Source organism: Rousettus aegyptiacus, unplaced genomic scaffold (genome assembly GCF_014176215.1).
Source record: "Rousettus aegyptiacus isolate mRouAeg1 unplaced genomic scaffold, mRouAeg1.p scaffold_m13_p_2, whole genome shotgun sequence".
In the NCBI taxonomy this organism is placed as follows: Eukaryota; Metazoa; Chordata; class Mammalia; order Chiroptera; family Pteropodidae; genus Rousettus; species Rousettus aegyptiacus.
Window position 1 is genome coordinate 21,601,695 of NW_023416295.1, and position 126,402 is coordinate 21,728,096.

The following is a 126,402-nucleotide window of genomic DNA, read 5'->3' on the forward strand; positions in this document are numbered from 1 at the left end:
GGGAGGCAGTGGACCTTGTGGTTAAAGGTTTCCGCTGCCAGGCGTTCTGCATCTGTGACTGTGTGCCCAGGAGAGCTCTCTGTAAACTTCTCTGATTGCTTTTCTCATAACCACAATAATACGGGGTATGTGTGTGTGTGCGCGAGCGCGTGCGTGTGTGTTAGTGATAGTGATGCGATATAGAGATAGAGAGAGATGGAGAGGGAGAGAATGAGAGAGAGAGAGAGAGAGAGAGAGAGACAGACAGACAGACAGACAGACAGACACAGAGACAGAGAGAGACAGAGAGAGAGAGAGACACAGAGACACAGAGAGAGAGACAGAGACAGAGACAGAGAGACAGAGAGAATCCTCCACCAGAAATCCAGAAATCTCTGGGTCAAAATTATTTGTATCATTTTGTGAGTTTTGGATCCAGGCATTATAGAAAGACAATTAAGATTCCTTAATAATACTTTTGTGTAAACACATTTATTATGGGCAAAGCCTGTTCCTTTATTTTTCTTAGAAACATAACCATCAAGATGCCAGAGACCTTGCTTTACAGATATTGAGTTGAAGAATATTCGATCTCCCAGGATCCAATACAGTTAGGAAGAAATAATTTCCATGGGTGAGGCACAATAATTCCCTGATCTCTTCTTGACAATGAAGATCTGAGATTTGTCACCACCAGTTTTCATTTGCTTGCCAAAGTGAAAATTGGGTTTCTTTTAAAACATATGGATTATTAACGGCTGGCTAGCTCTAAAACACCAGAAAGAGATGTTTTTATTTCTCTTTCTACATGTCTGAAAATGTTCACGCCTATCTCTACTTTAATAGTGTTGTTTATATTAGGTATTGTATATATTGTAAATAATCTCATTGTTTTTGGAAGTAGCAAGATCTAAATTATACAACATACACTCATAGGCATATGCCTGCAAAATTACCAAATAAAATTCACTTTCCACTTACCTATCAAAAATGTAAGGTTTTGTGGGCTTTGTGTGTATACGTGCTCTTTTCAAAATAGAGCTCTCTATACTCTCTATTACCTAAAATCTTTGCTTTGATTAAATTAGAATTATTACCTGTTACATTATCCTACTCAAGCAAGAAAAACATGGTACTAATAATAATAATGACAGATTACATTTATTTGGTGCTTTATTACATTCAGTTTCTGTTCCAAGGACTTTACATAAAATTAATGTTCACATTAACTTGTGAGATAGGTATTATTCTTATATTTATAGATGAGGAAATAGACACTAAGTCATTTGCTTAAGGTCTAGATATTCTATCATTATGGCACTACTTATATCTGTTCTCTTATTTGTACAATAGTATTATTACAATTTTTTTTCATATTTCCTAGGCCTCACAAAACCAGAGACACTTTTCCAGCCTGTTTTTCCTTTTATTTCTTTGTCCCACCTCTCAAAACTCAAAAATAATTTATTGTTCATTATACCAGTGGTTTTGAGCCAGGGGCAATTTTGTTCCCCAGAGGATATCTGACAATGTCTGGAGACATTTTTGGTGGCATCACATTCTGGGTGTGTCACACTACAGGTTAGCAAGTAGAGGCCAGGGTGCTGCTAAACCTACAATTCACAGGACAGCTTCTCAAGACAGAGAAATCTCTGTCCGATAATGTCAAGTGACAAAGTTGAGAAGCCCTGCATTACAAAAGGGTACCCCAAATTGTGAGATGTTTATTAACTACTCATTCAATAAAACCAGGCAACCCTATATGCTGGCACTTAAATCAATTTTAGTAAAACTTGTAATCTAGGTGGTCCATTCATACGAATGGTTTTAAATCCATAGGCTCCAGACTGAACGTGTTCAAAGCTTCGAAGATTTTAAACTATGGTAAATGAAAAATGTTAGGTAAAGTTAAAAAATAATTACACAAATTGCTGTGATAGCATCAGGATATTTGTGACCTTTGCCATAAAATATACAATTTTTTTTATGTTTTGGGGTATATTTGAAATAATTGGTTAACATTATTTACAAACAGATAACTTAAAAACCTTTGTGAAAAGCTACCTGCCAAATAAATCTCTGCAAATGACATCCTATCAAGCCTTAAAATCAGTGAAAGACAGGCGACAGTTTTGATCATCCCCATCAACAAATAAACAACAGGACCTTAATGATAAAGAGACTCAATCCAAACAAATAATAGTCCCAAGGAAATCATGGTTATTTCACGCAAAGTTTTGGGTTTTTTTTCTGTGGTCTATTTATTTGTTAGTTTTTGTCTTTTATAGGTCACTATGTCACATATGGACCACCTGTGTGTCAATTGGCTAATGTGCTTGTTAAAATGCACATTCGTGGGCTTTACCTCAGACCTGCCGAATCCCAATCTCCAGTGCTGGGATTCAGGAATCTGCATTTTAACAAACTCCTGAGTGATGCTCTTAAGATAAAGTTTGGGCACCATTGTCTAGACTGATTGGTACATGCAGCTAATGCAGACTTCACCGGCAGTTGTAAGGTCTGTTAGCTCAATACTTCTCCATGAAGAGTCATTTTTCTCTGCAATGAAGGAGCAGGAATGGTGAGTCAGCATTCAGCCTACTTTCTAAGGTGGAGATATCGGGACAAGCAGGCTGTTAACTTCTCCAAATTGCAGATGAATGGCCTCATTTTGCAGAGGATAGCTTTTGTATTTGTTGTTTTTCCATTTCTGAGGATAGGTATTTTTCCTTGTTTTAATGTTGTACTGCTTTCTTTGTATTAGTTGGGAAGGACTGAGGAATCTGACACTCTACTCTGCTTCTTTCCCAGACTCCAGTATTCCTTCTTGAGCTTCTGTTGAGCAGACAGACCACTCACTGTCTATAGATGTGAATTTGTAGGGCTTTATTCTGGGAGCAAAGATCTCCACTTTCATCTGCTCTGTATTTGGGGGAAAGACAACTGAAATGCTAACATCAATGAATTAATTTAAGGTTAATTAGTTAATCATCAATGTAATTTAATTACCTGGATGATTTATCTAAGTCTTTTCAAACTTTCTGATCCCAAGCTTGGGTATGATTGTTGCTGAATGTGTCTATGAGTGTGTATGTATCTGTGAGTGTGTATCTGTGTGTATATCTGTGTGTCTATATCTGTGCGTGTTTTCAATTATATCTGCTTTTAACATTCCAGGAATTTCTGAAAAATTTTAGTCTACCATTCTCTCTTGGATATTTCCCAGTATGATACAGTTTGAGTCTTAAAAATATATATACATTTTCTCTCATTTCAATGGGGCTTTAAACAGGAGGTAGAAACAAATGTATGTTCTAAGTCCATCATCTTTTCCTGGAAACCCAAGCTAACATGCATATCTTAAAAATTCTTAGTCGTGCTTTGTATTATAATACAGGCTTCAAGAAAAAATTTTGAAAATGCATAAAATAACAAAGAGGAGAATAAAAATAGCCCAAAATTTTTCATCTAATCTTTTCTCCACTCACAATTATTTTAAGGTGGAATTGGCCTTGTACTGTACATAAAATATTTTGAATAATGAGGAACAAACAGATTTGATAAGAATGTTAGGCTGGATTGGCTTTATTATTTAATATTCTATATTTTCTATATGTTCATTATGTGATAAAACATTATGAAGGCAAAAAAAATCACTGTAATAACTTTCTTGAATATATGTTTTTATGTAAATCATTGAATATTGTCTTAAAATAAGTTTCTTAAATTGAAATTTTTTTAAAAAATATATATTGGTTTGTAACCTCGGGAGTTCCCTAGGTGAAATCTAAAACTGGCCCAAATACATTTTTTTTTAACTTTTATGTATTTAAATCAATCGTTTATAATTTCTGCCTTAGGTTTTAAGCCAACAAAGGAAATGCATTCTAAAAATTAGACTATCTTTCATCAGATTTTTTCTTAGTTTTTTTACTCTTTCAGAATTTTACATTTAACACTTTAAAGTATTGATTTTGTAATGGTGATTTAACAGTTTTATCAAGTTCCTAACCAGTTACAGATCATTTATTAAAGAATCTATCTTTTTAATGGGGAAGATATTTTGAAGGAAAGTGGAGGATAAAAGTCTGCTGATGGCTCTGAAATCATAACATCAGCTCCACATAAGTTTGCTGTGCTAGAAGAGGTTTAGAAATTAAAGCAGAGTTTACAGATGGTTTAATAGAACATCTGTCCATTTTATCCAGGGTGAAATCTCATTCATTAAACCCAGATGTCAAAGGCTCCTACCAAAGAGTTGGCAATATTTCTTTTTAGTGTCTGACCGTTAGATTTGGAAAGCTGTATGCAGTTAGGTTTTCTGGCTGGAAGTAGGATGATAGCAGGAAAAAGTGTGGCTATTTAAACACAGGTATCGGCCAGGTACCTCACAAGGGAAAACGTGCTCCACAAATACAGGGTGTTTGTCTAGACTTCAAACTGATGTGCCATGGCTCATACGTAAGTGGCTTCCTGTCTGTTTAATCTGGGAAGGTTGTTATTAATAATAACGACCGGCTTCACAGTGTTTGTGTGAGAATTAAATGAGATAATGAAAGCATCAAAGAAACATTTTGTCAGCTGTACAGAATTACACAAATGACATTAAGTTGGGTATTTACAAAATGTTTTCATATATACTATCACATTCAATGTCTAATTGTTAATATGCAAAGCCTATTATAACATATTAATTAATTGGTAGCTTAAAGGAAAATAATGAAATGGAAGTAACGGCAAATCTTAAAAGTTTTCTACTGAGGACTAAAGAAATAATTAATAAATTCGGGGCCCACTCCAGTCAAAATAAAGCCTAGAGAAAATTAAGAAATTGGATAATTATGTGTTTGGCACCATTCCACTTCCTGTCTGTTAAGGCTCTTGCCCTGGCTTGTTAGATACCCAATTGTTTCTCAAATAACTAGATAAGAACTTTTCCCCCCATAGGTAACTAACAGTCCCAATTCAACCACGTCCTCCAAGACTTCTGACCTTTGTTCCCTCTTGACATTCTCTATCTGTAAGGATTGTAAAACATGTGCCCAGACCTCTTTGGCAATCTTCCCATGTGAAGGGGAGGGGAGTCTCTGTGTCCTCCCCTTGATTCTGACCTCTGTACTTGATATATAAAATTGAGGGAACTGAACACCTAGTCCCAAGAAACTGGCAGCTTCCACTTCCAGGAACTCACTTTCACTCTTGAAATTTAGCTACCAATCTCTGTGGAAGTTCAATAGGGAAGCTCACAGAGAGACAACTGAGGACCTCAGTCCTTAACTCTACCAAATATTCTGGGCAACAACCAGCACCAAATCAGCAGCCATATGAGTGAGTCATGTCAGAAATGGATCCTCTGGCCCAAGCTTAGCTGCCTCAGTTAGCGCTACATGGAACAGAAGTGAGTTTTTCCCAAATTATAGGCTTTTGAGCTAATAAATTATTATAGTCACTTTAAGTCATTAGTTTTGGGGTAGTTTGTTATGCAGCAATAATAACAACACCATCCCACCATCAAACTATTATTTCTGTGGTCTCAAAATACCATCTACTAAAGTTTATATGGACAGGCAAAAGACAATATTGGCAACACAATATTGAAGGAGAAGAAAAATGCTGGAGGACTGATGCTGCCTGACTTTGGAACATACTACAATAATCAAGATAGCGTGGTACTGGTGGAGAAATAGACAAACAGATCAATGGAACAAAATAGAGCCCAGATGTAGACCCGCATAAATGTAGTCACTGATTTTTGACAAAGAACCAAAGGTACTACAATGAAGCAAAAGATAGTCTTTTCAACAACTGGTGGTGGGAAAATTGGACATCCACAGGCAAAATGTGAATCTAGACACAGACCTTACACCTTTCACAAGTAACTCAAAATGGATCACAGACCTAAGTGTAAAATGTGAAACTATAAAACTCCTAGATAATAACATAGGAAAAAATCTAGATGACCTTGGGTATGATAATGCTTTTTTACATGTGACTTCAAAATACAATCCATGAAATAAGTAATTAATAAGCTGGACTTTATTAAAATTTTAAAGATTCTGTTCTACAATAATGTCAAGAGGATTCAAAGACAAGCCAGAGATCAGGAGAAAATATTTCAAAAGTCACATATGATAAAGGAGTGTTATTCAAAATATACAAAGGACTCTTAATACTCAACAGTAAGAAACAAACAATAAAAATATGAGCCAAAGACTTAAAAGATACCTCATCAAAGAAGATAGATAGAGTGCAAAAAAGCATATGAAAAGATGCTCTACATTATAGGTCATCAGAGAAATGCAAATTAAAACAACAGCGAGATACCACTACATACCTATTAGAATGGCCAAAATCCAGAATGCTGACAATACTGAGGCTACGCATGTGTGGGGGCAGGGGATCTATGAAAAAAACTCTGTACCTGCCTCTCAAGTTTGTTATAAACTTGAAACTGCTCTAAAAAAAATACAACAAAATCTTTTTTAAAAAATTATCATCCGTATGTTGGCATAAGATGAGAACAATTTGGTTTCACCTGTGACCAGTGTTCAATCTTTCCAAATGCTGACTACACAGGTAACCTCTTTTGCCCTTATAATTCCATTTTTTTTTCTTTCCAAAATCACATAGCTTTCTCAGAGTTGCCTTATTCTTCTGTCAAGAATTTCTGAAAGTTGTGATTCTTCTCTATGAATGCCATAGAATCATAGAACATTAGCGTTTGAAAATCTTTTAAGTTTTCCCAATAGTTAAATCACGTCTCCAAATCTGTAGCCATATTTCTTCTATAAAAAGAATTCTAGAGAGGAAAACTTCACTATCTCAGTAGGTAGTGAGAATTAAATGGAGAACATCTGGTTGGACTAGCCAATACCATAAGTTAAAAGGCTATAAAAGGTTGACAATAACAATAACTTATATTTTATAGTATCTTATATTTTAAAAATGTCGTTCGTAAATTTGTATCCTGAAAAATATTTGTGTCAGCAAAATATCTTGGTCTCCCCAAACGACTCTAAGAGATAGATAAACTTAGGCACCCACTTTATAATAATAGTGCCCATTTAAATGAGGAAATTACAACTCAGAGAGAGAAGCTAAGTGACTTGCAGAAGGACACACACAGCAGCAGGTGGAGATTTTAACTTGAGTCTTCTGATTCCACATCTATCACTTTTCTTACTTTTCTATCCTACCCTTATATATTTCAGCATTTGTATGGAAATTCACAGATCTACTAGGCATCTTCTCATTCATTTTCTTATTGTCCCCATAAAGATAAGTTCCTAGTAGAATCACAATTTTGAAAGAGATTCTTGTTAAACCAAAGGATTAGTCACATTTCAGGTAGTGTGACATATCCATGGTTTATTTATTTTGGGTCTTTCAGCAGAGGGAGCCATATGTTCCCAAGAATGTACCAAATTACACTCAGAAGAGAATTTTAACCTAGATAAGGAAAGGAATGGTAATTTAATTTGGGGATAGATTACCTATCTCTTTTTTAAAAGTGCAAGAAGCCTTAAAGAAGATAATTTGTTTATGACTTTTAAGACTTAGGGAGCTGTGACAGTTTGTTAGCAAGTTATACTAGGTACTTTTTAGACATCGAAGCTCACTATAAAAAGTAAATATGAATTAAAAAGAAAACAAAGAAATAGAACATATTATTTTGTCCTAAAGAAATTATATGACAAAGCAAAATATCAATATAGACAAAATAATATTACAAAAATAGCTACAGGCTGCAAAGTAAGGAAGTAATCAGTTTGGTGTCGAGGTTACTTACAGATGTTTTTCAGGAGGTAGGAAGATTCATGAAGTTTTTTAGATGGTATTATAAAGGGAGAGGGCATTTATGTGTTTTGTGTGGCATGAACTCACCAAGAAGCTGAGTGTATTATATAAATACTATATAATATAGCTATACTGCATAATATCTATAAGGAAAAGGTAGGTAAGGAGAAGTAACAGGAGCTGGGAGTCCCTCATGACATGGCTAAGAAATGGAATTTGGAACGGCATTGTGGCCAGTCATGCTCACTGCAAAGTTGAGACATGAAAATGGTTTTACAGGGGGGAAAATCGTTTCATTTGCTCTGCATAGAACACATGCAGTGAGAAGGAACCAGGGAGCTATATGAGGACAACTTGTAACAACTACAACATAACAGGACTGTGCTGGATAACAGAGCGTTAGCTAGAACAATCCTGTCCTGTCTCCAGTGTGTTCCCAAGAAGGAGCCGTGGAAACAGCGGAAGTCCACTTAGGCTGTGTGTTCAGGTGAGAGAGGATTTCTAGAGGAAACGTGGGAGCTGAATGCGAAGAATGGCTATGCGTGAGTCAACGGCAGATATGAAGAGGACATTCAGGGCAGAGAGGAAAGCATGTACAAAGGGCAGGAGATGTGGGAGGGCACGATGTGCTCTGGAATATCAGGCGTGAGGAGGAGGGGGAAGTGTAGCCGCAAACCCCAAGGATGAAAATGATAAGCAGAGAAATACACAGGAAGGGAGAGAGCCGAGAGAGAATGTGAAAAAAAGAATAGGAATAGGACTTGGTCACTGACTGGCATTGGGAAATAAAAGGGATGATGGGGTTTTGAAAACCCCTTTCTGCAAATCTTGGGACCAAAAGAATGGGGATAACGTTGGCTGCAATGGGGAGGCAGGAAAGGGTACTGGGTTTGGAAGGAAAGATGTTGTATTTCAAGTAACATTAGAACATACAAGTGGCAGGTAGAGGAGAACTTGGGGACTAAAGAGAATGGGAAATTGGAGAGATTTAGAAATAGTCCCAATACAAGTGGAAGCTGAGATCATCAGAGGATAAATTACTTGAAAAAATTCAATGTATGTGAAAATATAAATGATTTCCTCACAGAACTAGTTCACACATCAAATATATCCAAGCATGACACAATCCTAGGCACATCTCCTTTGGACATTTGGAATATATTTAATAAATGAGCATAACATTAGTAAACTAGATCTACTGACTTTTACGTATCACAGCCAGTTGGTTTTTATTTCAGAACTATAAAGTCAACATGTCAAATGTTTATTAAGATCTACTATGAAATTTGCTCTTATTTTCTCCATAAAACTTATTCACTTGTACCAGAAAGTTCAAGAAATACAAGTATATCTGGTTAAATATTTCTCTAGACATGAAATATTTTTGGATGAAAGAATATTTTGATTAGTTAAATATAACACACATACATTATATTGCCAATAGAATAAAGTAGGCTTTAAAAATTAAAGAAACTATTCTTAGCAATTATATATTGAACTCTCTGTGGCCTAATTTGAAAAACATTTAAGTAAAATTAAAGTTACTGTCTGATTTATCATGTCTAAAATAATTTTCCCTAAATTAAAATAAATCAATGGGATCTATAGGAAAAGTTATGGATAACATAATAAACCTAATACCAAAGCGATCACTAATACAATTTATTCTGAACCATTCCTTAGTGGCCTGGGTAATGTTGCTATTTGTACTAGGTTACAAGGTTAAAGTAGATATCTTGAAAAAAAAAAAAAAAAGGAAAAAGAGGTTTTGATGAGAAATTCAAATAGCTCTAATAGAATTCTTATATTCCTACAAATATAAGAATATCTCATTCCAGCATACATAGACATATCCTTTCACTTTTGGTGGCCCCAAAGATAAGTACTGATGATTAATTTAACAACTGGGCAGAATTTTTTGATGGATACTTCTCAGGATATAATAATATTATATTATAAGAGAAAAGTCTACTAAAGTCAATTCTACCACTTACTGATTGAGAAATTTAGATTACTATTTAGAATTCATATTTTGTTTTGTTTGTAAGGAACAGGTACTCTACTAGCCTATGAACATATAACCACTATAATCTAATATTTATTTTAGTAAGCTATAAATGACAGCATTATCTGCAAAACAAAAATAGATCAAACAACTAAAGGAATTAGCTTGACATTTAGTTAAAGAGTTTAATTTTCCATCTAGGAAAAAAAAGGTAAGCATCAGGCCTGCAAACATTTCTCTCCCTATGAGAGAGGAAAGAAAAACCTCAAATTTCATTGTATACATGCTGTATTGGGGGCCCCAAGCCCACCATCTTCTCTCTGCATGATTTGCTAGAAGGACTCATAGGGCTCAGAAGCTGTTAGGCTCATGATTAGGGTTCATTACAGTGAAAGGATACAGATTAAATTTAACATAGAGAAAAGGTACATGGGATAAAGCTTAGGAGAATCCAAGCACAAGTTCACAAATATCTCCTCCCAGTGGAGTTGCACAGATGTGCCCAATTCTCCCAGCAAGGATGCATGACAATTCATGCAAAGTACTACCAACCAGGAAAGCTCACCCAGGATATGGTGTCCAGGGTTTTCATTGACCTCACATACTCCAGCGTCCCTCCACCTAAAACAAATACAGACATTCGCCACAGATCACATTGTTAATATAAAGTATCTGGTTAAACTGGAGCCATCAAGACCTCCGGCATATAAAAACACTTATCCAGCAGAATACTACATGGACCCAGAGCTCATATCTCAGGAGTCAGCCAAAGGCCAGTCCTCAAGACTGGCTTTTCTTAGGCATGTGCAGGGTTTGAGTAGGATTAACCTACTGTTAATCCTGTCTTATACACATACTAATGATTAGATTTCTCAGTAAACATGCTAAAGGTATTTACTAGAAGTAGAAAGATAATGGAGTGTCCCTATCTGCAAAGTGTTATTAGGAGGATAAAGCTTGACTATGTAGGTTGTTTATTGTAAATAAACTTAGAATTTACATGTTTATGGGCGTATGGTTTGCTGCAAAATGAGGGATAATCATGCAAACAGTTAATCAATGGGGTATGAAGAAGCGATGTTCCAGAACCCAAATTACTCCCATTGTTTGAACATTCCTTAGGAAGAAATTTGTCTATTAAATCTAAAATCAAAGCTCATTCTACTGCATGAAAATAGGGCTGTTCTGGGAAGCTATGCTGAGTGGTCTCAGACTTCTCCAAGAAAAGACTGTGTTATTTGTGCCTCATATTTGCCTGACCTTTTGTATCATTAGTCAAGTTTGATGCTGGTTAAGAGCTAGATTCAAAAGCATGTAATTTGATAATTCAAGCCTTTGTTGTGTTATCACAAGGAACATAGTTCGACCAGACAACTCTTCTCTGCCTTAACACTCAAATTGTTCTAGTCATGTATCAAATGACACAAAATAAAAATAGCAATAAATTAATGAGCAATATAACAACATTGGGGAAGAGAGAAGACCCCTAAATATTTTAAGTCTATCTAGATTCCCAAACCACATCTATATACCCCAAATATATAAAACGACTCTCTAAACAATAACACAAGTGTGATTGTCTTTCTTCATTCTTTTTTTAAGTTCTGATCTAAGAACACCCATTTAACTCATTCAGTATAATATCATGGTAATTGGAAATGGGTGGAGTACTGATCATGGCTGCCACAAACAATAAACATTTTCTACCAGCAATTACTGTGAACCCACAGTGACTTTGTTGGTCCATTTCTTACATGAGACATAGCCATTCTGGCTCGAATCTTTGAAGAGAATACCAAGGAGTGTTAAGTGTGACTCAATATACTGATAATTAAGAAACATCACTATTTCATTAAGAATAATGAAGATGTACCTGCTCCGAGACAGAATACTTTATTCTGAGAGAAAAAGAAAGTAATGTTTTTTACTAAATGTCTAGGGTTGTAAGCTCAATTTTTTCCGTTTCTGTGGCTTAAAAATTATTAAGAATCAAAGACCCTCAAAATTAATTTTCTATTGCTTGATTTTATTTTTAGGCTGGATGCATAAATTGCTTCCTAGTAACAAATCAAATAACATATGTATTATTATTATTATTATTTGGATAATAAATATTTACCTTCAATAAATATCTTCTGATATGTGGTATTTGGAGACCAAAAAACTATATATATGTCTGAGTACCCTCTCAAAGACAGAACTAAAGAAAATTTGCTCATCTTCCCAACAAATACTTATTGAATGCTTACTATGTGCCAGATGCTTTTCTGGGTTATGGTAATATAGCAGTAAAAAAAATTTTTTCTTCAAGGATCTTAAAATTTTGCTCATCGATGGTTTACAATAAAACATTACTGTCTGGCACACTATATTAGAGGTAATGGAAGAGTCAGCTTAACCCTGATTCAGAACTTCCCCTCATGGGTCACATACAGCCTAGGCTTGGAGAGGAGGTGCAATTTCAGAGTCTATGTAGTGACAATAACCCACAAACTAACATGAGATAAATTCTATTTATAGGCTAGAAATTGAAAGATGCATTTTATTATTGATCCTTCAGTGTTTCTGTTATCTTTTGGCATTTATGAGAGTTAATAAGCGGCCCAGGTTTCTGCAAACATAACTGGCAGTCATTCACAATTAAGTTAATTAAATAAAACAATTGTCAAGAGCTAAAAATAATGAGAAAGAAGAATTTAAGTGAAACAGTGCATAATTCTATAGAGCTGCACCAAGGAGTGTAGACAATCTATTTGGAGATTTTTCCCAAACAAATTATGTGTGTGTGTGTGTGTGTGTGTGTGCGCCCGTGTGTGTGCACACACACACACACATACTAGCTATTTATGTTCTATGAAGTATGGCATATTCTCAATGTTCAGACTGATAGAAAATAAATTATTAGAAATTAAGTCTTTTCCAATGCCTTGAATGTGTAATATTCTTTAATGCTTAAATTCAAATAGAATGAAAGCATCTTCCCATTATGAACACCTTATTATTAATCCGAATCTCTTGATTCTAAGAAGGGGGAAAGATGTTGATGCTAAGATTACTTGATTCAGTTCAACATAGTCATAAGGGGTTTAAATAATCTTTCGTTTCTTTCTTATGTGTTTCTATGCTCCAATGAGTCTGGTCTGCAGGATATTTGCTGCTTACGTCCAGGAGTACTTACAGGGTATCAGACCCTAGGTTAGTATTTTCTACCCTGGTGTGAGTGCCAGCTAAAAGTCGTTTGGAACTCCTGGGGGGTGGAATTACAATCAAGTCAGAAGAAGCATAAGTTCAGAAATATGGGCAGTAACTTGGTACGTCTCATGTTCTAATAGTTTTGACATGGTCTTTGACAGTTTTTTCCTAAAGTCATGTTCATTTCACCTCTTCTACTTCGCTTTATGATTCTCAATATGTCTATTCCAGAGCAATTACTATCAATTGGTATTTCAAACCATACAACATATAAAGATACATATTATACAAAGATAGAGGATTTTAGGAGTTATAATATCTATGTACCGACACAGAGTCAGGAGATAAATATGTAGGAAGAATAGAGAGATAAATCCATGACCTACCAGGTTATCCTACATCTTGGTGAAATTGAACTCACAAGTGGACACAACAGAAGAAAGAGATCTCATGATGTGTTGAAGGATGACATGGAACATCACCCAAGGCGGGTCCTAAGAGAAAAATTCTCTAAAAAAAAAAAATAATAATAATAATAAAAAGTGTGTGTGCGCTTAAAGAAACTAGCACTCAGCAGCAGTACTGAATCAACAATCTTTTTTTATATTAAATTGTTATTAGGGATATTATTTCTTATGGGAGAGGTAATGGAACAGTAAGATGTTTGGAGTTTACCCATCCTGATTACCAAATTCAGATTTTAAAAAGCTGTCACTATATCTCTCCCCAAATTTGCAAAGCCTCTAGTCAACAATTCCCTAATTGAACATCATGAGCCTCCATGCTTTCTTGGATTCCCCCATATTCCCATGCCCTACTCTTACTGGTATTTCTGACACGGATACTCAAATGTCCTCAAATGCTCTGGCAGAGCCTGTTTTTGCTGTGAGATTTCCACCCCTCTTTCCACCCGTAGAAATTCTAAAGGGCCTGGTCAAGCCCCACCTTTTGTCAAGAAACCTGCTCTAACCAGTCCGGCCTACAGAGCTCCCTCCTTGTTAAACTGCTCTTGCACTTGTTTTCTTTGCCACACATGCTATTACTTGATCATATGTTGTATTGTTTGGGTACTTAGCTATTCTTCACATGGGTATCTTCTCTTCCTACGTAAGTGTGAGGTGGAAACATGTATTCCCCACTCCTGTCTTCTACACAGAGGGTCCTAACTAGAGGAAAAAAGGTCCTCAGCATAGAGGAGATCTGCCTTGACCAGAGCATGCAAGTCCCCACTGACACTCACTGTGGGATTGGGGTGAAGCCCCAAGTCTCAGCAGAGAAATGATAGTTAACTCTTTTCATTGCGGGTCATCGACACCATCCCTCACACTCATACATGATGGTGAAGTTTGGCTATCAGCAATCAGTATGTTCTCTATTCATTACTTCAATGGAATGTTGTATTTCTAGATTGTTTTCCTGGGATCATTACAAGCCAGAAGAAATTTAGGTAAAGAAGCTAAAAATAACCATGGTTTTCTATGCTGTACAATATGGTCAGAATAAATCAAACTTTAGAGGGTTGTCAGAGTTGTCACTGAATGTTGTATGAGTTTCACAAGAATCTTATTTAACACGTAAGCATTTCTACCTTTTGAACCAATTCTATCAGAAAATTTAAAGAATTTCTTACATCTTCTAAAATGCCTTGGGGTCCCTGACAATATTATTTTTTCTCTGTCTTAGTATACCACTCCCTTAAATATCTGTCTTGTAGCTACATGTGAGCAGTTAAGCAGAAATAGCAGAATGTTGGGTAGGTCATCAAGAGCATGTGACCGCCAGTTGACACTTGATCTGGACCCAGGTAACTGGAGGCTCTTATCCCTTCCCTGTCCTCGGACTGCATGTTCTGCTCAACATTCCCAAAGCTGTAGCCATTTTGAAGATACAACCTTGAGAGAATAATGTGCTGTAGAGACCATCCAGATGGTCTTCGTGACTGAATCCAGGTAAGATCTCTATGTATAAACATTTAAGATTCTGGTGGGTGGCTGTGGAGATCTGCCCATCTTAAAGCCACTCAGAACAAGCCTCATATATAAGTTCTCTTGCTTATTAAACCTTCCACCTACCAATCTGGAGTGGTCTGCCTCTTTCTCCAGTCTTCCTCTTGCCTTCCACATATGGCGGCCAATTTCATATTTCATCCAGGGAACCCTTCTTCACACTGTGAAACAACAGACACACCCTGTTTTACATGCATGGCCTTTAACAAATTTCTGCCCACGATCTAAAAATCAATCAGCATATGCTGTACAAATAATAAGAGGAAAATTGTCCTTCCTTTAGATCCAAATTATACTTTAAAAAAATAAAAATATTTAGCGCTTTACAATCTCTAACTATCTCCCTTTGGAGAGTTTTCTTACTAATAAATTTCAAGATGACAAAACAATTCTGCTGTCAAAAGGCTCAGTACAGAAACTGAGGAGATGGGCCAGCCCTAGATTTGTCCATTAGGGTGAAACAGAAAGAGTGAGCTGGCTAGTGTATAGGTGCAGTTCTTAGGCAGAATAGACTAATAATAATGATTAGTCGGAGCCTGAGGTCTCCCAAGGGCACAGGAATGGGAAGGCAGAGCTTGGAGTGGAATCAATGCTGAGGCCCAGGTTTCTGATCCAGGGCACACAAATAGCCTGAAGCAAACCTCGGAGTATGTGGGCTAATAAACCTCCAGTAGAAATGGCAGCCGGGGTGACCCGTATTGCCATCCAGGGTTCCTTAAGTACAGAGTAATATCTAAACATCCTCGAACTAGCTTAAGTTTTTCCTGCACCTATCTGATAATTTAGTAACTAGAACAGAAAAGGGCCTAAAGGCCGAAGAATCCATCTGTTTGTGAGTGGTAGATGCAAACTGACTCAAGAATGAAGTGGAATAGACAAGGTGAAGCAAAACTTTCCATCCCATGTTTCCTGTGTACCTGCTCCATCACTACTCTCCATGATGCATTACCTAGGCCACTCCCGCATTGCTTAGGAAGCTATTTGATTTTCTAAGGTTATAGATATATAGCATCATAATAGCTAGTCTGTCTCTTCTTTTAAAAATCAAGTATGATAAAACCCTTCTGGAAACCAGCTTAACAATTTCTTACTATTTTAAACACATACTTACCATGGGACATAATAATTCCGGTCCTCTGTATTTACTTAACAAGGTAGTTATTACACCCATTTTATAAATGAGTAAACTGAGGCTCTGTGAAGGGTAAGTGACTTGCCCAAGGTCACAGAGACAATGTGTGGTGGGAGCTGAAATTGAAACTTGGAGGTGTTGTCCCACCTTCCCTACCAAACCTGGCATTTCAGTCCATCACGACTCCTCTTTTAAAAAAAAAAAAAAAGGTTTCGACCCAAGTTCAGCTTAGAAAGTAGTCAGAAAAATAAAAGGAAACATCTTTTTTAATTCCTTATTATTAAGTAAACCATATTTTCTGAATATTTTCATCAGCAATTTTAACACTACAGATTTCTTGTTGTATTAAAATATTTGAATATTTAATATGCTCAATTTTCTATGGTGCTGACTTCATAAAAATGAGGGCTGCACCATTATTACTAACAGTACTTTGCTAGAGCTTTATGAAGACAAAATTCTCATTTCAAGACTTGATGGGGAAAGAATGAAATATAGTTATTTGGTTAGATGTCATAAGTTAAACAAGACTTTTTTTCCCCAGAAAACAATTTAACATTCATTTACAATTTGTTTGCTAGCATAATATTACAGATCCATAGAGCGTATCTTAAGTAATTTCTCTATTCCCTAAAAATAAAAATAAACCTATCTAGAAAATAGAGAAATTATAAAGATAGATAGATTCTACGGATCTATAATATGCTAGCAAGAAAAATTGGAAATGAATGTAAAATTGTTTTCTGGGAAAAAGACAAATTATATATACTTTGATTAATATAAATAGGCCGGGGTTTTACTTCTAATTAAAGATGGAAACCACACATGGCCTGTGAGGGCTGACAATTTGCCAGAACAAAAATCTTGACTTCACCAAAGGAACTTTTTATATCCTTTGTAGAAACTACTGGTTAAATCCAAAGACAATAGCTGAGGACAGGCATATAACGTACTGCTAGCATTGCTCCTGTTTAAGAGGAAGTGGCTATTCTTAAATTTTATTGAAACAGAAATAACTTTTCACTGGAAAAGAGGGTCTTTTTCTATATAAGTCACTATTTTCAGTAAGTGATGTGCCAATTACATAGGTCAAAAAGAGGGGTGGAGGAGGAAAACTACCAAAATTTACACAATCCTAGATCAGGCTTTGTTTAGAACTTTATAATTTTAACTTAGCATTAATGCATGCCTTTGAATTCAGGACTTAAATTAGTAGGAGCCTAAATTCAACAACAGCCCTTAAATAAGTTGGCTTCCTCTGTTTCTCGCCTTCCTATATGCTTCCAAGTCCTTATGAAATTTTTGAATTTTCATGAAGACACCAGCATATTTTCAAAGTTTTTACTTATTTTTTTTATTCATTATAACATTTGCATGAAAAATCTGGGTTGATCATTTTAAAATTTTCACTAAATGCTTTTAAATCCACAGAGCAGTGGGAACTAAGTAACACACACATTGTCAGATGCCCTGCAGTCAGCTCTGCCTAGAAATCCTTGAATGGCATGGCCACTGAGTTGGTTTTATAACTTAATTTAATTAAAAGAAAATACCTGAATTATGTTAGAGCTCAAGCCAGTCTTAGACACTAAGGGAAAATACCAGCTCTGTCTATGAGACTAAACATATCTGAATAATTGAGTTTTTCCCCCATTTTAATCTGAATTCCTAGTTCAATGTGCATAGAAAGCACATTAAATTTTTTTTTTTTTTAAAGAAATAGTTCTCAAGTCCCCAAGGGAGGTGGGAGGTATTAGGTGCTGAAGGCAAACATCTGTCAAATATATCTTAGGTACTGAAAGAGGCACTCTCTAGTAAAAGGAGTGGGAGCCCAGAATGGAAGGGGGACTGGTACACTGCAGAGAAGACGACCCACGTATGCAAACGGGACCAAGGTGTGTGTTAAATATTATGAGCTCAAGAAATAAAATGCTACAGTATTGAGTGCAAGCCAGATTTTAATAGATCAGTGGAACCTCGACTTTATTAGATGATTCAGATGAGGGTTTTCTTTCTTCTTACTTAATTGCCTGTGTGGGCTAGGGAGCAAGCCCAAGAATAATAGCTAAAACCCTGTGGGTACTCTTACGAATCAATGTATAGACTGTAAAAGAGCTTCTGCCAATCAATTCTAGTGGTAACATGGAATTTCAACCTCAAAGATAAGTTTTATAATAATATTTAATCTTCAGTCAAATAAAGCCTCTCTAATGAAAAGTCATATATTTGCCAGTCCTGATTTTATTTATATGTGCAAAATACATTAGGATAGAACATCAGGCATTTTGATTTAAATAAGAACTATTTTAAAATAACATGGATGATAAAATTTCCTCTCAAGCTTACCTGGTTGGTTTTCTTTGTAATACTTTTTAAAGCTGATTTACATCGAAAGGCATAGTATTTCAAGCAATATCGAAAATGCAAGCATTACTGACTGGAAAACATAGAAACCACATAAGGCTAAATGTTAATAATACAGGGAAGTAAGCATGCTGTTACTATGTGATATGGCGAGGAAAGCATTAATAATTCCTCTTAGAATTATTAGTGCCTAAACATTGTGTTAGACTCTCACAGGCTGTAAGGAGTAGGCCATGCCGAGGTCACCTGGTGGGCATTTATTATCTATATGTGGAGAAGAAAGGAAACCCTAGGATCTATTAGAGCTTCATGGAGAGCTGGAAAGTCATCCTTATCTTGATTGGCAACTCAGAGAAGTGCTGAAGACGTGGACATCTAGTCATACCCTCAGAAGTCAGCTCTTCTTTACTCTCTGCACTACTGAGACCACTATACTTTGACTCAGCCCTCTGTTTCCCCTCAGCTTACACACAGTCCCTACTTCTACTGCTTTCTCTGGAAATCAAAATGACCAAGAAAGAGAATTTGATTGAATCCATCAGGTACCATCCAACACGGAGTTTTTCTATTGGACAGAGTCCTCAAACCAGATCACCTTACAGGCTGGTGGGCTCTGTACATCTAGCCTCTACAGAAGTTTGCTTTAGGCATAAATGGTTGGACCAATCAGCAAGGGTCATGATCACAAAATCATATGACAAAAAACATGGCAGCTTCTATAGAAGAAACTCTTTGTGGCTACTTAAAAGCAACACTCTGTCCCTAGAGTGCCATGGCTTTGTCTCCAGTTCAACTATCTGAAAGACTGTTATGGAGGACACAGAAATGAGTAAGGAAAGGTCTTTCCCTTCACAGAGCAGTTTTAAACTATTAATAATGTTTTTAGGTGGGATTTCACTTAGGTGAAAACACCTAAGTGAAAGCTTAGAGAACCTCCCTCCCTAAGCCATTCAGCATGTACCATGACATGAGGTGGTCAAGTTAAACTTCCTTCTCCTTGACATTCACAGAGGGAATGCATCACTTTACAAAGAAGACTACATCAAGTTTACATCTCAAAGAGGAAAAAAAGTTTTTATAAGTAACGTTCTCTAAAATTATTAAAGACAAACCTCTTTTCTAGATTCACTTTAACATAGCATTCTTTAAATCAGCATATTTGTCATCTTACTTATTAACATTACTTAATAAACATTATTAATCAGAGAACAATGGTTACCTCCATCAAAAAAATAGATGATCATCAGTCTTCATATCTCGTGGTCGTTTTATACCCATTTCCACTACTGGACTGCAAGCTCCTTGAGGCTGGAGGGGTATCTTCTATCTCTGATTGGAACTTCAACATGCCAATATATTGATCGAAACAGTAAATAAAAGAGAAGAAGCTAAAGGCATAGAGAAAATGAGGGTTATGTTTTAGAGAATGATTCAGCAGAAGACAGGAAAATAAGGGATCGAGAATAAAAAAGGAGAGGGATAGTCAACCTTGGAACGAAGAGGGAACTCTTTCTTCTTCAGGATGGGGTTGAAAGTAATACCAATAAATTGAGAAATAAATTCATCCAGTTTGCACCACAGATTAAAAATATTATATTAACATGAATAGGTAATACTGTACAACTGAATAATCTGAGGTATGAAATTTCATATGAACTCTAAAACTAACATTTGCTTGGACTTAGGATTTATCCTATTCTAAAAATATTTTGTTGTTCCTCTGAAAACAATATTCCTCACTTAAACATAAGGTACATATCATTCTGGAACGATAGCAGGAGCTGTTGATATTTACTTTACAATTTTTAAAATCGGCAAGGTTTTATATAATTATAAAAATTAAAATTCGTAAATCTCGTTTATATGATCATCTAAGCATAAAAGTTTCTAGATCATCAGTTTATATATTGCAACATATTTCTTGGTCAAAAATAGCTTCTATTATACACAATTTAGGTTTTCTCTGGCTAATTAAAGTTGATTGGGAGCAAAATAAAAAGTGTTTTAGCATCATTCATCTACCGATAATTTTCCGTGAATTTGCGTACACAAAAACAGCAATTTGGAAACTGTTGCACAATCAAACAAGAACTGAGAACCAAAGTGATATGAAGCAAAATAGCCATGAGTTGATTTATTTCAGAGAAACTCTCTGTTCACTAGGTGGTTTATTACCATCAGGACAGAGCAGAAGAGTGTCGCTGATTGTGAATAGCACACAGCATGTTGATGAGAAGCCGCAGATAAAAATCCCACTCCTGAGAGCGCCAGACAGAATGTGCCAGACAGCACCTTCCGGCGTGGCTCAGGGCAGTGACTGTCCACCTTCCATTATAACCGAAGAGCTTGGATTTCTCAGAGCCATCTCATCTGGTTTTTTCAGTGTCACCTATAATCACATTCACTTCTAACAGACAGAAGCCAAATGCAGTCCTCTGAAATTAGTAATTCTTGTAATTTTCACCTATGGGCAGTTACCGATGAACACAGAAGAGATACAACAGGGCCCCTACATGATAGTGGAGTAGCCAGTAAAGACATGTTACTAGTGGAACCAAGTCTAGAACAGCGGGTTGTTGTTCTGTTCACGGCTTGAGCGGGACTATTCTACGGAGCAGCTCTGGAATGATACATTGCCATGGGCGCTTTAAGTCATAGCAGTGGTGGGGTTGATGACCAGTTGGGGGGAGAGTGAGGAGGGGGAGGACTGGAGCTGTCAAATGGGTTTCTTGTAGATAAACCGACAAGTTAGCAGCAGAAATGCCAGTCGAATTCTGTGTGAAAAAAATCTATGAGTACCTGCCAAGCCCTGCTGCCAATAAGCTAAAGGGCAATTAATTACACCTAGACATTCTTGAACAACCTTGATGTTACGCAGCACTCTCAAGATAAGCTGAAAGGCACTGATGGTAGCAACACCAGAAGTCTGACTCATGGTTCAGTGCTCCCCAGAGTGTGCTCTGTCCAGGTGATGGTGTGTATCTGTGTGCAGGTCACAACTCACCGGTGGTACCTCAAGGCATAGTTTTGCATATTGATCTACTTAAAATTTTCTATCTCTGGTTATGCTACTGTGAATTTGTTGCAGATAACAGGACTTCAATTAGGACAAGAGATTTTGATTGTTTAAACCATTTTTAAGTCTTGAATAGAGAACTACCTTTTTACTTTGACCGACAACCATTATGAAAATATGCTCCACATCATTAGTCATCAGAGAAATTCAAATCAAAACAGTGAGATATCATCTCACACTCATTAGGATGGTTGCCAAATAAATAAGTGTTGGAGGGGAAGTGGAGAAACTGGAACCCCTGTGCACCGTTGTTGGGGTTGGAAAATAGCGCAACTGCTATGGAAAACCGTATGGCATTTTCTCAAAATGTTAAAAAATCTAACCACCATGTGATCCATTATTTCTTCTTCTCTGTCTTTATCCAAAACAAACTCCCATGTTTATAATGGCCAAGACATGGAACAATCCAAATGTCCACTGATGACAAATTTAAAAAATGTGGTACACACTACAATGAAGTATCACTCAACCTTAAAAAAGGAAGAAGTTACAACATGGATGAACCTTGAGGGCATTATGCTAAGTGACAAGAGCAGGTCACAAAAAGACAACTACTTTATGAATCCAATTATAGTGAAGAATCTAAAATAGTCAAATTCATGGAAAATAAAAGTAGAATGGTGTTTACAGAAGGCTGGGGTAAAGGATGAAAAGAGAAGTCGTTTAATGGGTAGTTTCAGTTTTGCAAAATGAGAAAGTTCTCAACAAGTATTGTGCAATGTGCCTATAATTAACACTACTTATAGTTAACTCCACACTTAAAAATGGTTCAGATGACACATTTTTTTTTACCACAAAATTTTAAATGAGGTTAAAAAAAGTTTCGTTATGCATTACCCCAAGAATCTTGTAATTAACGTCTGACGCGTGACTTTAAGTGCAGGAGGACAGAAAACGTGGTGCCTGCACCTTTTTGGCCACTGCAGGAAGCAGAGGGGCGGTGCCAGGGGCCAGGCTCTCAGTCCTGCAGGGCGAGTCCAGGCCCCTTCACAGGGGCTGCTGCGCCCACAGCTGCTGCGATCCACTTCGATCCACTTCGGTAAACTCTGAATGCAGGAGAAACTAATAGTTGAGAGAGAGCCCTGCGCGAAGTCGGCATTCCCCGCGGGGCAAGTGCACAAAGGGCTGGGCCGCTTTTTACTGATGGAAGGGAACCTATGGGTTTAAGACCCCCTTTCTGGGATGGAAGGAAAAGGTCTATTTATTAGTGAAAGATTTGGAAAACAAAGTTGGAGAGGATGAACAGAGGACAACAGTGCTAGGCCGGCACCCAGGCCTCCACACCAAACTCCACCGCCCCTCGTTATTTTCCTCAAATAGATTCGAAACTAAGTGAAGTTGATTCTCAGTTTATTGTCTTTTTTATCTACAGTTGAAGTCTTCAAAAGGTCAAGGCGGTTTTATCTCTTAAATAACATGTCAATCATATAAAACAGCTGAAACCAAAGTAGAGAAATACATACAATATAATACATTATTATCAATTATTAAATTTTTACACTAAAAGAGGCTATTATGATTTACAATACCATTTCTCTAGTTAAAATTAAACCTGTCAAAAGACATAATGTACATTTTTTTTACAAAACCAGCACAGAAGCATTAATAAAAATGCTCATGATTATAATTTTAATTTTTCTATAATACACCGCACCAGTTACAAAAACAACAAAAAAAGGCATCACACTAGATGCCTTGAATACTGCATACATCAGTATGTTAACACTTGAGGAATAATGAATGAATGGCCTGATCCGTCTTGCCACCAGGCTCATTCACAAGTCCCCACGCTACTACCTAACCAAACTTTCTACAGGTGGGTTGTTACTCCCCCTGGCAGTGTGATTCAAGTGTGCTATTAACGGGTAAAATGCCAAGAAGAAACTGATGCCACAAAACCCGCACAACCCTACTATTTACACTATCCAGTGAAAGCCAAAGCTGGAAAACCACTCACGGCTGCACCAAAGAAAAAGTTATAAGCCAGACAACTTTATAGAAAATTTTGAAAATCTATAAATTTAAAATAGTCAATAGAATACAAATGGGCTTGCAACAGCTTATTCCCCTTATTTGTCTTGGGCTTGGGTAAGAAAAAACTCATTTTTATTTTTAAATAAAGTTTTGATGGCATCAAAAAGCTTCACATTTATAAATAAGATTTTTATACAATGCAACATGTTCATAGAGTTTTCTTGTGCAACTATCAATTATTCTCGGGATTTACATTTTATTCTAAAGAAGAAAGTGTTAAGATTTCTTCCTTATTCTTAACTTGTTAGCATTAGCATTCTCCAGGCCGTGAAGGGGAAGTCAAGAGAGGTAAAGTCATTCAACGCTTAACACTGAGCAGCACAATATTTCAAACACCTTATATTTATGAGTGGCCTACACGAGAGCAGCAAGGCGCCTGGGACACAGTCCTACCATTCACAACAAATTAAATTTTATATTTCCCCTTCATTATGACGGTTTTAAAAGTATAGATTATCTTTACGAGGCAGCAAGTATTGTTTTAGATTGTATTATATTGGAATTATTTTAGCCACAAAATTTTCTAAGAGGCAGGAGTACTTTAAAAACATGGTTCTTCGAGTCATGGACAAGGAAAACAAAATAAGACACAATTATCATCAGGAGCTATTCTAATAGGGAATCCAAGCCATGTGCAGTATGAAGACTAAAAGAAAGAAAGAATCTGATTGCAGCCAGGTGGAGACACCTTCTACTGGAAGTGTCCTTGATTGGGGGTACAGGAAGTGGACAGGATAAATCACCAGACGTATTCTCACAGAAAAAATGAACAGAGACAAGACAGTGCTTCATGCAAAATGAGATGCAAATCCATTGCTCCTGGACACATAAGAAGTTAACCAAGTTTCACATATTTTTCACTCCTGCACAACTCCTTTCCTAGTCTTTGACATCAAAACTAAAATCACGTATTTGGGTTTTGTTTTTTTTTTTTTAATGGTTACCAACAGATCAGTTGTAAGTCCTTGATCACCTTGTTTCTAGTCCAAAACAAACGTTTCTAATAAGCACCATACACCAAACTAATGCTTTCATTCTCTAAAGCAAATTTGCTAAAACGTTCCTATTTCATGTGTTATAGTCTCTGTAATGGAACGTAGCCAGATTTCTCTTATTATGTGAAAGTTACAAGAGAAATGTGCTATTTTAGGAAGCCTGAAAACAATAGAACTCTTACAATTTTATAAATCCCCAAATCCCTGTCCTTGTTATGGAAAGAAGCCAAGAGGAAATATCGAGGGTTATATGTTATTATTACGTTTAGTACTTCCGATCACTTTTTTTTATAAACCACTCTATTACACAAGAAGTCCTTACTATTTTATCTTTTAACATTTCTCAATAGTCACAACTGGCCTAGAAAGTGGTACAGAAAATTAGAAAACAGGGATATCCACACTGGAAGATTCTTGATTTTATAGATATCACTTAAATTGCTGGTTATATTGGAAAATACACTTAACCTCGAAAAAATAAGCAAGTGCTTCCCTCTTACGAAATTTCTTGGATCGGGCTGAATTTATTTTTTAAAGTAAAAAAAAAAAAATCCTTCATTAATCATTCTCCTTTGGGGGATTTAGTCACTGTAGAGAGATTTACTACTGTTCCCCTGAAAATGGGGAGGAAAACCTAGAATAAAAGTATATGTAGGTAAGAGCAGTTTAACATACTAATTGCACAAAAGTTGTAAACAAGCTTTAAAAAGTCCAGAAAGAAAGGGTTAAAGTTAATGGCTATGGCCTCCTGTCATGCACAGAGAAGCAAAGACAGAACAGAACCAGAAAAACAAACATACTGGAAAACAGGGCAAGACACAGAACATGACAGGATCCCCAATTTAAGTTAAATTCCTCAGTAAAACAAAAACGAGATTCTGTCAGTATGTTTCACTGGCCATTAATAGAATAATTCAGAATTTTTTAAAGGTTTCAGAAATTCTGATAATAGGCAACATTAAATTGTTACATAAGAAATGAAAAAAAATCGCCAGCTCTACAAATGCTTTCTAAGTAAAGAATGTGTCAAATGTGATGACAAGAGTCACTATCTACGAAACACTGTTTTCTTAACAGGATTGTTAGCAAAAATGAGAACCTGTTTTTCACCCTATCTCATCTCTAACCATACATTTGACCTTAGCCCTTTGAAATGTGTCTATGTATTTTAGCTTAAGTAAAAAAATGTTCAAGCAACTTTCCAGCCTAGGCATAGACAATTTGTAGGTATCAAAACAAAAACAAAACAAAACGAAACAAAAATCAAAGTGCAAATTCATAGAGTTTTAACTCTTCAATTACAGATGGCCTGCAGAGCTGCAGAACTGAAAAACCTTGGCAGACAGTGGTGAATGTGATGAAGAAATAAAACGTGCAGTTTATTGTTGGTCCTTTGTTCCAGCTCCCTTTTCTTTATGGTCCATTTCAAAACAACTGCTTCTTTTCAGCAGTTGAGACCTAAGCCTGTCCAGTGGTCTGGTACCATCAGAAAGTATTTGTCCATTGCTTCACAAAATCTAGTCCTGTACAACTCTGGAGAGACCACAGTTGGCATTTTACCTACGATTATGAAAAAGAAAATAAAGCTGTTAGTTACATAAGAGATCAGGCAACTGACTTCAACAACTACGTTCTTTCATTTAAACTGCCATAAAGACACACGCAGCCCAGCAGCCTCAGAAAGGAGGTAGGGTGCTGTTCACCAAGCCACATGACCCCGATCAGGCATTCCGGAGAAAAGTTTCTATTTTAAAAGATTAGCTCTTGCCTAGAGTAGAGAGAGATATGAAAGCACAAAGGGGCTAGCAGTGTTCAGAGAACTTAAGACGATTTCAAGTGTTAATTACAGACAACCTCTCATTCAGAACCTCCAGCCTTTCTTTTTTAACTTTTCATTTTGAGAACCTCTGGCATTTTAACACAAATTTAAACCCAGTATTTCCCCACCTACGCAACTCCCTTTATTACTTGATCATTTTGGAAATGATAATATCAGATAACCACACATATTTTTAGAGTTTAAAACTATCCATTTTAAAATGTCAGATGATAAGGAAAATCTAAGAACAGTTTAGAAGGTAAAGAAAATGAAAATTCTACTCACCTTGTCCTCCTAAAATTCCTGTTGATTTCACAACCATCTCAAGCTTTTTGTCCCATGTAAATGTTCGAATGTAATCTGTTGCAGGGAACAATATTAGCAGTAAAGTTATGTTAGCAAATATAATCAGGTGACAAAGTAACCACCATTCCTTCTACAATAGTTAACATTTACTGAGTGCTGACAACATGCCAGGTGCTATCCTAAGGGTTTTTCTCCATATTAATTCATTTAATCCTTACAACCTCTTACACAGGGCTTCGTTTACAAGTGACTTCCTAATATAAATATATTCTTGGTGAAGATAATGAAAATGGAAATGAGGAAATAGAATAGCAGGTACTAGAATTTAAAAACTATTATTTTTGAGTTTTCCAATAAAAGTTGGTGAAAATATTCAAGAGGCTATCTCTAGAACAGGTTCAGTATGATCTTCAAATTTTACTCTGGTTTTGTTCATTAACTATAAGAAAGAAATGCTTATTGACTTACCTATAATTCCAACTACCAGCTCATTGCTGGTATCGTCTCGCCCAACCAGCAGAGAATAATCTATAATGAGGTGGCTAGCAAGGAAGTGGGAGTCGCTACGGATTGAGGCTCTCAGCACAGCTTTGGAATGAGAACGGATATACAGAGGGTTGTCTCGAACCATCTTTAAGAGATTTTCATCCAGCAGGACTACATCACAACTTTCTTTCCCAGTATCAGTTTTTACATTTCTATTCCTAAGTGAACCCTTCAAATCAAAAACCTAGCAGAAAGAAAATTCTCTGTCATTTATATTAGCCGCTACAAATAGGATGAATTAACGTAATTAGCAGAAAGGTTCCCTGTAGCCACTACCATTATATACACTTTTAAATTTAATTGAAAAACTTAATTATAATTTATATAACCTAACATAAGTCATTACATGCATGCATTATAATTGTATGATACTTTTAAAATACATAATGATATAATTGTATCAAATGAAATTAATGCCAAGTATTCAGTTACAGAAACATTTCAGGAATAACTGACCCATTTAATCAACTTCAAGAAATATTAACAAGTTACTCCAAAAATATATCACTGGATTATATAAAGCAGTTTAAAGAAACACATGCAGTCTTAGGAAACCTAAGAGTTTTGATTCCGAAACCCATGTAATTATTTATGGCAAAATAGAAGCAACAGTACAGCTCTAGGAATTTTGGGGTGGTAGTAAAAGCAACACACTCAGATCAGAGGACTTGGGTACTAGACCAGTGTGACCAGAAGTGGACTTGACAGACCACTGCTAGCTAGCTGTTTTTGGCTCACGGTGACATAAGGAGCTAGAACCAGAATATAAATCAATTTCATCCAGAGGCACACTGTTTAATTCAGCCAATGTTTTTCTCATAGCAAGACACTCTCAAAGAAGAAAGTGGTGCATTGAATTACATTCTAGTACAAGCTCCTTGTTCTAGACTGGAAAGGTCAAGGACCAGCACTTTGAAGAGTACTGTTCTAGAATGTAGACCAACCTAAGTTTTAGGAATATCTGTGTGATGTTGTAAAGTACTTAATTTCTCTGGGTTTTAATTTCTTCATGTTTAAAACTGAGATGATGGAAGTGGCTCTGCCTTCTAATTCTATAATTCTGTGTTTCTAAGATACTGGATATGTTAAATTTTAGGACCAGCCCACAATATTCTTTCCTATAGGGTTCAACTAGTCAAAAGTTAAATTTTCCCTAGGAATCAAAGTTTAATCTTCTGGCAAATAAGATGTTATTCTCTGAATCATGATATTCAGAAACATGAAGTACGAAGGGTTCCGGTAGCTAAATGCTTTGCATAGTCCAATATCCTTACCTGTGCCATCTTTCTCCCATAGAAAAGATTTTCCATGACAAGGAGATCTAACTTCTTCTCAGTGTTGTTCTGAGAGTTCTTATAACCAATTCTGTAAACTCCAAGAATTTTGGCTAAGGCAGTGGGCCGCTAATCAAGGAAAGAGGAATAAACTCTTATCAAAAAGATTATTTGTAATTTAATACCAATATCTGGATTATTCATGCAATAGCCAAATATGATTTTCTATTAACATGAACAGTCAGAGAACCTGGGAAAAAACGCAAGCCCATGAATCTCAGGAGCAAGTAAGGCAGGAATGCCAATAAATACATTAGATCTCAACATTCTCCCAAGTGATAATCTTTCACAACTGCTCCATTTGCAAATTTTATCATAACACAGAATTTCCCCAATAACATGCAATAAACCGTAAATGAAAAAAATAGTCCATGACTCCCTCATATGTTTACTGAAAGGGTCACTGCTCAATGACAACTAGGCAAACCTGGGCCAGTGACTCCTCTCTTTCTGCCTACCGGATCCATGCCCTCATTTCTCAACATGTTTCAAACATCTATCTCAGCAAAATTACAAATTGTTTAATATGCAGCTATTTTCATTCAGACTTAATGTTTTTTAATTGCCTTTTTTATATATACTAATTAAATGCAACTTGCTAGGGATCTCTTGGTTCCTCACTGGCAAAGGGAGGAAAAAGTCTGAAATCACTGCATTCCATCACACCTCAGTAGCATAACAGAAATCCAGTCATGTCCTGTTCATAACTTACCATGGAAAAAACTGCCATTAGGACTACCTCTTGGGCTGTGAAAAAGCCTAGCAAACTCTAACTATCGACCAAGGTTTGGGATTTCTACCTTTTGTTGAACAGCGTTTGTAATATAATTGAAGTAGTGTGGTGCAAAGTCGAGGAAAGACTGGACTTCCAGGCGAGGCATTTGCTTCAAAATGAATCTATCATCTGAAAGGCAGAAATTTCACGTGTTTATTCAATTACAGTATTTACTGAGGTAATCTATAATAAATCATTCCAAAAATCCAAAATGATCTGTTTGCTTCACATTTTTAAGGAACATTTTCTAATGTCACAGAGAAAAATCTGATCGGAACATAGTCCTCCGGTAATTCAATATTTAAAAGGGCTTCTATGGATTTACAGTCAAGAATCTCTACTTTTGACAGTAAGCACCACCCCTAAATTCACAGCTAGATGACCTATTTTTTAAAACTACGAAGTAAAATTTTATAAGCTCCTTTGTTAGTAGTCCAATAAGTAACCGTTATGAAAGTTCTTATCAAGTAACATCCTTCCTGCTGCATTATCTCAGAGGGCATGGGGAATGAAGCGTGAGGTACAAGTGGTACGGTCTTCTGTAAGCCTCACTGTTAGCAGCCTATTTTCAGGTTAAATATTTCTGTTTTTACCTTTCTCTCATCAGCTCTGAGATACCCTTTTGAGTTTTCTAGAAGTTCTCTGTTACTATTTACATCTGGAAAACTCAGGACTAAAGAACATTTAGTAAGAATTTGGTCAATGATTGTCCAATTTGGTCAATGATTGTCATATACATGCATATGCTTTTAAATATTTTATGATACAGCATAAAGCATAAATGTAAAAAGAAAAACAAAAATTTGTTTGCCAATTGACAGTATCCTACTACCTCAGTTCAAGTCATTTATAAATTATTTGAGGGAAAAAGATGGATACTACTTAATTAGCAAAAAATTAAAACAACAAACCTTCAGTTGCATAAAAGGCAGCTCCTGATTTGCCTCCACGGGCCTGCCAGGGTGACGAGTGGGAAAGGGAACGAATGAAATCTTCTTCACTGCTGCCCAAAATCACTTCCCGCATCTTATGAAACTCTCCCGCATAGTAGAGCCGACAGTAAAACTTCGCATTAGCGTCGGAAAATTCTATAAACAGAAGTGTTTAAGGGAAAAAAAGCTTTTATAAATTGGAAATACCTCTTTCCTCTTGCCCAATTCCCCACCCCCATCAAAGGCAATTATTTAGTTTTCTCCATGATAGCATTTTTCATGTTTAGTCTACTGTACCCCTGAATATTACAATTCTGTTAAAGTGATCTTTAGAGAGGGTTAGCGAGCATCTGATGACCACCCTTACAAATTTATAGAAAAATCAAACATATTAATATAAGACCCATTTCCAATTTTATACTAATTACTGTATTTTCATCATCGTATTTTTACATCTTAAATTTTATGGTATATATTATTCTGGATAAATTTTTGGTACCCACACAGATACACACAACTCTACATACTTTGTCAACACTCTGTGGCTCTAGAATACACAATAAGCAATTATTTAAACATTAGAAACTAAATAAAATTATAATTTATAAATTATAACTCAAATTTATAAATTAACTTTCTTTGAAATGAACAATATATATTTTATAAGCTAAATCTAGATTAAATAAAAGTTATGTCAGCACACACACTTAATGTTGTTCAAGAAGTAGGATATTTACCTAGTATAAAGTTAGAAGCCTCAAATAATAGTTTGCTCAATTATAGTCCCTGTCCCCGAACCAACAATATTTTATCTTATACTTACGAAGCTCCACGTGTGGATTTGTGAGTTGTTTCTTTTGTGTATCTCCTCCATCTGTTTCATCTAAAAGGTTTAATATCAGTAGTAAAGCCAAAGTTTTTAACAGCTATCACTCCATTTTGCCTGTTTTTCCCCTGATATAACATTAAAAACAAGTCAACTCGAATAGCTAGTCAAGTCACTCTTAAGCATTATGTATACAATTAAACTGTGTAAACTATTACAATAAAAATGTGTGTACCTTTTAAAAGATCAATTTTTAGATTAAAAAAGAGAATTTAGGTTAAAGAATAATTATTCTCATATTTAAGTGATTCCTATAATAGCAATATGCTACATCAGCTCTTCCATAAGAATTTCCATTGCTTCTTTATCAGAGTTTATGACCAGTTTTGCCCATAAGTAGAATAATGCTTCCCCTACACCACATACTAAGATATTTATATAATATAAAAAATACACTAGTGTCTACTTAAGAGCTTTTTTTTTTTTTTTTTATTTGACTGATCTGTCTGACAATCTACTGCCAGATCCACTCTAATTATTGCAGATCTGGAGCACTTTTTAATATCTAGAAGAACAAGTCATCCTCTAAGTTTCACATTTCAAAACTGTTTTTTCAAAGTACCGATGCCTTTCCAGAATCACAGGCCCAATGGCAGCCTATAGAATATTAAACAGATATCTTAATTATCAATGAAATTTTACCATGCAATTGGATTTTAAAATAAACTAATTCATGATCTAACCTAGGGGTTGCCAATATCATTCTGTAAAGGGCCAGATGTTAAGTTTCTTAATCTCAACTATTTGACTTGCCGACGTAACCTGAAAGCAGTCGGCCAGTCAGTAAATGGGTGGGCATGCCTGTGTCCCAATACACTCTCATTTACAAAAGCAAGATGGCAAAGTTTGGTCTAACCCACACTCAAACATAATCAGGTAGATATATTTTTTAAATACCAAAATGAAGGTGGACATCAACAGTCTCAACCTTACAGGGACCAGAAAAGAAGGGAAACATCTGGGGGTGTAGTGGAAGAAACACATTTGATATACATCGGGAGTTACATGGTGAGACAGATATTTTACATATGTGATGTCACTTAGTCCTCAGTAAACCTTGAAAGACATGTCTTTGCCAATTGACAGGTACGGAAACTAAGGATTTCTGATTCTACCACACAGTAAGTGATAGCAATGACATCTGAACCCAACTGGACTCTCCAAGTATCATGCTTTTTCCACTCTACCACGCTGAGACTTGAGAGGAGGGGGAAGGCCCTGGTTTTAGCAGTAATTATCTACTCAAGGCTATAAGGAACATAATTAAAATGAGTAAACCAAAGCCTAGAATAAGTACATCTGGTCTCCTTTAACACACCTGGAGGCTCAGTGCCTTGACTCTCTGTCCCCTCCTTGCCTGTCTGCCCAACCTGGTAGTAAGCACTGTCCGCTCCACGTAAGGTCTCCCTCTTCTGGGAAGAGAGGTCAGGGCTTTTCCCTGCTGCCCCGCGGAAGAAGGATAGCATTCCAGAAGCTTTCTTAGCTACAAATAAGAAGCAACATATTAAACTCAGGTCACTACATGTGGAAAAATTTAAAATTTTCAACTCATTCCATGTTAGCTGTAACCATTTTATAAGGGTAGGATTCTATATAAAACCTTTGAAAAATATCTTTCCAAGGCAGTCACGGTAACTTAAGCAACAAGAGTAAGTTTGGGCTGAATTTTTATAGTATTACAATACAATTAATTAAACTAATACAAAACAACATTACAAGCTATGAGAATTCAAAGTGAAAGGTAACGTATTTTTATTGTTCGTGTTTCTACATTTTAACACAGCAAAATATAAGATTTTGTTCTTAACATCTTCAGAAAGTAAATCATATAGAATGGCCAAAAATATTACTAAAGCTTGCTCTATACTTTTCTTAGTTTTGAGATTATATATGATCTAATGCTCTATGAGCTTAGTATATATAATTCTAATCTTGTACATTTACCATCAACAAAACCATATCAAATGTGAATCATAAAGTGCTCGTTTAGGGTGGCAGATATCATTATGGTCTCTACGCCCACCTTGATCCTTGCTAACGAAACTATTTTTTTGGAGGGGGACAGGGACAGCCGTGTGTACAGCCCCAGGGAAAACATCAGGATGTGTACAAGCCAAGCAGGACAGTGCTGCTCATCACTTTGTCAGTCTCCTTTGCAGGGGGGGGTGGCACTGAGACGGTCCTAACTGATGAGACTGAAAGGGGAAATTGCTGCTTTCTAATAAAAGGGAACAGCGGTAACTTATACCTCCCTTCTTGCTGCCTCAAATGTCGACATAAAGTAGAACATTTCCAACCATGAGTAAAACTTGAGAATCATAGAGAAACCCCTATATGTTGTCATGACGATGCTGAGCAGCTGAACCCCTGCCAGCAACTGCCCACTTGCAGACATTGTTATTTTAGAAGAATAAACTGTCATTTGCTTAAACCCCATTAGCCACGAGTTTCCTATTACTTGTAGTGAATACATTCCTAACTGACGAGACCAAAGTTGAAATCCCAGTTCTCCACTACCTGTCTAATTTGAGAAAATTGCTTAATCTAAGTCTAAACCATCTTTCTAAAATATTTAGGCTATGTCAAATAACCCTTATGTGGTTCCTGTGGGGATTAAAGGAAATGATGCATAAGGAGTTCTTTTCATGATCTCAGCAACACTGTAAAAACAGCAAAAAAAAGTTGCTGTTATATTTCCAAGGTTGTATACTTTAAACTGAAAGCCCGAGCTAAGAAGCCAGATCCTCCTTCTTTCTGCATAACTCTGAGTTTCTAGGAGTTCCAAATTCAATAAACTTAAGAATCAAAAAGAAGCAAAATATGTATAAAAGAGGATATTCAAAAAATTCTAAATCCATACTATATTTCAAAGACCAGAAGTAATAAATCCTTGTCGGGAAGTATTTCTTGTGTGTTTTCTTCTTCAAACTGCAATGACAAACAAAACTAATAATAACTACTTCTCCATTTGTAATCTTACCTAGTTGTGGTTCTGTTTCTGCTGTGCGGTTCATCTGTCCTCCACTGCTCTCAGGTAATCTAACAGGGCTGCTAATCTTTGGTCTGCTGTCTAAAGTACTAAAATGAAAAACAAAAGAAAAGTTGGTTTTATATTATTCAGACAGAAAACAGCAAGTACTCTGATTCCTTCATTAATCTATTTCCCACCTATCAAACCCACAATATCGTAAATCTGATTCATAATTTCTATAAATACAGATTAGAACATGGAAATCTTGAAATGTCTACTGGACTTAAAAAAAAAAAAAGCAAACTGTTTTAACTATAAATGTATATGGAGGAATATTATAAAAGCTTGTGCACAAGCTTTAGTGAAGTTGGAAAACCTATTTCAGTAAGAACCAAAATAATGAGCCTATGATAATTTCTGTTTCAATGTCTAGAATACTAAACATACTAAAAGAAATGGTTTTGGGGGGGGTTGGGTTTTTTGTTTTGTTTTAACTATTAGGACCTTTAATTATTATGGAAAATTCACAAATATTTTAAGTTATAAAGATAAACAGTAGCTTACTAATTGCACAAATTACTATTTTTTAGAGAGAATTTAAAATGTTGAAAGTTTAAATCTGTAATGTACATTGACTTCTATGGCAATTATCAGAAAACAGTATCCAAAGAAACAGTTGAAGGTCTTTTGCTATAGCTGAATTTTGCTCTATCAATTATTGGCTAAAATACAAGTGTGTATCCCAAAAACTTTCACACTGATAAAACTGAAGTATGAGCATTTAGAAAAATGACATAGCTAAGTTAAAGTGGATTCTGCTCAATCATGGATCACCTATTTGTTGGGAGTCCCTCTTCGGCACTGTTCCGCAGAGTTGCTTTGGACAATTCCTCCAAGGCATTTCGGTATTCTTTACAACTTAGGGTAGAAACAGATTGAAAAATGTTAAACATTACAGTCTCCTTTTAAAATAAATTATATACTTCCAAATTAGCTTTGTATTATAAAAACACAATCATTATAAGTATCCATTATTAAACAAGTACATTTAACAAAAGTTATCAAGTATCTGTCTCCAGAGAGAATACAATATACAACTCAACACACCAACCACTATCGATATCCTAAATGAAGATGGTGAAAGCCTACATACTAACATTTAGATGAAATACTTTAATTGTTTGAAAGCTGATTTACAAGTATGAAACTTCAGGGTTTAGTATAATAGAGAGGAAAGGAACTTGAGAACGCTTTACTGAAAATTTTTTTATGTTGCATCCACCAAAAAAAAAGTTCAACTCTTAAACTCGCAGCCTGGGAGCCCTAATTTAGATAAATCAGATGTTAGGAAACAAGAGAAGCATCTTTAGGTGTATTATTTTGCCAGGACATTAAAAAACGTTACCACAACCAGAATACTTGCTTTCTGATAGTACAAAATATATTGTTGATTTGGTTGACTCTTCTACCTTTCTTATTAGTGTAGTATGACTAAGAAATAAAGCGAGAAGCAAATACTAACTAGCTTGACAAAGGCCAAAAGGCAATGATAAAACATTTTTAATATGGAATCTTCTAAAGGAAAAAAAGTCATTATTCAAACAGTAAACTTTAAACTCCATAAATGCTGAGGCATATAAATCTATCTTGTTTACCCTCTATATATCTAATACCTCATATATCACACATTGTAGACATTCAAAATTTATTGAATAAGTGGACTCCTTGTAACCAATATATACAAAATCAAAATTTCAATGCCTTGCAACAGAAAAAAATTTTTTTAATTAAACATCATAGATTCTATTTAAACTAAGTTCTACCACTACCAACATGTCATTAAGATTTAAAAGCTTTGTTCTTTTTGACATATCTATTTCTAAAGAGGAATGCTTCTTTAGGATACATAACGGTGTATCCTAAACTTTACCTGCTATGTGTGAGAAGCAGAAAGGAAATGAAGAGTACAAAAAAAGATGTTCAGATAACATAGGGCAGATATGTTCGAAGCATTATGTCAATAAGTAAATCAAGGAAGGGATGCAGTGGATACATACTACACTACGGAGAATGGTTAAAGGATTAGTAAATAACTTGTCTAGTCAATTTAGTTATTAGGAGCTCGCTTAGGAATCACCCTATAATCATTTGGGTAAGGACTACAATTTGAGATACAAGAAAATAAGCTATCATACCTAGATTATATGTTTTTTGCCTATAATCATTTTTGCTCTATTTTATGTAACATCTCAACAATAAGGCAATTAAAAACTATACGTAAAATATAAAAATACAACCATAGGTGAAAAAGCCCCATGAATAATACCTGAGAGCAAAAGCAATGATGGAGCTGGGTTCCTTCTCACAGACTGCAATGGGCACCCGCTCATGTTCATACATCAAGTAGTGTTTATCTGGGTCACTGTTCAAAAATTTTAAGTACATAAATAAATAAGCACAAAATTAGCAAAAAAAAAAAAATCATATATACAACCATTAACACATTGCAAATAAATGCAATCTTAACAACATAGTATATAATTATAAGAATATAATTAAGCCAAAATGTATGCAGACTTGAACCTAACAGTCAAAGTTTTTAAAGGCAATTAAAAATTATCAGTTTTTGAAAATTATTAGTTTTCAAATCAGAGCATTCTGGAATAGTTACTCCAAACAAAGCTTTCCACACTAATAAGACTTTCAGCCAAATTCATCTCAAAAGTGACTTACAATGAACAGCAAAAGTGTAAAAGATTTTGTTCTACTGTAATTTTGAAAGTAAAGTCTTCTAGAAATTGTGGAAATGTACTACTAGCCCAATAAGAAATAACATAACACAACCGTTCTCCTAATATCACAAGGAAACTCAATGGTGTGACTCATTTTACCCCAAATCTTGGTCCGCCAATTTCCACCCTGAATCCCATAGGGAAGCATTCATTCATTTGAGTAACAGTTTATTTACTGAGCAAAACTATTACTAACCACCTAACGTGTGCAAGACATTAACAATACAATAGTGAAAAAAATAGTCATGGTAAAGTGTACAGTATAGTGAGATAAAAAAACAAAACAAATAATCCTCCAAATAAATACAATGCCTTCTGTGGTGAGTGTTGTGAGGGAATCATGAGAGCGTGTAACAAAGACACCTAATCTGGTTGGGGCAAGAAGCTGTACTTGAGTCTCTACTTGTCTCCTCCCCAAGACTGTGAGCTCCCGAGAGCAGTGATTTCTCCTTATTAATCTTTTTCCACATCCTGGGGTACCAGAGCTGGTGCTCAGTAAGTTTAAATATTGACTGAATAAATTAATACATATGTCAGATATGATCAAAGTCCTTATTAACAAACGTGGATACACCTGTACTAAAGTAATAAGAGCTGCACCTGCCAGCCAGACAGCAGAAGAAAAGCACTCCTATTGCCAGCCTATCTTTTTTCCCACTGTGAGCGAGCCCAGTACAAACAAGATCACATAAAAACTTGTATGAGTCATTGTAATTCATCACCACTGTTAGAAAAGTACCATGTCACAGTAAATTACTGGGTCAGCAATACCATCCTCATATACAATCAACAATTTGTTTTTAGGATTCTGAGATCAACAGGTACAGTAGTACATTTCAAATATATATAAATATAAAAACACTTGTTTTTAGAAACAGTAATCTTAAGCATTAAGCAACATCAGTTAATGTTTTTTTCATTCACTCATCTACTATATAACAATGATCACATGTTCTACAAATTACATTATACCAAAAGACATCTATTTTACTGTGATGACGTGTAATACAGAATTGAGAAATACTTATATATAGTTAAACATATTTAAATATGTAGAGAGTAAATCTATAGGGAGAGTTGTTTGTTTGTTTGTTTGTTTTTAATTTAGTAAAAAATAAAACCACCCAACAGCCACTGGCTTTTATAATACTTACAAAGGAAATGGAATAGGGTTATAGCTATTTCCTGGAAGCAAATTTGCAAAGATGGCTTTCATGGTTGATTTTTCCTTCACCTGGCTGTCTGTGGATCCCAACAAATGTCCATCAAACACATCTAAGAAGAAAAATATTCACTTATATGTTAGTCAATATTCAGGAAGAGTAAAAAACTATAAAGCTTTAACTTTATTTCTTTTCCTTTTTGGAACACAAATGTATGTACATTGTAATGATCAATTATGGTGTGAAATTTCTAATCTAGCGATAATGAATATTATAGGCTGAAACAAGAAGCAACAGTGAAGCATACCCAGCACTGACTCCAAGGGATTAATGTTTTTACACTTTAACAGTTCTGAAATTGAGATCATCCTACAATCAATGCAGCGGCCAGGCAGCAGCCATGATGGAATTACTGCCTGAGTATGTATGCATGCACTTAGTCACAGCTGTTCATGTTGTCACTTCAACTCAATTATGTGCACTGTGGCTATTACATATAAGTATAATTGCAATTAAGTTATATTTAAAGTCTGCACTATAATTAAGAAGTTACTACTTAAATAGAAAGCAAGAGAGAAGCAAGGCATAAATTTGCCATTAGTAAAACACATATTTGTTGTTGGAGAAATGGTTTCAATTTCTCCTGTTTTCTTATTGGTTATACTTTATGGGACTTAAGAAAGTAATATTCCTCAAAAAGTAGATGCAGCCAAATAACATTTTGTTACCGAGATACTTACATGAACAATAGTACAAATGAAGAAGTGATATGGTAAAAAAGCTATAAAAGAGCACTTTCAATAAGTATAAAATTTTTAAATTCTAGTGATTGGAAAACATTATGTCAAAGCATTCAGAGTGTTTTTCTCTTTTGGATGAAGTACAGTAAAACTGATAAACTGCACCTTCGGGAATGCTGGCTGTGTCTAGTTCAGTGGACCCTCCTGCCAACTGCTCAGACGTGACTTCAGGCGGAGCAGGCAGCTGGAGATGGGCAGAGCTGGTAGAGCTCTGACTGGACAAGGCTGTTAAGAAGCGGTCCTCTAAAGAAAAACAAATGAGTTGTTTAAAAACATTTAGTCCATTCCTACCTAACGGTAATGTTTTTAAAGTGCCACCGATATTTTTACTTCAATAAACCAAAGAATTTTAGCTTCCTAAAAATTACTGAGGCCATTTTAGTGCATATTTTAGTAATGGATATAAAAATCCAGGCAGGCTATATGACTTGACTACAATCAGACTGGATCTTAGTGACAGCATTATGACTGGTAACCAAGTCTGACTCCTATCCAACAACCTGTACTAGACCATACTGCCTACCTAAATATTAGTTCATTCAATTTAATAGGGAATTATATTATGACACTATTAGGAAAAAATCACATGCTTATTCTAAGGGGGAACATTCATTTAATTATAATAGAAAAATGCCAAGAACTATGAGTTAGTTGAGCTCTTATTCTACAAAGATGGTCTCAGTCAATTTCCCCACAAACTTTCTAGGATGTCACCAAATTATTCAAGAAATATTGTGAAAAATAGCCTAAGTCTAGAAAAGATTTTAGTGACATAACAATATAAAACTTTGTAAGATTTTTGCAGTGAAATCTGGGAGTTGACTTTGTAAAAAGCAAAAGAGAAATTCAACCTCCTTTTTTCTGTTTGTTCTTCTCCTATCAGTGGCCTTCTCTATTTAGTTATATCTTAGGATCCTAAATTTTCTTCTTGCAATATACTTTATGATAACTCTAAACTAACAGTGCTACAAATGCTCTACAGGAAAGGAAACAAAGTCTATGAACAACTGCATCAGAAAAAAAAATTCTCAATATTAGCAGTTAAAAACAATTACTAGACTAAGAAACTCTTTAAATACAATGGCAGGTGATCATTAGACCTAAAGACTCACCTTTTTCTCCATTTGGAAGTCCTGGAGAAATATTCCGTGGAGATGCATCCACTGCACTTATCTGTGGAGAAGAAAATACTTTGTTCTTAAGGGAACGTTAAAATCACATTTAAAAAAATTTTTAGCCAAATGAATCTTAAATGTTTTGGTCTCAGGACTCCTTCAATCTCAAGAATCATTAGGACATTCAGATGGCTTTTATATGGGTTATCTTTTCCAATTTTTACCTTACTAGAAATTTATCAATTCACTTAAAAATAACAATAAACCATTATACGTTAAGATAAATATCTTTTTAAAACACAGCTATTTTCCAAAAAATAATTGGTAATAGAGTGGCATTATTTTACACTTTTACAAATACTTTAATGTCTAGCTTAATAGAAGACAGTGAGGTTCATCTCTGGCTTCTGCATTTAACCTATTGAGTTATATTATTATGATTTAAGTATATAAAAAATACCTAACTTCACGCCAGCACACAGTTGAAAAAGAGAAATCTTGTAGAGCCCCTGAGAGGGTCTTGGGTCCCTAGGGGTCCTTGAACCACACTTTCAGAATATTGCACTAAACAGGAGTTCACTTCTTAGTATTAAAGCAACTAGGAACTACTTATGATTATCCATTAAACCTAGTAATCTTTTATTATCCACTGGACTTTCTCAAATCCCATTATCCACAGATAAGACATATTTAGAATGACTATAATCTGTGCACAATTCGATTACAAAGTAATTTCTTAGACTGCTGCTTAGAATGTTTTTAGATTTGCTCACTACACCAGAGAGACCTTCCTGGCCACTCTATATAAAATAACCAACCACCACCCATTCCTTCCACAATATGCTCCATCTCCCTCATTTTTTTCTTTACAGCTTTTTTTCCATCTGTTTTGAAAATGTTTATTGGTTCATCCGTTTATTTTCAGTCTTCTCATTAGACAAATGTTCAATGGGGGCAGTGACAATGGCCTTTGTTCACAAATGTATGCCTTGAACCTAGAACAGTGTCCAAAAGCACACAAGAACTATTTATAAAATGAATAAATATAAAGGCAGAGCTACAGATTTTCAAGTCAACTTTCAACCATTCAAAAAGATTATCATTTATTGAATAATTTTATATTTTAAATTCTGTGTCTACATATATATTATAGTTAAAGGTCTTACATCACTAGCTTTGCAGTTTCTTTAGTGGGCAAATAGGAAGACCATTAGCAGTCTGTGCTAGCCCTAGACTACTTTGCAAATACTAATATACAAATCATCTTCAATAATCTTTATTCTTCCCCTCACCTCAACTTTAAGGAGAAGTGATTCCTACAGTTATTTATGAGACAAAAATGAAGAATTCATTTATCTATTACTAAATAACATAAAGATGTAAAGCACTTGGATCCATTATTTCATGAAAAGGTTTTTCTATAGATATTATACACTTGTACAAAAAGATATGTATTTAAGGTCCCAAATCAGTTAACCTGAAAGGAGTGAGGATTATCCAGGTAGGCCTGGCTTAATCATGTGTCCCCTAAATCCATGTTTAGAGGTCAGACGCAGAAAAATTCCAAGATTTAAAGCATGAGAGATTTGAAGCACGGGGCTTTGAAGATGGAAGGGGCTACATGACAAGGAAAGCAAGCAGCCCCCAGGAGCTGAGAATCATCGTGGTTGACTAACAACAACAAAAGGGGATCCTCAGTCTTATAACCTCCAGGAACCGAATTCTGCCAACAACCTGGATAAGTCTGGAAGGGGACCCTGAGCCTCAGGTAAGATAACAGCCCTGGCTGAAACTTTCACTTTAGCTGTGAGAAAGAACAAAGAACGCGGCCACACTGTACCAGACCAATGACCCATTGTGAGATAATACATTTGTGTTTTAGGCCATAAAGTCTGTGGTAATTAGTTAAGCAACAAGAGAAAACTAACACAGTTAGGAAAGGCTAATTAAATCAATGTGTAGAACTAACCCGGACCCCTTAAGAAAAGCTTCTCACTTAAACACAGAGATAAAGAACACCCAAAAGTGAAAGCAAAATATATCAGGACTCTATTATAAACTCAAAATATCCACAATTTCTTTATAGCACCTATTGCCACTGTGATACTATCCTCATTAATGTCGGTAGCTAGCAGGTTTTAATAAATGTTTCTAATAAAGGAATTATAACATTTTATTTCGGGCTAAGATAAAAAATTAATCTAGGTCATGTTTCCTTGAAACCTCACAACTTTAAAATAAAAAACCCTATTTTATATTATTAATAAAGTGTGTATTAAACTATCACTTATAAATATCATAATGGAAATTAATTATAATATTTATATCATTGAAGGTTCAGAGCAAGACTACATTTTATTACCTTGCTTTCTTCCCCTTGTCTCAGTCTTCCAGGACTTGGAGGAACTGAAGGCCTCTTTCTACCCTTTTCCTGCTGGAAAAGGTCCTGCAACCTACAGTTAAAGGAAAAAAAGAAAACAAACAAACAAAAGAATATGGTTTTATTTCTATATACCAAATGACACTTACAAATTTTCTCCTTACAGCTCTGAAACCACAATAATAACAATTTCCTAATATTCAGATTGCATTTTGATTACAATAGATTCTCAAGTTGTACATAACTAAGTTTTTGTCTTATTTCTATTCAATGAATGTGCTCGCTTCGGCAGCATGTAATCTAATCAATGAATCAAGAGCTGTTACTGATATGACTATAGTTATAAAAGAGCAGCAAGTTACTATAAGAGACAGCATAACATAACTTCAAGAACACTTTAAAGATGGATATACCTATGCTCAAAGCCAAGTTCTGACAATGAACAGCTTTATAACTTGAGCGAATTCCTTAGTCTCTTAGAGCCATAGCTTGTTTCTCTGAAATGGAAATAGTATATACATTTTGGACTCATTAAGATCAAATGAAAAAGTGAATGTCTACCATACCTTACACTTGTTAGAATGACTATTATCAAAAACAAAAAACAAAAAACAAAAAAAAAAAAACAAGAAATAACACGTGCTGGAGAGGACATGGAGAAAAAGAACCCTTATACAATGCTGGAGGGATTGTAAACTGGTACAGCCACTTATGGAGATCAGCATGAAGTTTCCTCAAAAAATTAAGAATAAAGCTACCATAGGACCCAACAATCCCTCTACTGGGTATCTAACCAAAAAATTTGAAAACATTTATTCGTAATGAATGATATATGTACCCACTTCTATGTTCATTTCAACATTCTTCATGATAGCCAACACACGGAAACAACCTAAGTGTCTATCAATGGATGATTGGATAAAGACGATATGGTACATATATTCAATGGAATACTTACTACTCAGCTATAAGAAAAGATGAAATATTACCATTTGCAACAACATGGATGGATCTTGAGATTATTGTACTAAGTGAAATGTCAGATGGAAAAGGACCAAAACCATATTATTTCATTCACATGTGGGATATAAAACAGAAAGCAACTAACAAACTCAGCCACAGACAACAGTAGGGTGGTTACCAGAGAAGAAGAGGGGAGGGAGAGTAAAGAGGGAAAAGGGGGTCAAATATATGATGACAGAAAATGACCAGACTTTGGGTGGTAAGCACATAATGCAATATACAGGTGAAGTATTGCAGAACTGTACACCTGAAACTTATGTTACTAACCAATGTTACTCCAGTGAATTTAATTTTTTAAAAAAGAGTAGATGTCCGTTTAGTGTCTTTCTTATTTCTTATTTAGTGCCTAGCATAATCCAAGTGCTCTATGAATAAATGTTATAATAATTTAATCAAACATTTATGTAAGCATTAAAGGGAAATACTTCCCAAAATAAATATTTAAATAAAGGTATAGGATACACAATAATTCAGATATATTAGATTCAATAAGCAAACACACTTAGGTATTTGAAACAGTATTGAAGGCTGTTCTCATCTTTGTTTTTTTATCTTCACAAACTATCTGAAGATTAGCATATATATTTTAAAGATATAGGGGTGGTAGTGGTGATAGAAAATACAAGCTTCTGCAACTTGAGAGTAAAATAAAAATCTACAATTAAGAAAGACATTTAAATTACGAGCATCATGGCAGACCAAATTTTGCAATCATATTAAATAAACACCAGACTGCAAAGTCATACCTGTTATTCCAGGCTTGCAGGACTTCACAGAGGCTTTGTTTCTTGGCAATGAGTGACTCGAAGACTGACTGTAGTTGCTGAGGGGCATCTACAGAGGAAGACATTAGCCTTGCCTGCATCTTTTCAATCCAGTTCTTGAACTCACCTTCTTCCATCTACAAGAAACAGAAACAATTCCAGCCATCTGAGACATATCTCAGAAGAAACTTCCAATGAGTTAATAGTTCACTTTTGGGTTTCGGTCAAAGGAATAAACTACCTCTTTTTGTGCAAAGATGTCTTCCATTTTTTCCTCTCTTGTTTTGCTAAATGTATCAGTCTTCAAAGATGCGAGTCTTTCATCAATAGCAAGATATACCTGTGAAACTCTTAGCAATATAAAGAGTATTAAAGTTTAAAAAAGTAGAATCAAATTTTCTAATCTCATGTAAATGGAAAAAAGATGTCATACACGAAACTTTATGTTTTATCTAATTAAGAATCATATATCATTTTGCAGAATGAAAAAGAGCTGTAAGGATGTACATCGAAATTTTAACATCTGTTTTGTCTGAGGGTTTGTCTTCTTTTTTAATACTTTTATGTGTTGTCTACATTTTAACTTTTTGACATCCAGCATATATAACATACAATTAGAAAAATGCAGTTACTTACAATTTAAAGAAAGCTAAATGAATAAACCTGGTATTTATCATAGCTATAGATTACAGTACCAAACAAAAAAAAATGATCAAAGAAACTAAAACTTACTTCTGAAAGAAGTCCTTTAGATCCTGCAGAAGGGACACTTTTAACGGGGCCTGACGTTTAATGAATACTTTGGGGAGTGGAACACACACTTCCAGGAGCCGAATGGGAGAATAACTGAGAGAAGAAAATACAAGTCAGAGTAGAAAAGTGAAAAATACTTTGATATTTTGAATGAACTTATATCATGATAGTCAACTAAATCCTATTCATAAGAAGTAATTAAGTTTCTATAAAATGGTGTTTTTAAACAATTGTAAAAATATTGAAGATAACTTTTTTCAACCATCATAAATATTCTCCCCAATATGGAATAATTTTGTTTGTTCATTTTTCCACTGCACTGTGATATCGTCATTTATCCCCCAAGACTATCCTCAGATGCTTTAAATACAAAAAAGACTAGAGGTATAAACCTCTACAAACAGAGAGGGACTCTTTCCTAGGATTAGCTTAGACATAGGTATTCTGCACCTTCCTGGCTCCTGAGGATTCTTCAGGAGCCTTTCTCGACTTCCTACCTGAGGGTTTATGTAGTCTTAGTAATGCTATACCCCGCCTGTACTGTGGGGTCATGGTTAAAAGCTCCTGCTTAAAAAAGGAAATAAGAGTCCAATTACAAATATTTCCTGAAGCCCTGTCAAGTGATATTTGAAGCACTGAGGATACAGCACTAACAAGGCCCAAAATTCCTGCCCTTAGGATTCAGAAATAAGATTTGAGTAACAAACCAGACAAAAACAAAGCTTAGGGAGGGAAGTAGGGAACGCTAGGGGTGACAGGGAGTCAGCACAGGTGAAATTTGAACAAAGACATGCAGGAAGTAAGGAAAAGCAAGCAGATATCTGCGGAGCAGGCAGCTCTGAGGAGCATGAGCAAGTACAAGGCAACCGGGCAGGAGCCTGCCTGAAATAACCAGGGCCCAGCCAAGACACCAGTTAGTCTGCAGCAGGGTGAGCTGGGGAGAGTAGCAGGTAAGAACAGAGAGGCCCTAGGCAGCCAGAGCCCTTAGGAGCTTACCAGCCAGGCCCATAAGTGGACTCTGGCTTTCACTCAGGGTGAAACAGACACCTATTAGAAGATGTGCGCTGAGCTGATTTTTTATTTAATAGGGTCATTCTGACTGCTGTGTTGAGAAGAGGCTATAGGTGTCAAGGCCAAAGGCAAACTGGTTGAGGCTACCGCAATAATCTAGTGAAAAAACCAGGCTCAGTCCAGAGTGGTAGTGGTGGAGATGGTGAGAAGTGTTCAGATTCTGGATATATTTTGAAGGCAGAACGTGAAGGCTTTCTCAAATCATTTACTACGACAGTGTAACGAACCATCTCTGAACCAGTGATTTTAGCTCTATCCAGAATATCTGACTATTCTTATGCCAGTTAATGTCTTAGCAAAAACTGTGACAAACTCTTAGATGCAATAACACACAAAGGTTAAGAGTAATACCTGTAGCAGCAGATCTACTAGTTCATATCATGACTCTGTCATTTGCTAGTTCTATAAGTGAGCTATAAGCTATATAAGTAAGTGAGGGTAATAATAGTAGCTATTTCTCAGGGTAAGGATTAAATAATAACATTGAAAGCTCTTCACCCAATGTATGGCCCTTTCCATTTGCAAAGGCAGAGGTGGGGAACAATACACACCACAAATTAATTCAATCTAGTAATAGAGGAAATGTCACAAAGCCTTCCAGGGAGTATGCGATTATGTACAAATGCTCTGACTTCTCACCTGAAAGATGCCACCATCTGGTTATAGGAGAAATACTGGTGATAATCATGGTGGATGGAGTGACCACATGGCTCGGCATTGGCTCTACGAGTGTACTGGTGCCCATAAAACCTAAGTTCAAGGTACTTTGCAAATGACATGGACCAGGATTCATTGGAAAGAGCAACAACTGGTGTTACCTGAAAGTCAGCATAAATCGTTCATTATATTATCACATATTACAAATCTCTTTTTTAAAAAGTAATATATTTCCTTTTCTAATACAAATTTAATATCGTCTGATGGCTAAAAACTGGAAAAAGAAAGGTTGAAAGGCGGGTGGAGTTAGAGATGGCTGGGGACAGCAGTATCACCAGTAATACCACCACCGTCAATATGCTAATATATTTATTTTCTTTCTACATGCACAGAAAGTATATTTATACATCAAAACTCTTTCCTGTAACTAGTTTTAAAGCCACTTTTTTTAAATTAGCAATAGATCATAAATAAATTCCCACATAAAACACTCTGTACCACTTGATTTTTAATGGCTGCAGAGTATCCCATTATATGGAACTATTTAACCAATCCCTACTGATATGCATTTAAGTCATTCTAAGTTTTCCTTTATTTTGATGATGCTATGATAAACTTCCTTATAAGTAGATACTTACAAATGTCCATAATTACATTCTTAGAATAAATTAATAAAAGTGGGGATTGGTAGGTCAAAGAGCATGAACACTTACATCATCTTTCACTCTTTTTGTCACACTGTCTTCCAAAACAGGTGTGTTGGTTTACACAATCTCCAACAGTATCAGAATACTAGTTCCCCTACTTTCTTACTAATCTCAGGAATTATAAATCTTGGAAATGTGATTTCAAAGAGTAAAAGATTTCAAAGAAAAAAAATAAAAACACACTCGCTGGTTTTATTTATATTTCTTTAACTACTAAAAATAAAATTTATTTATATAAATCTACTGGCCATTTGTATTAACTTGCTTTGTCATGCATGCCTTTTGCCCATTATTCCATTATCATGGCTTACAGAAATTGAATATTAAGTATATTAATGTTTGGTCACATATGTTATAACTTTTTTTGACACATAAAAGTTTTCCATTTTGGTGTGACAAGCACTGTTTACCTTTTCCTTTCTAACATAAACCCAAAGGCAGAAGTTTCTGTTCTAAAATAAAGTGCATATGCCAAAGTATACAAGACATAAAGATCAAATTTGTTATTCATTTAGTTCACTGGTCAATCTACAAAAGTTCATATATTCTACAACAAAATATTACCAGCGGTCTAACAGAAACTAAAAGTCTGTAAGAACAAGTAAAACTGAGAAACATTTCTTGATACAAGAAAGATTTCATAGCTATATATTTGATACTGCAGAAGGAACTAACTTTGATTTTGCCCTCCTCAACTGATATCGATATAACTCGCACTATTTTTTACCTGTAATTAATTCCCATATGTGCCTTCCAAAAGTACACTCCAAAATAAGCCAATAAAAATGCCAATGAAGTTAAATTTGGCACATGCTCACTGCAAACAATTTGGATAAAAAGCATATATTAAACACGTAATATTGGCACCGAATACTTCTTCTGGAGTTACAAAAGAAAAGCAACAAAATAAATAAAACATGTGATACTTTTCTCAAGAATGTTTATGAAAAACCAGTAGAGATCAATTTAAACATGGCCTCATCTGTATCTCTTAAATAGCAATGTGGATATAGGCTCAAACTTATACAAACGACTGAGCATACTGTAACTATTGTGTTTTAAGTCTTTTTCCTACCTTTTTTCCATTCCAGGGCCTAGTACAGTATCTGGCACATAGATGGTGCTAAGGAAGTGTTTGCTTAGTTATGAATAAACAAACATAACTGAGAAATGTCAAGACATACTCTATATGTTTTACTGGACAAGGTACCTGTATTTTACATAATGACTGATAAATCCTAAAATCAAATCTTCAAGGAACAAACATTAAATGGAACGTACAGCACTAGGTGAAATAAAGAAGAGTCCAATGACAACGCAACCTAAATAACAGACCACTCTCCACCACAAAAAAGTATACAAATAACGATAATGATATTACATAGAATAGTATAGTCACAGGGTACATTTACCTGTTTACAGATTCTGCACCAGGAATAAGTGAGAATTGTATGTTGATATCCAGGTACTGGAGAATCCAATTCCTTTAGGATTATCTGCACACAGCCTTGGCCGTGAACAAAGCGTCGAATATGATGCACCATGGGGGTATCACAGAACATGCTAGGACACTGATAAGAAGGCCTTTGACAAAAAGAAAGTCCTCACATTAATTATAAAACTGAGGAGCAATGTATAATGAATACTGACTAATCAAAACCACTGACAAGAAAGTACAGCATCCTCTCTAGAATAAGGATGACTGGTGGACAGTCTGTTCAGGGTACCACTTAAAAGTACTGCCTGGGGCCTACAGCTGAACATCCTGTCTTCAACTACAGCACGGTGACAGTTCCTTCTTATTAATAAGCACATTCTATTTACTGAGCATTTTTAAAACATCATTTCATTTTACCTATTAAAACTCCTGACATTTTCTGGATTTTGTTATTCTCCAAAAAGGGAAGAGTGGCAAAGATCAAGTTACTTGCTCTTTGAAATTTAAGTGGTTATAGCACTAAAACTAAAACCAAGATTCTATGCTTCTCTTGCCTCTCATCTGAATCACTATAAAAAGATATCCTAAAAAAAAAAAAAAAAAAAAAAAAAAGTCTTAAGGTTGGCAGGATAATTAGATGGGCAAAAAAAGATCTGAGGAGTGCACCGGATATGACATCCTAGGTTTAATATGAGAGCGACTACTTCTTTTCATGGTACACTCCAATATACGGTACGAAAGTGAAAGCTACACAATACTCCAATTCATGTTTATGTTTTAGGTTGAAACCCAAGAAAATTTGTTCTCACCTGAAACAATATCTCTCTAAAAATATTCCTAATGTGAGATCATTCTTTCCATAAAATTCCATTGTCACGATCCTAAAAGAGATCATTTATTAGTAACATATACTTATTACCACACGGCAAAGACATTTCATGAGACTACAAACTGATTACCTGTTAGATGTGCTTACAATATAGTATAAATGCAGGTAATGTTCTTCTGTTGGTACAGAACAGGTCTTACCTTATCTGATAAAATGGGTTTGGACAAATCACATTACAGCACCTTATCCATTCCCAGTCCATTAATATGTTATGAAACTATTTAATCAGGATGCATAAACTATAATATTACATGAGTAAAACTGATCTGAGTTAGGAAGAAGTAAAAGCTTCCCGTACAAAGCCTTAAGCCTTGCCAACATGAAATGGGTCTCCTGTCTCGGGCGCTCCAGTCCATACCATTACTAGACACAGTGAGCAGCAGCTCATCTGCTTCCAGGAGAGACCGTTCCTAACCCTACACGTAAACTATCAATGGCTGGCTATGTCCCTGCTGAAACCCACATCTTATTCAAGCCTTGGCCCAAGGAGTCCATAAATCCCCAGAGAAAATTCCTATGGGTTCCCGCAGGCCTGAGTCGGCCTCCTAGAGCTATACTGATACTAGAAGAATCCCTACTCTCACTGGTAGAAATAAGTGTTTCTGGTGTCCAAAATTAAAATATGAAACACATTTTGTCATGGATATAGTGCTCCAAAAACAAGCAGTATGTTCTATAGTACTTTTTAAACTAAACTACATCATAGCTGGGCTTTCTGTGATTATCATTTGGAACAATGTATTTGTTTTTAATGTACTGTGTGTCTATCAATACTTAGAATTAAATTTTAGAGTAAAATTAAGGGAAAAGGTTGTTTTCATGAAAATGATGCCTAAAGGAAAACCTGCCTAAATTGAACATGTTATCATCAAAATGCTGAAAACTAGTTTTTATCAAGTTTTTCGCTTTTTTAATTACAAATTTCTCTTCCTGCCTCACATCCTCTTCGCTCTTACTTAAGGTAATCTCATGTACTTCCATGCATGAACAAACAGAAATTTCATATTTAATTCATTTTAATTAAAAGTTCTATCAACTCATACATGACTGGCAGCACATCATATACCTAGAAACAGATCCTAATGACTAAATATTTTTAAGGTGCTGGGATTCTGTTTATAAATAAAGTGCAATAATGCAGGGGGACAAGAATCCTACCAAGGACTGACACAGGCACTCGGAGCGTTGCTGGACTGGGCAGAAGAGCTGCTGAAGAGCACGCACAGTCGCTGGTGGTTAACCGGGTTCAGGCAGTCCACCTGGAAGAGACAGAACAGAGGAGCACCAGGAAGTGACAATGCTCCAGGCCCTGGGCAGGCTTTCAAAACCCAACACATTCCACTCGATCTTTAAAGCCACCTATCATCACTGAAGGGGTTCTGGTGAAGATTTAAAACTACAAGGAACTAAATATAAGGAAGAAGAGCAGTTGGTTTTTGTGGTAAAACAAGCCAAAAATTTTAATTAAACTTTAAAAATACAAATGGATGTCTCTGTACCGCTTGTTTTCTTAAATACTCTTTATTTTTAAAAAACTGCATTAAATTATTTTAGAAGTAGTTAATTAAATATGAAACAGTATGAACTAAAGGCTGGCTATAACGTCAAGTTTAGACACCCAGAAATCTAAATTCCAAGGTGTTTATTTATTTGTACTTTATATGCTTTTGATCATTACAAAGGTAATGCCTGCTCTCCATTGAAATTCAAATAGTACAGAAGTATACGAAAAAGTTCACACAGTACATAAAGCCTCTTCTCCTTTGATGCCGCCAGACCCCTCAAATTAACTGGTTAAAAACACGCATTCCTGTTGCTAGCTCACACACACGCGCACACAGAAACGCCCACGTAAGTGTACACAGGTGATTGTTTTTATAAAAATGGGATGACGCTACATTTATTAACATACAACTTGCTTTTCAACACTTCAAAGTATGTCATGGGCTCTACCTGGGTCATTAAATAAGATCCAACTCATCCTTTTTACAGCAAACAATTAGAAATAATGCTTCAGTTAAACATCCTTGTACATATATACTTAGAAATTGTAAATATCCTTAGACAAAATGCTTACTTCTTCCTGTAGGAATCAGTTATAAAAGACAGAAATCCTGAATCAAAGGTATACACGTGCTCTTATAGTAGAGACATCCCTATCACTTTTTATACACTTACACAAATGTATATAAACATAAATTTATATAACATTTATTACTGGAATTTTCCCATACTTCATAAACCACAGCTCTTATTACTTTCCTTTTTTCCAATCTCACAAATAAAAGATGGTATACCCTTATTAATTAGCACTTCCCTGACTACCGGTGAAACTGGGCATCTTTTTATTTGTTTTATTAAACAACAGCATTTCCTCATCTAGAGATGTATTTGTTCATTAGTGTCATTAACACCATGATCAATAATGTGTTCATGAATAAATCTTTCTTACCTTGCCCTCAATTTCTGTTTAAAAAGCAAAGACTTTTTAATTATTTATTTATTGTAATATATACAACACTTTACATTGTTATTTGACTATGACACTCAAATAACAACGTAAAGTGTTTTATATATTACAATAAATAAATCTAACTTAAAAAAAAATCAATTTCCTATAAGCTTCCATCTCTCACTCTCCCCTTGACTGCCATAAGAAAAAAAAAAATCAAGGAGCTAAGCAGGGTTGGGCCTGGATGGGAGACCACCTAGGAAGACCAGGTGCTGTAGGCATAAAAAATTTTTAAAAAGAAGGGATTGTAAGCTGACAAGGTCCTTGCAATCTGTGAGATCAACCAAGGGTTGCCTTGCCTAAAAAAATAAAAAATCAAGGACACCCACACCCCACCCAAGTCATTCTGCCAGAAATTTTAAGGAGCTCCACATTCCCCTCTCCCTTGGAGCTCTTCTTGTTTACTGTGAGCTCAGCTTGAAACTCTGGAAACCCAGTTTCATTACATTATACTCCTACTTCATACATTTTAAAGCAACACATAAGCAGACAGACCTAAGACACACCAAAAAAAGCATAGAAGAAACTTAATAAGTCTGCATGCAATTTTGTCACATTCTATTTTTTTTACCTTGACATAACAGAGTTTTCGGCACATTCTAAATTTACACAAGTACCCAAAGTAGACTTGCTCACCTTTGTTGACCATATCGCGTCACCTGGAATCAAGCCTTTGTCTTCATCGCCCTCAGTTTTGCTTCCTGATTTGCCACTTGAATTACCGGATGCATCCTTTGAATAAGCAAAAGGATCTGAATTTTTTTGAATTCTTCCTCCTCTGGCCCGATAATCAGCCAGCATTCTACCCAAGCTCTGGCTGTCACCAAGATGCTCAGCGATCCTAGTGCTCACAAGTTCATGTGAGGGCAAGACCTGAATAGACTTGGCCTGAACACTTCCATTCATGCTCTGAAGGCCAGAGAGGTCCCTGAGCAGCTGTTTCTTCCGCCTGCTCTCCATTTCTTTGAACTCTTTATTGAAGAGAGGAGACCAGTAAACCTGCTCTGCAAAATAATCTCGGGTGGAGCATCGCATCCCTTTCTCAGTTAAAAGGAAGGGCTCCCGGAATGTGATTACTGGGGAGATACAGAGGATCACATCTTTCAATTCCTGTTTAAAGGCCAAAGAAAAAGTCTTTCGTTTATCTTCAGAGGAGGTAACTTCCTCAGTAACATAGAGTCCAGTATCATCCTGTAGAGGGTCTCTAAAGACCCTCTGGCTTTTGGGATCCTGTAGCTCATCTGTTTGCTCCAAAGGCTCTGGTTGTTCAAGGCCTAGAGCATCCTGTTGGTCGTCCACATGAAGAGGCAACAATGAATCCGGCACCGATGGAAACAGAGCACAGGGGATACCTGCTGGGCAAGCTGCTGTGGCATGCTCTTGATGCTTCACAGAAGCAGCATCCTGTGTAGCACTTTTATTTTCCTGGTCACCCTTCTCAAACACGAGCCTTGATTCTAGCAAATTGCTATCATCAGAGGGCAGAAACTCTGGAGGGAAGTCGGGCTCCCGGGAAAGTGGACTTCCGCTGAATGGCTCTTGTGCAGCCCCTTCGTCCTCCTGCCCCTCAATCAGAGAATGGAAGGAAGGGTTTTGTGTTAATGTGGGAGGCATAGCAAATTCATCCATGAGGAATGAGATTTCGAGTTGAGAATGATAAGCTACACAGATCATAAATATTAGGATCTCCTTTACTCGAGCCAGCTCATAATCAGAGCCTCCTCGAAGCTTGATTGTACAGCCCAGGTGCTGTTGACAGCCTTCAAAAAACATCAGTGTTTTGGTTTGTTCTACAAACAAACAAACAGAAAGTTAGGAATATGGGGCAAGCCAATTCAGAAGTCCAGACAGAATTAGCTCATTTTAACATTGATAAGAGAAAAAATCACAGTTGTCTATCCTCAGTTAGCCATTGCTAATAGATATTTCTCACTAAGTAACACTATAGTACTGACAAGGTTACTAATATCCTCAGGCCCCAAATCGAGGTGAATCTATGCTAAAGATCACTCACCATTAGGCAACTGAAACATCTGCATATAAAATTTGTGACAGGTGCCCAAGTGGGGTTTTGTAAGAAGCTGGTCCATCGACATAACTAAATCACCTTGGGTCATCCGACTGATTCGCTCTAAAACTTGCTAAAACAAAGAAAAACATTACAAAATTAGAGAAGGATAAAATTCTTAGTAAATTTAATCTGGAAAAGTAATAGGAAAATTAAAAAATAATCTTCACGATAAATTTCCTTAATTATGTTAATAATTATATGACTTTTGACTATCAATTAGTCTAATTTGCTTAGTAATCAAAATGTACCTACTAAAATAAACCACATTCATATTAATAACATTACCAAAAGGCACTGGCACAGGATACTGTTGGGTCAGAGGAGGGGGTCTTCCTGGCATTAGCCTCTATTCTGAAGAGAGTAACTTTTCAAGGGAGAGAACACTTTCTGCTTATACAATTCCCCAAACAAAATGAGTGATCAACAACCACTATTTATTAACTAATGTTTATTACCTCTCTGGTCTTGTAGACACCTATGAGTGTGACATAATTAATCATACTTTCTTCCAGACTGAGATTCTGCAGTCTTAAATAGTGAAATAGCTGCCATGCCTCCCGTCCTACTTTCAATATATATGGTGCAGCGAAGAAATAGATAAATAATCAACGATCCCTGCATATCTACCATACAAGCATATAAACTTAAAGCTGTAATTTTTTCTAAAATGATATAAAAGTAGAAAGATAAGAAAACTCACTGATTTTACATTAATGACCAAAGTAATGCCATGTTCCAGTAGCATGTCCTGGGCAATCCGAGATACTGTTTTCTCCACTAGAACCAACGTGGGTCGAACATCAACTATTCGCTGAACATAATTTTTCAAGAATTCCCTTTCCTAAATAAGATAAATCATAAATATTATACCTGGTACAATTCAAGATTTAGACATTAAAATATCAGGATAGTTTGTTTATTCATATTAGTCGCAGCTAAGTTTTCTTTGACCATAAATAAGTCTGTAAGCAAATTAATTCAAATACAATCAAGAATGGTATTCACTTTTCCAAACTGTTGATTATACTAAAAAAGAATTCCGGGAGAAATTCCATTTTCCAACTCATTAATTTTACTTTAAAGGACTTTTAATTCTTAATAGCCTATAATATAGCTTTCAGAGGTTAAGGAAAAAAAGAACAACAAAAACCTCGTAATCCCCCAAATGAAAGTAATTTCTAAGTGTTTTTAATACACTTAAAGATTCCCCCTTTTACATTCTGAAACTAACCAAAGTATCTTTATTTGGGTATCTGAAAGAAATAATTCTTTAACAGAGGCTATTTCAGATACTTCCTCATTTCAATCTCCCAACAGCTCAAAGTCTACGAAGAACAGCTAGAGTTAAAAATTAAAACATAATGCTTAATACAATTCTATGACAATAGCTTATTTTCAAAACAAATGAATATTGTAAATAACAACCAGAGTTAGGATGCTACAATTCATTGCTTGTTTCACGAAACTTCTGGGTTCAGACAGGAGACGGCTGAACATGTGAGCATGTTTGTCACTTCCACCCTATCTGCCTCAAGTGCTTTCTGAGTGGGACTATTCGTGGCCATTGCCACCAGCAGTAGATGAGCCTACTCCCTGCAATGAACCTGCTCTGCTATGGAGTGTATTTCTTCTCGCCTTTCTCTGTTTCACTGACAGAAATTGTATATTTTCGAATTTTCCCATTCTTAACAAAAATGGAATTTTTTTCCTGAAATGTATTATTTCCTATTCGGCTTACTAAACCGTCATTTAGTAGCATTTAAATTACATGACAGCTCCAATAAAGTATAACTAGGATAAGTTGATTTTAATAAAGTTTCTGGACTCTGATACAGGAATGGCAAATACATTTCCTCTCAGTTCCAACTCCGACCAACTATTGTGATTGTACATGAAGCACCAAGTTAAAAAAGGAGGACCAGGCCAGGCTCCACCAGCAAAGAGCATCAGAGGGCAGGCCATGAGCGTGGAGGGCAGCAGTGGCACACCAGGAGGCCCAGCAGGGCCAGCCTGGTGAAGACGGTGTAAAGCTTTAAGCTAACTACCTCTGCGCCCTTGGTTTCTGACCCTGCTTTTTCTATCTACCTTTCAGCTTCTTCTTTTGATTATTCGGTCATTCCACACTGAGTAGACAAAAAAAAAAAAAAGAGGGAGATAGAAAAAAAACTATCAAATCAGCTGATATTTTCTGTCGATTCAAACTAAAACCATTAATAGGGCAGGAGTTAAAGATATAATAAACTATGTTTTAAAGCACTGATGAACAAGACGCTTGGGGCATATGAATTAAATCACGTTTCTTAACTACATATTTGCCCAGAATAGACTTCTCTAAAACAGGAAAAGAATTAGGCTATTAACCTGACTGCAAGAATGGAGTTAAAATAAAGTGGCTAAATATAACTTTTTTTATAAATAAATATCTGTGAATTTCAATGACCTAGTTCATTGATTTCAAGACAAATAATTTTACACATTTTAACATCTCTGCAATCAGGATGTGTCCTACAACGAACGTGGTTGTGATCTAATCCCATAAAAGTCTTCTGCTGACACCACTGGTGAGATCAAGAAAACCAAGCATCAAGTATTTTAGATTCTATGAATAATGGTTGTGTTTCTCCTCGTTCCTCATGTCACTTCTCCACTGAAAAGTCACAGTAAATCACAGCTCAAAGGGATGGCATAAATCTAGTCAAAACCTCTCATTTTTACGGATACATAGCTGAATTCTAAAGAGGCAGCTGCCCCAGCTAACAGAGTTCAGTAAGTAACAGAGCAAGTTTACAAACCCCGGTGTCTTTCACCACAACTCAGTTTTTTTCTGCCGGCATCTACGAATTCAGTACAAAAGTGATTGCTCCTCCCGATCTTGGAAAAATGTGCCTATCACCTATGAATTTTTAAGTAATGCTTTTCCTAAATGTTTACGGAAACAAATATAAGTGCTTCTGCTACAACATGACATGACATATGCAGTCCTAAAGCTGCCAACATTGAACCACAAATTAAAATTAATAGCTTTTATGGGAGCAAAGGGGTTGGGGCAGAAAACTTAAAACCCATGCGACTTCATGTCCTGACCACTAACTAAAATAATAATAACTGGTACACTGAGAACTTGGGACGGCCAGACATTAATGGTCATTTGGGGCCGGGGGTGCATCTTCTCTGGAAAGAGAGCCCTGTGGACAGGACTTCATTTTTAATTTCCTGAAATAGAGCCAAAAGGGTTCCCACCTATGTAGCCACTAGGCTGAGGCTATGCTGTTTTCCAGCTGAAGGTTATAATTCTACTGCAGCTATTCTGGGTCCCCTCACTTAAGAAAAACCACATGGAAACCAGCACAACTTCCATCTGACATTATTCCCATTTCCCAAATGGGTATAAACTAACTGGTATTCTAGAAACATGTGTATGAACAGAAAGGACTATATGAAAACCATTAGGAACCTGGTAAGTTAGAGAAATCCTTAAAGTAAACTGATGACCCCAGTGGGAAGAGAAAACAGGAACTGGATTTTCACTGTTTCTTCCATTTATTCCCCAAGTCATGTGTTTCCTTTAACACTTTGAAACTCTAAAGACAGAGGTTTTGGTAAGCTTCTATAAGAGTAACACATAAAAATGTCTTTTACAATCGATCTTTAAAATAAAATGAGCAATCAAATTTCTTTGCCTATCAAATTTCAACAGCTGGAATGAGTGAGAAGTGTCTGCAAGCATCACAATAACAAACATCCCTCCAGATTGTTTCAGTAAGAAGTTCTTACCTGCAGCACAATAGGATCAATGCAAGTAAATTTAGTTTCTTCTCTGTAGAGATACTCAATGGAACACTTCAATAGAAGAATTTTGGGGTTTTTAATACAAGAGTTCATCTACAAAAACCAAACAGTTTGTTAAAGCTTTTAAAGTCTGCCCTTTAGAGACCTCCTTTAATCATAACTTTAAATTCATACTGTTCATAATTTCTCTTAAATAGATTATCTCATTATATTCATATTAAAATACTCTCATTTACGTCTTATGTGGTATTCTCTTTTTTAATTTAGTTCAGAGAAATGCAAAATTCGTCAAAAAATTCGCTTGGCTTCATTTCACTTATGTTATTTTAATATTGTCTTCTATAATCTTAACTTTTTTTTTTTTTAATTTCTAATGCTACAATAAGAGATATCAAGTCCTGAGCAGGGGAAGGGGAGACAGTCTATTTCACAAACTCCCAGAGATCAGATATCTAGAAAGTGCAATTTTACATTTTAAATACTCAAAAAAAAAATGTAGAGGATGAAGAAAAAAATTAAAATGCCTCCTAAACATATTTCTAATAGAAAAATTCCCAAGCAGTTGTACGCTGGCAAGCCAAGTGGGTAACAAGAAGTTAAAAAACCAAACCTTAAAGCCTCTCCAGAAACAGATTCAAATAATGTAGTCTAACCATGAGATGAAAAACAGGCAGAAGAGCCAGAACACTGCAATTGAGGTTTCAGACTGACCAAGCTCACAGACTCCAACCTGACAAATGGTCCTGAAAACAATGATTCACCAACTAGGGAACTTTGTCAGGGCTCTTTTAGTAACTACAAATTAAAGACTATCTCTAAATATGGTCAGTGGGGCAAGACGGTCATTCATGCATATGTTACTACTACGCCCACATACAATTCTCAGTTCCAGAACAGAGAACAACATATTCACCTCCTAGTTCAACAAAGATCATCTGATTTGATTTACAGTACTATTTTAATGTGTAATGTGCTGTTTTAGTAAGACTCCATGTAGAAATACTGACTGGATCATTGCTATGAAATAATATTAAGACCAGGCATACTTTTATTTATCTATTGTTATTAACAATTTTCAGGAGGCTAATGCCTTAACCAAAAACAAACAAACAAACAAAAAAACAAATTACTAGCTTCTGCTTAGAAGAAAATGAAAACAGGACGATAATTCATCCATCTAGTCCCTGAAGCTATAAATCTGCTGAGCCTTCACTGTAACCAAATCAGCATCCCCAGAGGTGGGGTCAGAGCAGCTCCATTTTCAATAAGTTTTCTTAGTGACTCTGAAGCACAGCAAGATTTGAAAACACTGCCATAGATCAATGGATTCTCAAAATGTGAGGAACCAAAAATGACACGGGAAACACCTTTAAAAGCAGCCCCACCCTTACCTTAAACCCCACCCTCCCACTCCACTCCCCTCAGTCTACCAAGTGAGAATTTCTAGGAGCTGGACTTAGGAATCTACCTTTTAACAAGGCCCACCCATGACCCTGATGTACACTACACTTTGAGAATCAGTGACCTTTAGAATTAAGGTCAAGAGCCTTGATGGGATACAAAGCCCTTGCCTGCTTCCTCCAGCCTCATCTCCTTTCCCATCTTGCACTTACGATCTCTGACTTCCCTTAATACACCAAGTTATTTCACTTTACTCCTTCACTTAGGTGCTAGAAAGAGGCCTCAGGCCTAAAGGCAGAGATAGAAGATGAGAAAGCTAACAGAATGCCACTGACAGTTCTATGGCTCAGTCTTAGAAGACAGAACAGAGTTTAAAATACTAGGCCTCTGGAAAGACTCCAGTCTGTTAGGAAAAGAGACTCCCTGAGATGTGGCAGGGTCAGGGGAGAAATGAGGCCAGAATCCTATCTTTGTGTTGGTCTGGAAACCTCCCTCTCCCTCCCCGTTCCTTCTTCTGTCTGATGAAGACCCTGGGAGACTCAGCATTGACTCTGGGAGACCTTCCCTGAATCTCCAAAATTTTGCCCCTATAGCAGGCGGTGCTAAGTTGCTCCTCAATGTCCATTCTCCTTGTCTTCCATGATTAGGGTAATACAATTTAGCTTGGCACACAGTCACAATTTGGTGAACTTCACTGTTGAACATAATCATATTACCTTTTTATGTGCAATATTCTTGGTACAAACAAATCCATTGACGACCACAGAATCAAACTTCTTTCCACCTGGAATCTAATGAAACAATTAAGAAAACAATAAAATTTATTGATATACCTTAGACTCCAGTCAGATAGATACTATTATGTATTTCCATTTTTTATTTTATCTGTTATGTAATCAAACATATCAGAACAAAAAGTTTCAAGATATAGTTCTTCTCTTCAACCAACAATTAATGGCATCTAGCACAATTGTCTATTTTCACATCTCCCACCCTCTGAAGTATTATCCGATACTCTAAAATACCCATTTGACTGAGCAAATTTGTGCTATATGGTAATTAAAACCACTATTAACTTAAATGTCACCAAAAACTACATATAGGATTCCATTACTATCTAAATAAACTACCCACTGCTTTCCTCAGAACAGTGACAGTGACCTGCAAACAGGCCTTGCCATAGATGATGAGTCAAGAAGAGGAAGCAAGAAAGGAAGGAACTGTATTTGTTTGTGTTCCCAAGTTATTCCATGACCAACTCACGCCCCTTCCATTCACCTCCCACTTCCTGAGTGGCTTCCATGACCTCAAAGTGCACTGCTTAACAAATAGAGCAGACAGAAGAACCTACCCATCCTCACCTAGCACTCCACACAGTAATGACCTTTTTAGATTAGCATTAAGAGACAAATTATTAACAGGCCCACGTCATCGGTTCCTAGCATTAGGAAAGCATTAGCAGAGCTCACTTTTTTGATGTGGACAAACTGACGGATATCCATGTCATCATCATGGTTCTTGACATCAGGTCGGACTGTCTGAACAACCTGGCAGACTAGTGTTACAATGATGTCCCTCCAAGACGATGACAATGACTCATTATGGAGCAACTGTTGGAGTAGTGCCATCATGTGGTTATGATTAGCTGAACTAAAAAACATTACAAAAAAGTTAATAGTATAGTTAATAGTGCCAGAGGCAATAATTCTAAAGACACAATAGCAGTCTACAAAGAAATCAGCATATGAATTAGGCTCACAGATAAGATCTTCTTGGTTTTCTTCTTTCATTATACCTAGACCTTAATGATTTGTTCATAAATGAAACTATGACTATCAATTAAGATAACCCTTTTAATTTGATTAAATTTTAACACATAAATTAGAATGGGGACAGATAAGCATAGTTTACAATTGTTGTTTATAAAGAAATTCATCAGAACAGGTTTTACTTCCTATGTAATCTTAGTATTTTTGACTTCATAAAGAAAAAGAACTATGCATATGCCTATCAAGTCACTGAAGGTTATAAAACTGGAAAATTAAAATCAAAAAGCTCACTGCCTTACAGCAACCTCTCCATGGCTTGTTTCTCTCCATTCTCCTCCCTCAGCAGCTCCAGGTTGTTATGATGCCAGCCCAAAGGTGTGAAAGGCAGGTCTTTGGCTTTTTCCTCAACTCGACGATTAAATAAGGATTCTAAGTGTAAAATAAGAAATTATACTTCATTCTCATATTTAATACCATCAACTCATAGATTCGGAAGTTGCGAATTTACCCTTTTTTTTAAGTTGGTCTATTGAAATTGTTGGCATAAAAAGGCAAGGACATGTAAAAATACATAAATAAAAGAATTAAGTCTGTGTTAGATTATCAATACTTCCAACAGCCAAAATCAGAGATGAAACTATGAAAAGCAAAAATGCATAAGCAACTAGGATGCTAGACCCAATTAAAAATACAGCTTCTGAAAAACAAATAAAATGTGATTTTTACATTTAGGGACATTAAGAAAGGAGGGAGTTAATTGTCCCTATAAAATCACAAACTGAAAACTACATCCAGCAGAAATCCGAATGCTGACAAACCAACATGTGACAATGAGGGTGCTTAAGTTTAAAGAGAAAAGCTCAGTTCCGATACATCTGAACCAGTACAAAACAGTGTAGAAAGTGTATCCAGACAATCCTAAAGAGTGTGTCTTTTTCAACATTGGAACAAAGGCTTTTTTTTTTTAGCAAAATTTTTAGATGTTAAACCCCAAAATTTACTATATTAAAATATAATAAATAACAATCTGTAAAATTTTATATAATCCTTAAATTTTTAAAAGAATACAAATGGATTAAAATGAAAAAATTAATAGGTAGTATTAAATGCTTTACAAAAAATGTGGTCACTAAATAAATGTTGAAAATGTGATTGAATAAATTAAAAGAGGTGGGAAATGCTTATAAAAATTCTCTAATCCTTCCCCTATTAAAGCAAACCGACCAAACGAAAAACTTTCAAGTAACTACTCCACCAGACTACACAGTAAAGCATGTGTCTGTGACATGCGATTTACAAGACCTACACGTTTCAATTATGTAAACTCTGGTCTATCAACTTCTAGCTGAACCAGATGCTCGGAGGTGAATTTAGCAACACTAAGTTAGGAGATCAGTTTCAAGTGGCCTCCCTGGTACCAGCTTGCCCTACTTTCTCTCTTTTGTTTGAAACCCTCCTGAGGCCTAAGCCGTAGAGTGTTATGGACCAATTAAATATGTCTTTTACTCCCCAGTAAGCAAAGTAGGGAAGACAAAAGAAAATGCTTGTGTTTGTCTGTATTTCCTTTTGTGCACCATCCCCCCATCCCCAGAAACTGATCAACGGAGTTAGTTCTACATCACCTTCTGCCTACTTCTCTTCCCAATTTCACAGAGCAAGCAACATCTCAAACTGGATGAGGTTTGCCTGTGGGCTTTTTGACAAGTTTGACAATCCTTGATAGCATGTACATCACAGCTTAATATTGTATTCATGCTGTAAAACAAACTATATATGCCTTTAAAAGAATAAAATTCAAATTTTACTTAAAAGCTTCTAAAAAATTTCCTGTCAGATAAGACTTTGTCTCAAATCGAGTCCAAGTTTATATTCTTGATTCTTAACATTCTCAAAGTTAGTACATATAAAAACTGTGTTCCCATGATACTAAAATAATCAAATATATTTTCAGTACCTACTCTGCACCAATCAATGTGCTAGGTAAGTATATCTTCATGAGCAAAAGATACCATCACATATACAGCTTTTGATAAAAAAATTACCTTTGATGAAGGCGTCGCTTATTGAGAGCTGTTGTCCTCCACTGTCAGAAATCAAATACTCTGCATACCAGGAAGAGAGGAGAGAGAGAAGAGAAAGGAGAGGCGAGACTTATGACTATAACATGCCAGCATAATTATACAGAGAACACACCCACATGCAAAGTATGACTCACACTAAACCCATCACTGCCCAGCCAATTGAAGAAAGACAAGCTAAAAAGCATCTTTAAACGTGTTTCACACACTTCAATCTAAACTTGATAGGCTTAAAATACTATTCAACAGAACCTGGAGACAGTAATGTTAGATAATCTTTAACAGATTTTCCCCTCATCAAAACTAAACTGGTGTATGGAAATTGAGATCTTCAGTAATTTGCATGACAAGCCTAAAAAGTTACATAATTTTTCTCATGTATACGCCATATTATTTAACAAATAATGACTTTGTCTATATATAGGTAGTTCACAGATAGAGAAGCCACCTGATAAAACAATATACAGTGTTTTTTAATTTCAGGATCTAAGCTATGAACAAATGAACACAAGTGACATTGGCAGGGAATAAAGATATAAATCATCAGGATTTTTTAATAAGAGTTTTAGTTTTTCAAAAGTTCTAACCAAACATTGCCAAATGGTTGGTTGTGATAACTGCTCAACATACTCTAAACGTGCTTTTTTAGAATTTTTAGATTATATCTTTTTCTTAGAAGTGAAACTTATTTACTTCCTCATGAACTTTTCTCTAGGTCTGTGACAAGCATAGCTCAAGTGAAGTTCTTTCTACCATGCAAATTAAACCACGATGGATTTTAAGTCCTTTAAGGTGTAGGTTCTCCACAAATTTCTTTCCAAGTAAATTTCATTTAGAAACAAATGGGCTCAGACGTTATGATGTTTATAAGCCACTATGCTCATCTTTCAAACAAGAAAAAAATTCGTTTACAAAATTCAAGTGTGCCATGCCAAATACAATAAAATCAAGTATGCAGACAAGCAAAAATAGATGTTATACTTTATTTCTATACCTCCCTCACAGAAATGAATAATGCTAACTGATCCATTAAGTACCGTATTGGATTTAAAAGCTTACTTTTTATACTAAAGCCTACTTTCTCCATTTTATAAAAAAATTTCAAACATACAGAAAATCTTATACATCCCCCACCTAGATTCAATAATTACTACCAAAATCTGATTTCTCTCTACATACACATATGCTCTCTTACCCAGCCTTGTGAAGTTACACACATCGTGACACTTTTCCACTAATATTTCAGCATGCATCTCTTAAAAATAAGGGCATTCTTCTCTACGGCCACAATACCTTACACATTTAAGAATATTAACAATGTCTTAAAATAATCAAATTAGTCCATATTCAAATTTATTTGTCTATAAAATGCTTTTAATTTTTTTCCCTCAAACCTGAATCAAATAAGGCTCATATATTGCTTTCTCTTCATTCTCTTAATCTAAGCAGACCCCGTACCTCTTTTTATTTGTATGATACTGAATTTTGAAAGAGCCCAGGCCAAATATCCTATGGAACATCCCACATTCTGGATTTGATCAATTGTTTCCTCATTATGCTGTTTAATTTGCTTCTATACCCCATATTTTCCAATAAATAAGAAGTTACACCTATAGGTCTGTGGAAGCCATGACTTTCACTTTCTCCTCTAGGTTCTACTCATTTACTTTCCAAGAATGCTTCAGAATCCTGTGTGCAACACATAATAAAATACATTTTAACTGTATCACTCTCCAATACCAATAGTGAAAAATTAAATCAGAAGAGCTCACTGTTTTATAAATTTCTGAAAATGAGGAGTTTCCTTACATAAGATTTTTTAAAAAGCACATTTTTTAAATGCATATATTTTATAAATCCAAATTTCCTCAGCCTTAGAAGACAGAAGATGATGCGTAAGAAAAGATTTAATAAGTATTACCTTTAACATCAATGGAAAGATAAAAACCACCCTTTTCCATTTGAATTTTAAGAGGAATGAAAAAGAGTCAGGATAAAGCTATTATTCTTTCACTTCATTATTAGGTCACTCTGATCACCTTTACTCTCAGGTAATAGTGTTCATCTTAACTACAACACAGAAAAAAAATCAATTACTGAATTTCAGCTTCACAAGAAAAAAAGAAAAAGATTAATTCATGTCAGTATGCTAAAAAAAAAAAGAGAACTGTGAAAGCTGGAAAGATTTATTAAGGGATTTATAAAGTCCTTATGTTATAGACTCTCAAGGTTGTAAAAGACACAAGAGGTTAATCTAATAATTACCCTCTTTCTGATGCCGGAATCTCCTCTATCATATTCTTACTGGGTAGGCTAGCGAGTACCTTACACACACACACACACCCCCCATAATTATTTTAAAATTCTAGATCTTGATTTTTTATTTCACAAACTGAGAATTAAAAGCAAACTCAGAAGTCACATAATCTCCCTAACCTCTCACCCAATGTAAGTACTGATCCTCAATAACCCTGAAAAGCGGACATTTCACACACCACCTGGACACTCCCAGTGCACAGCAGCAAAAGTTCACTACTCCTAACTACTGAACTTAGTTTTTCCTTCGGCCATATAAAAACCAAACACAATTTCTTTAGGATACTCCTCAAATACTGAAAGGCAACCTCACATGAACTATTAAAAATGGCTTTCTGCAGAGCATTAATAGTACTTTTTAATCTTAATTACATTATTTTGTTTGTTAAGTTTCATCTTGTTAGTCTTTGTCTACTGCTTAAGAAAAGGTTTTCAAGTTCCAGTCCTGCTATCTAACATGCTAGCTAGTCTTTCCATATTTTAATAATGTGTGAATCTGAAAAACATTCAAAACGCTGACCAAAAAAGTTGTTGAACACTAAACAGGGATATAGACAGAGCCCCACAGTAGAACCTAGAAGCATCCCCTTCCTGTTGACATCAAATTATTACTTTTTCATCATCTGGCATAACATTAAACAAATTACAAATCCACATGTTATATTAATAGTGGTTCTTACACTGGCCTAACAAACTGAGCTCTTTATTGTTTTTTTATGTAAAGAGCCTCATATTTAAAATAACCAAGCATTATCTATCTCTTCATTATCTTGAACTTCACTTTCCTCTTAACTATGTGTATTCTTTCCTGATAAGAGGACCTTGTGGGGAAAAGGGGACAGCTTCAATTATTATATAAACTTCCCCAAATAAATGGCCTAATTTTTCTTTCTCTGCATCACATTTTTTTTTTTTAATCTTTTCTAAGATATCTTTGGAATTTACTCCAACCTTCAGTACAATCTGGACTTCTGCTATTCTGTCATTTTTTTACGTGCTGTCCCCTTTTTCAGGTTCTTCCTCATATGAATTCATAACTTTTGTTAGACGATCTTCTTAAAGAGTTGACATGAGAGAGGTTACAGAAGAGTCATGATGGCTTTTTCAATGGTAGTTGCTTCCCCTCTGATTTTTCTCGGAACCACAATTTGAGGCTGTACTGTAAAAATGTCATTATTGGAATCTCCTGTTCCAGTCCTCTCTCAACACCATGATGTTACGTTTCCTCACAAGTAAACGTCCGACTGTGCTCAGCAGTCCATGTTTTGCTATGATAAATTCTATGACATTACTTTCTTCATAATTTTCAAAACTACTTAACTTTTCAAGAGGTAAAGTCATCAGCAAGTCAAAAATGTATTTCACACTCTACCTTCAGCAAAACAAAACTGCCAACAGATGTGTCCAGAGAACAGATATCATGACAGACCCCACCTCTGACCCATATGTGTATCACAAAGGCACCATCCAATATCCTCCATGTGACCATAGTCTATAATTAATTCTCACACAAGTGTCACATCTACTTCACTGTCCTTTCATATTCACTCAAATGTTCTCTATCATTTCTCCAACTTGTTTTGAGGACTCCCATAAAGATGAGTACCTTACTCACATTCGATACTATTCAAGTGTCCTCTTTTCCCACACCCTCCCTAAATCTCTATTTTTAAATAAGAGAAATCTTTATATTACTGTAACTGAAATGCCATTTTGTTATCATCAAGATCTTAATGATAATGGCTAATACTGACAATTATGAGAAATTTGTTCTAGATATGTGAAACTGTTTCCATTTATTTTAGCATAGATGCTTAAGGTTAAAACCTTCTTCTTTCTGATTATATTTTCAGGCTTAAAACAGGGAGTAGCAAAGAATCAGGCAAGCATTTCTGACCTGAGAAGACAATTCAGTTTATTGAAAGCTAAATGTTAAAAATTCAAATTCCAGGTGAAATCATGAAATTCCTTCATCTTTATGATAATGATTTTCCATTACTATAGCATAATGAAATCCTACAATTATTTATTTACTTACGCATTTTTTATTTATTTACTTTTACATAGGCCACTTTAGGGCTACAATTTTAATTGGTTTTTAATTACAACCAACAGAGTAAACCTCATTACCCACTAAAAAAAAAAAACATTTCATTTCTTATGTACTGCTATGTTAGATTTTAGTATTGGTGTACCTTATTTTTCCTCTTTGAGTCAGTAGACTAGTCTCAAAGAGATAAAAATAATGGATTCATTTATAGCAAAAAAGAACTTTTTAATAAATATAGCATTATAATTAAAAGCATTTTAAATTATAGTGGAAAAATATTCTGGAATATGTGAATGCTTTTCCCACAATCTAGTTGAAGCATCTGAAAAGGTTGAGGGAAATAAGCTACTGGGTGACAGCGTAAGCAAACAGGTTTTAACATGTTAAATGAAGAAAGAGAAATGAATAGAGCAGAACATCCACGTTATAAATGCAAAGAAATGCCACCTTGGAAGTTGCACATTATGCTAAGGGGACAGCAGTCAAGATGTAGTGCTTTTCAAAGACCACAAGCTTTAAACTGAGTGTGGTGGTCCTCAGGGAGAAAACAAGAAATAAAAGGAACCGACCAAAAAAAATATGGGGAGGAGGAGTGGGGAAAATGAGAAAGGGTGGAACAAAACCCACGCCAAGTCCCTTCGGCCGTATGGCACAGAGGAAGCCAGAGGGACAAGCTGGCAGGAGATCTATGGCCCAGCTGTCCAGCCTGTGTTGGGATTCCAGACGGTGACTGCCTCCTACCTTTTTGGTCAGCAGGGTGAGGGGGCACATGTGGGTACTTGGAGGGCTTCTTGATATGGAAGTTCACGTTGTCCAGCTCCACGTTCAGGCTGATAGAAGCGGCTGAGTCACTGTCCACTGTGGACTGGAAACTGCTGACTGATGTGCGCTTGCTAGGACTGGCAGAATCTTTTAGTGTTGGGGAGGGGAAAGATACAGGGAGAGGAGGGGAGTAAAAATGGGTTTCATCAGGGTATTGGAGGAAAGGAGAAAAATGTTTTTTTTAATATACAAGCCCAATGTGCAATACCAAAATGGATACAGTATTTTCATATATTCTGTATAGACTTAATAAAATTTGATCAAGTCAAATGTAAAATGAATTTTTCAAATGAAGAAATGTATTGGAGGTTCTGCAGAGAGAAAGCCTGATATTACAGTGAAGAGGCAAGAAAGTTGTCTGCTGTGATATTATTAGCTCAGAGTTATTTTTAAGCTGCTGCAAACTATAGACTATGGCAAAATCTGAAAACGCCAGTAGCCTAACAAGTTGCTCTCTCAAGAAAATACTGTATCTAGGACAAGGATTGTTATCAGATGTTTACATTTAGCTGGAGCCATAAATCTTAAAGAAGGATTGTTTCAACTAAACAAACAAAAAAACAAGCCGCGTTTTATCATACATATACAGTAATGACTCATAAAAACTAAAATATAAAGAAGTTAAACTCACTAGTCAAATTATCGTCACCTTCTTCAGCTATCTGTTCTGTGTCGCTGTCATCAAACTTTATGTCTTTAAACCAGGATGGCTCAGAGTGTCCTTCCACAGAGTTCACTGAGTCACTGTCTGGAGAAGGGGTCTCGGAAAACTCTGTACTCTGAAAGATGCAAGACAGGAGCTAAGCAATTCACCTTCAACAGCAACAACGCTGAGGCTGTCACACTACGAATAAACGCTACAAAGCTAACCAATGAGTAAATGTATAGAAAAATAAGCAAATTAATAGAAACTAAGCTATAAACCAGTACCATACTGATAATGCCACCTTAAAATTATACTTTTCATTAATCAGTAGGCTTAGGCCGCGTATTTTGAAAACATAACATACAGATCTTATCGTGTTTCACTTTATCCTTCTGTCCTGAGAGTGAACATGACTTAGAATTTATTCTAACCCTATTCTAACCCTGGAACATAACCTGGAAAACGACTTTTAGATTTTAACAAATATCACCACACCAGTCTTTTGGGTCATTTGTCTTGTTTAACCATTGAGTTTCCAATTTTAGTTCACAAAGGTGTTACCAAATATTATATATCTCAAATTAACATAAACCAAAAGTAAAAGCATATCTTTTTAGGAAGGTCTATCTTTAATTTCCACTTCCCTAATTAAAGTAAAAAAGGGTATTCATTGTTTTACCACTGCTATACAACACTGCAAATGAGTCAATACCTACTGCAACAGAGACATTAATTTTTTCATTTGGTTATGTATACTCAGTCTCAGTCCTAAACACATAAACACAGTGAAACTGAAAACCACTGAAGATAAATGACAAGCAACTATAACCTCAAGGCCACATTTGAGAAAAGCCACACCAACTGAATAATGTTTGATTCCTATAAGTTTTTCATCACTACCACCAGCAAGTAAATGTTTTAACTTTCCTCAAACGGCAAGGAAAACATGTGATAGACATGTATCTGTGGGTAATTAAACTACTCTTTATTCTCACTAATGAGGAAAGACTTCACAAGGAGCCAGCCATATTCATTCTCCTTCACAGCAACACTGAAAACTACCTGCAGCGGTCTGTACAGCGCATACTCATCCCTGAAAAGCTGATCATGATGACTGACACAATCCAGCCAACGTCCGTCAACCATTGCTTGTCCAATTGCTATCGCTTGTGCCCTAAATCAAGATCAACAAAAATAAAAACTTTTATAAGTCAGGATAATTTTACAGGTACAAAATAATAATAATATCAAAAGGTCTTTCTCAAGATCACGGTACCTTGTAGCAATGTGTCCATTTCGGATTAACCAGTTGACTAATTCCTTTCCTACAATGCAGTTGGGATGCGTTCTCAGCCAGTAGCGGTGATCCTGAAACTCCATTCCACTACTGTGATGGCAGATTTTTTTCCACAGGTCCTTTAACTGAACACTGTCCTGAAATTATGAGCAAGTAATTACTTCTGAGAAGGATACTAGATACCTTTTCAGATTCTTTCTTGTGATTTTTAGATTCGTAAAAAGAATTCAATTCAGACATCTCTGTCATAGCTACGTTACACAATAGAGATGACACGTACGTGGGGAAGAGCTTAAACTCAGCTCATCTAATTCCAAACACAAATTTTTCTCTTGAAAACCAACTATCCCAAACAATTTTCTTCCATCGATGGCACATATTATCGGTCTCCTAATTACCTACTTACAAAATTTCATACTCCTCTTCAGAGATGGGCAAGGGAGATGGACTGAAGCATCAACACGAATCTACAGTAAGTGTTTCTAGTAGCCTTCGCTCTACCAGATTCTCGCCATTTTCACCTACACCCAAGTGCCAGGTGAATTTTCTTTTTTTTTTTTTTCCAGGTGAATTTTCCTTTAAAAAGGGCCTTCAGCAGATTACTCCCTTCTCCGAAAAACTTCCAATTTTGCTCAGTCAGTGCCTACAGGTAGGTTCAAATCTAAACTAGTAAAGACTAAGCTTACCACCTTCCACCAGGTAGACCCAAATAAATTTTCATCCTCATTGCACACTTAATCTCTCTCCCATTCTCTCCCAATTAATAAATCCTACTTCAGTCGATGAAAAACGCCATGCTTATTCTCACTGCTACACCTTTTCTCGCACCTTTGATTGTTTGCTTTGCTCACTGCCTACCCAAATCCATTCCACCCTTCAACGTCCAATCCAAGCCCTTCAATTCAAAGCCTTTCCTGACTCCCTCACTACTAATGATCTTCCTATTTTTTATAATTGAAGTATTACTTCTTTTACTATTAAGGACCTGCCCATCGACCTCACTTCTACCTTCTGAATTGTAAGCTTCAGAGCAGAAGCCATATCTTTCATTTCTTTGAGTCACTCTTAGGACTGAACACAGTATTTTACTAATAGATAAACTCAATAAACAACTGATTATTATCTCATATAAACATATAGTACTAAATGTCTGAAAAGTATTCCATGTGCATGAAAAACATGTTTTAAAGTTTGAACAGCAATCTGGGACCTAACAAAAAGTTAAGTTCTCTTATTATGTAGGCACCTGAATTCTGATCTTGCCAGATTAAAGGGTCAAAAAAAATATTAATGCAACATATTATCATGGAATGCTTGACCAAATTCTCAAATGATCCTAATGAAAATTTAAGCTAATTATTTCCTCCCTTTAATTTATACACTAACTGGATATTTCATTTGTATGCTTCTTTAAAAAAAAATCAACGAGATAAACATTTCTTATGCTCAAAACTAGCAATGAGTTAAAGATATTGGACGGGTACCAGAAGAATTTTGCGTTCATCCTCAGTGGTCTCTGTCCTAACGTATGTTCTATTAGCCTGGGGACTGACAGATGTCTCATATGAAGGTACCATGGGAGAACCAGATCGATCCAGTGACAGGTTAGTAATGCTGGCTGATCTGGAAACAAAAACAAAAAGTGAAAACACAGTTGTAAACTCTTCATCAATAAAAAGAATTATAGTGAAAATTCATTTTTAAATACATGCTTATTTGCCAATGTTAAGGGTACTCTTAAAAGTACTTATAATGGTTAAATGTATTATCATTGGGGGAAGCTGGGAGAAGAGTATCCAGAAATTCTCTGTACTGTACTTCCAACTTCTATGTTAATCTAAACTTATTTCAAAATAAGTTTTTAAAAAAGTCTTTATGGAAAGATTACAGGAAAACAATTACGGATATAGTTCATATATCAGTATTATTTCAAAGGAAATAACTACAAATTCTTGTTAAAATGCTAAAAATCAGTATTTCTTTTAAATTGACAAATATAAAGAGTCACAGTCTAAATGCAGAAATAATCTTGCAGATCAGGGACAGGAAACCAAGCCCATAGGACAAATAGTTTTTGCTTAACCAGTGAACTAAGCATGTTCTTGTTAGTTGAACATCTCCAACGCTCTGATGACAGGAAACATGAACCCCAACTAAGCAAAATATCCTCTCCAAAAAATTCCTTTCTTCTCATTAGTAAACCTACATTAAAAATATTGTCCTCAATTATTATTATATTTTAAATTTGAATTAAAAAATTAGTGAAAATCTATTTCTTCTCTTGTTGTATAAGTACTTACATAACATTCTTAATTTTGCCTCTTGCCAAAGTTACCAAATAAGTGACTTATAAGTGGAAAATCAATAGCACTTAGCAAGTTTTTATTTATAGAAGAAATTTAACTAGAAATTTAGTTAGCTTCTACCTAGAAAAAATAAAACCCAATTTTAGCTTCTACATAAAGGGTAAAAGGCAGAAGTAGCTACAATGTCCTAGACACTCTAAACTCCTTCAGGAGGCCAATATATGCATCTTTCCTCATTTTATCCTCACAGTATCCTATGGAATAGACAAGACTAATCCATTCTACAAATAAAGAAAGAAAGAATCAGAGATTAAGTATTTTGTCTACAGTAAGTAACTCAGTTAGTAAATAATAAGGCCACCATTCAAAACCAGGCCTCAACTGAAAAACTATGTTCTCTCTAGAATGAAGATAAAGATACTTTTATTTTTTAGGGGAGGCAACCTTTGGTTGACCTCACAGATTGCAAGGACCTTGTCATCTTACAATCCCTTATTTTTTTTTTTATTTTTTACACCTACAGCACCTGGTCTTCCTAAGTTGTCTCCCATCCAAGTACTAACCAGGCCCAACCCTGCTTCCAAGATCAGACAAGATCAGGTTTATTCAGAGTAGCATGACCATAGACCTAAAGATAGTTTTAAAATAATTTATGGAATTACTCACAGGTTTGTAACAAGTTTAGCAAAAAGTAATTTTTAATTGTCAATAAAAACCACTGGTATCAAATAAATGTTATAAGTAAGACTTTTTAAATAATCAGTTACTCATTTCCTGGTCTATTCTTTTAGTGAAACATTGCCAATTCAACTAACTAAAATCTCTTTTCTGACGTGTGCATTACCCATGCACTCTGCTTCTCTGTCTTAACATTCTAACCATCCCTACATATACTCTGATATAGTGGCAACAGGAATAAAAGAAAATTAGTCAATTTCATTGTCAAGTACTCTATTAAGTAGCCTAGTGGTAAAAATGCTGACTAATATTTTACTTAGAGACAGTACTCACTGACTAAATTACATCTTTCCTCAAGAATTTTATCAATCTTAGCATTCATTCAAAATACACAAAGACATATTGTAAATTAGCACAGCTATCTCTGTATTTGTCCACATGCCCGAAGGAATCCTGTAATTTATCCCATCTTTTAATAAACTCTCAACTCCACCTCCTTCTGTTGCATTTCTCCCCTTTCCTCTATCAAAATTCCTAGTCTCTCATTCTTCTGCCATTGTCTTCTGAACCCTGAACAACCCATTCAAATTGCCTAACAAGGTTATTGTGAAATCCAGTGGTCAGTTTTCACTCCTCATCGTACCTGACATGTCTCCCTTCACTGAAAAGCCATCTTCACTCAGCTACTAAAACAACACAGTCCTGGTTCTCCTCCCACCTCATAAGTGGTCTCTCCTTGTCAGGCTCCTTTTCTGGTTCCTCTTTATTTCCCCAATCTCAATCCTTGGTCCTTATTTCCACACTTTCCACATTCACTCTTTCGATAATTTCCATCCAAGTTCATAACTTTAAATACCATCCACATGATGGCAACACCCAAGTTTATATCTCCAGCTTGTACCTCTCTCCTGAACTCTAGACTCATATATCCACCTATTCGTCTCATTGAGATGTTTAAAAGGCATCTCAAATTTGATATGTCTAAAACCAAACTGTTCCTCCATCCCAATATGATGGCAATTCCATCCTTCCAACTACTCAGTCCAAAAACCTGAGTCATCTTTTACCTCCAATTATTTAGCAAATCCTGTTAGCACTATAATCAAAATACATCCAGAATATGACCATTTCTCATCCAGCCCCACTTCTCCTTCTCTGACCTGGGTCAATCCTCTTGCCTGGATTACTGCACCTGCTTTCTAAGTGGTCTCCCTGCTTCTATTCTTACATTCTACAATCTACTCAACAGAGCAGCCAGAGTGCACCTTTCAAAACAAAATTCAGATCATGTAATCCTCCCAAACTCCCAACTCAAAACTCTTCTATAAAAGAAAGCTTATTTAGAGTAGAACGTCAACTAATAAATGTAGAAGGAATGATGAGAATTAGGAAGTTACCATTTTGTGACCATCATGGTATGAATCATAAACAGATGTTAAAACTACTGAGTGAGAGATTGATAAGGAACAGGATATTTATGCAGTATCAAAGTATCTCTCCCACATATTATTAATTACAAAGAGGAAAATGGTAACTTTACAGTTGAGAAACCCAGAACCACTTTAATCAAGAGATCATGTTAATATTATCGACAATATAAATTTGCATCATATCTTTTCAGACACGACAGACTAATAAGGATAAATCATTTATGCTGAATTCTGGCACCACAATACAGAGCCTAAATCTATTCGTGAGGAAGTATCATACAAATCCAAATTGATGGGCATTCTCCTAAATAACTGGCCTAGCCTATTCACAAATATCAATATCATGAAAGATAAAGAAAAGCTCTTGCCATCTTGTCCCGCCTCAGGAGGAACAAAATGAGAAGCACTTGTAAAGCTCACAGTTGACAGGCACAGGCTCACCAAAAGACTACGACCTAGCCACAGGACTACAGAACAACTAACTCCCTTCCCGCCGTGCCTTACCACCATAGTGCTAAAGGCCTGTTTATCACAATTCCTTTTACCCAGGACATCATACCCATTTTCAACAAAAAATTACAAGCATATTAAAAGGCAAAACATATAGTTTGAAGAGACTGACCAAGCATCAGAACCAAATTCAGATATAACAATGTTGGAATTCTCGCACCAAGAATTTTTTGAAACTATAATTTATGTGCTAAGGCCTTTAATAGAAAAAACAGACAACATGCACAAAGAGATGGATAATGTAAACCCAGAGATGAAAATTCCAAGAAAGAACCAAAAAGAAATGGTAGATACCTAAACACTAAAAGAAATGCCAAATTCCTTTCATGGGCTCATCAATAAGCCAGATGAGTTCACTGGTGAATTCTACCAAACATTTAACTATGAAATAATACCAATTCTCTACAATCACTTTCAGAAGATAGAGCAGAGGAATATTTCCTAACTCATTCTCTGAGGTCAGCACTACCATAATACTAAAATCAGACAAAGACATTACAAGAAAACTAAGACTAGTATCTCTCATGAACACAGATGCAAAAATCCTCAACAAAATCTTACCAATCCAATTCAACAATGTACAAAAAGAATTCTATACCATAACCAAATAAGATTTATCACAACTATAAAAGACTGGTTCAACATCTGAAAATTAATCAATGTAATCCACCACAACAGGCTAAAGAAAAACTACAGGATCATATCAATAGAAGTAAAAAAAAGCATTTGACAAAATCCAACAAGCACTGATGATAAAAGCTCTCAGAAAACTAGGAATAGGGGGCGACTGCCTTAATAAAGAACATTTACAAAAAACCTACAGCTAACATAATACCTAATGGTGAGAAACATGAAGCTTTCCCGCCAACATCAGGAAGAAGGTAATGTTGTCCCCTCTCACCACTGCTTTTCAACATCACACTCAAAGTATTAGCTAAGCAGTAATACTAGAAGGAAACAAAAAAACAGATTTGGAAAGAATTAAAAGCTGTCTTTGTTCACAAATGGCATGACTGTCTATGTAAAAATCCTAAAGAATCAACACAAAACTCCTAAAACTAATAGTGATTATAGCAAAATTGCAGGATACAAGGCTAATATACAACAGTTAATCTCTTTCCTGATACCAGTAATGAACAAGTGAAATTTGAAATTAAAAACACATTACCATTTATATTACTACCCCCCACAAAATGAAATACTCACGTATAAATCTAACAAAGTACAGACAAGATCTACATAAGGAAAATTACAAAACTCTGATGAAAGAAATCAAAAAATGAAACAAATTAAGAGAAGTTTCATGTTTACGGATAGGAAGACTCAATATTGTCGAGATGTCAGTTCTTCCCAACTTGATCTATATAGATTCAATGTAATCCCAATCGAAATCTCTGCAAGTTATTTTATGGATATGGACAAACTAATTCTAAAGTTTATATGGAAAGACAAAAGACCCAGAATAGTCAATACATTATTGAAGGAGAGAACAAAGTCGGAGGACTGACACAACCCAACTTTAAGACTTACTATACAGCTACAGTAACTGAGTTAAGTGTGGTATTGGAGAAAGAATACACAAATAAGTCAATGGAACAGAACAGAACCCAGAATAGACCCCCATAAATATGACCAACTAAACTTTAACATAGGACCACAGGCAATACAATAGAGCAAATACAGGCTTTTCAATGAATGGTACTAGAATAAACTACACATCCACATGAAAAAATAATTTATCTAGACACAAACCTTGAACCACTCACAAAAATTAAATTGAAATGGACCACAGATATAAATGGAAAACATAAAAGTATAAAACTCCCAGAAAATAACATAAGGGGAAATCTAAACTACCTTGGGTATGATGATGACTTTTTAGATACAAAACCAAAGCATGATCCAGGAAAGAAAAAAAAACTGATAAGTTGAACTTGATTAAAATTAAAAGCTTCTGCTCTTTCAAAAGACATCAAGAGTTAGAAGACAAGCCACAGAGAAAATATTTGCAAAAGGCACATTTGATAAAGGACTTAACCAAAATATAAAAAACTCTTTAAACTCGACAACAGAAAAACAAACAACCCAATTTAATAAAGGGCCAAAGACCTGAACAGACACCTAACCATAGATGATATATAGATGGTAAGGAAGCATATGAAAAGACCATATTTTCAACATTATATATCAGTAGGGAATTGGAAATAAAAACACTGAAATATCACTATACACCCATTAGAATGGCCAAAGTCCAGAATAATGACACCACCAAATACTGGAAATGAAGGTGGAATGAGAGGAGCCCTCACAGCTGATGGGAACGCAAAATGGTACAGCCACCTTGGAAGACGGTTTGGCAGTTTTGCACAAAACTAATCAGACTCTTTACCATATGATTGATTGAGCAATCACACTCCTTGGTATTTACCCAAAGGAAGTGAATACATGACCACACAAAAACCTACACAACGGTGTTTACAGCACCCTTATTTAAAATTTCTAAAACTTGGAAACAACCAAGATGTCCTCCAGTAGGTGAGTGGGGTAAATAAACTTGTGGTATATCCAGACAATAGAATATTAATCAGCGCCAAAAAGAAATGAGCTTTTAATCTGTGAAAAGACATGGAGACAAGTTAAATGCAAACTACTAAGTAAAAGAAGCCAATCTGAAAAGGCTACATACCATATGATTCCAACTATATGACATTCTGGAAAAAGCAAAACTACGAAGACAGTAAAAAGAGTAGTGGTTGCCATGGGTTAGGAGGAGGAGGGGACGAACGGGCAGAGCACAGAGGATGTTTAAGGCAGTGAAACTATTCTGTACTACACTACGGCAGATGCACTTCATTATACATTTGTCCAAACCCACAGAGTGTGCAACACCCAGAGTGAATCCTAATGTAAACTATGCACTTTGGATGATAATGATAATGTCGGTGTAGGTGCATCAGCTGTAACAAATGTACCACTCTGGTGGGGGATACCGATAGCAGGAGAGGCTGTATTTTTCACTCGATTTTGCTGTGAACCTAAAACTCCTCTACAAAATGAAGTTTATTAATTGAAAACAAAAAAGTAAAATAAAGGATGCTGATGAATAAAACTTACTCTCAAATGGTTCATAAAAATAACAGTATATTATATAAAAAGTAATGCAAATGGGTGAAATGTACATTAGTGAAACAAGAATATATGAAAATTATTATTATTCTTGCAACTTTTTTCAAGTTTGAAATATTTTCAAAGTTAATTTTTTAAAGCAGTCTAACTCTCCAGTAGCTTCCCATCTCACCCAGAGTAAATGACAAAGTCCTTTCCCCACTAACGGCAGAACCGCTCTACCCCAAGGACACAGGACCTCTAGTTACTTACTCCTTAATGGGGGTGTTCCCTCTCAGGAACTTGTTAGTCCATTTTCTTAGGACACTCTTCAACAAAATGTCCCTCACAACCTCAGGTCTTTGTTCAAATGTCACCTTCTCAGTGAGGTCTTCACTAACCATACAATTTAACCACACAATTTAAAATTCTACTCTTCACCTCTATTTCTTGTTTTTTAATGATTTAAATTTTTGTCTGTGTAATTCACTGCTGTATTCCAAGTACCTAGTTTGTAGGTGTTTAATAATACTTTTTCAAAGAATAAACTAAAATTATGTTAAGCCATGGTGACTCAGATGTCTAGTTCCTCAGGCGTATAAAGGACTGACTCGCCACTTACACTTATAAAAGGAAAGTGTTTTTGGTGGGGAGGTGTGCACATGAGGAAGGTCTAGTAAGTTGAAAAAGAAGGGCATGTGCAGTTGTAGAATAAGTATAGGCAACTATTTCAGGGAGTTTGACTCAGAAGAAAAGAAATAATTGAGAAAAACGTAACTAGAGATAGACAAAAGAACGATTTTTGTTTGTTTTTAATAGGTGCCTGGAGTTTCTTTAAACAGTGATGGCAAGGACTCAGCAGAGAGAGAAGGAAGATATGGAACCTTAATAGGATACCTAATAAAAAATGAGAAGGATTCAGATCCAGAACACGAACAGAGAATCAATCTAGGTTAAGAAGTAGAAGAGAAAAATCAATTCCAAATGTAATCAAGTTAATGAGTGTTGTTAAGAGTGAGGAAGTCCCTTCCATTATCTATCTCCTCTTTGCTACATAATAGAAAGTGAGCTCGTCTAAGCTAGAGGAGGAGGGAATCCGATCCAAGATCTGAAGCCAGTGGAGAACAGTGGAAAACAGCCACTCAGTGCAAGCAAGAGCTGACTAGCGAAAAGGAATTGATAGTTTAATTCAGCTTTCAGAACTAAGAAATCCCACCATTTTTATCTGTTTGTCCTTCTCATTATTATGAAAAAAAAAAAAAAGAATAAGAAAAACAGACACAGAATACAGTGTTTTCATTTGGCATTTACCTATTTCGAGCAGGAGATTTCCCAGCATCCTCTTGAACAGATACAAGCCTTGATGAAAGAGCAGTATTTGAGGAGTCTGGATGAATCAAACTATAAAGAAAAAAGGAAAACACTGAGATGATTTGGAACAGTAAAAAGGAAATCCAATTTCAATAAAATGCTTTAACATTTAAAAGCAGATTGTTTTGCCTTTTTAATAATGAGATTATGGGTCATTTTTGTTGTCTTCCTTTAATTAAGGTGGAAACAGTATGGACTTTATCTTAATTACATCAAATGCTGAAATACTGATATTTATTAAGTATATGGAATGCCATTAAAATAATAAAATTGATTGGATGAGTACTTACAGAACTCCTTTTCACATGATATATACAAGATTGAAGTGATGGGGGGGGGGGCGGAGATCCTTAGTTCAAATATTTTATTCTCAGTCCCCACAACCCACTGGAATAGCACTGCAGAATCACACAAACCCACGTGCAAGTGCCTCTTACTAGCTGGGTATATTACTTAATCTCTCTGAACCTCGACATCTACATCTGTCAAAAGAGGAAAGTAGTGCCTACCAAAGAGATATGATGACTAAGAGTGAACATTAAACAAAAAATTAGCACAAAACCTAAAATTATTCTACCTTTGACATCTATACCACACCTTCAGGAAGCTTTTAAGCCTGGTTCATGTCATTAAATCACATTTGCCAATTCTGGGCTCACACAAGAGGGCCAGGTACAACTAAAAGGCATTACTAACAAAGTTAGAACTAAAGAATCCCTATACTTTCTCATTAAATGTAGACTTAACCTTTAAAATGTATAAAACACACGTAACACATAAAGAAGCATGATGCCACAAACGCCAATGTACCCAGAGAGCAATTGAGAGTAACAGTCCACTAACTTTGAATTGCTTACATTCCCCCACCCAATACCACTCCACTCCCTGCCCTCAATGAAACTGCTGTTGTAAATTTTAGAGTTTTCAGTCTCCTCCTTTTCTTTAAGTGTACCATGTTTGTATCCCTACAGAGTGTGTTTGTTCCTTATATTTTTATATTTTATATAGTCACTGGATATAAATGCGACTTTCTTGTCTACTCTACATTATGTCTCTGAGATTCGTACATGTGGAATGTAGCTAAAATTCATTCATTTCTGACCTGTTTAAATTCATACTAATTCCTCGCTCCCTTAAAGGGTAGTTGATGTAATAACTAATCAGAAAGATGTTAGTTAATCTCTAAGCTCTTTAACATGGCTAGATTTGGTATTATGCATTTAAAAAAAAATTTAGCTAAAGAAAACAGTCAGAAACTGATGAATTTAGGATTCTAATTCAAATAATTCCAGGTAAAAAGTTAGTAACATCCTCCACTACCAGTCAGTTGAGCATATTAGGATATACACAAAAACATGAAATATTCCTTAGGAAGGAAAAAAAATCTAATTTCATTTATAAATATTATGAATACAAATCTTAAAAGCACTCTCCCTAAGAAAGGTGCATTAGAAATTATTAATCTCAATAACTCCTAATGCCTATTCAACAAATATCAGGATCATGCATTGGCCATACACTGTTCTCGATGTCAGGTATAGATAGCACTTGTGGAGCTTACAGTTTAATTAGTCAATATAATCACTGTCCATAAACATCTGTGATCCTTCTGGAGGCAAGCCAAAGAAAAAGGAGAAAATGAGGAATTTGCAGGAAACAATTCCTGCAAAGGAACTTGCAGGAAACAATTCCTGCAAAGGTAAAGGTTAACTAAAAGCACTCACAGGTCACAAGACTATCAGTATTTTTCAAAAATAAATAAAATTATTTTTAAGTGACAGTACCTTTGCCAGGCAAAATCATCCTCTAAAAATATGTTGCGACTGGCTTTTCTACTCCCAACAGGTGTTCGGGGTTCACCCGGGTCAAGTACAGACACAGAGGAAGCAGAATCTGAAAGAGCGTTCAAGTCTTCCCCAATGGAATTACTGTCTGTGGAGTGAGCATAACTTAAGGCTATTTTTCTACAGTATGTGCAAGCTCGGAGATCCCCTAGAAAAGAAAATTTAAAAAAAGAAAATTAAGTAAAAGATAAGATATTACTTAACAGAACATATTAAATCTTTGGGTTAATAGTTAATCTAATAACAGGGAAGTGTTTTCAAGTGAGGACTACCAAAAAAATGTCTTTAAACAGTAAATAATTCTGTTAGCTGTTATATATCTTAAAAATCATTATTATGATAAATTCATCCAAGTATACAAAATACCTCAAATATTTATAAGAAAATATTACTCAGTAATATGAGAAAACTCTGATTAAAAGGGTATTTTTCAAGGTTCTAAAAGTGAAATAAGGAACAGGTTCAAAAAAATTTAAATTCAGTAAATAAACCAACACAAAGGCAAAATGTAAGGTGGAAAAATGTCATTTGGGTCTTCACTGTGGAGCCCTGAAGAGTGGCCTCCACAAGAGGGCACCATTTGAAAACCAAAAACAAAAGAGGCTTGCAGACAATATGAAATGTGGGGGAGATTGTTAAGAAAATGCTTATAAGTGAAAGCTAAGATGGAAATGCAATATTTTTTGGAGAACAAACAAGAAGATTATTTAACACTTTTAAATGTTGTAATTTTATTTAGGATGCAGTCCTGCTCAAATATAAGTTTTCATTTCTACCCTGTTTTTCTGTAACATTTGTGTTAATTCTATAACGCTTAAGTGTACTAAAAAAGGAGGTAATATATATATAAATGTCTAACCAATAATGCTAATAAAATAAAATGCTTTAAAAAATGAGGTAAGATAATTAAACTTTACAAGTAACATGTTATTTAACAATACGACCTTAAATTTTCTACCACTAATATTAGAAAACTGATGTGACATAGAACAAAAGATTTCTTAAAGTCAACTGTAGTGTATTTTTATCATAATTACTACCAAGTACAATTTATTTGTTTCGTTTTATTTCTTTCATTTTAAGACTATTATTATACTCGGTTTTATTAAATTATGCATGTATTTTAAGCAAAATTCATATTTTGCTTAGTTTGTAATATTTTGGTACGGCAGCCCTAGGAAACTAACACACAAACCATGTTAACAAGACAAGACTTTATTCTAAGGGTAATGGGAGTTCTGAAAGGGTTTTAGACAGGGGAATACCCTGCACGATCAAATTAACACTTAACAAAGAATGCCAACTAGAGTATGAGAAATGAATTAAGAGATAGAAAAAAACTAATGGTAAAAAAATCTTTTCAAAAGCTACAGCCATAATCCGGATGAAAGATAATTCAGGTCTCAACTCTATAGCAGTCTAGGTGTGAGAAAAAAGTGAGTAAGGCCAAAAGAAAGATCTGCATGATAACAAAAATAACATGAGAGAGATGCTAAGAGTGCTTCCTTTTCGGTAACTTCTGCCCACCTTTCACTCCTGAATCACCGTATAAATCCACGCACCATTATTTAGTTTGTTTCTGCTTCAACAAATAATTTAAAATTTCTATACTGCTAAAATTTATGGAAGAATATGCATACGATGCAATTTGCTAAAGCATAGTGTCACATTACTCAAGGATGATCTGTATTCTGCAAAATGAAAACTCTCTAGTAATATAAACTAGTAAACTACTCTAACCACCTTCTCCAATAAATGTTAATGCCCTGAGAGTTTTGGATAGCATCTATGATACACTGTCTTTTGTTCTACTCATTTATGAATATCCCCATCCACTTTATTCTTTGACTATGAAGTCCTTAATAGCAATGCTGTGTCTCCCTCACCTCTGTGTTCCCCAGGGCTCACACATAAAGCCCAAAATAAAAACTGGCTTAACATCAATCCTGTATTATAACTATTTTATCATTATGACCTTTAAAAATTGAAAAACTGTCAATAAAATGCACTAACCTGTGTAGCCCATAAATTTTCCTGGGATTTCTTGATTACAGCAACGACTACAGAAAATCTGCCCACACAGTCGGCAATGGTGTCTGCGCCTGAAGGTCGTAAATTTCTCACTACAATCATAGCACTCTTTACACTGGCTATCTGGCATCCAGTATTGCTTCAGGTCACTATCCTGTAACAATAAAAATACATGAAAGCTTGAAAAAAATGATTATTAAGATGTAATGGCAAACGTTAATCAAAATCCCAGAAGGTTTCTTTTGCAAAAATTGACAGGCTATTTCTAAATTCATACAGGAATACAAAGAGCCAAGATGATCTCGAAGAACAAAGCTGAAGGACTTACATTACCAGCCATCGAGACTTATTCTAAGGCTACAATAATTTTAAGAGTATTAGTTAAGAATGAAAAAAAAAAAAATGGAGCTATGGAACAGAAGAGAGAGCTCTGGCACACACTCGCACATATAAATGAATTTATGACAAGAGTCATAATACAATTGGAAAGGATGGTGTTTTCAAAAAAGAAAAAGGAAATGGTGCTGAGTCCATCTGAACAGACATGAGAAAAAATGAAGACTGATCCTTAAACTTCATACAAATAATAAAGCTTCTTGAAGAAACCATGGAAAAATATTTACTGGCACTGGGCTAGATAAATACTTCTTAAAGAGAACACACAAAGCACTATCTACAAAGGGGAAAAATTGATAAATTAAAATTAAGTACCTGTATGTAAAAATATGGTCTTCATGGCTAGAAGAAGTACTGGCTGAATTTTCTTTCAAGAACATTACGCCATTTTCAGTGAGTATGGCACGAGTCCCATATAAATGCTTAATAAGTAATCTAAAGCCCCTGGACAGTACCTGGCTTTTCCCCTCCATGATTTCCTTGAGGCGTTTTAATACTGTGCTGAGGCTTCGAAGCTGAACGGCTGTACGAGGGTCATGACCTCCAAAAGTAGGTTCTGCTTTCCTTCTTGTTTCTGAGTCATATTTACCAAAAAATGAAAAATAAAAAGCAATCTTGTTAATAGTCTCCAGTATCTGTGTCAAACAAAGTATATATGTGATGCACAGTGCCTCTTATTGTTAGCATAGACTTATGTTCTCCCAACTAGTGATATGGATTGAGAGTTAAAACTAGTCTTTAGAAACGTAAGAGGTTGTTCACAACCAAGTAAGGGCTACCTAAGACAAGGAATGTCTGAGTCCGTTGATGGTTTTAAGGCCTGAAATGGGAGGACTGCTTAAATGACCCAAAATTCATTAATGATGTCTTGGGCCCTGTGGTCCCAAGACATAATAAACACCTGTAGAAATTTAGCAGAAAAGAAAGCAATCCAGTGAGTTAACCTAGATCGGTCTCTACACCCACGCAGTTAGCAACAGGGGTGAACCGTTCAGTTTAATCTACAGACCATGTATCCAAAGCCTCATGCAGCAGGTGATCAGAAAGGAATTTAACAGCCCAGTCCCCAAAGAGTCTGATAGACCTCAGGACATCCAGGATGGTAATTTACCCACAGACCTTCCTTCACCAATGACCAAGAAGATTAAAACTACCAAAGAATTGCTAGAACTCCAATCCTACCCTTCCTACTAGCTCCCCAAGCCTGCAGCTCCAAACCGGAAGGGATCACTTACCCTTAAACTAGCAACACTGAAGCCAGTTAGTTCTGTCAATAATAAAACAAGCTGAAACTCCAGCGTTATGGCCAGAAGGGGGTGTGCCCACCAAAGCTGTCATATATTATTTGCCTATTTTAGAGCAAGATTACTGCTGAAATTTCCACTCATCCCTAAAGATGAGATGGAAGTGGCTTGACAAAAAGAATGAACATTCCTATTTTAAATTCATTAACCTAATAATCTATGGCAAAGCAAGATGGAAAACACCCCACTCTACATCTTTATCAAACTCATTTGTTTGCTAGATTTGTTTTAGGTGTGCATTGTTTTGGTTGGGTGAGAAAAAACGATTACCAAAAACTGAGAGACTGGTATCTAAATCTAAACTAATGAAGAACTTCCCAAGATAATTTAATTACAGAAATAATTACCTAAACAGCACCTATGTCAGAAAACATTTTCTATAAATAGTAATGTCCTAATTTCAGCAAATATCTCAGTGTTGTTACTAGAATAAAAAGGTATAAGTATTAGAATGACCAAATTTTTTGAGTATCACAATATAAAGCAACTCTCCATGATGAGTTGAAAAAGAGACAGAGGAAGTTGTTAGAATCGTAATGGCTGCAGGACCATGCACAGGCAACAATTAACTGTGAAGCCCCTTGCATTTAACCAATTAGTTAATATGAGAGTACTTACAGCACCAGCCATTGGAAGAGGAAGAGGAAGAGGAAGACTGTTCCTGAAACCGACAGAATCAGAGATCTCAGAGAGAGATGAAAGAGCCCTGAGAGAAAATCTGGTCGAGTACTCTTCCTTTAGACAATCTTAGGTGCTTCTCTTGTAAAATGGATATCAGAAAATTGAATGACTTTCTTAAGGTCACAGAACTAGTAAATTATAGCCTGTTAGCAGGAAAAGGAACTCGATTAATTGAAAGGTCCCAGGATTCTGAGCCTCTAGCAACTAAGGTAGAATCAAAGAATCAAGTGGACTTGATACAAGACAATAAGAAATGGTGGGGACTGCAGCAAACCAGACATTATAAGCTCCACCTAGTGATAATGAAATTCAAGTTTATTGCAACATCAAGGCAAGATCTGGTAGGCTGTCAGTTTGAACTCTTAGATTAGATTCTACTCTGACTCCTCTGTTTTACAAATGAAGAAATACTATACTTAATTCAGCATTCAGCATACAATTCGGTCAGAAGAGCTCCGTCAACAAAAACAGGAGTGTTACTGCGGGCCAGGTTCCAAATCTAAGGAGAGTTTATTGAGGTTAAAGGTTAAAGTAAAGATGGTCTCTTCCTTCCATCCCTTGGAGTATTAAAAAAGCTCCTTTTTCCCTCTCCTCTTCCCCACCTTCTGATTCTTCCTTCCAAACGGCTGTCATAACCCAGGCAGAGGCTCATTGCTCTAGGAAACCTAGAGGTTTCCTAGAGGTGATGCAGCCAGCTCTGTTCCATTCTTTAGACAGAAACCTGTCCGCCTGGTTTCTCCTCCTCCTTCTGACCCACCAGAAGACGGTTCTGAACGAAGTCTCAACTAGCAATTAAAATATCCTCCTGCCAACCACCATTATTGGCACCTGCCTATTTTTCACTTGAGGACTTCATGGGGAAGGCTGGCTAGGCAAGGCAGTGTTCGGGGACACTTGATTTCCAATGCCATGTCCCTTTCCCTCTATTATGCCACCTCGTGGCCCTTCTTCTACCACCGTGAGTTGGGCAAACCACAGCACCGAGTTTAACAATCTAACAGAAATAAAACATAAAACAACTCATTGCATCTACCCTCTCTTTTCAGGCACTGATCCCCCACCTATACTCATCGGAAGAACATGAAGATGGAGATGACTATGTAGTAAACCAGGATGGAGAACAAATAGACAAGAGGAGCTCAGCTTATCCAGCCACATTGACAGCTTGCACCCCAACAAGGACAGAAGGCCAAGAGCAAGTGGCAGCCCACTAATGGAGTGAGAGAGTTCTGCAGTCAGAGGCATGCACATCACATTACACAAGCCATCCCAAGAATGGATGCAGGATTCATTCACGAAGTTGAAACTAACCTGTGTTCTCCTGGGGATGTTGCAAACTGTTCTCTGCTGAAACCCAAGCAAGTAATTAATCAAAAAACAGTCAGGGGATCTCTGTCTGGTCTAAATTACAGCTTAATAAAATGTTTAAGAATTTTTTTTTAGGTATTTATAAATTCTTTCACTAACTAGGTAACAGTTTCATTAATTCTGAAGAGTGCCTGACTATGTGAAATAACAGAAAAGTTCAGACATTAAATCAATAAACAACCTGGGAAACAATGGCTCAGAGAAGGAGGAAATAAGAACACTGTCTTACCTAATACCGAAGATCGCCGCTGGAGTTCCTCATTAAGCTGTTTTTTATAAGGTGTAGGGGACCTCACTGACTGTGTTCTCGAAGGGAGCTGAGGGCTGATCCAACTTCCGCTCACAGACTGCTGTTCTCCCTGGCCTCCTTCTGCTCTCTCTGTAGCAAAAGAAAGCCTGGCATTATCTGAAAACACTAAGACTCAAAGAATTCAACAAAGAGAAAGAAATATATGCATAATTAAAAATTAGGGTTTTAAAAAAAATTAAAACGAGGTAGCAAAATTATAGGCCAATAATCACATTCATTGTATGTGTGATCTTCAATTTGTTTTACTTTTCATTAGAAATATCTTGAGCATATTAAAGGAAATAAAATGCAAGCTTCACACAAAAGAGATTTTGTAGGGGGAAGGTCTCTTTTGTTCATAGGATAGTCCCCTTGAACTATTAAAATAGTACCCAGTGGAGAGTATGTAATCAATAAACATTTACTAAATAAAGGATTGTTGTCTTATGAGAACTAAATATTATGTGGTATCCCGATTAGGATCTTGGAACAGAAAAAGGACATTAGGTAAAAACTGAAGAAATGTGAATAAAATACATACTTTAATAATAATATATCAATAATGATTCATTAATTGTAATTGATGTACCATATTAATGCAGTGTTAATAACACGAGAAACTAGGTGTGAGGTATATGAGAACTCTCTGTACCATCTTTCCAATTTTTCTGTAAATCTAAAACTATTCTAAACAATAGGTTTATTTTCTTAATAGTGTCTTTAAAATGGAGTAACAGTTTTTACAGAGCTTTAAACATAACTATTAATAAAAGTCAATTCATACTATTAAAATTTTCTGCTGAGTTAATTAAAATAATGACCCTCAAATGCCCTACAACAAAAGGCATTACTTTCCAATCCACTTCAAATAATACAGCCAAATATAAAGCAAAAGATGTAGGTCATGTTTTCTCAATTTTTCTTCCAGGTAAAAAATATATTACTTTAAAAAAGCTCAAAGGTATTTTTTAATTTGATAGTATTAAATTTACACCTAACCTGATGGGTTTAAGTCAATTAACAACAGACCTGCTGATGGTTTCCATTTTTGAAAAATAACCTTTTCTCTCTCCCATGTGCTGATCCTTTTAGTTTCATTGCTTTAATTAAAATGTTTTGGCTATTAACCTCTAAAAGAACAAAGTCCATTCTGTGAACTTAAGAAAGCTGAAATATACTCAGAAAGGGGAAAAAATGATAACCTTAAGAAGAGACCTCCTTTAAACATAACTTTAGTTTCAATTCAGATCCTCAGTTGCCAACAATTAAGATTACAGTGAAAATTCTAGCTTTCTTTTCTTAAACAGTAAACCCTAGCGACCTATAACTAAAGCCTTCTTCTTGTTAAGAATTCACTTTCTTGCAGACACATGAAAGCTGAACAAGAGAATTCAGAGAATCAAATTTATAGGTTTTCTGATCTTTAACAATAAGTTTTACCTTTGTTAAATCGAAAGAGATTTACAAAAGAGCTATATGCTGACTTGAAAGGAGGTTCGTCCTGATCAGGAGTCAAAGGTTTAAAGTGTGTGAGATGAGAAGGACTAGTAGGAGCTGGCGGCAAATCATTGGCAGCGTCTGGTGCCAGGGAAGTCTTATCATCTGTGGCCATTTCATGAGTCTAAAAAACGAAAAAGAAAGATGAAATTTCCTCAGGAAGCCCAAACATTAATTCTAGCATCTCTAAATACTTGAAAATCTGACTCTGAAAATTCAGACCTGTGAAAACCAAAGAGTAAATAAATCTAGTTTAGCATGTACTCCAAATTAAGGCTTGAAAACTCTGCGGTCTAGATCATAAGAAAGCCTCAATCACCTAAACCAATAATTACCAAGCCGATCTAATTTTCAACATTGCTACTCAAATTACAGAAAATATAAAAATTATTTTTAAAAATTGGAGGTGAGGCACAAATGTGAACAGGTAAAAAGAAAAAAGTATTCACACAATTTATATCTTTTTCATTTTAAGATTTTTTTGGAAAAAGTAATATTCAATAGCTTTTTAAAGTTATGGAGGAAAACCAGTTTTACACAAGCATAGAAAGTTCTCAAAGCTTTTATTTATTTTAATTTTTTCTTTTAAAAAATAGAAAAGATAAATATTTCCAAGAAAAGAAAATTAAATAGTCATCCCTTAATGACACTTCTATATAACCTACAAAATTACCTCAAGCTAAATCTCAAAGCCTTGAGAACTATCCAAATGAACAAGCTGTTCCTCATCATCTTCCTCCTAGGCACATGAACCTGGTTTTTCTCCTTTTAAGACTAAACTCGCATAGACATTAAAATGAAGATCATAAAAGGCCTTTTATTAAATAAGCAAAATTGATAATTCAACCAAAGTAATAAGGAAAACCACATCACCAGACAGAGGTTACAGAAAAGCACTGATGTCTATTTTTCGCCACAGTAATACTTCGAATAAAAGAGCCATGAATTATGCATAACTCTAGTCATTAAAACTCTATAGTTTGTAATATAATTTACACTTTACAAAGAGAACACTGCATGCTTATAAAACGCTTTTCACTTTCAAAATCATAGGCACCTCATTTAATTTTTACAAAAATCCTGGAAGGCACACAGAACTGACCTTATTACTATATTTTATCTTTGAGGCAACCAATGTACCCTGAACCTAAAACAACTTACTTGAAGTTCATATAACTAGTCATTGGTAGAGATGTAACTAAATCCCAAGTTTCACCCCAGAATTCTCCTTTAGAGCAAAATTACTTTTGTAGCTCTTCACGAACTTCCAATTCTAGGCTATCTGAATTCTACTCAAGATATTGCCTGTTTGATAATTTACTTAATAAATTTAATTAAACTAAGCAGAAATGAAAACAATGACAAACAGAATTTTGGCAGTAAATGCTTACTAGAATGGAGGGAGAGGGAAAGGAGGAAGGAGAAAATAGGAGCAAAGAAAAGGGGGGTAGGGAGAGAAAAGGAGGAAGGAGAAATGGAAGGAAGGTCTCCAACATTATCTTCTATTAGGGAGGGTAGTAAACAATCCTTCTAAAGTGTCATGACAATCCATATGCCAGCACCAAGGGTTAGGAAATAAGCCCGGGACTCGGCAAATGTAAATTCCAAAAGATGAAAAAGGAAAAAGAGCACTGGAGAGAAAAGAATAATGTGATGGCAGTAACAACCCTCGGGCCTCAGAAATCAGCCTACATTCTACTTTGACCCAAGTTAACACCGGAAGCACCAATAGGTCTGGAGATCATCAGCTTAAATATCTTGTTAGTTATGTAGTCTTTAGGGTCAGGGTAAATGATTCACACTAGAAGTTCAGAATAATAGAAAAAATAATTCTGACTTCCATGAACAATTGGCCAGGAAACTTCTTGAGTTAATAATCAGTATGTAGCAATCAATGCAATAACCTCATCTAGGGTTACATCAGGGGTGATGTTTCTAAAAGTTTGAGTAAGGGTCAAATATTTAGGCTTTTGAAAGGATTTACGGTCAAGATGTTAACTTTTGCTTTCTGTAAGCAAAATAAAAAGCTAGCAGACTTTGTTTGTATTGAATAAAAAAAAGAACAGAGGGGGGAAAAAATCCAGAAGCAGAGTTAGCAATCCACCTGAAGAGTCTTTGCATTACTTCTAAAATACAAAACTTTTATTAAGCTATGGAGATGTGAAGATAAAATGTACCATGAAAATACTACACAAATGTAATCTCTGAAACATAAATACGATCACATAGGGTTAACCTTAAAAATACATAATGATACCAGGATCCTGAGAACACTACCTTACAGCTCTTATTCTACGGTTGCTTAATAACTGTGATAAAAACTAAGACTCTTTCCTAAACGATAATTATAAGTATTAACCTACTCATTCAAAGACCTCTGATATTCCACCAGCAGTACTTTGCCTCTTTTCCTTTGAAGGCTATTACATGCAGACCCACTTCACACTATCTTGTTGCTTAAGCCAATCTGAAGGGTAATCAGGTACTAAAATTTAGAAAATAAATCTGATCTACTAGCCAATACCAAAATTTTAGTTGATGAAAAAATCCAAACATCAGGTCATTTCTAAGTAGGTTTTAAAAAAAAAAAAAAAATACTCAAAATATATCTAATAATATAGGACAGCTGAATACTAGAAATGTTAGTTTCCATCAACAAAGATTTTTTTGTTCAATTTTTGATCGACATGCCAAAAGAAACTCTAAAGGAAAACCACAACGCTATCGATATTACTCTACACGCCCCTCACCCCCCAAAATGGGGAGGAAACAGGAAAGTAGCCTTGCTCTACAGAGGAGTTTAAACCTGCCCATTCTTTGTCACAACCCCAACCCCAGCTGAAGGGAAAACTAAGACTATGTTTTGTAAGAATCCTGATAGCGTGGAAATTTTAGAGTGGTATAAAACAAGATTCAAATGCATCAGAAATAAGATTCAAACACATCAGAAATAAGACTGCAATATACAAAGCGACTGCCTGTACTGTCAATATCGTATCAATTTTACAACAGAGGATGCACTGAATCAATACATGAGAATTTAAGAAATACACGCATCAGATAAACAAAAATAATTTGTTTTATACAAAATTCTAGCATCTCATATTTATTGATAATAATGTCTTATAATAATCCCTATATCAGACCGAAGACACTTAATTCCTTAAAAATATTCATCACATTCTAGTCTCATCTTCTTGTTGGAAACATTCTAAGCAAAGGGAAAATACTAATTGACAAATCAAGTCTCTTCAGAGACTTTGCAACAGAGGCAGAAATGGAATAGTCTCAAACAGCAGCAGAAGCCTTTAAGGAGGCGTCTACATATTTGAAACCCCACTAACGTTGTCATGTCTGCAGCTCATGAACTTTGTTTCCCAGACACGGACTCAGAGTTCATCCACCAGAGGAAGGAGCAACTGGGCTACAGTTCCAAAATCAGCTTAGGTGCACAGAAAAACAGAGGGGCAAGGGGATTTCGAATGTTTCCAAGGAAACTCCTTCGAGAACAACCCTACCGGGCCCCTTCCCCACTTGCAGGCAAAGGGGCAACCGGGGAATCAGGCGATTCCCCGGCTAACTGCGGGCCCGGGTTCTCTGCCCTTTCTTGAGGAGCCTCGGTCGCAGCCCGGGCTCCAGCCACGATCGGAGAGCCCCAGCTCTCGCCTTCACTTCAGCCTTCCCCTCCTCTCCGGCTCCCGAGCTCCCCAAACCGGCTTCCTTCCCCGACTCAGCCCCGCCGGCGGCGCGCCAGGCCCCCGCCCTTACCTGCGCCTTCCGCCAGGGCCCTGCAGACCCCTCCAGCCCAGCCGCCGCTACACCCCGTTCAGACACCGAAAGCGCCGGGGAAGACGGGCCGCCGGCAGTTGCGGTAAGAAGCAGAGCGGCTTACATAGTTGATGCGATCTCTCGCTCCCCCTCAAGGCTCTGGCCTTAGTTTCTCCTCCCCGCCAATCCACAACTTTGCCAGCCGCGGACTCCGCCCTTTCCTCCCCAAGCGCGCGACGCTCGGATCAGATGCTCAGGCAGAGAGAGTCCAGCCCAGATAGAGTCGTTCTCGACAGTTGGGCCCGGGTTAGGCTTCCTCAGCCTTCCTAGAGGAAGCCAGAGCGGCTGCGCGCGTGAGCATCACGCGTGCGGGGTCACCGGATGAGGGCAGGCGGGCTGGCGGTTACCGTATGTGTTCGATGATGTGAGCACTCAGAATATGTGACTGCGCTCCGCGTTCTTACAGATTACTCACTTGTGTGATATAGAGGGCTTCTACCAAAAGAGAAGACTTGTCAGACTTGGGTGACTCTGATAATAATTAATCACGTGACCTTAAACAAATAAGCATCTTAATTAGGCCCCAGGCCTCTTATCTGTAAAATGCGGCTAATAGTAGTACCCATTTAACAGATAATTTTTTGAAGATTAAGTAAAGCTTTGCTCGCAAAGCATTTGGAACAGTGTCTAACCCAGAGGAAGTGATGTGTTAGCTCCGTGGATGAAAAAGGAGCCACATACTAAATCTGACAAGTTCAGAGGAGGCCTGCATGGCGGACACTACAAACTCAGAGACCAAAGTAACCACAAAGGATGGTCTGAACATAAAAAAAAAAAAAAAAAAAAAAAAAAAAAAAAGCAAGTCATAGCAGTAGTCATGTCCTAGGCCTGTAGCTTCCCTTGCAAAGGTCAATCTTTACCTTACATGAACCTGTCTATTGTGTTTTGCTTCTAAGGTAACATACTTTGATGTCAGAGTAATCTTTTCTCCAGACCCCTCAAGGCACAACTGCAAATATGCCAGAGTACAGACCACAGAACCCCTCATTGTTATCTTGTTCCCCAGATTACATCTCTATGTGATGTAAATGGTCATTATGAACTATCCTGTACCCACCAACATAAAAGTATGTGTCTCTCTGTTTTACTTTTTATCCAATCCCAGAGATCCTCCTTAGCTTTCTTCCACACCCTTAGTCTATCACCAATGGATTTTATGTACCTCTCCTTACATCTTCTTTTATTCTAATATATAAAATAAGCTGTGAACTGCCATTCTCTGGAGAATTTTCTCAATCCGTTGAGATTTTGCTTTCTATTTGGCTCAAATAAACTCATAAAAATTCTCTACAGGTTTGGCTGTTTCTTACTTCGATGTTCTGTAGCTAATCTTTTCATTCAAATTTCAAATTGCAAAGACTAGTGCAAATAAAGTTACCAAGCCACATATTGCATAACCTGCATTATCCATCACTTGGCCCTGTGATGAGCATTGTACTCTTGGCTGAAGAAAACATGCCAAAACCCACTAATCCCAATTACAGGATTGGCAGGGGCAGTTGGGAAGGAAATTAAACCGAAAGTGAGGTGCTATTTTAATTAAATTCTGCACACCCTTTTCCTCAAGAGTTTTGACAAATTCCTACCTAATTCGTCTTCTCAGCCGCTAGGGAGTACCATTGAAGCCTGATACCAGTACAAATCTCTGTCACCATCCTCAGCGGGGCCCACAGCAATTATCCTAGGAGTTGGCAGTCCTCACTACTGCTATAACACACGCATGCACGCGCACACACACACACTACCTTGACTATCATTCTCAGCAGAGAATCTCATCTACTCAAGTGAAAAAGCCAAGGTTATTTATTGGGTACGACCCCTAACAACCTAACCATTGCCGCCACCACATTTATTTGCATCTACATGTACCCTGGTCTGCCTCACGCCCTCAACTCTGGGAGAAAGGGACCTCATCTTCCACAACTCAATCCATCCAACCCCCAATCTGCTCTCTCCTATCTCACCTGGGTGATTGCACTATACCCTCAACCTCTCCTTTCCAATGACTTTTTCTCTTCAGCCCATCACATGCTCAAGTCTCTGCTTAAAAAAAGAAAAAAATAATAAAATAAAAAGAGTCCTCCTTTGTAATTAGCCTGTCAAATATTAATATTTCATAAACCTACAATGAAGTATAAATTAGATACAGAGATCATATGAACAAGATATAGCCCAGTCAAGCCCCTAATGTATATAGAAATTTCATATGTGGTGTGGATATAAAAAGATAAACTGAGGCATATTAAAAATTTTAAGAGTTTATTTGATCAAATATCCATTTGAATAGGGCAGTTCCCAACTGGAAGTGGTTAGGAGAACTCCCAGTCAGGAGCTAAGGAAAAGACTTTTATAGAGAAGAGGCAGAAACAAAGCAAGGAAATTATTTGGCTACATATAATATATTGGCTATAGCTTAAGCAGACGCCTTATTTGGGAAAGGATAAGTGGCTGTTTGTGATTAGTTGTTCTTAGGTTTTCCATTCATAACCTTGAATCATTACAGGCTCAGGTTTTTATTTGCTTAAATAGACTGCTATAGTATTAGAACCACATCAGTCTAATGGCTTCCTTGTTTAACTTAACAATGGTAAAACAAAACAGGCATTTGATAAACATTTTTTGCGTGACTGATTTGATGAGCAATATGTTAAGTAGATACCAGGGATAAAACTATGAACATGTGTAATATCTATATTAGCTTACAGTTTAATTTCATTATAAAAGAGATGGAAAACTGGCTACCATTTGGGGGGAGAAATCACCTCATGCAAGACATCAAAATCAATTCCTAATGAATTCACTGAATTTCGTGTAAATCTCCTTCTCAAAAACTTTCCTCAGAGCACATATTTATGATTCTTGCTGAGTCACTTACTATTATAATGGTACTATGCTTATATTCCTCTATATGTATTGCAGTTATGCTGCAAATAAATAAGTAAAGGGGTTTTCCTTCTCTTTTTTATATTGATTAGTGTTGTTAAATTAAAGTTAACTTATTTTTTAACAGTATCACTAGAGGTGCATAACTTTTTTTTACAATATGTTATAGTTAATTCCTGCCACAACGAATTTTGATGGTCAAGTCCCGGATTTACCCAGTGAGAGCCTCTTCAAGCTGACCCCTCATCAATTTTGCATGCTTCCATCACTTATTTCAGCACTTTCTTACTTTCTGACCTAATAAAATATTCCAGGCTCAACTTGTACTATCCTTGCATCAGGCCTAGAATCCCTCAGTTCCCAAAAGGAGTCCTGGTTCCCTTTAGCAAGAAATGCAAAGATGTTTTTAAAAATCAGGGAATTCAGTTTCAGATAGGGAGTAATAAAACTGGCACTCTTACACTTCCTGTGAAAACATAAATAGGCAAATCCCTCCTAGAAAATGATTTGATGGATCTAATAATCGCTTTAAAAGTGTTTACAGTCCTTAATCCAACAATTTCAATTCTAGCAATCTAGCCTAAGAAACTGATTTGAGTATAAAATAAAGTATATCTAAATATGTTTGTCACAGTTATTTAAAACAATAAAAAAATAAATAAATAAAAAGGAAACAAATTTCTAACCAACACAAACCGCGTGAAAGTAATGTAGTCAAATGATGGACAAATAATGCAGTCATCAAAAATTATGTTTATTAAAACTTTATAAAGCATTCTTTACTTCACAGACAACTTTCTTTAAAAAGTTTTCTTGTCTCCAAATTTACCCAGCTCCCATTCACACTTCAATTTCCTATAGTATGGCTTCTATCGGAATCATTCTAATTTCTCTGTGGTACTCCCTCCTTTTTGGAAACTTTCTCTTCCTTTGGTTCACATCAGGCTCTGCTAATCCTTCTACTACCCCCAGGGAGTTCTTCCTATTCTCTTTTGTGGGGTTCCTTTTTCTCTACCTGGCTAATAATGATATTAAGTATTATACAGAGTTCTTGTTGAGATGGACTTTTCATCTTACTCTACATAGTAGTCCACCCCTTAATCTGAGGTTTCATATTCACATTTCAAGCAATAATATAATTTCGAACAAACGTTTGTTACATTTAATGTTGCTAATGGTAATGTATTGTTTTACAGGGGTTTTTTTTGTAGTCATTTTGTCTATATTTTATTTTATAGTTGTATAAGAGCTATCAGCATAAAGAGCACCTACCTAGTTTTGTGTGTATATACATAGTAATATTATAAGTCAATTCTAGGGATCTAAAAAAATATATTTTCATTGAAAGAGGAATTTCTACATTATTGGCTTAGGAAAAACTGTTTTAGATGCTGAGACTCCCATAAATGTTACCTTCTTCTCACATTGGCTTAGAGCCAAATTGTCAGCCCATCTCCAGCAGTGTTTAAGATCTGGTGGAATATTTTGTGACTACCCATTTCCCACTTAGGAAAAAGAGTGCAACTCGCTGCCAGCATTAAGTTAATTTTACATAAACACGCTCTTTGAGGCTGAGGCAAATCTGACTGTTTTTCAATGTGAAAATAAAACATAAAAACTGTTCTTGGAGTTATTTCTACACGGAGCCAGTCTCTAATTCTAATGTAGCAGAGATGTATACATAGATTAGATTCATGAATCTTCGGCTAACGACTGTTCAAAACCGATGTTAACATCGCATGTAAGAATGCTATATCTTCTAACATTTGACACATTCAGTTATCGAGAATTACTATATTTCGTAAATGGAAATACCACTACTAAAAACAGAATGCTATAGATAGAATGATGTCATTTGTTTCCAATGACTTGAGTGATGCGAAAACAATAATAAAAACAAGATATTTCGTGGAAAACTTTGGGGATAAGGTTAGGACAGTAATCCGCGAGTTATCTCCAGGTAGACTCTGCAGCCGCAAGCACTGAGGGCAAGTATTTTGGGGATAAATTCATTTTGGTTCTGCACAAATTCCTATATTTATTCTCTCTTTTCCTCATTTTCCTCATTAATATTCAATATTTTTATTGTGTTAAGTTGTATGTATCTGGAAGGCTGCCCTAAATCCTTTCTGTAACAAGAATGAATGTAAATTCTTTTAGTAGTGGGCAAAGTAATGAAAAATGTGAACGCGAAATAATATGGAATAACTGTACAATCTCGGGTGACTCTGAGTCTCAAATTTGACATGAAATACAAACTCATACACCTCTATAATCACTTCTACAGGAATATATGGAGGTGACAGGTACTTTCTGTTAATCTACCTCAAAAACCAGCAAGACCAATGGTATCTTTTTCTCTTAGGAAAAATACCAGTGCCCTCTAGTGTCAAAGATGCACCTCGCGCAGTGCCCGTAATATCAGTTTATCTTCAAAGGGTAATTGTAATAACCTGAAGCTGGGGATAATTTTTAAAAATAAATTTGGGGACATTGAATCCTGGGCAGCAATATATAAGCATGCTATAATCCTACAAATCACTGTCTACACTAGTCTTCTTCCCCGCCCCATGTTTTCAAAAGTAAGGAAAACACAAAAAATAACTTGCAGGGGACAGAACTTTTTTAATCCGTTGTTTTCTCAGGCTTCTCATGTTCAGTCCAGTTTCTTTGGAACCCAGATAATATTCCCCTCATTATTTTTATCTTTTAGTGCAATGCCAATTGGGTTTATTCATAGTATGTAAATGTAATTAGAATTATAGTATTCTCTGCTTATGAGGGGAAGAGGCCTTACTTTCCAAGACCCCCCCCCACTGGATGTTTGGAAGCATAGTTAGTACCAAACTATTTTTCCTTATTCATACCTATTTATGATAAAGTTAATTAATAAATTAGACACAGTAAGAGATTAATAATAATCAAATATAACAATTATAACAATATACTGTAACAAAAGTTATGTCAATAACTTTGGACAATTATTAAGCATTTTACTTAAGTAAAATGGCTTAAACACAGGATGCTGCAATATCAGATAATTGATCTGATAACTAAGCTGGCAAGCTACTAAGTGACTAAGGGGTGGGCAGCTATTAGAATACAGCATGTATATGCTGGAGAAAGGGATGAATCACAAATCAGTTGGGACAGAGCAAGACCTCTGGTAATTTCATCACGCTATTCAGAACAGTGCACAATTTAAAGCTTATGAATTCTGTTTTTCTGGACTTTTCCTTACAATGTTTTTGGACTACGGTTGACCGCAGGTAACTGAAACCACAGAAAGCCAAACTGCTTATAAGGGGTTACTCCTGTATAGGTACAGACTTTAAAGACCTAATCATTGGTAGTGGTAGAAATTATTTACTGTGGCATTCCTCCTTATGTTACTGTTCAATCCTTTGTATTCCAGCTGGGTGAAGCCCCCAAAAGCGACCCTGGAGCTAGTCTCCTGGTACACTCACTCTTCCTTCTTCAAAAGGCGGTTCCAAACTACTGTACATCTGGGAACCGCCGGAAGGAGGCCGGTTCAGGAGCTTTGTTTCCCCGTTTGCCTTTACTGTGGACCTGGAACCTCACTCCACTTGGCCCTAGCTTCTTACAAAGCCGGGGGCGCCTGTGGGTCTCGAAATACAAGCCCCAGCGCGCCGTACTCCCTAGCCTGCAGGTGGCATTCACGTCCTTCCACCACGGAAAGCCGTAGCCGAATACAGGGGGCGCTGCACCCCCTTTCCCAGCCCAGAGCGCAGGGAAAGCTGGACCGTGGATTCCCCCGCTAGGTTCTGAAACACGCCAGTTGACCCTTTTCCCCGCCCACCTCAGAGGGGTCGGCGCGCGGTGATTGGCTGCGTGGTGGGGGCGGGGCTCCAGGAGATGGGCTGAGGGGGCCGGGCCGGGAGGGGACAAAAGCCGGGAAGAGGAAAACCCTGCTCTGCGAGTGTGGGTCAGTGTTCTTCTGCGGAGGAGGTGTTGAACTGCTAGGGCCCAGCTGAGATTGTCGGTTTGCACGCTTGTGAGTTTAAGCGTGTGTGGCTGTGGTGACGCCCAGCGCTTCGCCAGCGTACCTTCCCCTGCAGGTAACTGCAGGTTGTGAGGGCGGCCCCCGCCCTGGACTTCGGAGGAGGCTCTGAGTCTACCAATGGCTGGAACAGGAAAAAGGAAGAAAGCTCAGATTTTGGGTGTGAAGGAAGGAACTTACAGGGGAGTTCTGGTCGCAAGGAAGGGGGAAAAAAATCCGGGTATTGCATGTGAGATAGGGAAATGGGGAGGAAGAGGGTGCTAATGCCTGAGTGTATAGAAAGCTCGCTCTTGGTCACGGGAGGGTGAAACTGGGCGGTAAAAAGTTGCATACAGTGACAAATAGAAACCCAGGTCTGCACGCAGAAAGAAAAATTGAGCGGTGGAAAGTTGCAAGAGCGCTTGGAAGACTTAAGTCTTGGGTTTAGAGGCAAGAAAACGTGCGGCCATGGGGAGCTGACTGCAAAGAAAAGTGGAAGCCGAGGACTTGGGCGTGTGCCGCGAACTTAGGCAGCAGGGTGGATGCGTCAGCCTAGGGGTCGAGAAGGGGGTAGGGCTCCAGTTCCGTCTGAGGGGTGTTTGGTAGACCACCCTGTTGCAATCAGGACCGAGTTGAGGGTGCAGGAGACAACGCCGCCACCGCCTGGCTCTCGAATTATGGGGGAGGCGTTCCCTAGCCGACTCGTGGTCCCTGGGGTTTAAAGGTACGGCGCGGGAGAGGGAAGGGGCAGGCTGGACACCTGGAAGGAGGAACCGAGCCAGCTGCAGTTGCAGCCACAAGGATGCATACAGGCCAAGAGCCTGCTGGTCACAGGGTCACCTAAGGACGTGCAAATCCCTAGAGCAGCTAACGGATGACGAACCCAGGACGCGTCCACCGACACACCTCCCGTGCGTTACCGGTGCCCTGTAACCTTTAGTCGGAAGGTGCCTGTGGATCTAAAACTGCCCTTTGCCCTTCTCGGAACACTCTACACTGTATTTTAAACCAGATAAACGGGCTGTCTCAATCCTGACGGAGGGATTTGTTGTCTTTCTAATCCCTGTTTTGTTTTGTTTTTTAGCAGATAAACTGCACTCAGCTGAGTACAAGATTGAGAGAAGTTGATTAGAAATTGACTCTAAAGGTAAGAATTGGCAGTTTCTCCTTTTCTTTGATTGTATTTTCTTTGATTTGACAGGACTGCGTTTAACTGGTCTTGGAAATCTTAAAGGTTGGCGGAAGCACTGCAAGGGAACCAGTCAGAAATATTTCCAACAATAAATTGCAACTGCTTCCTTGTTTCTCTCAGTTCAATGTCTTCTCTGCAAGAGGCAGTTTTTGCCCAGAAAGTATCATAGTTCATGAAAGTAGTTTTTTTAAAAAATGGCTAAAAATTTGGGGTTGATGAAAATAATATTAAACAGGATGAGCAGCTCTTTTTTCTTAAACTACTTTGTATTAGTCCAGGATTATTTTCTGGAAATGCACACGTGTGTCAGGAATGCAACTGCTTTCAGACTAGATGAAGTGCCCTGTTGGACAAGTCCTTCCTTCTGAAGTTGGAGTTTGGGTGGAGATAGAAAATCTGGGGGATGGAGAGGAGTGAGCAAGGGTAGAAAAGTGAATCCAATGGGTCCTAAAGCCCATCTCATGAAATTCAAATCTAAAAGAAATAAAATAATGCCCTCCATTGTAGTAAGCCGGAATCTACAATAAAGTTTTCATTGTTTAAAGAGTGGTAAATTTCTAGCTAAGTAATGTGAGGGAAACCTGAAATGTTTCAGTTATGTATTATGGGATATAAAAAGATTACTACACAAAACATTTACTTCAACTGAGAAGGAAATAATGAACTAAAAATACTGTCTCTCAATATTGAAATTTCAAGTATGATATATGATCTTCTATTAATTGTGTTTGCCATCAGGGAAAAATAACCAAGCCATAACTCTTACATAATACTATATAGGAATATGGCCATGGAAATGTAGTATTAAGACGAAGATAAATCTGCTGCCTTTTTAAAATCTTGTTTTGTTTTAAATACAAGGACAGATGTGACAGTGGGATCAGCATGACTGAATCATATACTTTAAACTGTACCATAAATTATACTTGAAATTACAAATGGGAAGTAATTAATTCATCCACACCAGTTCCTTTCCTTTATTCTAGCTGAGTTCTAGATGGTTCCCCAGTAATGACCTAGAGAACTTCCTAAACACTAATAAGCAGGATTCTAGAATTGCAAATTTGGGAAATGAAAATGAGCCTGGGGTAAGAAATATATCCTGACTTCACAAGGAACTGAGGCTTACAGTCTACTGCTCTGTTACATTTTTTATTTGAAGGCCAAATTACTTTAACTAGGTCAGTTCTTCTGACGTTACCAGTTCTCAGCTCTAACTTAAGGAGATAAAAGCAATTTGCAGTTATGTTGCTGGGGGGAAAGTTGTGTTTCCATTTGAACATCGAGAAAGCCTTGGCTTCCTCTGCCTGTCAGGGGACAAGCATAGGACATGGATTTCCTTTAAGCCTCCTAGTTTTGCTTCTTCCAAAGAGTGCACCACCGCCCTTGCTGGGAATCAGATGGATTTGTATTTGCAACGCCCCCCCTTGCCCCCACTGCTTTCTTCAAAATGACATCTCTTCTTGGAACAGTTCTGTATCCCTACGCTACACACAAGCAGCTTATCTTTTTGCCATTGAACAGCCAGAACAGCACAGGAGCTGGGATACCAAGGAAGAGGACCAGGACTTGCTTGGGTCCTGAGCAGTAGCCCTTCTATATATAGATTTCTCTCATTGAGAAATCACTTTTGTATTTAGCTCAACATCCCCTCTATCCATTGTTGTCTCTGGAAATCATAGTTCCACCAGGAAGTCATCTTTCACTCTTAGACTTTACATTCTTTAAACATGGGTTATAAGAACTTACTGAATATCCTCAAGGGTAGTTATTGTAACCAAAACAGCCTCTTAAAAGAGGGGCAATATTAGCACTCATTTTTCTGCTCATCTTGAGGGCCCAGTAAACTGAGGAGTTGGGTAGAAGTGTTCAAGTATGCATGATATTGTGGAAATAATCTTACTTTATAAGACAAACTAACAGGCAAAACTAATGATTACATTATTAAAGGCATGTTACAGGGTCAGGTTCCCCACACTCTAGCCTTCTAGCCGGGTGGCCTTGTGTGTTACAGGAAGCGACACCCAGGTGGAGGGCTGCAAGGAGGGAGGAATTTCCAAACCAGTGGTCTTACAGGTCGTTTGTTTGCAGAACCCGTAACTTTGGACCTTGGCGTTATCAGCACCATTACAGGATTCTTGAACAGAGAGAGACAGGACACCTAGGCTATAAGCAGGGAGCAGCACTTATTGATTCCGGCACCTTCTCAGTGGATTCCTATCCAAAGGCTGAGCTCCAATTGTAACATAACAAGCAGTTCTACACATAGCTACATAGACAAGGAAGCTACAGAGATAAGGAAGAACATTAGTTGGTTGGCAAGCTATGAATCAACAGTTGTCAGCTGGAGAGTCCTCGAGGTGGGGGGAGGTAGCTATGGGGAAACATATAAGCTTGAGAGCACTGGGCAGAATGAGGGGAGAGAGCAGTTTTGACTGGCTGAGTCAGTCATTTCTGCAGGCCCTTTTCTTTCTATTTTTTCAGATGCCTCCTTTCCTCTCTCATGGGAAAGTCATTTTTCTTTTATCAAAGTTAAATAGGAAAATAATTTCATTTTTTGGGGTTGTTGTGAGAGAGGGCTGACTCATGAAGCAAGTAACACAATGCCTTATAGAGGAATGTGTTCGTTTCTAATGATAAATATCATTATTGTTAGCTTTTTATGCAGTCACGCTATTATGAATTGCTCTTTTAGTAGTCACCAAATAGTATTTTTTTTAATACTAATGAAGTAAATGATATGTGTCTTATCTCGTTTTTATTTCTAAAGGTTTATTGAAGTCAAAATGTCTCAAAAAATCCGTGGTGGTTCTGTGGTAGAGATGCAAGGAGATGAAATGACACGAATCATTTGGGAATTGATTAAAGAAAAACTCATTTTTCCCTATGTGGAATTGGACCTGCACAGGTAAATGAATTATAGTTATGTGCAGCTTAACAACAGGGATACATTCTGAGAAGTATGTAATTAAGTGATTTTTTCATTATGCAAACATCACAGAGTGTACCTACAAAACCTGGATGGTATAGTTTACTATATACCTAGTCTATGGTATATAGCCTATTGCTCTGTAGAGGAAGAAAAATAATTTTTCCCCTACCCATCTGGGTTCTTGGCTAAGACATCCATATAATAAAAGGACTAACAGGAGAGAAAAAAAAAGTTTAATAATATATAAACCTCCTGTATACATGGGAGTGATCCAGAAAAACTGAGTAACTCTCCAAAGTGGCTGAAGCCATCACCTTAAATATTTTGTTGAAGACAGAGGATGTTGGGGGTGGGGGCGGTCCGCAATGGCGGTTACCAGGAAAAGCATTAACCAAAGTAACCAAATGTAAGGTGGTTATGCAGATTTAAATCATGGTTTTCTGCATGTTAGAATTTCTAGAGATAAGTTCATTCCCCTTTTTCTGGTGAGGGGTCAGGGAGAAACTCTTACAAATTGAGGTTCTCCTTACAAATGTCTTTTATGATAGGGAAATGTCTTTTACAATACGTAACTTCTACTTGGTTTACAGAGCTTTTCCACATCTGCCATTTCTTAAAATTAACCAGCCTAAAATAATCTTTATGCCAGACATATTTTGGGTAACAAATTCTGTTACCCTGAAGCTCCTAGGCTACAAACCTGTACTGAATACCATAGGCAGTTATAACACAATGGCAGTATTTGTGTAATGAGTGGCACTACAACAGCTTAGAAGTCATTAGGTGATAGTTTTTCAGCTCCATTATAATCTTATGGGACCCCTGTTGTATACGTGGACACGGCTACGCCTCATGACAAACTCAGAAAGTATAATCTAAGTGATTTCAGAGTATGACTAGCTTTTTTTTTACATAGAAACAGCTAAATCTTGTGAATAAAACTCTTGAGGGAGAGTGCCTAAATACATGCAAATGCATCTTCTAATTTAATTTTAACATGGCTAGAGAAGCTGGACTTCTTGTTCAGAAGACAAGAAGTATGACGGAAACAAAATGGTTCTCAGGTCTCGCCAAACCTCTGTTTCCTGGGAAAGTTTTATTAGTAAGAAATCAGTGGCCAAGAGTAGCACAAGATATATATTCTGTGGAAGGGAAAATAATAGTAAAGGTACATCCTCTATTAAACAGCAAAGTAAATGTAGTTGACACAATTTTGTCCTTTCAAGCTCTATTTTTTATCTCTCTACTTAACTAGTAAATGGACCTTTCCTCCTCTTTATTGCTTGCCTTTTGCCGTTTCCATACAATTTTAGCATAGAAACAACCTTTGGAGTTATTTTATACAACCCTCATGTTTCAGAAGAAATTCATTTGTGCCCTGTATTTAAATGTATAGAGACAGGTATGAAAATCTCTGTGGATTTCTCTCATTTTTTTCCCTGTGTTTTTCGTAAACTTGCTCATGCTTTTTGAACATTTAAGTAGAGACAATTTTTACAAGGGTGAAATGGCTGAAGGCTGACATGGTAAATTTTTTAACACATTCAAGCCAAACTACTGGCAACTCTAAGTGTTTGCCTTGACCCAGAATTCTTCGTCAGACTCTGTCCTGAGAACCTGTTATATTTGCTTGGGTATAGACATTTAATTTACGTGGTGTCATTAGACACTCTTTTAAGTTATCCTAAGCCTAAGCTGTTGATAATGTCTATATCGCAACCGTGAGAAGGAACTAGGAAATGAAGCATAGGAAACATTAAGTGAGCTAAAGAAGTATTTTATAAGGACTCTCCTGTTTCAACTTTACATGGCAACAGGTGCATTTACAGAATTCTTGCCAATAGAATAGCTGAAAAGATAGTTTGAGCTTCTTTAGCCTAGAGCATGAGGAGTTTTAAAGGACAGCCCTTAGGCCTAGAAGGAAAAGAATCACTGGCTACAGACCAAAGAATTTTTGGAAACTCAAACAAATTTTAAATTGTTCTAAAATTGTTACGTGACTGGTTCCTTTTGAGAGGAGTGGAGCAATTTGTTTCTTTAGTTTTCTGCAGGCTGGACCAAGGTCCAGGCTATTTATTCATTCTTTTCTCTTAGAAACGTGAAGAAGAGAAGCTAAAAATTTTCTAATTTGCTGATACATTCTTCTGTTGAAAAATGATTCCTGTGACTCTGAAAACTGCTGACCACATTCCTTTTTTAAGCTAAGAGTAGACTTTATAGATTTTTAGCATTTCTTATGCCAGAAGAAAGAGAGTAGTGGCTTTACTATACTCGGGTAAATTACCTAAGGTCAAGGCAGTCTGGAATTCTTTTCATTTGGAAATACATCAAAATTGCTACCTTTACCTTTGCATCATGAGTTGGTATATGTAAGGAAAGATCTAAAATGAGAAATCTAGAGGCTACATGGTCCAGCAAGTTTTGAAAGTTGAAAGCTGAAAAACATTTTTAAAAAGTTAGAAAACAAAATAAATTGGCACATTTCTGTTTTGTTTTTCCTATTTTCAACAAACTATTTCGTACTTCAGATAAAGCTTTATAATCATTGTCTGTGCTCTGTGAATAACCAACATTCTTTTTAGCTCTGAATAACTTGAGGCTAAGTGTTGGTGTGTATTTAGCTCTAACTCTGGGGCATATAAAACTGTTGCTTGATTCCATTATTTATTCAGTAAACTGCAAGCTTGTTTCCGGACCAGAGACTTACCCACAAATTTGGGAAAGGTTCATATGAGTGACTGGCATTAATGCAGGTGTCATTAGCATTTTTGGCACTGACTGTCAGTCACATTGATAACTTCTACTACTTTAATTCAAAAATACAAAAATAATTGTTTAAACCCTCTGAGCCCTTTATTTTTAGAGCACAGTATTTACTAAGAAAAAAAATACAGTTGCGCTTAGGCTTGCATTTTTATGCTAATTGTATGGAAGGAAGTCTGCAGTGCTATTGTCACCCCTGTATGGTGAAAGCAGGCGAAGTTGCAGAATGCATTGGTGTCCATTCGGTTTCCTTCTAGACAGCTTCCTGCTGCAAGGAGCTATGGCCCAGAGGTCCAGCCTCTCAGTGCTTATTTTAGTTGGCAGCCATCTTCCGTGTCCGGGGTGCACAAATGCTGAAACTTGTCAGATTTAAGTGTATTTAGAGCCTTCATTCCGAGCTCTAAATGCCAGCTCTAAGGGCCAGCTCTGCATGCCAGCGCCATGCAGAGATAGAACGGAAGCACCCTCAATCACCTATCAGTTTGCCTGGACAGTCCCACTTATGAGTTTTCCCTCCCAGCTATGATTTAGGAATAGAGAATCGCGATGCCACCAATGACCAGGTCACCAAGGATGCTGCAGAAGCTGTAAAGAAGTACAGTGTTGGTGTCAAGTGCGCTACCATCACCCCGGATGAGAAGAGGGTGGAGGAGTTCAAGCTGAAACAAATGTGGAAGTCACCAAATGGCACCATTCGAAATATTCTGGGTGGCACTGTCTTCAGAGAAGCTATTATCTGCAAAAACATCCCCCGGCTTGTGAGTGGATGGGTAAAACCCATCATCATAGGTCGTCACGCTTATGGGGATCAGGTAAGTCATGTTAGCATAATTTTCTGTTCTTCTTTCATGGCCTTTGGGTGCCCAAAAGTTCTGATTTATATGTGTTTTATTCTTTTGGCATCTACTCCCATTAAACAAAGCAAACAACTGAGAAGTGAATATATGTATGTCTGTATGTTTACACATGTTTAGGTAGAAATACATGAGGAAAAACTTAGAGATAGGCACCCATCTCAACACAAATGATTTTTTTCAGACATATTTTTTCTGCCTTTATCTTTTAATTAGGTGTTAAACCATGTGATATGGACATTTTTGTATAGATAATTTCCTGTGATTGAACCAGAGCAGTTCTCAACCCTGGCTCTGGCTATAAAAGGATCCCTTTGAAGGTTCTTTGGTATTCGTTTTATTTTGCTTTTTAAAATAAGTTCTGTTGTTTTTGTGTTGATTCCAATGCTTGAGACCCACCCTCCACCAGTGAATCTGAATTCCAGGGGATTCAAGCATTCAAAGCTGCCCAAGTGATTCTAATAAATAGACAGGGTTGAAAAACACCAAAAATTATATTAAACATTGTTTCATACATAAAAGGAAAAACTGACTTGGTCGTTGAAAGCAGTCTTTTAACATTTCTTTCCGGCTGAGAAAAGAAGTATAGTTTCCGTACTTATGTACAAGTAGGCCAGTTGCCAAATTAAACAGAAAAGCTGACACCTAAACAAAATCAAAATTCCATGTTGACACTGAGGTTTCAGACTTTCATACAAAGCAGTGTATGTCTTAAAAGAGCCTTAAAAACAAGGGTCCCTAATTCTGAAATCCAGAGGCTTTGATGTGGCTGTCCTTAAAAACACTCTTGCCAGGGCAGACCATCCTGTGTTCCAAGGACAAGGTTGCTGGGTCAGTCCTTGAGGGACAGTCTGCCTTTGTTCTATCCTGTTGCTCGTACTGTCCCGTCTTCCTGGCCTTCGCAGTTGCCTCCCGGAAGCCCAGAAGAAGAGATGCAGGTGGGAGTGCTGCAGACTCACTAATCCCAGGAACACCACTCTGAGTTCCTATGAGTTCAGTGATATCATTTTTGTCCTTTGTCCTTTTTTGTTGGCATCAGTCACTTGGAAGAATGGTCATTCTATTTATTAAAGTCCAGACTGAAAATTCCAAACCTCGGATTGAGTCCTAATTCTTTAAATGTGCATAAACCTGTACAAAGCATTAATGGCGCTTTGGTATTTTGGTTTCTCCCTTTTGAGAAATAGGAATAAATTACCACCCATAGTAAAGGATTTTCTATGTCAGAAGTATTCTGCATAGAATAGATATTGCATCTTTACTAAATATCTGGCAGCTCTTTTACGAGCTGTCATTAGTGTTCTACACAAACAAATAGGTATGCCTGGCACCTTCTGGTACCTTGACTCTGAAAGCGTGTCTTTGTTAGGTTGGAAGCTTCCAAAAGGAAAATACTTTGTTAATTGTCTCTCCTCTCCATATCACTGCTCAGACAACTTTTCTGTGCTTGGTAGGCACCCAATAAAAACTGATTTTTAATGTGCATTATTAGTAACTAGATTCGAGGACTCTCTGGACCTCTTCGACTCCATTTTCAAAATAAAAGAAGGTTGAGCTATACTGCCTTGTATGTCTAGGTGTCTTCCAACTCTGTATTCTATGATTTATTGTCCTTCCTTATAATTCCTGTTAGAACATTTTTTTTTCCTTTATACTTTCTTCTCCTCTCTCCTCCACATAGTACAGAGCAACTGATTTTGTTGTTCCTGGTCCTGGAAAAGTAGAGATAACCTACACACCAAGTGATGGATCCCAAAAAAAGACGTACCTGGTTCATAACTTCGAAGGTATATAATTAAAGTTTATCATGATCATTTATTTACAAATCATTTAGACACATTATTTCTGGTTGTTTAAAGTTAGTTGTGCGGCTGCCCAAGAGTACAACCTGAATCTACAACATTTCTACAGAACCCAAAGTCTAACATAAAAAAGAATTGGCTTCCATGTGGCACGGATAAAGGCAAAAAAGGGATTTGCCATTTAATTGGAAATGCATACAAGCAAAGACAAATAGACAATTAGGCGTTTCTCTTAAAACACGAAAGAAATGTTGGCAGGAACCTGTTGTGCATGAATTATATACAAATTGAACATTAAAAGTCCCCAAATCCCCTGTCATGTAATCTACCTTTGTTCTGATAGAGTTTGTACTTGAATATGATTGTGTTATATAGTTACTGAAATTTTCTTCTTGCCTATCTCTTTATTCTGTGAAAGTGGAACTTTGTTTTTTTTTTTTTTTTTTTTTTTTTTTTTTTTTTTTTGCCTTTTCTTACCCACTGCCCTGCTGCTTCGAAGGTCCTTTATGGCCAATTCCACCCAAAAGTTGTTCACAAAATAGAGGGCCCTCTTTCTTCACTACCGAAGTTTTTGAAAGCGCTCATACAAAAAACTCAAAAGTTACCTAGCGTGTGTTTTCCTTGCCTCCTCTAAATAATGCCATTTTAATGGACCCTAATGCCGCTTGTTTCAGCACCTTTCACATTCTGAGCCCAAGTTGACCCTGGACACTGGCATGGATTTAAATTCTATCTTTCAATATTTAACAGAGTTCAACTAATAAGAGTAGTGAAACACCGATGATTACATGTAGCATCATGATGTCTACCAAGGGCAGTATGAACTTTCAGTATCCTCTGGGGACTTGTGAGAATTTTCATCCTCTAGCTGAGGCTTGAGTGTACACTTAAAATTTTAAAATACCTGTTTGAAATTTTAAAAGTATGAAAAGACAGTTTCAAAATTATTCACCCTTTCTTGAGCATATATCTGGTTCCTATCGGTAGTTTCTGGGGATTTCAGTATCTTCGTGTTTTTCTCATTCTTTTGCCCTGTCAGAACCAGTTAGAATGTCCTCATCTAGAACTGACTTCGCCTCAGGAACTCCTGGAATATTCAAGTTGGAAGCCCAGCTGGGACTTTTCGAAGCCCGGGGCTAAGACAGGGGAGCTGGGAATTGAGTGTTTTGATGTCAGGTGTCTTTAGACTTGTTACAACTATACTCCATTTACTTTTCTCCTTTTTCCTCTCATCTGTGTCGTCCCACCCACCTCCCACCGCAGAGGGTGGTGGTGTCGCCATGGGGATGTACAATCAAGATAAGTCAATCGAAGAATTCGCACACAGTTCTTTCCAGATGGCTCTGTCTAAGAGCTGGCCTTTGTATCTGAGCACCAAGAACACTATTCTGAAGAAATATGATGGACGTTTTAAAGACATCTTTCAGGAGATATATGACAAGTAACTACAATTCCTTTTTTTCCTTTTTCTTTTTTCTCTAGTAAGTTGGCATTTGTAGTTAGAATTTTCATCCTTATCCCTTTGATTCTGGGACAAATTGAGTGAAAGCCATCACTTTCCCTTAAAGACAAGGGCAAAACTTAGATTTAACAGAAATGAAACAATCATTCTAAATTGCTTTTCAAAGGTAAATGTGTTCTCAAGTAAGAGTACCACATTTATTTTTTTCAGAGGCAGATTGTTTAATGTTTGAATAAAGGTACCTTGTTAGTGATAGAAAGTTCTAATTTTTCAAGTATTTGAGTTTCTGAGTTGGGCCTATTTCTATTCTTTCTAAAGCCTGTTGTTATAATTTAAAAGTCTGCTTTGGTGTAGTCACTTGAACTGAAGTCTACATTTATAACAACTTTAGATTCAGCAGTATGTGAGCATACATTAAATTTTAAGATGGCATAACTCCCTTTTTAGGTGCAAGTGTTCTGTCCAGGACACACATTTTGGGTATCTTTCATGAGGTGTTTTAATTCCTCTTCCTACAGCACATCTATACTAAGCCCAGAAGCTGTCCTAGTTTCCTAACTGATATTAAGCAGTAGAACAGTCTTTTTTCCTCCTTAATACATACTTAAAGTAAGGTGAATCTCAGGAATCTGATCATTACCATATTGAAAATTATAAAAGTATTACTCAGGATACTACTATCTTACTTAATTCTCACATCTCTCCAGAGTGGGTGAAATCACCCGTTAGATGGGGAAATTGGGGCTTCACGGCTAGGAAATGATTGGGCAGGGTTGCGAGCCCATGTCTGTCAGATTCCCAAGTTTGTGCTGCTTCTGCTAAAAAGTGCTGCATCCAGCCTCACTCCTCCAGCCCCCGTTAGAACACCAGTGTCTTCCTTTTTTATCTTTCTTTTCTCTCTTGGTTCTTAGACAATACAAATCCCAATTTGAAGCCCAGAAGATCTGGTATGAGCATAGGCTCATCGACGACATGGTGGCCCAAGCTATGAAATCAGAGGGAGGCTTTATTTGGGCCTGCAAAAACTATGATGGTGATGTGCAGTCAGACTCCGTGGCCCAAGGTAAGCGCTGGAGAACCTAGTAGAGGTAGAGCTGGGCCTGTGGCGGGTTGGTCATGCCACAGTACTCTGGGTTAGGGAGGGGGATTCTGTAGCCTTTAGTTTCTAGAGTCATGAAATGTTAGTGCTGCAAGGCATTCTGGTCCATCTTCTTAGCTGACCGATGAGGAGATTAAGCTCTGACTGGGGAACTGACTGCACTCAAGTCAGCAGGTTCTTGGCTCCAGCCTTAGATATGTTAACATAGCTAGCTTATCTCTCAACCTTTTTCCCCACTTCAAGTTCCAGTACCTCCAACAATAGTCCAATTGCCTGATCTGAAATCACTTCCTTTCCTGGCCTTTATTTTCCCTGTGCTGAGAATGTAAAAAAGGGGGTTCTCTGTTAGAGCTCATTCATCTGGCAATACAATCTACTTATGCCCTTACTGCCATCACTGGAGGCTGTTCTGGGCTATGTAAAACACATATGTCCATGGCTTACCTTTAATCACAAAAGAATTGAACAAAAACGCCCAGGGCCGTTCACAGAATCAAAAACCAGAGGCTTCCTTTCTGGAGTAATCAACAGAACTCTTCTTTCTCCGATTTCCTCAGGACCAGGTTGTCCTTCAATTCCAGTTACCCATGGCAGCTATGTCAACCTGAAATTCCCGTAATGAATGTTTGCATTAACCTTAATTATGTTTGCTTTCCCCCAGGAAGTCCTACTTTTTCTTTTATGGAAAGTTAAGCATCTCCTATCAGCTTCAAAATCAGTAGATTAACCCAGTTGAAAAAATCTTCCATGTCATAAATAAGTTGCACAACTGTCTTAACTCTCTTCCTGTGTCTATAAATCCTCACAGTGCAGCAGAGGAAGGAGTTTTGCTTTGTGATGGCTCCATGGTGGATTAGGGAAAGTCCTTGTAATCAGAGCCCTTAGAAATGGACACAAATCATTCCATTGTTTCTGAATGTCCTCATGGCAACAAGAAGAGAGTATTTGATGAGTTATTTCTAATGTAAATGTTATGGAGATAGGAGTTCTGTAGTGTTGGATCGATTAAGACACTGATAAGATACCTGGAACCAAGGTTGTCTGGACAGTGCCAGTGGATAAATATGGCCTCAAGGCAGCTTAAACAGATTCAAAGGCAGCAGAGCTGTCCTTAGGTTTTTCTTTGTAGTGGCATGAACACCAAACATTTCATTCGTGTCTTCTGTTTTGACAGCAGTACCACCTGGTATCTCCTAACATTCACAGATAGACAGAGTCACCATGGAGACAGTCCACACTCCTCTAGTCAGAAACGATCTCGAGACTTTGCTAAAGCCTCAGACTGACACAATACTGTGAAAGGAGCTAATAACCCCACACAGAAATTTCTAACTACTCAATGATGAGTTTAAAATGCTTATTTACTTACTCTCAGACCAAAAGAAGTACTAGCCTGTCATAAATTTGCATTAACTCCACAGGTACTATTGGGAGGTAGCAAAAATGGAGAAAAGGGTTCTTTGAATTCAGGTATAAAAGAATGAATATAAGAAAAATCAATTGTATGGACTTAAAAGTTGTAATAGGGTTCTCTGAATAGGAAACCAGAGAAAAGAATTGGTTTGGTGGGGCCGTTACAGAGAGCAAGGGCAAGTGAGGCGTTCTTGGATCCATCCCATCCTGTCTGGAACCTGCCTTTTCTTAGAGTCCTAGTGAGCAACTTGATGGCAAGAGACAACTCATTAATTTTCATTTTTCTAAAACAGTAAAACATCTGTACACAAGAGCAACAGTAATATATTGAACTTTATTCTGTGGCAAATACTATTCAAAGAAATATGAATATACTTCACATATTTATTCACGAATATATGTGTATTCCTCTAATTCAATAACCCAATTAAGTAGACGTTTTTATTATTCTCACTTTATAGGTGAGAAAACTGAGTCACGGTAGCTAGGAAGTCACAGAACTAGAGTGGGTGCAGGCAGTCGCACCCTGAACCCTCCGCCATGGAGCGGGTGACTCTCACATCTATGAATGAGGGGAAAATGTGGCCTTTCCAGACTCTCTGGCTCCAAATATGAATTAGGGCCTGCTTTCTGAATGGCAGGAGGATTATCGATAACTGCATGTGCTCGCATTTATTTTGTTTACCAAGACCTGTGAAGATTAAGTCATTTGCTCTCATCTCTGAGAGACCCAGTGCTCTTCATGCAATTGAAGTCAATACTTCATGTTCTGCCACTTATAGGTTATGGCTCTCTTGGCATGATGACCAGCGTGCTGATTTGTCCAGATGGCAAGACAGTAGAAGCAGAGGCTGCCCATGGGACTGTAACACGCCACTACCGCATGTACCAGAAGGGACAGGAGACATCCACCAATCCTATTGGTAAGATAATGTTTACCGTCGCTTTGATTTTCATCCAAAGAGTGATCTCCAAAGGGACTCAGACATGTTCCATTGGCCACCTGATTCTCTGAGTGTAAAATCACCAAACAGCTGCTTTGTTCTACTCTTAAGAACTATTTTAATACATTTCTTGAAATATTCATAATATATGCCTTTCCATTTGGGAGGAGAATACATATTACAGAGGAGAATGTTTTCAACAAGCATTTTCCTTTTCCTCTGGTACAGTGAAATGTCACATATGGCTGATAATCTAAAGTCACAAAGATAGATCCTTCTAACCAGATTTCAAGGACAGCACATTAAAAAGAGATTATAGCCTGTAAGGAGGAGGAAAAACTAATATAGACTAGGGGAAAAGTTTTTAGTAAAATATTTCCAACTCTCCTAAAATTTAGAGCGCATGTGGATAGCATCTAATGAAGTCAGTTACCTAACTGAAAAAAGCTATTCTAGTTTAGGAACTGTGAAACATTTGGGAATATCTCTAGTCGGTATGACCGAAGTATGTTTTTTCTCTTTCAGCCTCCATTTTTGCGTGGACCAGAGGGTTAGCCCATAGAGCTAAGCTTGATAACAATAAGGAGCTTGGTTTTTTTGCAAAGTGTTTGGAGGAAGTCTGTATTGAGACCATCGAGGCTGGCTTCATGACCAAGGATTTGGCTGCTTGTATTAAAGGTTTACCCAAGTAAGTATAAGATACTGTGCCTGTGAGCTCTATGGTCAAATTATCACTTGTCCTCACTGGGCTCTAAACATCAGTGCTTTTTGGAATTACCTGAATTATTATTTTTTGTGTAGTTCAGGGCTCAGCAGATACAATCTATAAACTGTCAGGTAATAAACATTTCAGGCTTTGAAACTAGGCAACTATTAAACTTTGTCCCTCTGGCATGAAAGCAATCATAGATGATCCAGAAGCTAATGGGTATGGCAGCATTTCAATCAAACTATGTGCAGAACTAGGCTACAGCCCGGGTTGCGTCCATGGGCAACACTGTACTGTGCTGACCCCTGATCTAGCTGGGTCATTGGGTGACGAGGTTCCATTTAATTTAACAAGAAATTTATGTAAAAATAGAAACAAAGGGACCCCCTAAGGGTATTTTATTCCCACTCCCCCATTTTCTTAAATTTACAGATAAGAAAAGCAGCATAAGTATTAGAAAGCCGGTTGGTCATAGACCCTTCCTTAAATATCTGTAACCGGAAGTCAGACATTCAAGAGCCCATGTATTGCTCAGGATTTTTCGGAAAACATGATAACCTGAATCCCAGCTGAATTAGCTGCTAATTAGAGACTCTGCCCTCAAGATCAGAGTTGGTTACTGTGACTTGTCTCCAAAAACATCACTAAAGTTCAACACCAATCCCAGGTCCTAACCGTGTGTCCTCAGAAATCTCAGGGTCTGTATACTCCAATAGTGGAAATATAATCAATCACCACATCTTCCTTATCTTAAATTTCCAGTAAGAACTACAGCATTTGAAATGTTTTTATCAGTATGGTACATTGCACCCTATTTGAATTCTGTTATCAGTAGGATTATGTCAGCCAGGCTATTGTCATTTGTTTTTAAGAAAGATATTCATAGAAATAAGATCATTAAAACTTTTTTAAAGGACATGTAACAATTTGGGGGGATATGGATCAAAGCATGGCCAAACCTTGAGTAGGTTTTGTAATTTTTTTAAGAAGTGGGATGCTTTCAGTCTCCAAGCATTAGTCTAAACTGAAGCTTTATGATAGTTTTACCTCAAGGCTGATGACAACCTACTCTGAATGTGAGCGTGGTTGAGCTTCCACTGCAGGCCACCTGGGTCAGGCCTTTGAACCTTGAACATAGTCTGCAGCCGTAAATTTGTAGCTTGTTACCATTAATCAGTTTTCTTCTCGGAATAAATAGAATAATACTTTAACTAACATTTCTAAGACTCTTCCCCTGCCTGCTACCAGATCAGAGACAAACTAAATTGCCTCCTTTTCTTTTTCTTCCTCTATCAGTGTGAAACGTTGTGACTACTTGAATACGTTTGAGTTCATGGACAAACTCGGAGAAAACTTGAAGATAAAACTAGCTCAGGCCAAACTTTAAGGTCATTCCTTGGCTTTGGAGGACAAGTGTGTTTTGGTAATTAGGTCCACTGGTTTACATTTTTCTGTATAACACTCAAGGGTATGGGCAAAATCAATTTTGTAATTTGTTTAGAAGTCAGAGTTTATCTTTTCTATAAGTTTACAGCTTTTTCTTATACATACAGTTATGCCACCTCCATGAATGTGGCTGGGCATTTCTTAAAATTTTATTTTCTATTAGTAGCTTAGGAATTACGTTAGTGCTGATTTGTACTCACTGTCACTTTTTCTCATGTTCCAGTATAAATGACCAAAATGAAGAGTGCTCGAAAGGGTAAACTATAGCCATGGTATTAGTCCCTAAAACTGCATAAAGTAGAAATTCGCTCCCTTCCCCACTTCCCATGGCCTAGGGCTCTGGGCGGTTTTGCTGTAATAGGTGTTCCATCCTGTGAGGTAGAGCTGTACCTTAAAACTTGTCCATGAGTTGGAATGAAGAGCATGGTTGTAACTAAGACACAGCAGTCATTTACATAAAGAGCTTTGACTGAACGTTTTGAAAAGGCTAAAGATTTTTGAGGCCACTAAGAGTGTTTGGAATCCAGAATAAATACTTCTCAAGGGTTTGTCCTCTGCGTTTGTCTCCTCCTCCTGGCCCTGTGTGGCTTAAGTATTATGCTACCCTGAACAGCGTATTTCATCTAGGTGCAATAATACAAGCTGCACCATTTTGTACTCCTGCTGGCCTGTTTTTTTTTTTTTCTTATATAAATGTGACTTTTCAGAAATTTGTGTTAAACACTATTCTAGTCTGTTCTTCATCTTAACTATTAATTAAAGTTAAGTGCTAATGACTAATCCGAGTTTTTATTTATCAAGTGTACTTTAGTTGTCAGGCTAGGCCCTGCCCATAGGAATTTGATTTTAAAAAGTCTCTGCCCTCAAGGAGTTTACTGTGGGAAAAACGGGTAAGTAAACAGAAAGATTTGAATTCTACAGTGACAGAGAAAGAAGATCATAGAACAATAGGGGTAACTATAGAACATTAGGGAATCAAATCTATGCACGTGCTGAGTTTAGATGTTATCATCTAAGTTAATGGGGAGGGGGTATAAAGGCTTAAAAAGGGAGGTACATGATTATATTTTCATTAAAAAAATAGTACTCCATTCAGTTTTTATGAAGAATGAGGAGTAGAAGGAGGGAGGGATATGGGAGAAGAAGGAACAGAAGAAGGAAGACCAGTTATGAAGCTATTATAGTATTTCAAATGCAAAATCAAAATGGGAAATGAGGAAGATCTGAACTAAACTCACAATGGTACTGAGACTGGAGAGTATAGGGTACGTCCTGAGAGAAGACAGTTAAATGGATGTGTTGAGGGTGGGGGTGGGGTGCGTTTGGTGGGTCCCAGGAGATGTGGGGACCGAGAAAAGGACCAAGTCAGAGGTTTACCAAGTGTCTGACTGCGCACCTGAAGAAAGGCTGGTCCACGTCCTAGCATTGTCTGTGTATTATGGGGAAGAAATTGAGGCACTGGGAGGAGCTCCAATCACACTTATACATCAGTGGCCATTGTGGCTTAGAGCCCAGGAATCCTTACAGCTGAGCTAGGCTTCTTCCTGTTATACCTGTACATTTTCGGGTTTAGATGAAAGAAGAAAGCATCCCATGAAACAAAATGATGGCATTGGATTGGATGATCTTCAGTGCACCCTTCAGCACTCACAAATATCCTGGAATTGATCAGATGAGCTTTTGTGGCAGCAAAGCCCTACTCTAATATCAGGTTCAGCATTTGGCCAAGAATCAGTTAATATTCTAAAATAATCAACAAATGAACAGATGTTGACCAATGGGTCCAGAGACTAATGGTTTATTTTGTAACAGCATCAGGATCGGAATTGTTGACCCAGAAAATGACTGGTGCTCAAAGACAGTAGGATCCAGGGGTAGAGAAGCCAAGAGATATAGACTTTGAAATTCTGTAAGTTGCAAATACTTTTTCTTAAGTGGAATCTTTAACTGAGAATATTTAAAATTTAATCTTAGCAATTAGAATCACAGCTCTCCTGTATTCTTGCCTGATATATAATAGTCCTTCTAAAATGTTCATGACAAAGTGATTTCCCATCCTCCATTTGGGTATTTATGTAACTAAAATTTCCCCCAAATTAAGGGTCTCATCTCTTCCTGTTAAGGAGAGAAGATTGGAAACTAATATAAAAATATTAAGGAAGACTGAATATTTATATAAATACTGACAAAAAAATTGTGTTCTTATCACCTCTACTATTAGAGGTTTTATTTCATAGTCCCTAATTTTAATATTAGGGAGAAGGTAGTATCCAAATTGCTAATTCTTCTGGAACAAGAAACATGAACAACTCTGAATTTGCATGTTATCTCAGACTGAAAGAAGTAAATTTTGCTAATATTGTAGCATTTTTTTTGTAACTTTTTATTTTAATATTTGTAACTTTTGCACCATTTGTTATAGCATTTTCTCTCTGCCTTTCTCCATAGACACACAGGCTTTTTTTCCCCCCTGAATTTCAGAGTAATTTAAAGACATCGTACCTGAAAATTATATAATTGTATTAACCAATGTTACCTCAATAAACTTAATAAAAAATTAAAAAAAATTACATTACAAAATAAATAAATAAAGACCTTGTGTCCCTTTACCCCTAAATAATCCAGTGTACATTTCCTAAGAACAATCACATTCTCTTATATAACTGTAATACGATTATCAAAATGAGGAAATTGAACTGGTATGATACAATACAGTCCCTATTCAACTTACAACTGCTTCAGTCATCATTACAGCTCCAAGATCCAATCTAGGATCATGCGTTACATTTAGTTGTCGTATCTCTTAAGTCTCCTTTTGTCTGAAACAGTCCATAAGCTTTTCATGTCTTTCTTGACCTTGACATTTTTGAAGCATTACAGGCTAGTTATTTTGTAGACAGTTCCTCAGTTTGAGTTTGTCTGACGTGTCCTGGCTATTAGATTCAAGTTTTGCATTTTTGATTTTTAGCAGAGATACTACTGAAGTGATACAGTCTCCTCAGTGTCTAATAGTGGGGAAAGGAAGAAAGGACAGGTGGTGATAGGTTGTCCCGATATTGGTAAAGTTAACTTTGCTCATCTGGTTAAGGTGGTAGCTGCCTTGCTATTCCACTGTGAATTTACTATTTTCCCCTTTGTAAACAAAAGTAACGTGTGGGGAGATGCTGTGTAAGTATACTGCTCATCATCAAAATCACCTGTAGTTTTAGCACCCATTATTGATTTTATACCTTTCATACCTTCTATCATTTTGTATATTATAAATATATTACATAATTAAATTCTGTAAAGAACGACTTTCCCTTCTCCCTGTTTATTGATTCATATCAGTATGGATTCATGGATTTTTGCTATATTCAATGGGTTATACTCTAACACTATCATGTATTTCGATGCTCAATCTGCCTCATATTCAGTCCGTGGGATTCTGTTAAGCTGGGTCCTGTCAGTGTTCTAACATGAGTTTTTTGCAAGCAGTTTATGTAAAGAAAAATAATGCCTTGTATATTAGGCTACCCAGTATCAAGTCTTACTTTCCTTAACCAAGGCTTACTCTGAGGAGGGCCTTTACATTCAGTTTTGGGGTTTTTTTCTACCAATAGAATGTGTCGGTCCTTGCCTTTCTTTCTCAATCAGACCCCACAGTGGCTCAGCAGAGAGTGTTGGAAGAGCCCCATCTTCAAGAGGGATCTCTAGAGACTGGAGACTTACTTATAACAATGTAATGCTGGCATTAAAGGACAGATGGGAGTTAGAAGCAAATGAAGGGCGCTAAGGTCACTAGTTACTGATTCTTTGGAGAGACGAGTATATCTACTTTTAGTTTGGTGGGGCTTACTGTATCCATTTTATTTTACAATAAAAGGGTTAAAAATATTAGAAAACCTATGTCAAATTCCTTGGACCACGTTCTTCTGGATCAAATCCAAGGACTTTCTGATGTTGACTAACCTTCTTTTTTGGTTTGCCTTGATTGAGTGACACAACTCCAGTCACATTGTCTTTAACTTTTTAAAATGTAAGCTAGAAAGTGAGTCTCTAAAATGCCCTGCCTCTGTCATTTCACCTGGATTGTACATTAAGAGTTATAGGTAGATATGCTTGAGGATCTTTAGTTGGCTTTCAGACCTTCCTTCTCTCACTTGCTGAATCCATGACACTTCCTTATTAGGAGTGTTTGGGTTTAAAGCTTTCATTTGATTTCTGCATGGGAATTATCCTCTTCCTTGTTTGCTTTGCTTTGTCCTGCCTTGTGCATTATATGTTCAGAGATTAAGTTTCAACACATATTCTAACTAAATCACATTTTCCCATTTTCAGGTTACTAATTTAACTGATTTTTTTTTCTAGTTGAAGAGCGTTTTAGGCATTTCTTGAAAGATTTTGATACTGCAAATTTCCCAAGTCAGTTCTGAAATGTGTAAACTATGATAGAAACTGAAAACTGAACTTTGAACTTTGACTCTGAATTTTTATTCTAATATTCTAGAACTATTCTCACCTATTTAAAATTTCCATATTTTCTGGTTATAGTTACTCCACTTGTAGAATTACTCAATGAGTTTATTTTTCTTTCAATCATATTTCTATTTTTTATAGTTTGAGATTACCTGCATGTTGGTTCCTGCAAATTAATTACCACACCTTGTACTATTCCATGAAAACCTATAACTTGGATCTTAGCCAAAGTTTTTTAATCTGGTTTTCCCGTCTGGATCAAATTCTTTATATGAGGGGTTCTTTATATCTTTGAACACAATTTACAAATAGATCTGAGAATGCCTTCTAATCCTGTCATTCTTGGAATATCAGCGTCCCATAAGACCCGCAACTTTACATGGTGGTACTTCTCTTACAAGTCATGTTACACTAGGTACTCAAATTGTACCAGTGCTAAGAGCCAGACAGCTTGAGTTTTGAATCATTGGGTTTGTTACAGTGTTTCAGTAAGATTCTTTACTATTACAATGGGAATGCCTTTCAGAATTTATTTGGAGTTAACTTGGGTCTCATTTTCCGGGAATACATTTTTCAAACGTCCTCCAGCTATGGCGAGATAAGCAACATCTTTATTTATACAATGAGTGCCTTAATCCTTGTCCTTTTGCACAGTTGGGACTAACTCACCTGATTCAGTGATACATATTCCATTTCCTCAAACAATTACTGGAAAAGTATCAGGCCCAATGTGACCGCTTCACAAACTCCCAGCTAAGCACAGGAAGAGATTTAGGATACATCAAAGGATGAAATTTTTCTACTTACATATTTATTCCTAGTTCAATTCTCCATTTCGGGAAGTGGTTTGAGCATACATCTTTCTTTATCTCCAGCAATGGACTCACCAGAGATTTTGTATACAGAAGAGGTATTCACATTTTATTATTTACATTATACATGAAGCATTGACCCATTTGGATTCTCAACCACATTTGAAATGCTTTCAAAGTTTCCCATAAGAAACAAAGATGTGTGTGTTATACCTTCTCAGAGTCAAGAAGGCATTTTGAAGCTTTACACTTGAAATAGTTTGCAGATGGTTATTTTAATTATATAAAGTATCAGTCACCTTTGAGGTATAACAGACCACTATTTTGCCTATAATTAACATAGTGGGAATAAAGTCAATGGCTTTATCTTTTTGGTAGCTAATACCATACCATGTATTTTCTTTGATATAAATTTCATTGAGTTCAAAACCACAGATTAAAAACCATAAAGCCATTGCTATGGCTGTGAGGTAATCTGATCTTAACAGTGGGTGTTACCATACCCCACAGAGAAGAATCTGTCAAAAGCCAATGATGAGGAGAAAATCTTGAAAGCAGTAAGAGAGAAGCTACTTATGTACAAGGAATTCTCAATAAAATTAACTGCTAATTTCTCATCAGAAACCATAGAGTTGATAAAGCAAAGGGATGATATATTTAAACTGATGAGGGGAGAAATAGCCCAGACACACTGAAGAATAGTTGAATTCACATGTAAGAATGGCCTGTGATTGGAACAATTTTTGAGGGTAGTGAGACCACTTTCGACTTCCCGTTCTTACTACCAGAGTCTCTTCAACCTAAAAATATATTAATGGATGTGTATGTACCAAGAAAACATCCAGCACCTTATTGGTATCACCCAAACATTTTTTCCTAATTACTACATAAAAAGTTTAGATTTCTGCCAATCTCTAAAAATCCTTAACAACTATTAATTCTTATTTATTGTATATATATTTATATCATACTTTATGTCTATAATAAACATTAGTAAGCATGACATATAGCTTGGTGCTCTATTATCTATTTTGTTTAATCTTATCAACTTGGTTTTTAGGGTTAACAAAAAATATTCAGCAAATCTTCTATATTGGTAAAAGCTATTTTACATGTCTTTGACATTACAGTATTAATGAGAATAAAAATGACTTGCCCAGGGTCAACTAATAAGTAACAATTGGAAACCTCTAATTGGATATTCAAATGCAGATTCCTGGGCACCACCTGTGTATCAGATTCTGAAGTCTGAGCTCCAGGAATCTCCAGGTAATTCTTATGACTATTAACATTTGTGAACCATGGAAGGGGGTTAGGAAAAAGCCATCAGAGGTAGTAAATTTACACACAGTTTTGATTGGCTAATAACAACCATTTTAAAAAGAGGATAATGGTTAATTGCAAATAATCACTAATGGTTTCAATTTAAGGTGTGTTATTTACTTCATACTTCTTGCTGGCACCAGTAATTTTCACTCTCTGAGGTCCACTACTTAACCTGTGTTTTTTAACTTCCTTCCTTCCTTCCACTTATGAACTGATAGATTCTCTCAAACAGTTAAACTGAGCTTGTTGTTGCTGTTATTCCTTTAAGAACTCCTGGGAGTGGGGTCAGGAAAGTTGCAGGGTCAGCAGCGGCCCTTCGCAAACCAGGGTCATTTGTAAGGCAAAAGTTCTTGATTCTCTAACTGCTGGGATATTTGTCTTAGTTTTCAGGCAGCTCCATGATATCTTCCCCAGAATCTCCTGGATAAAATGCATATTTGCATATTTGCATATTTGCATTCAAAACCACTTTGGATGTGAAAACCTTAATGATTAATGCCATTAATCACAGATGCGTCAGGAAATAGGCTATCATAATATTGTCACAGTTGCAGCAGGAAAACACAGTGAGCTCGGGTTAATATTTAATGTTGTTCTGTGATAATTCAGATAAACAGAGTTCAAACTGCTTATGTAGAAACTGTTCCATTGTGTGTGTGTGTGTGTGTGCGCGCGCGCGCGCTTCTCTAGGCCTCTGCTTTCCCCAGCATCCCTACTTCTACCCCCATCCCACACATTAGTTTTCTCTCTCTGTTTCTTTCTGTCTACGGTTGACTGGGCTGAGTGGCCTTAGTGAATCCAGATTCCAAAGCAACCTCCAAAAAAACATGCAGATCAGGGCAAGGACTGGACCTTAAAGATTAATGATCTGGCATTTTTCAAAGTCTGAAGTTCTAAGTATTTTTCCAATGCTGCCTGAGGTCTGCTATTGCAGCAGCCAGGCAGCTGCGGTCAGCATCTTTGGGCGAAACGGCCCCTCCTTGGTTTCTGACTGGGCACTAACTAGTCCTTAAGGAAAAATGAGACTCCCCAGAGACAGTCTCCTTATCCCAGGCTCCACCTAAGGAATTCTGCCTCCCTTTCTGCTGATTCTTCCTTCTAAAGGCGGTTTGCTGGCCTGACCCATAGGGATGCCGACAGTAACTAAGAGTCAGGTAGGAAGTAAAGGATAATTTTTAAAAAATAAATACATGGTGACAGAAGAAGGTTTGACTTTGGGTGGTGAACACAATGCAATATACAGATGGCATATTATTGAATCGCACTCCGGAAACCTATATCATTTTATTGCCAATGTCACCCCAAAATTTATTTTTTAAAAAATGCCAATTTAACCCTCCCTCAAAAATAAAATAGTGTAGTAAACAGGGGACCTTAACAATAATTTGATTTAGCATGCTCTGTACTCAAACAAAAAATAAAAAGAAGTAAGACCTTTGATAATGCTGTGTATTACACAACAGACTTTAAAAATAACTCAAGTGTTGTTCAAGCAACAGGTATTTTCCATTAAAGGATGTTCTTTGACTGCAAGGAGCAGATTAGCACTCACAAATACCTTTCGTTCTGAAGGCTTTTATCCATTTAGTAGAAGTTGCTCTCCCTAGAGTTGTGGGGGAGGGGATAATTTAATAGAACCATCATTTATATTTAGAATGTACATTTACTCCACAGACAAACCAGAGGACACAGGTCATCTAAGGAGGTGCTCAAGATAGAAGCCACACTATTGCCAAGTTCTAGTGCTCACACTGTCTCTCAGGCTCCGAAGCAATGAGTCATTTAGTGTTATTTTGGAATTGATCCAGAGCTAAATGGGCTATTCCATATTTTGTTTTGTTCTTTGGTTATAGTTTAGATACACGATAATAATAATCATAGCTAACATTTATTAACCTCATACAATCACTTCCTCAGATTCTTGATTGCTTGTTGCATGCTTGGAATAACCTCGTGCTGCTGGTGCTTTTTTTTTTTTTTTTTTTCCATAAATAAATAAAGTGGAGCACAGGTACCCAGACCACAATGATGGTGTTCTGGTCATCCGTTGTTGCATAATGCATCATTTTAACATTTAATGGCTTCAAAAACAATTATTACTTTATTTTTTCCCCTCAAGGTTCAAGACATTTACTGGGCTCGGCTAGGCAGTTCTGACAGTGATTCTTACTTAGGGGCTCCCAGTCTGTTGCAATCAGATGATGGCTATGGTAGAGTCCTTGTGAATGTTTCCTCACTCATGTGTCTCTGTTGTCTGGCACCCCAGGTGGCACTGTCACCCAGAACACTGCACTTGACCTCTTCATGAGTCTGACCTCTTCATGGGGCCTGAACTTCCCCATTGCATTGCAGCTGGGCTCCAAAAGCAAGAATCCCAAGAGGGCAGGTAAAAGCTGTGTCACCTTTAAAAAGTTTTTTAAATTATAGACTAAGAAGAAATTGCTAATATAGTAATAGAGTCCCATGAACCTATCACTCAGTTTCTCCCGATGGTGAGAACCATAATACCAGAAATTGACATTCACACGTGTCTTATCAGATTTTACATGCACTCATTTGTGTGTATGCACATTCTGTGTATATAATCACCATCACAATCATCATACAAAACTGTTCCACGAAGGGACACCCGCATGCTGTCTCTTTATAGCTGAAGTCACCCTCCCCACCCCATGCCTGTCCCCACGGCAACAACTCATCTGTTCTCTTCCGCTGTTTTATCATTTCAAGAATGTTATATAAATGGAATCATACAGTTTGTAATCTTTTGAGATTTTTTTTTCCACTATGCCTAATGCCCTTAGATCCATCTAACTATGCAAGTATTGTTCCCTTTACTGCTGAGCAATAGTCCATGTATACCTTTTAAGATCTAATCTTGAGTATCATACAGTTTCATTTCTATAATAATTACAAGACTGTCCAGATTAAAGGGGAGAAACATCCGGCCTCCCTACCTTAATGAGAGTAGTGTCAGTATCCCTTTATAAGAAAAGTGTAAGGGACAGGAAAACTGTTGTGGCCACCTGGGCAAATATAACCTGCCACAGATGGCAAGTAGCAAAGGTGGGCTGCAAATCTAGGTAGTTTGAGACGAGAGCCCATATTTTTAGAGTGACAACTTGCGTATTCTGGACAACACAATGAGAAGTAAATCATTACAGACTTAAGGAATAGATCTACAGATATATTTTAAAGATGTAATATTAATTTTATT

At 36.6% G+C, this 126,402-nt stretch overlaps 2 protein-coding genes across 12 annotated transcripts; one reads left to right on the forward strand and one right to left on the reverse strand.

The window, feature by feature from the left end:
- Window positions 1–22,884: 22,884 nt before the first annotated feature.
- On the reverse strand, window positions 22,885–93,271 carry PIKFYVE (phosphoinositide kinase, FYVE-type zinc finger containing). Of its 8 annotated transcripts, none has more exons than XM_016135013.2 (43): window positions 93,031–93,270; window positions 89,206–89,386; window positions 87,706–87,855; window positions 87,420–87,452; window positions 84,579–84,697; window positions 83,710–83,881; window positions 81,637–81,844; window positions 79,793–79,882; window positions 71,937–72,075; window positions 70,432–70,589; window positions 70,218–70,329; window positions 69,141–69,288; window positions 68,429–68,596; window positions 63,286–63,345; window positions 61,543–61,672; window positions 60,944–61,124; window positions 60,191–60,265; window positions 58,059–58,166; window positions 54,985–55,125; window positions 54,228–54,354; window positions 52,850–54,003; window positions 50,860–50,960; window positions 49,622–49,693; window positions 48,787–48,958; window positions 46,650–46,828; window positions 44,919–45,032; window positions 44,428–44,536; window positions 44,169–44,323; window positions 42,382–42,472; window positions 40,017–40,077; window positions 39,010–39,147; window positions 38,096–38,216; window positions 36,476–36,571; window positions 34,984–35,067; window positions 34,159–34,256; window positions 32,497–32,661; window positions 31,116–31,175; window positions 30,272–30,448; window positions 29,386–29,489; window positions 28,526–28,654; window positions 27,174–27,435; window positions 26,685–26,759; window positions 22,885–26,140 (listed from the first exon to the last, which is right to left on the reverse strand). In XM_016135013.2, exons 2-43 carry the CDS (start codon window positions 89,375–89,377, stop codon window positions 26,025–26,027), a joined length of 6,324 nt encoding a protein of 2,107 aa, XP_015990499.2. In that variant the 5' UTR covers window positions 89,378–89,386; window positions 93,031–93,270; the 3' UTR covers window positions 22,885–26,024. The 8 variants fall into 8 exon arrangements, with proteins under 8 accessions (XP_015990499.2, XP_015990503.2, XP_015990497.2 ...); XM_016135010.2 differs by having other exon boundaries at window positions 26,025–26,140; window positions 87,420–87,455; window positions 93,031–93,271; XM_016135012.2 differs by lacking the exon at window positions 93,031–93,270 and adding an exon at window positions 90,762–91,840 and having other exon boundaries at window positions 26,025–26,140; window positions 87,420–87,455.
- Window positions 93,272–99,864: 6,593 nt separating this feature from the next.
- On the forward strand, window positions 99,865–117,369 carry IDH1 (isocitrate dehydrogenase (NADP(+)) 1). 4 transcript variants are annotated; one of them, XM_016135021.2, is made up of 10 exons: window positions 99,865–99,919; window positions 101,058–101,120; window positions 103,936–104,073; window positions 107,381–107,672; window positions 109,396–109,501; window positions 110,780–110,957; window positions 111,890–112,041; window positions 114,273–114,413; window positions 114,960–115,122; window positions 116,440–117,366. In XM_016135021.2, the coding sequence occupies exons 3-10, from the start codon at window positions 103,952–103,954 to the stop codon at window positions 116,528–116,530; spliced, it is 1,245 nt and encodes a 414-aa protein (XP_015990507.2). In that variant the 5' UTR covers window positions 99,865–99,919; window positions 101,058–101,120; window positions 103,936–103,951; the 3' UTR covers window positions 116,531–117,366. The 4 variants fall into 4 exon arrangements, with proteins under 4 accessions (XP_015990507.2, XP_036092828.1, XP_015990506.2 ...); XM_036236935.1 differs by having other exon boundaries at window positions 99,898–99,919; window positions 101,061–101,120; XM_016135020.2 differs by having other exon boundaries at window positions 99,912–100,052; window positions 116,440–117,369.
- The last annotated feature ends 9,033 nt before the right edge of the window (window positions 117,370–126,402 follow it).

What these genes read in the sequence shown, in the direction of transcription:
- PIKFYVE (XM_016135011.2), bottom strand. Translation starts at nt 89,377, where the DNA reads ATGGCCACAGATGATAAGACTTCCCTGGCACCAGACGCTGCCAATGAT. An exon ending in TCATGGAGGGGAAAAGCCAG is followed by an intron (nt 83,882 to 84,578) that starts GTACTGTCCAGG and finishes TTATTGTTACAG; the next exon opens with GATAGTGACCTGAAGCAATA. An exon ending in AAATCTCCTGCTCGAAATAG is followed by an intron (nt 72,076 to 79,792) that starts GTAAATGCCAAA and finishes TTTTGTTTCCAG; the next exon opens with ATCAGCCAGCATTACTAACC.
- IDH1 (XM_016135021.2), top strand. Translation starts at nt 103,952, where the DNA reads ATGTCTCAAAAAATCCGTGGTGGTTCTGTGGTAGAGATGCAAGGAGAT. An exon ending in GTGGAATTGGACCTGCACAG is followed by an intron (nt 104,074 to 107,380) that starts GTAAATGAATTA and finishes TTTCCCTCCCAG; the next exon opens with CTATGATTTAGGAATAGAGA. An exon ending in TTTCAGGAGATATATGACAA is followed by an intron (nt 110,958 to 111,889) that starts GTAACTACAATT and finishes CTTGGTTCTTAG; the next exon opens with ACAATACAAATCCCAATTTG.